The 140,513-nt window shown below is 41.3% G+C and overlaps 1 protein-coding gene across 2 annotated transcripts; it reads left to right on the top strand.

Annotated features, from left to right (window-relative positions):
• Positions 1-19,077: 19,077 nt before the first annotated feature.
• On the top strand, positions 19,078-92,957 carry lrfn5a (leucine rich repeat and fibronectin type III domain containing 5a; the record flags this gene model as incomplete). 2 transcript variants are annotated; one of them, XM_080041808.1, is made up of 9 exons in its annotated part: positions 19,078-19,177; positions 64,517-64,740; positions 67,488-67,616; positions 67,993-68,173; positions 68,720-68,875; positions 69,695-69,954; positions 71,646-72,113; positions 88,326-88,599; positions 92,034-92,957. In XM_080041808.1, exons 2-9 carry the CDS (start codon positions 64,544-64,546, stop codon positions 92,955-92,957), a joined length of 2,589 nt encoding a protein of 862 aa, XP_079897934.1. In that variant the 5' UTR covers positions 19,078-19,177; positions 64,517-64,543. The 2 variants fall into 2 exon arrangements, with proteins under 2 accessions (XP_079897934.1, XP_079897935.1); XM_080041809.1 differs by lacking the exons at positions 88,326-88,599; positions 92,034-92,957 and having other exon boundaries at positions 71,646-72,117.
• Between the last annotated feature and the right edge of the window lie 47,556 nt (positions 92,958-140,513).

The following is a 140,513-nucleotide window of genomic DNA, read 5'->3' as shown; positions in this document are numbered from 1 at the left end:
CGCATATTAATGCTATTTTATGCTCTTCATCATCTTGGTGTTAGCTGTCAGGAGAGGGGAGGTGTTCAAATGTGTCAGCCAATTAACAGCTTTTGAGTGAAGCATGGTGTGTCCGAGAAGGTTTCTGCTCCTGCTCACATTTTCTCATTAACACTGATTCTTTTTTTCTTCTTTTTACATTCTGCACAAAGAACTGTTTTATAATTAGAGTCCATCCATCTAGGACGCAGAACGTGTTAAAGTGTGGAGATTTACGGCTCTGTGAGGCGGTTGTGTGTCTCTTTACTGGATACATTGTGAACGAGTGTACTGCATGTAATTCTGAGTGCACAGAAAGCCAAAAAGGGCTGAGGAAAGCAAGAATGCTCGGGGATGATACCGCTAAAGTAAAGGAATAAGCCTTAAGCACAACAGGTCAGACACAGGGAAATAAACTGAGATCAATGCAAGCAACTCTGAGCGTGTGTGTGTGTGTGTGTGTGTGTGTGTGTGTGTGTGTCGGAGAGAGAGCTCAAGATAGTGTGGGCGCTTCACATAAATGTTTTCCCATGTAGGCGATGGCTTTCATTACTGAGCGAGTGTCTGTTGCTCGTCTGTTTTCAGTTATTCAACAAGGAGCCATGGTAAATGGCTAATGCTCATGAGCTCTATTTGTTGTGCATTTCTGAGACATTAAGGGGCCGTGTGTGTGTGTATGTTTGCACTAGCTTATTCTTGTATTTTCATAGAAACGTCCTGAAGTAATTGTCAAGTGATTTCCAAATAATATGCAATTATCTTCAAACAAAATGGTGAATAATTAGATCCAATATTTTTTTTTGTGTTAGGCCTACTATTTTCATGTTTGTGTGTGTGTGTGTGTGTATAAACGTGAGATCGTGCGCCTGTGTTTGTTCGTGCCCTTTAAGAGCCCAAACAAAATAGCTAATTAGTTTTAAAGCTCAATCTGCATGAGTTGAACTCTCAATTAGCAGCAGTTTACTTAATTTATTAATCCTAAAAAATGCACTGTAGGTGCAAGCACACAGTGGAGTTGGTTGTGTGTGCGTGTGTTGTGTTTATTTGTGTGTGCTTTTGTTTGTCTGGGCATGTTTTGTGTGTGTGTGCGCTTGTGCGTGCGTGCGCGTGTGTGTGTGTTTTCATATATCATATCTTGGCTGTCACTGCTAAAGATACTGCTCAAATGAATCACCGACGCACATAGAAATCTTTTGCAGAGCAGGAGAGTGTTTGCAGCTTCGGATATATGTGTGTTTGTGAATTAGTGTGTCTGTGTGTGTATTTACTGTGCATCCTGTGGAGCCCTGGATGTTAATACATATAGAAAAGCATAGAGACTATAGGCTGCAACTATAGTTATAATCCATCAATATGAATTAATTTATGTGTTCCTTTAGTTCCAAAATAAAGATCTTTGATAGTAAATAATATGCTTCTGGTTGCTTTTAGACCTTTGAACCTCCAAAATGTAATCAGTTTATCATGTAATAGAAAGTGAGTTTGTGCCAAATTTGACAAAAATCCCTCAAAGCGTTCTTGAGATATTGGGTTCACGAGACTTGAGGCCACAGGGACTTTTACCTTTTTACACATGACCTCCAAAATCTAATCACTTTATTTTTAAACTAGAGTGGACATTTTTGCCTAGTTTGAGATAATCCCTCAAAGCGTTCATGAGATTTGTACTCACAAGAATGGCCGGGACGGACGGACAGACATACATATGGACGTAAGTTCTTAGGTATACGTAGGTATATGGATGGACAACTCAAAAACAGTGAGGAAAAAACTGATTATCACCACGCAGACAAATAAAGTGGAAGTTGAGAGAAGTTCTCTATCACATTGACATGGAAGACAAAAGGATACCAGCGAACAAATGAGGATTCAAATTTTAACGTCAGTGCTACACAGAGATACACAGATAGAGAGGACAGCAGTCAGAGTGGAGTGGCTGTTACGTAGAGGCAGAGTCGCTGTCACCCTCACAAGCCTTCAGCGTCAGAGCGCGACTCAGACAGCCAGGGAGGGAGCGAGCTAGAGCAAGTGTAGTGTCATCTACGAGAGTGAGAGAGGTGAAGGCTGCGACCTGTGTATAGCTCACTGTGCCTGACAAAATGACTGTTAACAATGTAATTACATCACTGTCTGGCAGACAGCCCAGCCCTGCCTAACCCAATATAACACAACCAGCTCGGTCAAAGAAAAGCCTTACAAGAGAAGACACGTGCAGAAACCCAGACGCTGCCTAAACCGATACCAAGCAAGACGTCTTGCTGTTTCGTGGGATCCTGAATTTGGTTTTACAGAAGAGTATGGCCGGGTTGAAGATGTTACATATTCAGTTAACTGTCCAATCATTTCTTGTTCTTGCAAAGAATGTACGAAGAACGTTTCTTTTTAATTAAACTTAAAATTATTTTACAAAAATCTGTCTATGAGTATTATTATTTTTTACCAAAGTCCTGTCCATGCAGTAGGCCTGCTTCACACCCCCTCCACCCCAAGATAATGGTAGGGGAGACACTGGTTCGTTATGTAGACTGGGGTCGCTGTATAGCAACTGTTACAGTCTTGCTTTAATCGTGAAAAGAGTTAAGAGCTGATGTTGCCATCAAGTGCTCCTGCCATGTTGTGTTTGGTTTCTAATAAAAGTACAGGAGTACAGTATTTACCTACGAGAGGCCATGGGCTAAATTAAGCTGTGGCCCCCTGTATATGGCAGTTTGATCAAGCACACATTCAGTCAACCACAAATCAGGTAGGTAAAATAATAATGATTAAGGGATCTGACTGAAGGCCTTAAGGGTTATTACTTGATCTTTTGTAGGCCTGAGGGCCTAAATTCAGTCGCTGTTTAGATATTAGTTTTCCTCTTCGCAAATCCATCCACTATTGCAATGATGGAAAAAAGTAATTGTTTGGTGATAGATACCTTGAGCAGAGAGAATAGGAGATGGGCAACTAATGTCCCAATTGATATTAATCCAAGCTTCAGTTATCGGTACAGATTTCACATTTTCCTGCATATTCCCATCATATCATTGATGATACCCCCCTACCCCCCTTTTTTCGAGCATTTTGCACATTGTCAGATTAAGCATCTGCTGTCGTCCTAATCACAGTATGCGGTATTTTAATGCTTCATGCAGAGTACTTTGGAAAATACACAAGTGTGCTGTAGGTACTAGGCTAAATAGTGTGCTGTGTTGCGTGCAAGAGCTCCCGATGAAAGAAAGGTTGGCTATTATTCATAGAGAGAGAGAGAGGGTCACTAATGTCATGGTAACCAGATGGTGGGTGTTTCATGATCTTATGTAATGCACATATAGGTAGGGTTGGACTGCATTATTATGCAATATATTAGTGCATGGATTAAAACTTAAATCTCTAAAAGAGAGTTTGTGCGAGGCATTATGGCGGCTGAAATGTAGGCCACAGACAAGCTAAAGATATGTATCTTATCGGAGGAATACATTGTGTTGTATACAGACAATCAGCATTGAAAGCAGCTTAAATGTCTGGGTCTTATCTATTCACATCAGAGAAACTCAGTGATTACAATTGGTAGTAAGCTTTAGGAGCTGGTATGTCACAATTTTGATTCAGCGGAATGTGAAGGATGAAATGCAGTTCAATAGCCGTGAAGAGAAAGAATCCCCTTGCCATACACCGTGTCCTGTTCAAAAGAGACACACATGTTGTTTTTATATGATGCAGCAGCATCCACCTGTAGCTTCAGCATTTCTGCTTTTTATTGGCCACACATGAATCAAATTAAATATTCACCAGAACTGAAACGATAAACCATATGGACATGTTACATCTCTCTTGTATTGTATGTGTGTATTTTGGTGTGTTGGATTGTGTGTGTGTGAGTGTGTGTTCATACTGTATACATAAACATAATGAATGCAGCTGTAGTAGGGCTGGGCGATATGGACCAAATCTTATATCACGATATAGGTAATTATATATCACGATATGGATATATATCACAATATACAGGGCTGTACAGTGCGACAGTTTTGATCGCATTTGCTACTGAAATTGATCACGTGCGATGATGAATACAAGTACACTCGCACGAGTGCTAATAAGCAGATGCTGTCTGTTTGAGACACAGAGGAGTGCTGCACAACACTGCTTAGAGGGCTCTACATTAACACTCTCCAAATTCGGGTAAATGTAGTCTTAGGCAAGTAAGTTATTGAGTCCACCCTCAAATTTGGCTGGTGAAAGATGTGTGCTCGGGACCTGTGCTTGTGCGGCGATTCTAGCGTCTAATACACTTCACCAACGGTAATAACCGGAAGGAGACGGCACGCAGTTAAGTTAGCGCGTGTGCAAACAGAACATTTCTTGTGCGCCTTCACATTAAAAGCATGTTACTAGCTAAACGTGAGTTGACTTTTTTGAAGCCGGTTAGAACAGGAAGTTCGCACTTCACAGCCCTGCAGTGCGCTAGCTTGAAAATCAACTGCTTCAGCTGCAGAGAGCAGTCAACAACAGTAGTCTATTTAAACAAAGTTTGAAATAACTGATAAGCCACTGAAGAACTACTCCCAACACATTCCCAACAACCTATTTAACTTATCCTAAATTGTACCAATATGTATACTTATTTATTTAATAGGCTATATGTTTTAAAGTTATAGGTTTTAATTAACAGAAGGACATTTACCAAAAATGTTTATTATTATGGATATAATAATGATATGTATGTACAACAAATATATAGATATTAATTTTATGGGGAGAAATAATTCTGAATCAGCAAAAAATTGCAATTGGCAGGCAGGTTAGATTATGTTGTCTAAATTACAATCAGTGCACCCCTATTCATTTTTCTACAATTATTACTGCACACACTAGGATATGACATTAATTGAGAATTTCAAATGAGACCAAGATGACAGGCTGAAAGGTAATTAGAGCTAAATGCATGGGTTAAGGTTATGCAAGTTTTCGATCATACTTTGTGTGCTACTGAATTTATTTTTGTGCTACTGATTTTTTTTGCTCGCTAGCACCAGTGCTACCACCTAAAAAAATAATCGTATAGCCCTGCGATATAGTATTTTTCCTTAAAATTCAATGGATTACAATAACCGTACTGAACTTTAATCACATTAGATTATTTTCATCTTTTGCTTGGAACTTAAATTTCCATACAAAAGAAAAACTGGTGCAAAATACCACACCAGTCTGGCTTTAGTCAGTCAGTGCAAAATAAAAATGACAGCATCAACCAAATAGCCTACATTTTCCAATTGATAGTAGCCTATATCAAAATAATGAAAGACTTGAATTTTCCTGCAGTATTTGCTCATCTTCATTTAAAAAAGCTGTCAAAATTAACTAATAAGCAAATGTCTGGTAATACTTTAACTCCAGATTCAACACAAATAATATTTTCAAGTTTGACATGTTTTAAAGTTACATAAAACCAGCCTTGCTGGCTGTCTCCAACAATAACAGCACGGGGGTGAAGCCCCGAGTAGGCTAAATATGTCATTATTAGCCAGCTAGCTCAAGAGAGCTAACCCACGTAGTTTGCGGCTTAAAACAAGCCAACTCTGCATCACGGCAACAGCACGCTGAAGCAGCAAGCAAGTTTCCTTTGCCCGATGACATTTTTGACCGTTAAAACCAGCTGCTCTGCCACCTTGACACGGAGTTTGTTTGTTAACTGTAGTCATGGCGCACCAGAGCTTGAGCTAGAGCAACAGATGAGGCTTCTTCTGTTGAGGGTAGAGAAGCTGTATTGCAGCCCAGAACTCTGCTGCAGAGCCCCCGTGTGGCGCGGCGGTGTAACTGCAGTGTAACTGTAGGGACTCGGAGGGACAGCTGCCTCCCGCTCCATCTATGCTCCCGCCACATGAACTTTTTTTCTCCGCGATATAAACGGTATGGCCAAATCTCTCCCAGTAGACACTTTCATATCGTCCACAATATGATATCGTCATATCGCCCAGCTCTAAGCTGTAGGGATGAAACAAACACTTTCAGCTCAGTGGATTCAGGTCCACTGGGGCCGGCCATACTGTAACAGTGTGCTGTACTCGGTGAACCTTGAGAGGCTTTGAAAAAAAAATCCGTCACTTCACTGCTTTGTAAGCGTTGCATATGTTCTATAGAACACTAGCACTTTGTTGCATTATGTAAATAGAAATCTGAGTGATCACTTTTATGCAATATTATGTAGCTCATTTAATCCAATTCAAACTCTCTGCAGTGATGCATACCAACTAGTGTGTTATATAGGCTTGCAATGAGTTACATAATGGATGTTTATTTGTTCAGAAGCCATCCACTCACCCAACCACTGCTACATTGAGATTTTTGAAGTCCAAAATGTACATTAAGGTATTCATTTTAGTAAACCTTGTCTGTTTACGTCTGTATATTTACCCTATACTATCATCTTTAACCATTATTATCTCAATATTAGCTGTTGTCAATACTCTGAACCAAAAATCTCAACTTCTAAAGCAAGGTAAAAAGCTGAATCTGTTCTGTAAAAAGCTTTGGACACTAGTATTTTGTAAATTATATGCAAATGTAGTGATAGTCAGTTAGATACTGCCAAATTTAAATCAACTAGCAAAGTTCCATGATGATATATATAAATTAGAAATGTCACCCTCTTCACCTGCACTCTCTCTACTTAAAGCAGAACCATAAGCTGCTCTTGCAATCCAAGCTTCAGTTTGTATTTTTGGATCTCCTCCTTGCACAGATATTCACAAATGTCATTCCAATTTTTCCAAGATTATTACGAATGAATGAGCTAAATCTGGGCTGGATTTTGCCCTCTGAGAATGTTAATACGTATTTGCCTGCCCATCCGTCAGGCGAGATGCAAATGTGTGTGGAAAATAAGTCAGAAGCACTTTAACTGCTAATGAGACCTGCACATATTGATACACATCTTAGATATTTGGAATGGATTTTGGCCCTATAGTTAAACCTTTTCCAATGCTGCGGGTGTATTTTATGCCCAATACCTCACAGATCTAGGCGGTCGCTTGCAGATTAGAGAATTGAGATAAAATGGAAGTAATGAGTCAATATGTGGGAAATGCACTGCTCAGCTGTTGGACCATGTCGGCAATCAAAAGCACATTACATATGGACATTGTTTCCATTGGGCTGTTGTTGGTGTGTGTGTGTGAGAGAGAGAGAGAGAGAGAGAGAGAGAGAGAGAGAGAGAGAGAGAGAGAGACAGAGAGAGAGAGAGAGAGAGAGAGAGAGAGAGAGAGAGAGAGAGAGAGAGAGAGAGAGAGAGAGATGCGCTTGCTCATTTTCAATATCGGCAATTGAATAAATGGTCATTTTGCAAAAGACAAATACGCAACAACACACAAATGAATAGGGACCTCACAGCAAGAAGGTTCTCGCTGGCTGTCTGGGTTTTCTTCGGGTATGAGGTTGCGAATGGTTGTCCATCTGTATGTTTTGGCCCTGTGATTGACTTGCTGCTACCACCCATTGTCAGCTTGGATGAGCTTCAGCCTCCCTGCTACCAGGATAAGCGACAACGCTACGGAATGAATGGATGGAACAGACTCAAATTAATAGAGACTTTAGTAAAGACTGTGACACACTATGACTGTGAGCTGATTATGGAATGTGATTTGTGCTTAACATTTCCAGTTTGGAACAGCTTGCTGCTGTTCACAAAATCATACAGTGTCTGCTATTGAACGATTGTAATCATTTGTTGTCTGACTAAGTCGCTGCCCAAGACCTATTTAAAACATGTTACATTTTTTACGACTTGAATCAGGCGTTGCCACTCTGGAGAAATAACCCATACTGAAAATGTTAAGCAAAGGGCAAACCAGACTTTGAGTAGAGCCATTGTATTTTTCCCTGTGGGTCCTGGAAACATTTAATGTTTTATAGCCTATAATAATGTATAACCAGAGCACCACCACCAAGTAAAATTGGTGCCAAAGGAAACATTTAGCAGAACAAAATGAAGACTTAGTGGGTCTACCGAAACGTAGGCGCAGTAAGTCGACACGCCCAAACACATACACATGCATGTTTGGATCTTTGCCTCTAAAGCTACAATAAAGTGACAAAGAAACACAATCAAGCCTTAAGCACATTTGATCAACAGACATTGTAGGTTGATGTGGAACGACTTTCTCTTCTGCGACTTGGTTATTTGTTTATTTGTTTATTCTGCGTCACCCTAGTGCCATTTTAACTGGTGCACAGTGGGTTGCAAAATAAGGCACTTTTTTATCACAGTATAAAACCACTGAGTCATCAACACGTAATGACAACTATCGGATGACACAGAGAAAGTTAATATGGACGGACAAACACAACAATTTCCCTTTAGATTCTGAGCACCTCACTCTGATGAAGTTCTGTCTAGTTCTCTTTGGGGAGTTCACTGTCCTTCATTGCCCTAGACACACTCTCATCCAATGTTAGCTTTTTTCCGCTGCTTCTTTTTCTTTCTGTCTATTTCTATTTTGCTGCAGGATCGCCCATTCTCACAGGATTAGGACTGGTAGCCAGGCAACAGTACTGTTAGCATAGTCCACCTATTCCCAAATGTGTACTCTGTGTGTGCTGCGTTGTAGAGAAAGTGTTCCCTTCTTGTTACAAGCCGTCAGTCCTGTGCGGTTGGTCCTGTCTTAAGGCCCAAGATAAAGATTAAATATTTAGTTTTCAAACCTTCTTGGAACTAGTACTATAACTGCACTACTGTGTGTGTGTGTGTGTGTGATTTTTCATATTGCATGCTCCTTCTTGACTCTCCATCCTTGAAAACATATTTTGCTTTTTGGTGAAAGATGCAAACTGGAAATCAAACACTACTGCTGTCCCAGATACGCAAACACACACAGACAGACACACACACACACACACACACACACACACACAGCCGAAAAATGTGTAGGGCCTATTTTCTCAAAATAATGGGATATTCGTGTGTCCGTGTTCTTGTCTGATGTCCTTTGAAGTGCACTAACATTTGGGAGAGCGATGCACGATTATGCACACACTCCTACGCACGCGCAATCACTCACCGTGCATGTAAGTGTGTGTAGGCCGGCCAGTTTCACAGGGCTGCAGATCAAAGGCGTTTGTGTCTCTTTGGTGGACCCTCTCGCTCTTTCTTCTCCAACTATTGTTGGCTTTTTTTCAAGGTTTGCAGATATGTTGGTTAATAAAATTAAAGATAAATCACATCACCTACTTTGGATTTGAAGAAATATCATGATTGTTGTTGGTCTCAAGCTTATTTCAGGCCCAAAGAGTTGATATGTTTCATTAAAGGTTTCATAAAAAAAACTAAATTAATAATATATATTCAAGAATCCCTTACATATATCTTTGAGTGCTCCTTTGTTGTTTATTTACTAAAATGATCTGTATTTCCTAGTTCAGACACTAGGTTTTAAAATGATTTGGCACTGTGTTCATTAGGGGTGGGAATCTCTTGGCACCTCACGATTTGATTCGATTCCGAGTCAGAGGTCAACGCTTAGATTCAAAATCGATTTTCAATGCATCTCAATGCAAATTTTTTTATGTACATACCCATGTGTGATTTTCAAAAATATATTTATACACACATCTGAGTTTGCTACTCAGAGTTTGCTAATCACGTCCTACTTTTGTGATGATCATTAAAGACAATCAACAGATGAATTACCTTCTCTAATATAGTATTAAGAGAAAAGCTTTTCTTGTCACAAATATGACTTTCTATGAACAGTGCAATAATCAATGCAGCTTGCATTTCAACACAATATGGAAGTATGTAAAAACTACAGCAAACAGCAAAGAGAATATAAAATAAAATATAAACTAAATCATTTTAATAATTAATCAAAATGTAGAAAAATAAATTGATATATATGTGAAGGGGAACCCAGACTAATGAGCAATGTTAGTGTAGGTGGAGATGTTGCAGCTATGTTGTTGCATATGTATTGATTATTGCAAGCTGGTGAACCAGGAGTACTTTCTAGTGGCAGTAATAGATTTGCCTATAAGTTGACTACACATTTTACTGGATGCAGATGTAGTTCCGGAATGCTAACTCCCCGTTGATTTTACAATGTATATAGTAGTACCCATACTGTCCGTCTGGATCAAATGTCTTTGATCTTTTGTGTAACTTGAGATGCTGACTCCTTACATCACATGGATTCCTATACAGTGTATAACTGTTTAAACTTCAATCATGTTTTTTATACGATTTAAATTGAAAGCTGGTGTTGAACCTGTGTGTAGGCCAGAACAGCTGTTTTGTTTTGGCTCCATTTCCACACACCGATCACTGCCCCTCAGAATGCTAGCTTAATTTTAGCTAGCATAGTCAATTTTAAAAGTGCTCATTTTTCTACCTCTTACCTGACGTAAAGATTCCCACAAAATAGCAAACACGTTTGAAATGAGAAGGCTATTTTATGTTATTTGTAACACAAAAGATTCAAGCTTCGTAGCTCAGCCTCACTGTTGCATGTTTTTACCTACAGTTTTTTAGTCATTTCAAAATGGAAACTCAATTGCCGGTATCCAGCTTTTCTCTCCAGTAAACAAGAGTGAATCCACACCTACCAGCCAATTACAATCAATAATGGTCTGCGGTAAGTCCAATTGATTCATCGCTCTGAACAAATTGACCTCCATATACTACTGTAATTTACAAATAAAACAAACCTGCTTTCAGAATCACTTGAGCTCAAAAGTCTAATTATCTACCATTTTCTCAACCTAAATATGTCTCATTTACTCAAACATAATCTCTCTCTGTTTGCAAACATCTGTATGCTGCCCTAAATAAAAAGGTTTTAGGCTCTGAACACTCAGTCATTCAGCTTCTTGTTTTTCTTGTCTTTTTTTTTGTGGACTAACCATCTGCTTGGCCGGCCTGAGAAAATGTCTTGAGCCTTATATATCAGCTCAATGCAGCTCAATGGATTTAACAGTCTCCAACAAATAACAGTATCATTCTGAGTGGATTACACTTCCGCATGCCTGGACCACCTGTCTCATGAAATCAAAATGGCATGAATCCCAAATGAAATAAATAAGTTCCAATGAAATAAATAAATACAACTTTTACTCCACCATGGGGAGATTAAGTTTGTGTTGACTTAACAAGTGACCTGAGGGGAAATGCTTAACAGCTGTCAGGTTGGCTGTCTGGCATAGCTGTTTCCAAGAAGGGGATGTTCCTCTCATGGTAACCTGTTCTATCTGAGTCTGAATTGCCGGTAAATTCCCAGACTGGCTGAGCAGTGTGCGCAATTGCTGCACTGATTCATCCATGCTTCAAATTAGTCTGCAGCAATTTGAAGACTAGCGATAAGTCACTCTATGAAAAGGATGTAAAAGAGGCTGCATGGTCCAGTTGTTCTATAGGAAAATGATCCTGATATATGTAAGGCTAATTTAAACTGCTTTTGTATTACTAAGGGAAGGGATTATTTGAATACTATTACCTACTGCATATTTATGTGGCTCAAAAATGTATCAACCATATTAGCAGGTTCTGTCTTTATTTATATAGGATTTAATGGATGTATGCATCAGTAGAAACTTTAAAAACAAGGAATCCTGTCTGCAAAGATTAAAGTCCCACATGTTTCACAGATGATGAGTAAAACAATTTCACATGGACAGTTTTACCCAGCAGAGTTATGACATTTGAGTTTTGATGTGCAGCATGAGACCATTTCCTCTCCCACATCTTGATACATTTTACTAATCTAAACTCTGTCTTGTTTATTTGCATAGGCATAAATGTGCAGGAGGCCCTTGCAATATGCATGAGGCAATTATTTGTGACTGAGAGTACATTTGGTACCATTGTGGTAAACATTTGCTACTTGTACAATCACTTCACTTTGGTGCAAACTTCCCTATGTTTTAACTGTTGGCTAAAATCAAAGATAGAGCAATGTGTTGGATTACAAAAACTGAGATGGCTAAGTGTAGGGCTGCAGCTACTTATACTTGTAACTGTTGATAAATGATCATTTGTCAACCTTTTTTTATTGTTAAAATGTCAAAGGATCCAGAGTTCAAGTTGACATCTTACAAGGTCTAGTTTGACCAGTAGTCCACTAAAATCTGAAGACATTCACATCACAATGAACATTAGAAAATCTAATAAGGCATTTGAGAATTTCCCCTTGGAAGATTCCATTTGTGTGTTCGTGGACTATAAATCGGAAAAATACGTTAAGTAAATAACTGGATGCAGCACTGGAGCAACTCAGCATCTTTCACCATGACATACAAACACTGCCCAATAAAAATGATGACTCAATGCCGGAGAAGATTATCATTCATTTCAATCTCCTTTTGTGTCGGTGCAACACTCTCTGATGTGCTGAATCTACAGCTGACATTGTTTGCACATTCGAATGGACATATGTCCTTCATTGTGCATACGGAAGGCTACAGTGACTATCAAAGTCTGTTCAATGTGCTTTTTGAAGAGTGTCTGGGAAGTCAGCAATTGCAAGGTTATTATTGAACAACAGTGAGTATGCTTTGTAGTTTTTAAAACTGGATGTCTCAGCGCTTACCCAAGAAATTGCTGAGTCAATTGTATTGATCAGCAACCTGCCACCCTCTCACAGGTTACTGTGGTCATCCAGTGCATCTTTGGTTCAATGTGCACTTCTGCCAGCCAGCACATTGTTAGACATTTAACACACTCCAATACTCTCATCGAGGATTTAATCGACTTTAGCCTCCTGTGAAATACATGTTTTTGGGGGCATTTGTTCACGCTTTATTTGAAAGTATGTAGAGAAACAGAGTGGAAATAGGGAGACAGAGAGAGGAGGGATTACATGGAGTTAAGGTCCACGAGTCGGATTTGAATCCACGACCACTACGACAAGGACTGCGTCCACATGGTATGTGCTCTACCCACTAAGTCACTAGAGCACCCGTTAATCGGACCAATTCTTAACTCAAGATGATTAAAATGACCTGTATAACACATCACAGCTACATCACTGAACATCTCCAGTGTAATGAAAGGTTTTCATTATGCAGATTGGTGACCTGGAAGATGATATGGATGATCTGGATATGGAGAAGTTGTCTTAAAAGCGATTTAGCTGTTACTTAGCAACTGCTGTGGGTTATGTTAATATGCCATCAAAGGTTGAAGTGTGAACTGATCCGAAGTAATACCAAGCCTTGAACTCTGTATGTAATGTGGCAATAGTCAGCTAAACCCAGATCTGCCTGTGCACAAAAGTATCTGTATTACTACATTGATACTGAACTATTTCAAAGCAAGAGGAAGCTCTGCTGCCACTGAGCTAATTTATCCGGTGTGTTTTGGTGCTGAATGTTCATCTTTGTAGGTATGCTGCTAAAGTGTATAAGAGTTGGGTGGTCACTTTCTTTATCCTGCATTCTTAGCCTCTGTGTTGCTACTGTTATGGAACCCTTAGTGGAAAGTGTTACGGTAGTTTGGTAACCTTAGTAGGATGCCTCTGTTGTTGTTGTGTAGTTGGGTGAAGTGCCTGCCGGAAAACTAAGCAGTTATTGCTAGAGGGTTTTCCAATGTCCAGTTAGACTTGAGGATGTCATGGCTTACTATAGTGTTCGGTCTCTTGAATGTAATATCCGTGCTACATATGGGGGATAATTATTTGAGTGGTAATGCACTGGAACCATACAGCGCTAGCTATACCTGATCACTAGTCTTACTGTATATACTTCTATAGAAAAAAAACTGAAGGCAGTTGATGACCTACATGAGTCAGAATTGAGTTAAATCTGCCTTTTGAGATCTGTTTTAATGTGCAATAACTATTATTCAATATAAATCTAATTTCTGTGTAAACAACATGTATCCAGTAATGGGATTGACAAAACCAAAGTGCAGTATCCTAACTGCACTTGAGCTCTTTACTGTCTGCAGTAACATGAATCATGGCTTTGAATTGGCACTCAGTCTGCATTTACTCCACTTTGCTTTGGTCACAGAGGGACAGTCAACACAATGTCTAAAGCAAGAGAGCTACATGAAGATAACGCCGGCCAGGACTATTGTTTTGGCTAGTGTCATCTAAACCTAAATGGACTGCCTTCTTGCTGTGTTTTGTAATTGAAAAATACTACTGTTGTTTCGATATGTTGGAATTTGTGAAATTCTGGTCTTAGTTAAAGCTGGGGTATATGATTTTGGATTGGTCAAAGTTAACATGAGCTGTACACTTTGACCAATCAGAGCGAGGCTGTTGGGACGTCCATTCACTTTGGCACAACTTTGTTGGTGTAGAGCGTGTCAGGGAGGGACCATAGGGGAGGGACCAAAGAGAACAAGTGGAGCGGTTGAGGTATTTGAATTTGCATCTCTATCCCAACTGCCATTTTCTCCCAAATCCTCCAACCCAGCTTTAATCTACTTTTACAGGGAAGGTTACAGGGAAAGATGAGAAGGTGCTCTTTCCGTGTGGTTGCCCCAGGTTGTCTTCCTGGTGTATTTCCTTGGCATGATGGCTTTTCTACAATGTGTATGACATTAAAATAAAACACATGTCATGTAATATTACATTAAAATATGTTAAGATTAAACTTAACTTGTGCCTCATGGTGGGGGAAAGTGAGACAGTGGCTCACTTTCCCCCACAGCATTTGGCTCACTTTCCCCCACCACCACAATTTGAGAAAAACTACCTCTCTTAGCATTTCAGGCTAATCTTTAGCTAATATCATCACATGTTTTTTATATGTTGGTAGTTCATCAACACGTATGACATAAATTTTTCTACGTGAATACATTTGCTTTGGCACAACAGTTGATTAAGTTGACAGCAAGAACATGAACTTTTACATGCAAAATACCTATTTTGGTGAAGAAAACATGCTTACAACATCACCATGAGGTCCTCTCTTTCATGGCCGAGTGGAAATGAGAGGGGCTTGAAAACATATATCTCACATGACCACAAATGTTTTCCGTTGCCTAGATACAGGGGGTGGCTCACATTACCCGATGCCTCAGATTCCCCCGTTCTCCCCTATATTTGTTTGAAATACATTTTAAAGACAAGCTGAATCAGTATAATCTTTTTGTCAGCAAGGGGACACAAGGATTTGTAACAATAAAGAATGCAGATTATATATGTACATATATACGGAACAGTTCAATCATTCATCTGAAGGTATAACAAAAAGTTTTAGTATTATGCATGACGGCAATACTACCATGGGTTTAAAAAAGTAGGAACTAACTCAAGATCCGATGGCTTGTGACATTTTGTTGACCTAACCTTGGTCAACATCTGCCTCTGGCTAATTAGGCTCAAAAATATTTAGTCCTAGCTGTGAGAGAACAAGTTAAATCCTTGCTCATATATTATTTTCATTGTGCCTCTATTAATAGTTCAAATGCCCTCCAGATGCCTTCATTATTGTTTGATTTGTTAGTTTGCGCTTGGCCAGAGTTATGAATTACATTGTTCCAAGAAAAAAGGCCTCAATCCATTCCACTCATTACACCCAGAAGAGTAGCGCTTGTATTAAAAGAACATTATCCACTTTTTTTCAGTGGACACTACAAAACCTTGTTTGTACATCTGTTCCACTGGTGCGTTAAATATCACGACAGCTAAGATCGGAAGCTCTGCCGGCCTTCTTTAAATATTTACCTCATCTCGGAACACTGATCACCCTCTGAATCTATTCTAGTTATTCCAGCTTTTGGTCGCTTGAAGGGATAAACAACCAAACAATTGTGGAGCAGCCTAGTGCATTGCTTTGGTTGAATGCTCTTGCAAACTTAAGTTTGACTTTTGAATAACTTATAGACATGACCATTACAGAGATGATATCAGCTGCGTAGTCAGGAAGCGTAGCTATTTGCAACCTAATCCACCATTTGCAATGTTTTTTAAATGTATGAGAATCAGCTTGACTCTCTGTTGCTGCGGTTTACTGTTCATAAGCCAAAAGAAATAGGAAGCACAGCCAATAATTCCCTCTATACAGTCTTGGAGAAGAACAGGAAGCTTAAGCTGTGAATCTGCTGTGCAATCCTGTATGCAGACAGACAATTGCGAACACATAAACATAAACACAAACACACACACACACACACACATGCATACATACATGTTCTCTTTCTAGTTGCGAACGTCAATCATTTAGAAGAGAGATTGCTGGCTGGTAATTGGCTCTATCAATGGACTTGGTCAACCATAACACACATACATAAACATAATATTTACTTTGAGTGGCAGGTTTACATCAATCCAGCTATGCAAACAACAAACAGGCTTTTAGAGATTTGATTCCATAAGCCTTGGACTTGTTGTGCACCTGGCGTGTATGGATGTAAATGCTTTTTTGTTTGCTGTATGTTGACAGATTGGCAAATTAACTTCAAATCCAAAATCCCATATAGCACAGCCTTAATACCTGGAAGCTTATGGATTGTGCGCATGTCTGACATTAATAAATCTGTTCTACATATGTTTCGAATGGTTTGACCCGTTTCTATGGAAGAACAGCACCGCTAATGAAGCTACGCTAACTTGGTGACAAACCCATCTCCACACTCGGCCCATGCTGCACGCTCTAAAAACAAAGAATAAACAAGGCTGTATTTCAGCAGACATCATGCGGCTCTGCAGCCTAGTTAAAGTTGTCCCTTAGTTGGGAACTTACATAAGATATTGAATAATTGAAAGTAATTCTTTTGTTTTCTTCTTTGAGAATTGTGCTTCTGTTTCACGTGGGGGATTCGTCAAAGCTTTTCATAACCACCAGTGAACCCATGTCGAGTGAAGTGACTGTGGCATGTCACCGCAGGTTCCAGGGCTCATTAAAAGGCTACACAGGCTAAAAGGCTACACAGTCAAGACCAAAACTTAGTAAATGTACTCTCACCTCGGGGACACAGGCTCATTAGACTGCATCAGTTGTCCTCTCCACGTTGGGGAATCTACAAGAAAGCAAGCACCGACCCGCTCTTGATCTAACACTGTTGTCTGGTGCAACTTTAATGCTTTGTGCTCTTATGGATTTCATCAAAGTTTGATTGCTTGCTGCTGCAGCAAGTTTTGCAGGCGGCCGCTCAAGACTTCACAACTTATCTGATGAAGGATGCAATGCCCCATTGAGGAAAGATAGACATACAAATAGTACATTTCAAGAACAGACAGGTAGGATGAGACAAGGCCAACGACTTCTATTTGTCTGTTGTGTCTGTAAATAGCCGCCGCAACAAAGTACGGTGTGGAGTTATATACTAGCCTCAGACTAATTTTCGCTGTGCAGGCAATTTGGTGGAACATTTTCCTATTTGTAGTTGCCGTAGCCTTGTTTCCTTCAGGGTTATATTCAGGGCGGAACATAATTTAAAATGTTGATGGAGTTCATAAATAAAGAAAAGGTTTGGAGAGGGAAACGGACAATAATTAATTCATTGAATCAACCATTCAGTAATTTGCATTATCTGGCTCCAATGAGCGTCACCAGAAATAACTAAACTTGCAAAGTTAAGTTGCTGAATAAAGAGTATATTCTTTGATAGCCTCTCTGATACACGCACATCTTTCCAGTGCCCACGGACTGCAAAGCTCGTGCCCTTGCATACAGCACAGGGTGTGGCATTAACACCAGTCAATCACTGTTCCTGCTACTGGCAGACTTGCTGACGAAGGTGTTCAAATTTACCACACATTGTATCATTTCCGTTCTTAAGCCTTCTCCATTGTTTCCCAAAGGTGACATTGAGAGTTGGCAATCAATAAATTGCAAACCTTACCCATAATTCACTTCACGTTATCCGTCTATCAACTCTGTCCATCCATCCATCAAATATTTTAAAGCCCAATATTAGAAAGATGTACAGTACATTCAGAGGTTTCGATTGACGTTTAATGCCAATACGGTAGTGCATTCATGCCAATTGATGTCACAGTGACGAGTTATTGAACTGTGTTGTGCAGATTTAGGAAAGGTAGATATTTTGCGTGTGATAAAATGGAGTCCATGCGTTAGTGCTGCTCTAGGCAGATTTCATTATTAGCTGACTGATAACTATGTTTTTGTGTGTGTGTGTGTGTGTGATCTTGCTGATACCAAACACTATCACACTATTGACGTGAGAGCAGTCTCCTAACTCTCCTCCGCATCAATCTTTATCTCGTTCATCTTTCTCTAGTTTTTTTCACTTTCACTTTCCACCATCCTGCTTTTTTCTTCTTTTTTTTCAAGCCGACATCCCCCATGCTCCCTTACCCCCCTCAATGTTCATGTTAATTTCCGTCCTGTCCCGCTAACCCAACCCTTTCACCTTAGTCTTTGCCCTCCTTGACTCGTTTGAATCCATCCCTCCATCCCTCCCTCCATCCTGCTGGCTCAGCTGGTATAGAAGCAGCCTTTGTTTCAGCTGTGCCCTCTATCCTTTGAAGGAGGAGAGCTGAAAAGCGAGTGGGATGGAGGGAGGGAGAGATAGAGTGAAGAAGTAGAGCATGGACAGGGTGGGAGAGGAGAAGAATCCATCTGGGAAAATGGGTTAAAAAAAGAAGAGAAATGTGGGAGGATAGATAGAAACATGGGGTGGATGAAAGAAGGGAGAAAGGTAGGAAGGAAGGAAGTGGGATATCTTTGAATCAATGGCCAGGGTTGTTCAAGTCATTGATATCCAGTAGCAACAGCATGCCAGAGCCGATTTCCTGTGTGTGGGGGATCAGGCTGGACTTAGCACACGTACCGCTTAATTCAATGGTGCACGGTTGCAGCGCTTTGGTTCTCAGTTAAAGGCCAACAGAGCAGTTTATTGATAATGAAGCTGTTTTGTGAAACACACAGTAAATGCCGTGGAACCCTGACACTTTCACTGTGCTGTAGGCCTGTACAGTGCTTTAATGTAGCGCTCACTGCAAATACATTGTATGTATTGTATGCATGTATGTATGTAACAGTTGTCAATTTGATGTGGAGACACAGAGAGTGATTTAAAGTGTAAGTTCTTCTTAACATATTGCGTTCTGAGTCCAATGTTGAATAGCCATTTATTGCTCTTTTTTTTGCCTTCCTATAGGGAGTGAAACCGGAACAAAGATTTTGGACATTCACCCACATCCACGATGTTATAGCCGTGGTAACATGTGAATCCTGAAGCAAGGAGTTATCCACTTATACATCTCTGAAGGTAAGGTACTCATTCTTTTTTGGTAATTTTTTCTTTACAGATTTGCTCGAAGCATTTTGAGAAACACACACATTTCTTGCTGACAGTTAGGTGAAGAGATTGACCCCACTTTTGTGTCTCTCTAAATATAAAGCTACGGCCAGAAGGTTGGTTAGCTCAGCTTTGCACAAAGACTGATCACAACAGAAAAGGAGCTCACTGTATTAACATGTTATCTCTCGTTTCGCTTGATCCGGACAAAACCAAAAGTAGAAATAGCACTACCGCCTGGCAGTAATATGCCTCCGCCAGGCATACAGTTGCCTAACGGTAAAAATACATTGGTGGAAGGCAATTAGTGAGCATTAGCGGTCGTTGTGTACGTCTAGACAAAGCCCGGCTAGCTGCATTCCCTTTTTCCAGCCTTAATGCATCACTAAGCTTATTGCCTGCTCGCTTTAAATTCATATTTAGTAAACATAAATGGTCTCAAAATCGAAATCTCACACGCAGAAAGAAAATAGAAATTGGGAGTAGTTTTTTTAATGGTAACTTGTTCCTTGGATTGTTTTGCTGCAGAAGCTTGGTGTAAAATTGTGTTAATCATGGAACTGAACCATGTAAACAGAGATCCACTGTAATGGTGGGCAGGACTAGTCTCTAGCACTACTTAGCAGAGTTTGAATCACAGTCGAGGTTAAATCTGGTTCAAAGCAACTGGCTTGGGATTTAGGCACCAGGCTACCTTACCTTGGCCTTCTGTGGACTGTGTGGACTATACTTAAGCTTTTCGCTACGTCTGACTCTGTTTTCCTCTGGAAACCTCAATAGTTTTCTTTACTCTGTGACCCCGGAATTCCACTGGCTGCGGGTGCGGTGTCCAACGGTTTTGCTCCGTGCGCTCACGTCCGGCAATACCCACCGGCTCCGTTTTCAAACCAGCACGGCCAGCTCCGCTGAACTGCTGGGGTCGCGAGACCGAGGAGTTCCCGCGGTAATAAAAGTGATGGGCGATCGCTCTTGATAATATGATTCTCCTATATGGTATTTACACAACAACGAACGCACGGAAGGTTATTGTTCCCATCCGAACGAGTAAAAGAACAGTATGTATGTGTCTCTGTTTTGAGAATGTCACCTGCAGTGAACACCGAGTGTCTTATTTTGAAAATTAACCGGAGGTTTTATTGTTTTGTCGGCGCTTGTGTTCCTGTCTATCTCGATGTGTTCTGTGCTAAATTGATGCGGTGAGCTCAGGCATCCGGCAGAAATAGAAGCAGTGCGTATTTCACCGGAGAGCTGGAGCAGCAGCGGAGCAGAGAGACGGTGCAGCGGACGTGGTGGAAACTCACCCACTGACTGCTCTTAATTGTATTACTGTTTCTGCCGTGCTGGAGCGGAGAAGGACCGGAGAGGCAGCCGGTGGAATTCGGCCTTAAGTCTGCCATGAAGAGTACACTAGCTCTGTTTTGCCCTGTAGTGGAAAACAGGTGATTTTGTTTTCACTCAGTGTGAATGCAGTGCAAACCAGCCTGGCTCCAAGCACTGCAATAGAAATCAAGCTGGCCCTCTTTGTCCACCTCATTTACTGTAGAATCAGCAACGCTTGAGGTCTTTCACACATGGTAGGCTTATTCTTTCTTGTTGTTAATACATCCTCACATGTGGTTCATTCTCACCCTTATTTTCGTCCCACCCTCCGTTATTCCGTGTCTCTCATGTTTCCATGCAGGGATATGGTAGCTTGTCATCTTCACACAGGCTCTCTCTGTCAGAAGTCCACCTCTAACCCTGTTACCCACTGAGACTGCTGCTGCTGCTGATTCCCTCCCCCCAGGGCCTCCCCTCTCTCTCTCTCTCTCTCTCTCTCTCTCTCTCTCTCTCTCTCTCTCTCTCTCTCTCTCTCTCTCTCTCTCTCTCTCTCTCTCTCTCTCTCACCCCAGCCTGCTTTCCTATCCCCAGCCGGCTGTTAGATCTACACAAGTACACACACCTCCATACGTCCCCGCGGGATGTGTCTGACTGCTGAACTCAGCTAGAAAGAGGGCAAAAGAAGGGAGAACAGAGGGAGAGAGAGAGAGAGAGAGAGAGAGAGAAAGGAATGGAAATTGTTGGGCTATCCATTCATCTATCTATCCATCTATCTATATTTCTATCTATCATCTATATATCTATCTATCAATGTTTCCATCCATCCCTGTGAACATTTTTAATCATGGGTACATCTGTATCTCTGTTTCTTTTCAACTTTGACACTACACAACTCAAATGGATTAACACAAGCAGAAATAGAGGATGAAATACACCCATATCAGTTTGTACGTGTTGCTGTGTGTTTGTGTGTGAGCTGTTCACATAGAACGATGCTTCAGGCAAATGTGAAATCTGCTCTGACCCTCACTATTTTCACTCTCACTACGCTTTTGTTCTTTGCTGAGATATGATCATAGCTAGAGGTGGAAGATTCCCACAGCAAAGTATCGACTGCAGAATGTGTTATTGTTACCGGTCCCAAGTGGCCAGGACAGAGGTAGCAAAAGGATTTTGAGATCGGATTTGCCTGAAAAGCAGGTACACGTTAGGACAGGAATGAAGCAACGGAGCCCTGTTGTCATTTTCCGAAATCCGTCTCTTTAATTCACAATCATCACATATAAATATAAATATAAACTCTTCCCTGGCTAAAGTGCATGTTAAAATGTCAATAGGTTCCTTGTTAAAAATAAAACATCAAAAAGTGCAATAAAAAGTGAGGCTCACATATCTTGTTTCTCTCCACTCTTAGTTCACATTACCATAAATACACAACTCTTATTACAATTCATATCAAAATATACACTCCTTTTGTAAAAATGCACCTAAGCTAAAGTTGTGCCTGTTTTCAGCTTAAAGGCTGGTTATTTTTAAAGCTATCTCACATAGTGCAATTTAATACAGTTTTGTTCCTATATAATAAATAAAATGTCAAACCTAAATATACTTTGGCTTTACCCCACAATAACACTTGTCATTAAAAAAGACTGTTCTCCTATTTAAGACATAAAACAACACTTAGGGAATTAACATTAAACCACTGTCTGAACTACAATGGTTGATAGGTCTGTCTAACTGACAGGCTAGCATAACACATCATATAAACACTTTTCTTATACTCTAAAATATCCTATCATAACGTCATAAACCTCTTAATCACATGTAATATATTCTTAAACCTTTATGTCAGGTGTTCAGGGCCAAAGTAAACTTATTCATGCTCTACGATGTGTGTGTTGTCACAATAATATTCTCCGCGGACGGCAAACTGCTATTTTCCACAATTGCCGTTTGGCGCGAAAACAAACAAAGGAATTTTAAAAAGTTCCTAACTTGACATAACATACATAAAACTGTACTCAAAGTGTATCAACATGTTTGTAATATGTTCCGATTCATCAATATACTAATGTGTGTGCTTTTCACTGGGTACAAACCTGAAAAGCAGGTACACGTTAGGACAGGAATGAAGCAACGGAGCCCTGTTGTCATTTTCCGAAATCCGTCTGACGGGGGACCGGAAATGCCCCGCAGCCATAGGCTTCCGGACTGCAATACACTTTAGTTCCGCCCTTAAGTTTCCTAGTACTAACACTTTGTCTCACAACAAATATTCGATGTTAATAATTAGCGATAAATACATACTCAAATATATAAATTAATTATCATAGGTTATACATGTAAACTTTCAAAAATTACCTCTTGAAATAGTGGTCTGATTTTGAGTGTACCACACACTCCCCAACAAAAAGAAGTGGCTCCTGACACCTGCTTGTAATAGCTTAACTTAAAATGTTTATCCTTGTTTCCTCTCTTCTTGTAACTAAAGCTCAATAAACTCAACAGTGTAAAACCCAAGCTCAAATATATATTGCACACCCAAAATCTGTAGTTGTGTTATTAACGGTGTAAATGTGCAACTTTTACTCATCAATAGCAATGGATAGGGTAATAAACTGGAATGTATGGAGGAAGGCTAATTTGGAATGGATGGAAGTATGGCTGTGGGTACTGATGGGGGTAAACTGTGGGCTGTGTCTCTATTGCATTCACAAAGTGAAGTGGCTGATATGTTGGTTGACCAAGGGCTGTATAGGTGAGCCTTTGGCCAGGGTGTCTGTTTCTGGTAGACCTCCTTAGTTCAGGCTGAGCGTCAAGCTGATTGTCTTGGTTATCTCTGTCTGGACTGTGGACCTGAGCCAGTTCTTGGTCGTTGTGAGGCTGGTGTTCCTCAGCACAAGGCACACTTTCATTTTGTCTTTCCAGTTCCACACTGCTTCTCTGTCTGACCAGAGTTCCACTCGGTCCAGGTCTGCTTTGAATGGGGCTGGTGACACTTGACCTTGGTAAGTTACTCTCAACTCTTTCCACAGGTACACGTAGCCAGTAATGGGACACACCCTCCTCTTCAGAGTCACTTGTCTCAGAACTCTGTCTCTGTTCTGTGGGCTTCAGGGGTTCGGAGAACTTTTTGGTTTTCTTTGGTGGCTTGGGCCTATTTGTGACTTGGTTTTGGGGAGGCTCTACAGGTAGGTCGTTTACTTGGAGCAGCAGGTTTCGATGTAGTGTGCGGACAGGGCGACCTCCTGTCTCCGGGCTTATTTTGTAGACAGGGTTATCCCCAACCTGCTCTCTCACAGTGTAGATGATCTTCTCCCAATATGGCCTGAGTTTACCCGGCCCACCTCTCTCATTGAGGTTACGTACCAGGACTCGGTCTCCAGCTTGAAGAGTCACACCTTTGCTCTTTTTGTCATAGTGGGCTTTCCCTTTGGCACTTGACTGTTGACTGTTTGCGTTTGCTATTCGATAAGCCTCAATCATCTTTCCTGCCCATTTTTCCGCATATCCTGCTGGTGTTTCCTCTTCTTCCTCTGCTAGCAGACCAAAGAGGAGATCAACGGGGAGGCGGGGATGACGGCCATACATTAGGTAGTGAGGGGAGAACCCTGTGCCCTCATGCTTTGTGGAGTTGTAGGCATGTAGCACGTGAGGTAGGTGGTCTTTCCAATTTTCCCTTTCTTTCTCTCCTAGGGTCCGTAGCATTTGCAGCAGTGTGCGGTTTAGTCTCTCAGCCGGGTTGCCTTGGGGGTGATAGGGGGAGGTTCTTGAGTGGCCAACACTTGATAACTGCCTGAGTGATTTGAACAGTTCGTTTTCAAATTCTCGACCCTGGTCGTGGTGAAGCTTAGTGGGATATCCAAATCGGGGGATGAAGTCGTTAAAGAGTCTGTCAGCAGCTGTCTTGCCTGCTTTGTTGCGAGTGGGGTAGGCTTGTGCGAACCTGGTGAAGTGGTCTATCACGACCAATATGTACTCGCATCCACCACGAGAGGCTTCTAAGTGGAGGAAGTCGATGCACACGAGTTCAAGGGGCGAGTTAGATGTGATACTCCCCATGGGTGCTCTTTCATGTGTGGCTGGTGTCTTTTGCTTTATGCAAGGGCATTTTCTAGTTATGTATTCTTCAATCTCCTTTTTCATGAAAGGCCAGTAGAACCGCTCCCTTGCTAGGCTCAAGACTTTCTCCACCCCAACATGGCCCATGTTGTCATGCAAGTGGGTTAGTGCTACTTGCCTATAGATGGATGGCAGAACCAATTGTCTGCGACCAATGGTTTTCCTGTAGAGTAGGCCATCCACTATGTGCAGCCTGCTCCATTCCCTTAAGAGCCTCCTTGTGCCTGTGTCGACTTTTCCTTTCTCGTTCTCTGTCAGTGGTGTATTGTTTATCTTTAGCTCCATGACTTTTCCAATTACAGCGTCTGTCCTTTGTTGCTTTACTAGCTCATCATGGCTGATCGTCTGCAAAGGCTCCATGTGAGACGGGGTTTGGGAGGCTAAGTTAAGGGCTGCCACCCAGGCAATGTCTCCCTGTTCGGCCCTTCGAGTTCCTTCCCACAAAGCACACACTGCATCCTCCGACAGCCCTTCAGAGTAATCTACCATGGAGGCCTCAAGGTCAAGCGGGAGACGGGATAAGGTGTCGGCGTCAATGTTTGTTTTCCCAGGCCGATATCTGATGTCGAAGTGGAAATCAGCTAACTCTCCTACCCATCGGTGGCCTACTGCGTTGAGCTTAGCAGTACTGAGTATATATGTCAGGGGATTATTATCAGTGAAGACAGTGAAATGAGGGGCATAGAATAAATAATCTCTGAATTGATCACAGACCGCCCACTTCAGCGCCATGAACTCAAGCTTCCCGCTGTGTAGGTGATAGTTTTGTTCTGCTGGTGTTAGCGTGCGTGACCCATAGCCGATCACCCGCAGCTTCCCATCTTGGTTTTGATAGAGAACAGCACCTAGGCCTTTTTGAGACGCATCGGTGTGAAGTGTGAAGGGGCGACTGAAGTCTGGGTATGCCAATACTGGGGGTTGGGTGAGCTTGTCAATTAAGCATTCAAGGACCTGCTGATGTGCTTCTCTCCACTCTACTGGGGTTCTGGAGGACTGTTGGATGCCTTTTATTTTGCCTCGTGGTGGCTTGGATTGCAGCGTGGGTGGCAGTGAGTCCGTTTTTGACTTTAGGAGATCATATATGGGCTTGGCTATCCGTGAGAAATCCTGCACATAGGTTCGATAATAGCTCAGGAATCCCAGTAGCTGCCTGACTTCTCCCACTGTCTTTGGTACTTTGTGTTTTAGTGCCCGCACTGCTTCCAGGTCTTTGGGATCCACTTTCACTCCTTCAGCAGACACCAGCCGTCCTACATATCTGACCTCTTTGCGGAGTAGCTCACACTTTTCTGGTTTCAGCTTCACTCCGTGCTGTTGTAGGGCTTGAAGGACTCGGCGTAGGACTAGCACATGCTCTTCAAAGGACCTTGAGAAGCAAAGCACGTCATCCAGATAGGGGATGCAGCATTCGTCACGTAGCGTGTCGAGCATCTCCTCCATGCTCCTTTGGAAGGCTGCTGGCGCATTTGATAGGCCGAAGGGTATCCGGACCCACTCATACAGTCCCCAAGGAGTGGTGAATGCAGTCAGATATCTTGAACCTTCGGCAATAAAGCCTTGGTGATACGCCTTGCCCTGGTCTAGGATCGAAAACCAGCTGTATCCTCCAAGAGAGTCAGTGAGATCCTGGATTCGGGGGAGAGGGTGTCGGTCGGCCACTGTTTTGTTATTTAGGAGCCGGTAGTCAATGCACAGACGCAATGAGCCATCTTTTTTTCTCACACATATGACTGGGGCTGCATAGGGAGATCGGGACTTGATGATCCATCCCTTCACCAACAACTCCTGGATATACTCCTTCACCTCCTTATACAGCGGCTTGGGGATAGATGCAGTGGCCAGGACAGAGGTAGCAAAAGGATTTTGAGATCGGATTTGCCTGAAAAGCAGGTACACGTTAGGACAGGAATGAAGCAACGGAGCCCTGTTGTCATTTTCCGAAATCCGTCTCTTTAATTCACAATCATCACATATAAATATAAATATAAACTCTTCCCTGGCTAAAGTGCATGTTAAAATGTCAATAGGTTCCTTGTTAAAAATAAAACATCAAAAAGTGCAATAAAAAGTGAGGCTCACATATCTTGTTGGAATGTCATCTTTAACATTGATCTCCATTTTCAGAGAAGGAATACACCCAATGTCATTACTGTCACGAGCGAATGCCCCGGACTCTGCATACAGCACTTCTTTAACCATATGTTGTTGTTCGTTAGTTAGGTGACTGACATCGACAGGCGGTAGCCAGGGCTCAGGAGGTGAGGCCACATTATTAACTTCCGCTGATGCTTCTTCTGTTGATGCAGGCTCTACTTGTTTCAACTCTGGTGCGTCAGCCTCGAGGACCTTGGCAACATGCTGGATGGTTCCTAGTGTGGTTCTTTTTGGCAGGGTGATTTCATGCTTTGAGTGATTGGAGATGGGCACTTTGACATAGGGGCGTTGGGTGTTATTGATTTCTAGCAGGCCTTCCCCTACACTCAGCTGGCCTAAAACTGTACTCTCCTCTGTGGGCTCATACAGGACAAGGGGGTCGGATGTGTTGAAGTTGCATGGCACTCGACAGCACACATTAACTGCTTTCCCAGCTGGAATGACAATATTGTCTTTGCCTACCCTCACTGTGGCAGGGTCACAATCTGGCTTTGGGGGTACTCGGATGTAATTGACCATGGCAACCACTTGTTCATCTGCCACCCCAAACGCGCCGCGTAGGAGACTGGCCACTGTGGCGTCATCTTGCCCCTTGAGAATCTCCTCAATTACATTGGCTCCGAGTAACGGTTGGGGCATTGGCAGCTGGCTGACTAGGAAGGGGGCTGGTATGGTGAGATTAGGGCCGTCACTCCCTGTGAGGTTGACCGTGAGCTCAACCCACCCATCGTAGGGGATGGCATGGCCTGTTACTCCATAGACATTTAAATCTACATCAACCAGTTCCCGCAGCGGTCTCACTGTGTGATGGGGAATGTAATTATCAGCCCATGTTTTATCAATTATGCTAACCTGGGAGCCACTATCAAACAACACGGTTACTGGGTATCCACTGAGTGAACATTTAAGCAGGGTTTTCTTACCAACTAGGGGTATTTTACAGTTTGTGCTACTGTTACAGGTAAGTATGGGCGGTTGTGTGTTTTGTTTTGGTTGTGCTGGGAGCTGTTTGGGGTTTGGGCTTATAAGCGGGGACTGGGGCTGTGCATTGGTCTCTGGCTGTCCCTCGGCAGAGGCCTGGTCCCGTTTCCCTGAATCGTAGTCCGCTTTAGACATCCCACTGCTCGGTGTCCTGACTCTCCACAGACAAAGCAGTGGCTGCAATCCAGTAAGTCTTGTTCAGTGCATTTTTGGCAACGGGCTGTTCTTCCCCTTGTCTGGAAGGAGGGTCGACTCAGCAGGGGTTGAGGACGTCTGTCTGGAGGTAAGTTAGGAGGATGGTGTGACAGGGGGTGAGGCGATGTTCGGTAGGGCGGCGTTGGTGAGTGAGCTGTTTGGATGCTAGTTGACTGTTGGTCTATTAAAGTGGCCACCATGTGTGTCAGGGTCTCTACTTGGGCACTGAGCTGCTGAATGGTCGGGAGGTTATTACTCACCGCAGCTGTGTCTCGTGGCCGGTCATTACCCTGCCAGTTTACGGTTTCCACTTTGGCATTATGTGCATGTGTTGGCTTTTGGCGAGGGAGTTGGCCAAGTCTGCGCTGGTGCTCATTTTCATCACTAAGTATTCTCATTACCTGGCCAAGGATTTCCTCATCTGTGACACGGCTGTTGGAGATGAGGGGTCTCAATCTCTGTCGAAGCTCAGTGTGCTTTGGTCCCAGGCCCTGGTAGATAGTGTGGAGGAATACTTCTTGTATTGTCTTGGGTTCATAGGAGATCTCTGCATTGTTCTGCTTTGATTGGAACATTAGTTTTTGTTTAAGTCCAATCATGCGGTACAGAAACTGCTGTGGTGACTCCTGTTCAGACTGCCGGGCACACATCAATTCCTGAAACATCTCTGTTGTTGCCTTTTCTCCAAGGTGGGACCTGAGGAAGCCTTTGAGTTCAGAGAGAGTTATTTCATCTTTATTTACCAGCATATCTTTGAAGGTGCCTGGTTTGATGATTCTCAATGCTCCCCGTACAACCTCTGCCTCCATGAAGCCCTCTCTTATTCCATCATCAAGTTGTTTGATGATGCTGTTATAACTCATCTCAGAGCTCTGGTCTCCAATTTGGCCTCCATGTACTTTAAACTCTCTGCGTTGGAAATAGGGGAGGTCTCTCAGGGTGCCTGATGCCCTGTGTGGGAGTGGTTGGGGCATGGACTCACCTTGGGGGTTAGGTGCAGGGGTCTGTGAGTTGGCTGTGGCTGCACATTTTCTAAGTTGCTCACCAAGCTCGTCATACCTTTTCCTAAGCTCCTCCACTGACTGCGTGTTTGCGTGGATGTGTGTGTTGGAGTAAGGATATTGTGGTGTGACTGTGCTGTTGGAGTGAGGGTTAGTGTGTGACATGTTGTCTAAATCGATGGTGGGTAGCTCAGGACTATGTGTCGTGTGTGTGTTAGCATCACCCCATTTATCAACAGGCAACTCAACACATACATTTTCATTAATCAATTTACACACAAAATCTTCCAACATTAATAATTTAGTCAGACCGTCATCCTCAAGCTCTAACAACTCCCGAGACCCCATGTAGGTGATAACATAGTCTATGCAGCCTTCTTCATCGCCTTTCAATTGGCTGACTTCATGAGCTTCTGTTGACAGGCTACTAGCAACAGTGTGTAGGTCATGGCTTGAGAGTTTGAACAAACCTCGTTTGATGTTCCACACCAGCTCTTTCCGTGTCGTTCCCATGGTGAGTTGCTTCGTTGGAATAGAATGTCACTACTGTGTATGTTTGTGTATGTGTGTATGGATGTGGTGTAGCTTCTCCGATGACGCACGCCCGTGGACCCCGGTTCAGTTGTGCGGCTCTCTGGCAAGGTGAAGATCCTTCTTCTCCCTCTCTGGACACCCACAGGCTGACTCCTGGTCTACAGTCACGTTGTCGTCGTCTTGCGTTCGTCTTCTCGATGTCGGTTCTGGTATCACTGGATCTGCCCCTCTGATGCAGGTGAAGAGGAGAGATCCCGGACGAGCCCCCACAGTTTGTTACCGGTCCCAAGTGGCCAGGACAGAGGTAGCAAAAGGATTTTGAGATCGGATTTGCCTGAAAAGCAGGTACACGTTAGGACAGGAATGAAGCAACGGAGCCCTGTTGTCATTTTCCGAAATCCGTCTCTTTAATTCACAATCATCACATATAAATATAAATATAAACTCTTCCCTGGCTAAAGTGCATGTTAAAATGTCAATAGGTTCCTTGTTAAAAATAAAACATCAAAAAGTGCAATAAAAAGTGAGGCTCACATATCTTGTTTCTCTCCACTCTTAGTTCACATTACCATAAATACACAACTCTTATTACAATTCATATCAAAATATACACTCCTTTTGTAAAAATGCACCTAAGCTAAAGTTGTGCCTGTTTTCAGCTTAAAGGCTGGTTATTTTTAAAGCTATCTCACATAGTGCAATTTAATACAGTTTTGTTCCTATATAATAAATAAAATGTCAAACCTAAATATACTTTGGCTTTACCCCACAATAACACTTGTCATTAAAAAAGACTGTTCTCCTATTTAAGACATAAAACAACACTTAGGGAATTAACATTAAACCACTGTCTGAACTACAATGGTTGATAGGTCTGTCTAACTGACAGGCTAGCATAACACATCATATAAACACTTTTCTTATACTCTAAAATATCCTATCATAACGTCATAAACCTCTTAATCACATGTAATATATTCTTAAACCTTTATGTCAGGTGTTCAGGGCCAAAGTAAACTTATTCATGCTCTACGATGTGTGTGTTGTCACAATAATATTCTCCGCGGACGGCAAACTGCTATTTTCCACAATTGCCGTTTGGCGCGAAAACAAACAAAGGAATTTTAAAAAGTTCCTAACTTGACATAACATACATAAAACTGTACTCAAAGTGTATCAACATGTTTGTAATATGTTCCGATTCATCAATATACTAATGTGTGTGCTTTTCACTGGGTACAAACCTGAAAAGCAGGTACACGTTAGGACAGGAATGAAGCAACGGAGCCCTGTTGTCATTTTCCGAAATCCGTCTGACGGGGGACCGGAAATGCCCCGCAGCCATAGGCTTCCGGACTGCAATACACTTTAGTTCCGCCCTTAAGTTTCCTAGTACTAACACTTTGTCTCACAACAAATATTCGATGTTAATAATTAGCGATAAATACATACTCAAATATATAAATTAATTATCATAGGTTATACATGTAAACTTTCAAAAATTACCTCTTGAAATAGTGGTCTGATTTTGAGTGTACCACATTATCATTGTTCATCGTCAACCTCAAAAACTCGTATTCTGCTTGGTTGGTTGGTTTCAGTTTAATTTCCCTAGTCTCAGCTTCTTGTCACTTGAGTAAAGTGAATATGTATAGATAGTTTTTTAGGCATAACAAGTCAATAAGAAGGTGTCCTTGAGTGGCCTGAAAGGCGCTTATAAACACTATTGATTATTATTTAATATTAAGAATGCATTTTTATCATGATTGTGAGGCATAGTAAGTTGCTATGAATGGAGTGAGTGGCACTGATTAAACATAACAAGGAGAACACCAATAGTCATGCCCACATACAGTGCAGTGTATATACAGTAATGCAAAATATGCAGCATATATATAATGAGTGTGCTGGTGTGGGTTTAGGTTCACCTAGCGTGTCTCTATTTTAAGCACCTGTCACTCATCCTTCCGAGTGACTGTGCAGACACACCGAGGGTTGGCGACATGCAGAGAATGAGTTTTTCTTTTAGTTTTCCTCTTTCCCCCTGGCTTCAGGGAGTCGGAGATGTTTGAGACAGACAGGGAGAGTGATGAGAGATCAAACAGCAGCCCCCTGTTTGTTTTTCATCCTGTTTTAATGAACAAAGTGCCACACATTCCAGTGCTTTGGAGTTCATTCAGAGGGCTACGCGTCGATTGGGGAATTTAACCTGCAACCCTGCTACTTCTAAAGCGCTCTTTATAGAAGTTGTGTGTATGTGTGTGTGTGTGTGTGTGTGTGTGTGTGTGTGTGTGTGTGTGTGTGTGCGCCGAAGCCCTCCACCGCTCCAGCAAAAAACAGATCAAAGTCAAAGTCAAGTCTCCCTCTGTCCCCTGTACTCACTTTGATGAACGGAGTAGGGCCTGGATGGATGGATGCCTGGTTGAGGAGGCAGGACGCATAAAAAAGAGGGTGAGATAGAGAGAGGGTGACTGAGAGCACAGGGAGTTCAGAATGGATTGACTCTTTGGAGGGGAGGATGGAGAGTGTACGTGGATTGGAAGAAGATGGATTAAAAAGGGGAGGGGGATGGATGGCTTTGACCTTTCTGTCACACTCTTCAGAGCCGGCCCCTTACCACTTTACCTACCGTACAAAGTTCTTTTTCATCGTTTTTACTCTCACCTTTTCCGCTTTGGACTGACTCCTTTGCAGCTTTGCCATTTTTTTTTACCCCTTTTCGTCTTCATTCGTTATTCTATCCCCCTTTCATTTTCCTTTCTTCTTGATCACATCCCACCTTTTCCTCTCTTCTCCGCTCCTCTCATCTGCTGCTTTCTAACGTTAACCTCCGTGTAACCTCCTTCACTGGCATCTTGTGAGAGTGTGTGTGTGTGTGTGTTAATCCTACCAGTGTGTGTGTGTGTGTGTGTGTGTGTGTGTGTGTGTGTGTGTGTGTGTGTGTGTGTGCGTGCGTGCGTGCTCTCTACCAGAGAGTTGAAAGACTGCGCGGATCCCTTGGGGGAGTTTTGTGTAGCTGAGACCCGCTGAGGGCCAACCGGTCCTGGGTCGCCAAGCTTCCCCCCTGCTTAGCCTCTGGCTCTGTGGGATTATATATGTCTGTATAGGGGAGGGGATGAGAGATAAAAGAGGTGTGTGTGTGTGTGTGTGTGTGTGTGTGTGTGTGTGTGTGTGTGTGTGTGTGTGTGTGTTCATAATTCATACAAGAGAAGAAATGCAAATACATACGACGACACACTCCCGAAAGGTATTTCAGTCATGCTTTAAACTTTCTCTTCCCTCTGTTGTTACTCCCACTTTATCTATGTGCAGTTGTTAGTCATGCCGCTCCTTACTTCCCTGTCTCGTTCCCTTGGCCAGCAGCAGCAGCACACAAACACAGGCACACACACACACACACACACACACACACACACACACACACACACACACACACACACACACACACACACACACACATCACTCCCACCGTGACACTGATGTAAAGAAACACAAAAAGAAAACAGATGCGACTGGCCGTGGCGTTTGACACGTACATGCCACTGTGAGGTCACCCCGCCAGCTGCGAACAGAAATGTCCTTAAAAGCAGTGTCACAATGTATTTCTCTATTTGTACAGAAGCAAGAGTGGGCGACGGATAGTTGCAGTGCTGAAACTAAAGCTAAATAAAATCATGAAAGGTAGAAAAAGGCAATGAAAACTAAGACTGTTGCATCACTGCCAAAGGCTTATGTTTCATCAAACATAGCTACTCCATACTGGGGATCCGGATATAAGTAGCATCATTGTGTTGTTAACTTGTTTATCATGACAATGATGCACTATACTGCATTTAAAACAGCAAGTTATGTACCCTACATCGACTATATAAACTATATGGAGGTTATGGTGAAGTAACTGGTTTGTTTATGCAAGTGCAGGTGTCTTAAGATAGTTAACTGATCATGTCTAATGGTCTCCTTCTATTTGGCTTATTGGCTAATTTGGTTTGTCCTTGCTGATCTGCAAGTGCCTTCACATTGAACTACTGCTGTTTCCCTGCTTGGCAACAGTCATTTCTCCATATATTTCAGCCTGTACAAACGTTGGGTTGAATGGAAGAGAAATACAGTATATAGCAGTCGGACTAGGGCAGAAGTTGGCATTTCCCCCAGTGAACACATTCAAAGTGAACCTGCTGTGCTGATATTGACGTCCCAGCAGTGATGCATTTGTTGATGGTTATAGGAAACGTGGGAAATATGCTTGTTTTGCTCTGATAAAGATATGTTATACTGTATGTCAAACAGATAAAGCAGCTCATTTCCCTCTTGTTGCTGCTGTATTAGGGCTGCTTCTTGTTGTTTGTGAAATAGTTCCACAAAGAATGCCCCTCAGTATTTTGTTTACATTTGTTTTTCTTTTGGGAGTTCCTGTCTCTATCACTACCATATTGTATTGCGCGTTGTCATATTGTTTCTGACTAGCGCTCTAAAATTCTTAGCTACTCTGTCTATCTCTCTCTGTTGTTCTCTCAACATAGGCAGGAGCAGGAAATGGAGTGTGTGTGCAACAGGATGTGAGGGTAGCCGCACTTGTTTGATAGTGAAAGCCCACAGACTGGCTAGAAACCACTTAAAGATGCCAGAAATGGACCCAGACATGAGGCTGGTCTTGCTTTCGGTTCATGCTTGGAATGACATTTCACAATGCAAAAGGGATAAAGGAAATACAAGATATGTATGCAATTTTCTTCGGCTATGCAATAAAAAAATCAGTCAAGAAAGGTTTAAAGGACCAACACAGTGAAGGGGAGAAGAGTTACATGATGCAAACATGTAAATCATAGATAATTAAGCTAAACAAAGGACTATTAGTTTGGTTGGATGCATGATTTGACCGTCCCACTTTTATTTTCCATGTTAAAAGTCAAAAGGTAATTGAGAAATTGCTCACTCGAGTGTCGATTGATCATCTCATGTGCATTGTGTTGTCATATTGTGTTCATTGCTATATCCTAATGGTTTGGTTGATAAGATTTTGTAATTTTCTCAGCAGTTAGATTTAAGTGCAGCTATGGGATAAAGTAGGGAGATACTGTAACTGACTATCTTTTTTTTTACACTTAATTTCTTGTGATGAAATATATACATTATATGTCATGGCTATTTTTGTTGACATTTTTGACCAAGAATACAGTATTCTACAATTAATTATGATTACATGCATCCCCCCATAAATTACTGCCTACTCTCCCTGTGCCTGCTGCCCTTATGCCAGCATGACAGTTTTAAAAATAGAGCTATGAATCTCTTCTGATATGACTGGACCGGTTTTGTTCATCACATTGTGGTGAGTAAGAACAGATTCTATAACATCTGTTTTTGTCAATTTCAACATGGAATTTTCAGCAATTATTAAATTGTACATTGTTGTGCAAATAGCTGTTTATAAAATCACTCTAAACAAAGGCCTATTGTCATTTGTATACATTTCTATAAACAGAACTCCCATGCAGTGTGCAGTTTCTAGAACACAGTTCCCCCGTGCAGTCAGTGAGGAGTATAGAGATTACAGGTTGGACTCCTCACTGTCTAGATGTGGCACATATCAAACAACAATGTCACCGGAGTTTATCTTCTCTCTGCAGTCACCGCTCTTCCCTCAAACTCTGCCTCCTTTCCAATCTCCATCCCTGTCTCCTCTGCCTCTGTCTCTCCTTTTCTATTTCTCTATCCATCATCCCAACTTTATTTCTCTCTGCTCCTCTCAGCGTCATATCCCTCACTCCTGTTTTATCTCAATCCGCCTGACAACGTGTGATGCTGGTGATGTGGGCAAATCTACATCCATCTATATCACATTTGAGACATTAACCCTGCCAAATAACCCGATCTAGTAGTTTATTTATTACTTAATTCAGGCTCTCTTCTTTAAAGCTATATTACGTAACATGTTCATACAAAATAACTGAATGTCGGTTACTCTCAAGCCATCGCCAAATGAGTTGACACAAAGTTGATCAAGCCTATCAGCTCCACAAAACTTTCTCTGTATTTCTCAGTATGGCAGCGTTTACAAACTGGCCTTGTCCTTGGCTGCTGCAGCGGGGAACCAGGTGATGATGGCGGAGGTGATGATGGATTCTATGATGGCCGTTAGGGGTGGGAATCTCTTGGCACCTCACGATTCGATTCGATTCGATTCCGATTCCGAGGTCAACGATTCGATTAAAAATCGATTCTCAATGCATCTCGATGCAATTTTTTTAACGTATACCTATGCGTGATTTTCAAAAATATATTTATATACACATCTGAGTTTGCTCCTCAGAGTTTGCTAATCACTTCCTACTTATGTGATGATCATTAAATACAATCAACAGATGAATTACTTTCTCTGATATTGTATTAGAGAAAAAGCTTTTCTTGTCACAAATATGACTTTCTATGACCAGTGCAATAATCAATGCAGCTTTCAACACAATATGGGAGTATGTAAAAACTAAACCGATTCAGTTTAATTTTCTTTCTACTCTTGTGAATCATGTTTCTATAGAATTTCTATTCTATTATTTTCTATGTCATTTCAACACGTAAACAGACACAAAGCCAGTGCAGGTCATATGGGTTTGCTGCTCTCTGCCCTTTTGTCGCCACTTTTAACACATGCACACCGCACTTGTGTGGTGTGCATGCGCAGTGGCGCAGGAAATACTAATATTAAATACTAGTAATACAAATAAAAAATAAATGTTTTTTTATAAATCGATTATTAACTTTTACGAATCGATTGGAATCGTTCGAGGGAGAATCGCGATTAATCGGAAAATCCCACCCCTAATGGCCGTGTATAAATTCACCAGGCCTTTTTTGTGAGGGCATCGATGTTTGGCCCCCACTTCAGGTCCCGAGACAGCGTCACCCTGAGGAATCTGCAAGACTCCACTGTGGCGACTGGGGTGCCTCCCAGTATGATTGGAGGGGGAGGGGGTGGGTTTCTCCTGAAGTCCAGTATTAACTCCACTGTTTTAAGAGCATTTAGCTCTAAGTTGTTTTGGTTGCTCCAAGAAACCACCAAGTCGATCTGGCTCCTGTAGGCAGCTTCATCCCCCTGGAGATAAGCCCTACCAGTGTGGTATCGTCCGTGAATTTAAGGAGCTTGACCGACTGGTGGCTGGAGGTGCAACAGTTGGTGTAGAGGGAAAACAGAAGGGGAGACAGGACGCAGCCCTGTGGGGAACCGGTGCTGATCGACCTCGGCTCAGAGATGTACTTCCCGAGCTTCACCCGCTGGGTCCTGTTTGACAGGAAATCTGTAATCCACCTGCAGGTGTAGTCAGGCACCTGCAGCGCAGAGAGCCCACTCTCCAGTATAGGTGGCAAGATGGTGTTAAACGCCGAGCTGAAGTCCAGGAACAGAATTCTGGCATAGGTCCCTGCAGTGTCCAGATGTTCCAGGACGTAGTGTAGAGCCATGTTGACCGCGTCTTCCACGGACCTGTTGGCCCTATACGCAAACTGCAGGGGGTCTAGGAGAGGGTCTGTGATGGACTTCAGGTGGGCAAGGACGAGGCGTTCAAAGACCTTCATGACCACAGAGGTCAGGGCAACGGGTCTGTGGTCATTTAGGCCTGTGATCCTCGGCTTTCTGGGGACAGAAGTTACGGACTATAGCTTTAAGGTGCATGTCTAACTCTATTGCAGCAACACACTGGTATGGAATGAGAACAGTGGCTTCCCAGAGTGTAAACAAATAAATTCATTAATGGTGTGAAGATGAATGCTTTTGCCATAGAGTCACATTATGTTGGACACTGCTGCGGGTGGATTTGCATTGTGGACGTGCCCCTATAAGAGGAGAGGGATTTATTTCAAAATGTGTTGGATATATTCCCTGTTGTGCTTTTTTAAAATGGAGCTGCTTCATTCATTTGCGTCGAATTGCCTCATATTTCCTATTTTAAAAAGCGGTACACTCGCTCAGACATCTTTCAAATGCTATCCTTCCTTCCCCGAAGCTAAACGTGTCTCTACCAAATATGCCTTCAAAGCTTCGCTCTCTGACGTAGACTCCCTTTTTTACCACTCCCCTTCTTCCTGCTTGGTAGATCTTATCTCTGTTCATTGTCTGCCAGACTGTTTCCACTCTTCATGTCTTATTGAGCAGCCTGGTTCAGCATTACAGGGTTTCATTCTCTCCTCCTTTCCTCATCTATCTCTACCTCCTGGGTCTTTTGTCTTGGCTTGATTGCCAATGTGAGTGTGTGTGTGTATATATTCTCCCCTCTTTCTCTCCCTCTCTCTATCTCACTCTCTCTCTCTCTCTCTCACACTCTCACTCTCTCTCTCTCTCTCTCTCACGTGTTTTGTGTATATCTTCTCCACCCCATCTTCCTGGTGGTAAAAATAGCTTCTCAAACACATCCGGATTTGCAGACAAAAAGCAGGTGTAATGCTGGCATTTTTAAAGGGGATCCCACTTGGAGTTCATTTCCGAGTTCATTTTGTGGTCATTCTGCTCTAATTAAAGCATCATTTGTACCTTTGCACACTGCACAATTCTGTGCTCATTATTTATCATGTTATTTATTTCATAATTTCTACACCTGCTGATGTGCGAAATGTAGGCCTGAGCTGACTAGGTAATACTAATGTCTGCTTCCATGTCTAGAGGCTACCCCTCACCACCTGATCACACACAGACTCCTAAAACAAAAAAACTACCTCTGCACAGTTACACAAAACAAAAGAGCCGGCAAGCCAGATGGTCCAATGGAACAGTGAACATATAATCATTGCTTTCAACATCTAACTAGGCACAGTTGGCCATCCTAATGTTGGATTTTCCATGTGTTTGTCTGCCCTAATCTAAGCCTCAAACATTAGTTGGTTCGGCAATAATCACCTAGCGATACTAGGACAATATGGAGCCAGAGATGAAGTTCTCAACTTACTCACAGAGGTACCCATTACTACTCTAACCTTTGAGTTTATTAGTGCAGTGCCCTTTTGGGATGTACTTGACGCCATTTTGATTCTGATGCGCTTGTATTCAGGCTGTTAAGGTAGCAGCTGGCTTGAACAGGTTCTTGCAGTTTCCTACAGAGTGCTGACCATAACAACTCTAAACTCAGCACTGCACCCCCTTAGGTCCTCAACAATACATCCGCCAAGTGTAAAGAAGATTGAATGAACTGTTGGCCAAGTTATTCCAAAGACAGAGGGTGTTGAGGGGTTGTTGATGTTACAAACCTGTTTTGGCTTTTATAGTTTGTTTTGCTCTGTTATCCGACGGCATTTTCTATTTACCACCAGGAAAAGGATAGTGGCAGCGTGTTTTACTGATCAAACTAGTACATGATACACAGACATATAACCTTTACCCGGTTTACCTGGCACACAACTAGTGTTGTGGCACAACGTAGCGGTGCATTTTGGTGTGTCCTGGGTGGAAAGGAATTTCCAAATGAAAGGCCATCTTTAAACAAGTGAATAAATACACCAACAGATGTATATTTTAAAAGGAGATCAGGTGGGTTTATGGTCCACTGATTTGCCCTCGTTCGCCCTCTCCCTTTTTATCTCCATCCATCTGGCCTTTTATGCCTTTTTTCAACTGCTGATGTATGTGGAACATTTATACAGGAAGTGCACTGTGGTCGTCCAAATTCCAAATAGCTGTACTCATAAGAGAAATATGTTATAAAGTCCCTCAACGGGAAGTTAGCTGCCTACACCTTCTTAATGACTTGTGTGTGAGGGAGGGTGTGTGTGTGTGTGTGTGTGTGTGTGTGTGTGTGTGTGTGTGTGTGTGTGTGTGTGTGTGTGTGTGTGTGTGTGTGTGTGTGTGTGTACTCCGCCGGTGAATGGTTTTAATGATAAGTGCTGACTATAATAAAACATGGTCCCGATAAAGATCAGCCCATGAACTCTATATATATATAGAGGTTATATATGTTTTACAAGAGTGCATTCAGTGCACAAACAGTGGTCAAATGCTTATGTTAAAGCTGACCTATTTATTTGGGAATGACTGACCTCTAATGCTGTTTACAGTTGTCAAAGTTGACTGTTTTGTCTGGTAAACAACCAAAGTTGTGGGTGGTTGGAGCAGTAATTACAGGAAACATCACAAAACCATGTTTTGAAACAAGATAGATCCATATGGCTCCCAGGAATGCTAATGAGAGGGAACACATTGACACAACTGTCTAATGTATTCATTTATTGAGTATTTACACTGTTTGACAGGACACATATTGGTAATATTAGTGAGCCGTAGTTTTCGGTGAATCCGACCAACTTGGACATTTAGCTCAGAGAGACAAGGGAAATGACACTCTGAAATCTGGAAGTTGATTGTCCTTGAAATCAGTCACATTACCATAAACTGTGTAGACCAACTTCCCTATTGGTGATATATGCTGGGACTTAGCTATTCTTTTTCTTCTAGATGTGTAACTAAGTGGCATGCAGATAGCATTATGTCCCATGGCGCCAGGAGACTGATCGGATGGGGACCCCTGGGTGCCTTCCACCCTATCAAGAAGGGATCTGCCACCACCGATTGGCGATACATCACTGGCTCCGCTGCACTTTCTCTGCCATTCTGCTTCTGTTTTGTTCTTCCACCGGCACAAGAAAATAACCATATTGTCTTGAACGCAACCACCACGGCCCATAGGGGACTGCACTGCTCAAGCTCAGTCTGAGATCCCAGGGGCCCGTTTACATTACATCCAGTGCAACAGTCTGGACCGATGATACCATGGGACCCAGGAGAAATAGACAACGCTTAAACGCAATCTTGACTCCCAACCTGTATCTTGGAATTGTGTCCTTTAGTGGTATGGGCCTCCCACGTGTGAACATCAATAGCCCTGTCTAGGAATCCATTTCTGGGCTCAGAAACTGCATCCTCAGGGAAGTCCCCAGCCTACTCTTTGTGTATCTGGGTGGCAGTTCTCAGTGCTTTGGTAGTTCCAAAGACAGACGGCGCTGGACCTCTGTGCACACAGCCCCACACAGCAGTCTAAGTATTTCAAAATCATGACTCCAGTCCATTATGTTCCAGTGGTAGACAAAATCACTACCATGTGCCAGATGATTGCTTAGGAGGCCATAACAAAAACATTTTAATATTCCTTGCAATGGCTGCTCATAACCTATAGAATTAACCTGATCAGAATCAGCAAACTGTCCCTTATTCTGACTATACAATGGCTTCGCTCTCACACAAATATCATCTTAATATCAACATGTTGTATTTGCTACAAGCATGTGTTTTTTTTCTCTGGTGTCATTACCTCATATGACTGTGAAAGACACATTCTGTATTCGTTTTAATGACATTCAAACCAAAGCTGTATCTTCAGCACCATGGAGAGCTCTCCCCTGCAACTATACAGCATATTCGTAGCAGTATATTCGTAGCAGTCCGTTAAGCATTATTCACGTGGCTATTACAGCAGAAGGATCACTGACACTTGACACACTTTGCATACCTTGACTGTTGTAATACTATAGCAGTTATGTTAAACTTAAGCACCACCAAAATCACAGTTGTTTAACTTTACAACTTCCACATTTTAAAGAGCACTACAGAGTGTTTCAACTCCTTTATATGGCAGGTGAATCCAATTACCAGTTTTCGGAGACAGTTTTCCAGTAATCCTGGCCCTTTGTGGTCGCCAGAGTGAGTTTTAAGCTACAGTTGTTGAGGGAGGTACACACGCAATTTATCCAAAATACACTGGTAATTCAAGTTTCATCCTCTCTTGAGCATTGTTATCTCATAGGACCAGCCTCAAAAAACTGGTTGCCTTGTTGAGCCAAAACAAAGGGACAACTAGCAGTGACATTGTTTTCCACCCCCCAAAAAACCCACTAATGGGTTTTGACTTGATATATATTCAAAGGGACACACAGTGGGAGCGCTGCTATTATGTCTTTACTCTGTTATTTATTATTCTGTTATTTGTTTCATCCACGAGTCTTTTGAAAATAAAATTAAACAGTTGAAAGAAAATTGGCTTCCCAAAACCTTCATTATGGGGATGACCAAAATGAAATGGCGGATTATTCCCTTTATAATAGTATCTGTGACAGGTTTAAACAGTAGTATTTATATGCACAACTGTGTGTGTGTGTGTGTGTGTGTGTGTGTGTGTGTGTGTGTGTGTGTGTGTGTGTGTGTGTGTGTGTGTGTGTGTGTGTGTGTGTGTGTGTGTGAGAGAGACACATCAAAAAGCAGCGGAATTAGTCACCCTGTGATTTCTCTCACCGTAGACAGTGAAGAATCCTCTGACTGAAGTGACAAGTAGCTTTTGATGGAGACACATTTAGATTAGTCACACTCCCAGGTATTATGAAGTGATCTTACACAGTGGCATGCAGGTATTCTGTATGCAAGGGCTTATACATGTACATGCACTCACACACAAGCTGTATTTAGCCTAGCTTAGTGTTGGTTATTTCTGTATGCTTGTATGTGTACAACGGCAGACACGGGCACACAGAAACATGCCACAGTGGTGATCTGTATTTAACCTAGATACCATGGTGATGAGCCAGTGGCTATCGATAAGTCTGTTGACATAAGACCTGGGGCCAATCCGAATAGTCTTTTTTGCATAGGAAATTTCCTTTCCTATCGAGGTGAACCGGAAGTACTCGGCGGATAGGTGATTCAAATTCTCAAAATGCTTAGGAAAGGCATAGGAAAGGAGCCTCGATTCGTCCTTTAACCCTCCTTTAGCATAGGTTACTCCGGACCAACCTATTAGAGTGAGAAGCATGCACACCCTGACGAAAACAAACACTAAGGAACTTAACTGGACTGAAAATTATGACTTAACCGTTGACAAAATGCATGCCTCACGCATGAGGAAATGGATGTTGTCAAATCGTCTAAGCTAAAAAAATATAAATGTATAAATATAAACGATTACAGATATTACAAGATCATTCAGTCCTCAAATAAGTACCGGTAGTATGAGGCTTAACCTTCTTTATAAAATTATTTCAAATGTTCCAAGCTTAACCGATACAATCAGTGTGTAAAATTCCAACAGATTAAGAAACACGTATCGAGTTGCATGATATGCAGTAGATAAGGGGCGACTGTGGCTCAGTTGGTAGAGCGGGTCGGCTGATGATCAAAGGGTTGGAGGTTCGATTCCCGCCCTGCCACTTGTGTCATGGTTGTTGTGTCCTTGGGAAAGACACTTCACCCACCTTGCCTCGTGTGAATGTCGATAGTAAGCCTGCTATCGGTGTATGAATGTGTGTGTGAATGGAAACGTGGGAATGGGAACAGGTCTCCCTTGAAAAAGAGTCTTCGGTCTCAATGGGATTTACCTGTATAAATAAAGGTTAAAAAAAAAAAAAAAAAAATGTTTTAAGTTTGAGGAAAGTTTTCCACATTTCTTTCTCTGGATAAGATTATCCTCGCACCAAAAATATGAGACGGTGGGTTATGTACCGTATGTTCTTACATTGCCATGGCATTTTGCTGAAGTCATGGCTTTCCTATCAACCTGGGGCCTATTGAAGAGCATTCTAAATACTGTGCATTGGCTTTGTGGTTTGTCTATGCAAATGTGAAACATCTTCAGAATCAAAGTCTGGGTCCATGTGGACTACCTATGATATGTATAGGTCTTAGGTTGTAAGACAAAAGAACTGCCACCTTGTAAACAGTTTGGTTAATGTAGGACAGAAAATATTCCAAATAGTTAGCTTTCTCAATAAATTCGGGAATGTAGTTGGATCTGACAAAAGGCCACAGAGTATCATACATCACCAGACTTCAGATATTTTGAAAGTGGTCAGCTTAAGCAGTCATTTTTGATCGGCTTGCATTATTTCTTAATTTTTTTTTTTTTTCCGTTTTAACTATACGTCTGAAAAGACTGAGGCTATACACACTTCTCTTCAAATGGAATTTACATAAAACCAAACAAAAAGGTAACATGTTTGAAGCAATACAGTAAAAAGCTTTTACATATTCCGTGCCTTGTCTCCATTGCTCTTTCAGTTGATTGAATCCTTTTTTCACAGTATTTTTTAAGTGCACTGTAGTTCGAAGAAGTGCTACATGATTACACGTCTTTGCTTCTTATAAATAAATGTATTTATGCTCTATTCGTTCCAAACCCTGCTAGACATTTATACAAGTCGTCACACACCGACACCTGGTACTGTGCAACCTCACAGCACACCTACCGAGCAGCTACACAGTGGGAGCGGGCAGGGCAGCCTGAATCTTGCTCAAGGGGTACTTTGCTTATGGGCAGAGAAGAGAGTGTCTGTTTGCATGCCAAAATAAATTATTGAATGTATGTTTAAAAAGTCATTACCCCATGTGCAGGTGGGTTTTTTGGGGGGAAGACACTACTGGAAAACAGCAGTTGACCCGGCCACAAGTCCTTCTCTGTTCACTCTGAAGTACTCTTGACTATTTATATTGCTATGACACGATGGGACAGCGCAGGGCGAGGTAAACATTGAGGGGAAAGGTTTATGCAAGTTTAATAATATTCCCCAATCCCCACATAGCTGCTCTTTTAAACTCTCCATGGATCCGACTATGATTTCGCCTTTACCTCTTTCTTTTTTCTTTCTTTCTTGTCCCTTTGTCCCTGTTGCCGTGTACGTTGGCATTTCTTAAACATTTATGCTAATACTTTTCAAATTACTTTTTTTCAACACCGAATACATTTAACGTGTGCGCGCGATTGTCTGTTAAATGTGCTGAGTGTAAATAATGAAAGGCGGCGCTCAGGTTTGGATCTGTTTAAATTATTGAAACAAGCCCACACACACACCCACTACATTATCCCCTGTGACATACTGCTTGCACGCCACAGTTCTACCTGTCTTCCTCCGTCTCCTTCTCTCTCTCTTTCCGTGTCTAATGTTTTATTGCTAGCTCAGTTGAAAATGACAAGGTCATAGCTGCTTTTTTTCAGAAAGTAAACATCTCAGATGGTCGGCTTGGGACCAGCAGTTTCATAGTGTGTTAGTCTGTTTCAAACATGACCATGTCTAAACTGGATCCTCCTAGTGGACTCACAATCTTTATTTAGTCACTTTGATAAAATAGGATGGAGTTAACTTCAGGAGCAGGTCCCATAGAGGAGTCCATGGTTAAATCAAGCACAGACTCTGGGTCTGTTCTTTGTGCTTTGGCAGTGCAATTTAATTTATATTGTAGACACTTTGTTGGCTGTCCTACTATAGAGTAACCTTTTTTTCTTTTCTCATACTAACCAGAGATATGGGCTTTGTTCCCAGATAACAATCAATCTTAGAAGAGTGTTTTCCAAGCGCATATCTGTGAACACTCACACTTTTAAGCATTTTGCGAAGCAACACTTAAGAGCGAGTGCACACGTATAGTAGCTTCTTAATGCCAGCTTTCCACGGTGCTGATGCCGAAGACACTTTACACAAATAGCTTGACGTATCTATCTATCTGTAAGCCAATATATATTAAGCAAAAATGCATAAATCACAAAGTCCAAGTGTGGACAGGGACAAGAAATGCTTTTATAACTGGAATCGTTCAGTAGGAAAAATATGCTTAATGTGCAGCCAACAGTCAGCTGTCATCTCTTTGCGCTGTATGATTCATGTTACTGGGTGGAGGGAGGTTCCATGCAGGCAGAATGTACTCAAGTATGTAATAAACCTTAAATGAAGCATTGGCAATTGTTACAAGTTGATGCACATAATCAGTGGTGGGTGTCATTCTATCATCATTTTTGTATGAGACTTTAACTGTTAAGCATTTGGCTCACACTCACAGAAGCAGAACAATCCGGACAATTACAGACCTTAGAAATAATATTTCAATACGACATGTTATGTTCACTTATCACAGTTATTTAGATTCACACTAAAGTAAAAGCAAACGTGGACTAAAATATGTGTCAAGCTTTTTGGTGACAAACCTTCTAAGGAGATTTAAACAGATGGGATTTCACCAACGAAAGAAGTTCATGCGACCAAAATGTAGCTTTTGATAAATTGATTTGGGAATTAATCTGCAAAATGGACATGAGGAAATATTGGCTACAACCACCGCATCCATTTATCAATTATTAAAGAGGATGGGATAGCGTTTGACAAGTTTCATTAGCTCTGGCGATGGCTCTATACTTTCAAAGTCAAACATGCCTTCAAGAAAAAAAATAAAGGAAGATTGGTCTGGACTCCGTTTTTTGGAACCAATTACCTTATCCTATTCTGACCATCCCTGCCATCCTCTATATCCATTGCCTAGTGACTCCTGAGCACATATTGTATTTTCTTAGTGATGCCAACAAACAGCATTGCTTGGGGAAGAAGCCAGAATTCTAAAAAAAAAAAACACCTGGAATAGAAGATTAAGTCCTCAGGTCACCAACATTACAAGCACCTAATTTAAAAGAGGTGTTCAAGGTCAGGGCATTATTGCCTTCAGAGAAGAATGGCGGGTTTTGGGAGACTTTGAAGTGTGGAGAAACTAGAAGAGGGAGGAAGGTCAAAGAGAAATAGGTCTTAACCAGACATTGTTCCTAAGAATGCTTCTTCAGGATGGTCGTCAATGCTTATTTCTTGACTTTTCATGCAACTGCCTATATTTTGACTGATTTCCCTCTGGGGATTGAAGGTAAATTACAGCCCATTCATTACAAATGAGTGACTAGAAATTCAGAGATAATGGTGGCAATTATTGAGTCGTCTGCAAATGAGTAGATGGCACCCTCACCGGGAACCTTGTTACTGTTGGGAAGACCCGGCTGTATGTGTCATGTTCAGGGTTAATGACTGCTTTTACAAAGTTCAGGGTGTTTTAGATTCTTAGTTGATTGTGTATTATGGGTCTACTTGCTTGAATTTCAAAGAGAATACAGAGCTTACGGATTTGACAAAAGTATTTGAGATTTGTATTTCTAAATTTAAAACATAAACATATTAAGTAGCATTAAAGTATATGTTTTTGAATAAAGTCCGTTTGAACACTAGCCTACTGTTTTTTAAATAATGTAACAGTCCTCCAACATGCAAAGACCATAGCAGTGTGGCACTTATTTAAAATAACTTGAAAGGCATACTATGAATGTTATCACTTAAAAAAAAATACTACAGAGCCACACAAAAATAATCCCTCTCAATGATAATTTATACCCTACTCTAGAATGTGTGGTGCTGTATTGATCTGCATTGTTAACCCCCATAGTCCAGTGAGGGTCCTTAGGCAAGACCCTTAATGCTAACTGCATTGCCCAAGTTGTAAGTTGATTTGGATCAAAGTGTCTGCTAAATGTCATTTCATGTAATGTCATGTAATGATATGCACTCCAGGAAACCCTGTAGTGTTGAGGTGAAAAGACATATAATGTTGGAAAGCACAGTAGTTGGTATTTCACTCCGTATTTGAGTTGTCTGTTTGGAACACTATTCCTACAATGGTCTGGGAATGGTAAGATCCACTTTCAAGTGGGAATCTAGTGAGACAAAAGTACAACATTCAGGTGATTCGCATTCAAGGTAACAGCAGAACTAAGAGGGCTGTTCTGAATTGTCTCTTCTACATGTTTGAGACTGCAGGTGTTTGATTGCTTCTGCACCGACGGAGAGAGAAAAAAAGTCAATATGTGTGTGTGCGGAACAAGCACTGGGTTTGTAAAGAAGCTGCTCCTCCTGGAAGAAATGTCCTCTCCACGCTTGGCTTCCCAGTTAGAAGCTAGCTGTTTTATTCTTAATTGTTTGGAAGATGAAAGACGACTGGGCCTCTCGCTTATCTCCTCAACTGCAGTCTCTCTCACCGCCGCGTTCCCTTCCTACCCACTATCGCTACATCGCATCAAAGCCGCCCGTGCAGTACGTACTGTAGAAAATAAGATGAGAGATACCCAGGCATGAAGATGAGAGAGACAGAGAGATTTATGCTCCAACATTCACACTGGCTATTTTCAGACACCACACACACAATGCGCACACAAGTATACAAAACACTGTGTCATTACAAACTAATGCCATAATATGTTTGTCATGCCCTCCCACAACACTTTGCTCCGAAGGACGACCTCATTTATTCGATCTACATACAAACAAACAAAAACAAGGTATTTTGTGTGTGTGTGTGTGTGGAGATGACTGTGCACTGTGTTTGCCGTGCCTATTATATAAACATGCAGCCTTCTCTTGCCTCCAGGATGATGATGGAAACTGTTTGTCATCCTCCCACCTCTCTCTATCTATCTTTCTCTCCTTCCACCACTGTCTTTCTAAATCCATTCAAATCACATATGTTTTATTAGCATGACAGAGACACCTCCAGCCTAGCACAGCTGCTCCGACACGCACACATAGCTAATTAATTGCCAACATGTGTCAACAATGATGTGGGCTGAAGGTTTTGTATTCAAACCGTGTCGCGCTGTTGTCAGATGTTAGCTCCCCACGCGATCCTGTAGGAGTGGAGGAGACTGCGTGAATAATCCTATAGTCTGGATTAGTGAACTATGTATGACCATCAATCATCAATATGCATGTTATTTGTGAGGTATATAACATCATTGCTCCCTGAAATGAGCAGAATTGTCGCCCTATTATCTGAATAAATATTAGATATGTTTTGTGTCAAACATTCAACTGTAGTTATGGAAAAGGAAATAATATAGTCTCCCAGTGTCAAGTCACATTCAACCTTTCTCACCTAAATGTATCAATACAGCAAGTTCGCTTAAAGGGACACTGTCTAACCTTTTAAGTTATTTATTAGCTAAAATCAATGGCCGCATTCATAAATATGTCCTCATTGGTGTAAAATCACCTCTGCCAATAATCGGAATTATCCTCCCAAGCAAAGAACTTCTTATATTTGTATTATATTATTGAACGGGTAAGTCTTAAGGAGGCATCCCTGTTCTTCTGGGCTTCGAGCGGCTGAGAGGGACATAAAGCACTACGTGGTAGGCTACTAGCAGGCAAACAAGTTTTTGGTCAGAGCCAGCACAACTGAATTGTATAAGGAGCTCAGCAAGATGTGCTAGTGCCCCGGCAAATTTGATAGCCTGCACTGCACCTTAGTTCACAATGCAAGATCATATTTCACATAGATCACACTTTATTTTTCACACACACACACACACACCCGAACACTCGTTTACAGCACAGAATGTTTGGGTAGAGCATAGGAAACAGGATGTTACTGTTTGAAGTCACTTACAGGCAAACAAACTGTTGAGCACCTTATTCATTACTACCATTTGTGTATTACTTGTTCTAATATATTCATTAATCATGTTCAATTTGCTAAATTACCATTACAAAGCAAATTCAAGTCTCCGCTTAAGCTTCAAAATCATTTAATTTTGAAATGAATGAAAACCAATTACAGCCTCCCAAGAAATACATAGTTGTTGCTCTGAAAGTAATTTTCACCACATTATTGCAATCATGATCTCAAACATGCAAGCCTTCGTATTACCAGCATAATAATGAAACACACAAGCACACATTCAGAAAGTTATCTTCCGCAAAATGTAATTTCGGAATTCCTTGAGTTAAAATATGTTTTAAGACATTGGGAGGATGTGAATGTGTGGGTGCATGTGTGTGTAAGCCTTTGTGAATGTGACTCTGAAAGTTAAAAATCTATCTATCTATCTATCTATCTATCTATCTATCTATCTATCTATCTATCTATCTATCTATCTATCTATCTATCTATCTATCTATCTATCTATCTATCTATCTATCTATCTCTACACCCTCTTGAGATAAATATCTAAGTGAATAAAGTTTGCATATAATGACAGGAAAGAGTAATGGTTTGTTTTTTCCTTTAGAAACGGAACATATCTCATCCTCTTCTTTAGGCCTTTGGCAGAGGAATGCATCCATGCACCGCAGTTTAGATGACGGGGAGAATAAATGGCGTCATTTTGTTAACATCAAACACTTCTGTGCCTCGTAGAGGAAGAAAAACATACTTACAGCAAAGGAAACCGGCTATTGTGAGGCTATGAAAGCCCCCTCATTTTGTTTCACATTTGGAGATGCTGCATGGTGCGGTAAATGGAAGCTTGTTCAGCGTTGCCATGATGGAAGACATTGCTGCACTGTGCAGTCAACACCTCTTGAGGAATTGTCACGCATTTATGGTTTGCAGCAGTCATCATAACCCTTGTTTGTGGGTCTGTGATAGCTCTGTAATCACGCGAGACCTTGCTGAAAAGACGATTTCTCTGTGTACTTCCAAACAAGTAGCTATATGTAGTTATATGAAAAAGCAATGATCATTATGGGTTTAATAAGCTGTGAACTATCAGTTAATGATACACCCAGCTTTTGTTATAGCACCTAATAGTGCCTGCAAATCCCAATACCCCTCCCCCCGATGCTTTGAAACAACTCAGTTGTGCACACTATGTTATTTGCTGTGAGGGCGGGCTGGATTCTCATATCTCTGTTTTGGAGTTGAGTGGCCTTTGCTGTCTGCGGGACATGTTCCTCTTAAAAGTACAGATTGATTTTACCAAACACGCCAAGTCTGATATTCAAGCTTCAAAATCTAGCTACAACTATTTTAGTCTTAATACAGGATAACCTTGTTATTTTGCCTAAGTCAAAGCTATTTCAGTTCAAGGTAAACCCCCCAGCCCTTGAAAGGAAACGGCGGTTTCAAAAATGAATGGCTGGAATTGAAATGGGCCTGTTTTTCATTACAATTGTCATCTTCCCATTGACCTAAGGTGCATTCACATACCCTTGATGGTTTACTTCACTTTCGTTCTACAGTAAAAGCACCTTTTAAGCTTGCAGTCATTGGTTACTTCTATTTTGTGTGTTGCTGAGAGGACAGAGTGCAGTTTTTTTCAAGCCAATGCTAAGTGTCAAAAATCCAAACTAGGTTTTTTATCAAAGAAGTTCTGCATTTCAAAAGGGATTCAGGGATCTCAGGCTATCACTGTAGCAAAGGCAAGAACCGAGACGGATGCTTCTTCCATGCGACTTGTTCCGTGGCACCAGCCGAAACACAGATGCACCACAGCAGACACAGAGCCTGTTAACCTCCAGAGAGCAATGCTCAGGATCACTGCACTGCCCTGGAGCCTGTGGTACTTAATGCATATTACTTACCAGCTATGCAATAAGCATGATGCAGCTGTGTGCATTAGTGTTGTGAATGTATAGGGAGCATTACAGCTTGGAATTTCCCTTGGTGTATTGATCCAACTAATCATCTATGACTAAATTGAGTCACTTTCACTTTCTGATCACTTTATCTATTGACATTTTTTATTGTTTGTCTGTATTTTGTCCAATATAATTTAGTCCGAGGTAAATGGTGTAGCAAAGAAGGTATTGTTGTGTGCGGAATGCAAAACGAAAGGCTTTGTTAGGAGTAGGATAAACAGGACATCTGTCAACAGAGGAAAAAAGCTTTTAGTGTAACCAGAAAGCCCATATGAAAATGTGGGGGAATTGATACATTTCTATAGACACCATTAATGAGTTCACACCATAAGTAAATGTGAAGTGAACAGCTGCCTGTGGACATTATGCTTCAATAAAATATATAATAAATATAATAATAAATAAAAGTTTACTTTGCTTCACCATCTTCTGGGGATCAAGAATGTCTGTGCAGAAAATGAATGGAAATTAATCCAATATGTGTTGGGAAAATCCACTCTGGACATGAGTGGTCGCCATTCCTAGAAAAAATATTATAACCCTGCTCCCTATAACTTACTTCACCATTCTGTCTAAATTGAAGTACAGCTTACATGGTGTAATGCAGTTGAAATTGCTTCATGCTCTAGATTTTATTCTGGGCCAGTGATGAATGGACCACTTTACATTCTATAAGATGGGTTATGTATTTTAATGGCACCAACAGTCCTTGATCCCCCCCGTATAAAACAATGAGCTGAGAGACACATTTCACATCAGATACTCTTGGGCATCGCTCATGCATGCACACGTATGCGTTTGGAGGGATAGCGGTAGTAATGTTATTGCTATATAAAATGTCTTGTGAACACAATATCATCTGATAGCCGGTGATGGATGCACTCCATCGTGTTTTGAAAAATAGGGATGTGATGTAATGGTGCGGAAATATCGTTGTAGACCAGATTTTACCACAGCCACCCTCATGAATCAGGCACTTAAAAGTACCAGCGATAGCCTCTCACTGCCAAGATCTCCTATTACACATGTGACTCTCTTTGCCTTTGTTATTTCTGCTGCTCTGTCCTTCCCAGTTATACGCATAATGGGTATGAGTGTTTCTATAACTGGAATCTACAATCAATACTCAAGTGGTGCATGCATATCTTGATATACTATATACATATATGTTGCATACATCTGTGTATGTGCATTTATCACACATTGGTGTGTAAGGTGTGTGTGTCTCCATCTGTGTGTTCTCGTATTCCATTGCTATCGGACTGACCTTGACGTTGATCATCTCGTATTCCGGGAAGCTCATACGCCCCCTATACATCATCCAGCTTGCCTTATCCGCCTTTCAATGTTTTGATTCCATCCATTAAGTCCAATTCAGTCATGGCGGGGTTACTGGGAGGCAGGTTAAAGAAGACCTTGATGCAATGAAAACATGCATGTGCAATATGACTCGCAAGTCAATATGAACAAAGTGGATGGATTGGAATTGACTGCTCGTTAAACCACTCCACTGAAGAGCAATTGTGAAACGTATACTAGCGTCTATCAGGTGGAACTGAAGGTCTGATGAACATTGGATTCTCTACATGTTGAAGCGGTGTGGAAGCAGCACTAGTTTGCATTTAGAGGTTGGAGGGAAGTGTGTTTGTTCTAACCTTTCCAAACCATTGGTGGGTTACATACAAAGTAAAGGTGAGTATACGCTTCAGCGACCCCAGATAACTTTACTAGAGATAGCGTTATGATTGCGACACACGTTAGTTATCACCCTCAAATGTGTAAGATGAGCAGCCAAACAGGGTTATATTGGAATACAATTTTAATGATTTAATGATTTAATGATTTTTACTTGTGACATACAGCTTCAGCCTCAGTCGTTTGGCATGATAAGATTTAGGTAGCCATTAAAGGGAACATACTATGTTCCTTTTCAGGTTCCAAATTGTAATTTGTGTTTCTACTAGAAACTGCTTTCATGGTGTATTGTCCAAAAAAAACCTTTATATTTCTCACAATGCATGACAAAGTACGGTTGCATAATCGGTGACCTTTAAATGCATTATCATATCCCTTTTACAAGATTCTCATTTAAAAACCAGTCTGCTGGAAACATTAAGCCAGAATAAATAAGCGCTTTTCACCAAATAATGGAGCTACTTTAACCTATGCTCAAATAGTCTGCTAAATAAAGGTGATACAATTTGGCAGTGAAAATCGTTTTTTCAGACGGCAGGGAAATGAGAAACCTGCCTTTGGCTGAAGGACAAGCGCTCACTGTTTGAAAAACAAATTAGAATCTTGAGTGGTAAATCTACCACTGGTATTGCACGTTCTGTATTTTCTCTCTTGGTATGTTTGAGTAACTGAGGGCGGAGGAATCTTGAATCTTTGAATCGGAACGTATTTGGCTTCTGTTTTAAATGCAGAACACCAATGCAGATGTGAGTCTTATCTTTGGGTGGTTGGGATTCGTTTGACTTTGTCCTGCTTGTGTGTGTGTGTGTGTGTGTGTGTGTGTGTGTGTGTGTGTGTGTGTGTGTGTGTGTGTGTGTCTTTCAATGTGGGTGATTGGTTGCTCATGTGCTCCTTTAGCCATATCCAGGGTTCCTAGAGCTTGCCTGTGTGTGTGCATGGCTCAGTGCAGCAGCCTGAAAGTGCACTAATTGAATAAAGAGTAATTGTGATGTATTTAGGCAGCTGCTGACCCTTGTTGTTCATGTGGCTAAAGCCATTAGCCTAAGCATAAGGTTTACTCCAGCAGACACACAAAAACAAAGCCAGAGAGAGGAAGCGAGAGAAGGTAGAAGGCAGTGGGGTTAGTTAAGTGGCTTGGGAATTGTTCCTTTTTGGCCATGCATTAAATGATTGCACAAACAACCACAGGGCAAGCCTGAAGACAAAGAAGAACATGTTAACTAGTTCAAAACATTAAGACTTAATGTGCACCATTTTGCACAAGCTTTATCCTGATTGCTACAAATTGTTCTTTGATAAGTGCTGTATCTTAAGTATATCCTCTATCAGGTGCACTAATAAGTGAAAGCAGCAAGGGATCGTCACACTTTTTGCTTGATGGTGTCCCCTATTCAAACACATACACACTTAAATTATGATTTGAAGACTTGTCAGAACTTAATAAATGACAAATATAATAGATATAAATGTAGTTGCATTAACGTAGTTTTCATCCCATGCCACCACATTTCCATTTTAAAGAGAACTTCAAGGTTTCTTTAACAGCTACTATATGGATATTTGGGTACAATTGTTCCACATACAAGTTTCCAATGTCAACAATTTATTTTTAACCTAAGCTTTGGAGCAAACAACAGAGTGAAGCCAAAAAAAACAAAAGAGAGAAAGAGAGACAGCAAGAGAGCGAGAGAAATAATTTAAACCTCTACAGTTCCACTGCAACCAGACAACGTTAGCTGTAAATGAAGATCATGTGGCATGTGGCATGATCAGGGGTGAAGATTTCAAATTATTTAAATGTAATCAGATAAATTTGCTCTTGTTAATTTAACAAAGTAGCTTTGTTCTGTGCATGCACTTTGTTGCATGTGCATGATAAATAGTGAAAGGCACATGTATATTATGTACATAAGCTGCAAAAATACATATAGAATCAACAATCCTTTATACTATAACAAAGGCAACGTCTATACATCATCTTTATATTTGCACGCTTTATCCCATAATAGATGATTCAAATAGAACCTAGCTAATGCTCTGTGTCGAATGGAATGACTAAGATATACATTAGAATAATCTCCTATTACTATAGGCAGATGCAGCCAGCAGGAATACTCACAATTGAATGGTAAATCTGCATAAGCCTCTGTATTTCCACCAGCATCCCAATATAGTATGTTCAGTAAAACGCCTGTGGGAGACTATTATCAAATCTATAGTCTCTGAAATGATGTAATTTCCAGTGTCACTTGAATCCTTTGAAGTTCTAGGTCTAGGTACGGAGCTGGTTGAATAATGGAATGTTGGCGTAAACAACGTCACTCTTTCACGCTGCGAGATTGTTGGAGAACACTTCAATGTATGAAGTGTTTTCCTAACTCTGTTATGACTTATCTATTTAAACAACACAATCACTATAGGAAACTACCTGACTCTGTTCAACAAAGAGCCCTGCAAACCGCTGGATGGCCCTTCAGGATGGAAAAGTAGGTCCCTGCCCATAATTACAAGTCCACGCCATGTGGATTTGAGCTCTAGGACTCAACAATTCAGTTCACCTAAGTCATTCAGAGATAAAATTCCACATAAAGGGTACTTTTCAGCTTTTAGTTGTAGGGGAGAACGGGGGAATCTGAGGCATCGGGTAATGTGAGCCACCCCTGTATCTAGGCAACAGAAAACATTTGTGGTCATGTGAGATATACGTTTTCAAGCCCCTCTCATTTCCCCATGGCCCTGAAGGAGAGGACCTCATGGTGCTGTGGTAAGCATGTTTTTTTCACCAAAATAGGTATTTTGCATGTAAAAGTAAATTTTCTTGCTGTCAACTTAATCAACTGTTGTGCCAAAGCAAATGTATTCACGTAGAACAACTTCTATCATATGTGTTGATGAACTACCAACATATGAAACAATGTGATGCTGATAACTGAAGATTAGCCTGAAATGCTAAGAGAGGTAGTTTTTTCTCAAATTGTGGTCGTGGGGGAAAGTGAGCCAAATGCTGTGGGGGAAAGTGAGCCACTGTCTCACTTTCCCCCACCATGAGGCACAAGTTAAGTTTAGTCTTAAACATATTTTAATGTAATATTACATAACATATGTTTTATTTTAATGTCATACACATTGTAGAAAAGCCATCATGCCAAGGAAATACACCAGGAAGACGACCTGGGGCAACTACACGGAAAGAGCACCTTCTCATCTTTCCGTGTAACCTTCTGGGCTGGAATGTAGAGTAGGCCTAGTTGTAGAGTATGACAGGCTGATGTTATAATCCAGTTGGGTCTTCTCCTGTGTTCTGAGTCCCAGGCTGTTCTCGCTGGTTCTGATGTTCCTATGCTTTGACCCCCAGACACTAGCTGGCTCTAAGGGTCCTGTGTTCTGACCCCCAGACTGTGTTCTAATCTAACTGGTTCTATCTTTCATTTGAATCTTATTAAAACCTTTTGAATTATAATATGTTGTATTTGATTTTGTTCAGAGTTACTTTCAAGTGTTTAGAACATTTGCTTTGCTTAATTGACCAAACCCCATCATTATTTTACTAGTCCGACATTAGTTCTGGAATGTGTGGCTAGCTTTCAGGATTCTTACTGTTACAATATGTGTTGTTATGGTAGTTTCAGAGTGGAAAAAGTAAGTGGATCAGTTTACCCCACAGCTGGGGTAAAGTGAGCCACATGACAATTTTTTTTAAAACAATCATATTTTCACTGCCCTTTGTCTTGAAAACATTCTGCTAATGCCCATTTCTAGGTAACATCCTGAATTAATGGAAAATGTGTAAATTTGAGTGATAAATAATTTTAGCTCCCTTAGAGGGGAGCAAATGTAAAAAGTGGCTCAGATTACCCCGTTCTCCCCTACATATAAACAGGAATTACTTATGTTCTGTTTTAACCTGAAACATTCAGTATGCCCCGTGTAGTCCACCTCAGTAGCTGTAAGATTAAAAAACAAATCTATTTCAAAGTTTAGAACAGTATATTCTCTTTCGACTTCTTCCGACTGTTTTGGAAGCAAATTGAAAAGGAAATATTCAATGCCACATTTTCTCATAGCTTTAGCATTTCATCAATTGGAAATATTGAAAATGTTTTGTACATTGCTTTCTTTCCCACAACGTTCAGCCTTTGATACATTGTGTATCTTTCAAAGCTTGGGGTTTGCCCCTAGAATTTGAAAGTGATTTTTGAGGAGTTTGAGTCTGGTTTTCGCTTCGGATTTTCCAGTTAAGTTGAGTATTTCACAAGCCCCAACCTCAGCGATTTTTACCGGCATCCAATAAGGAAGTGACCTACAACTGTAGTAACCAGAAAGTGCCACTGGGGGTGGCGCCAAGACGAGCAGTTTTTCTTTGACTCGCTTGTTAGTTAGGCCGTTTTCAAAGTCTTATTAAACCTATTTACAGCCTGGGCCACACAACCATTTTAGTCTGTATGTTTAGGTCATATCTCCATGACAACACTGAGGGGGGTGAATTTTTTTGACCCACGCTAGTTTTTATTCTTTTGGAGGTTAAAATGTATTGGCGCGATCTCTTGAGTGACAGCTCTCCGCCCGTTGTCCCTCACTTTGCCTCGGAGGTATACGTCAGCTATCTCCCTCCCCCCGACGTGACGTCGATTCCCCTTTTCGGCAAGAAAAGGGGAATCTCACAAGATGGCGACGCGCACAAACCAGGATTATTGGATGCCGTGTGAATAACTGAGGTCAGCCCAGATGCTACATCCATATTATTTACTATCTATGGTATTTCACCAACTTCTGAGAAAAAAGTGTTTAGACATACCACAGGAACAAAATACAGTGCACATTTAATCATAATAATCAATTATCAGTTATTTTACTTTTCATTACATTTTGTCAGTACAACCATAACTATAATTCGAAACTTCTAAAGAACTCCTAAATATGGTTGATAAGGGAGACTGATTATTTGAATCAGCTGTGTTAGAGCAGGCAGAGATCTAAAACATGCAGGACAATTGTTCCTTCAATAGAAGATTGGGAAACACTGGTTACACAACCCTTTAAAAGGAGCCATGTGTTAACCGTGCACATGCTTCATATGCGCTATGGTACTAGTAAAAATAGCACTACACCCTTGTGGGTAATGCAACTTACCCTTCCCTGTGAATGATATGTGGGTGTGGGTGTTCATCACATCATGACGTTATTTCGAAATCCATATGGTGGGATAACGTGACACCAGTGTACCTCCCACCTACTACACAACACATTTGTAATCATCATTAACATGCGGCCAAGCCAATGGCAGAGCAACAACCCCCATTAGAATTTGAAATAAGGAAAAACACAGAGAAACAAAATCAACACTCTGGATTTCGTATTTGTTCTTGATACCGCAACGTATGGATTGCTAGACTTGAATGTATGACCTAAACTGTATGGATCAGGCCCAGAACAATCTTCAATCGTTGCTCCTTGGCTGCTTCAGAAAGGTTCCAATGTGTGATTACCTCCAAGCCGTCACTCTTAACTGCCAAGTCGTTCCGCTGGTTATCCCCGTGAGATCTGACTGCAGCCTGAGGTCAGTTTCAGCATATGGAGCGCGTGGAGAATCCATCTGAGCTGTCCAGGAAGCCAGTTGCTCATCAGTTAGCTAAAGCAGGGGGTTGAAGCTGGCTTCACGGAAGACCTTCAGGGAACTGGGGCGTCAGCGTGGAAGGCTTTCAAAGAGGTGCATGTATGGCGACATGTGTGAAGCAGAATCCTATTTTACACACCACTACAAACAGGGCTTAATTTGTCTTCCTCACCCATAATCCCTTTGGTTAATTCCCCATTCCATTTGATCCCAGTGGTCCTACATGTCACCTCCAGATACACCCCGACAGTCGCTGACTTGTGTGTCCATTTAGGGTTTAGAGGAGTTTGGGTGAAATTGAGCTCAATTGAAGCGCTTCTTTCTCTCAATTGGCATGTAGCCTTTGGGTCTGTTATGACGATTCAGAGTTGGACACAAGGACATTAGTAGGTAAGAGTTTAAAGAAGAAAATCACGGCTTTATTCATTCAAACAAATCCGGAGAAGATTTCAGCAGAATTTTCCGACTTGGGCATTAAGTCATTGATACAGTTTTCAAACTCCACATGTCATCTTCTGTCTGGTAACATTCTTACTTTCTTATCTGCCATTGGTCACGCAAATGTATATATATATGAAACAATCAGACAACAAAGTACGATTTGTATGTCTCACTTTTGGTTTGTCTTCAAGTTTCAGTCCAAACGTACATCTTCTAGCACCGTGAATCAAAATCAAAATGTACTTAATTTACTAACATCCATACTTATTGAAGCTCAGTTTGGCATCTATGTTTGACCTTCTTTGAACAGAGTATAACATAGCTATTAAGGCGAGACACCCCAGGTGAATAGGGATTTTTTTTTAACTTATAGATATCATCATGAAACTTTGCCAGTTGATTACTGACACAAACACAATATTTTTTTGTATTACATGTTTTTCTTTAATATTTTATTAAATATGCAAATATGGCAACATTTAACCAATTGTGCGTAAATTTGGGTCATTTTTCGAGAAAGATTTTGAGATGTTGGATAAAGCCAGAGTTAAAATCTCTATTTTATTTTAACCACATATTAGTTTCTAAAGTTTTTACAGAACAGATTTTGGATACAGCCTTTTTTCATTTAATAAATCAAAAAAGACTATGTACATGTCTTAGAAATGCATTTTCGGCATGTTTTTAGGAGGAAAATGTATCATAAATCAGACAATTAACAATATATTAACAAATCCTTCTGTAAAAACCTTTAAAATAGTGCTATGAATGATCATAGAAAGTTTGGTTGATGTCAGTGGTCTAGAAGTTGAGATATCTTTCGCAGAGTATTGGAAAAAGCTCATTTTGAGAAAACGGCCGTTAAAGATAAAAACGTGAATTCTGCTGATAATAGCTAGAGTAATTTATTGAATTACTACACCCTTCAATGCCATATAGGCCTACCACAGCTTAACATATATAAACCATAGCATAGTAACATTTACATCCACATGCTAATTTAAACGTGGTTAATTCATTATTAGCCACTGTCTGTCAACCTGCTCCTGTCGGCACAGACGCTCTCTCTCCCCACCATCTCCCCTCTGATCGTCTGACAGTCTGTGTCTCTCCGACGTGATCGGCGTGATTTACATGTCTTTAACACTTCTCCCCTTCAAATGGCGATCATGTAATGTCCGTAGCCAATTGATTAAGTATTTTTTTTGTCTTGGTTTGGCATATTTCCGACGTTTTTCCCATTTTATTTTGTGATTTTCGAGCTACCCGGGGCTAGCATCACGTGATGCCTTTTAGCGAATCACATCGTCAGAAATGTGCATTAGCCAATGAGGTCGCTTTCCTAGCATTGAATCCCTCCTCACACTTTCACGATTGGTTACTGATACAAAGGAAATGACCATATTTGGATCAGATAACGTTGTTCTTGAGATTCAGAGCTTTCCAACAGTACCATGGTTATTATGATTCATACAGCGGTCGCGGTGCTGTATGTTACGTTAGAATGCTCACTTTTGACGAATTTAGGAGCAAAATACAGACGCAAGCAGTCAAAGTTTAGTAAAATAAACACCTAAAACGTATATTTTGGACATTTTATCCATACTAGTATGAAAGAAGACATGTTATGGAAGCTAAATAGACACAAATCTCAAAATTGACCAGTGCTTAAAAAAACGATGTTTTTGCCTGCCGTGTCTCGCCTTAATAGGGGTATGAATCTCTATTTTCATCACAATGTGATATTAGATTGATTCATTGGACAACGATACAATATTTGCCAATATCACAAAGTCTGCTGCCTTACGTCTTCGATTCAATTATGTTGGCTGGGAGCAATATGAGACGATGTCATGTGCGCATTTAACACAACCTGCTACATTTATATCAACTCGCAAAAAACAACTTAAATATGATTGTACTTGTTTATTTCTGAGCCATTCCAGATATTTGAATGAACAATCCATTATTTTAGTGGAAAAAGTGTCACACATAGACATGCGTAGAGATTGTCGAAATAAAGGCATATTAAAGACGTCGATGTGCATCCATGTCTGTGCCATTGAATACCCCTCCTCCCTATAAAGTGAATGCTGCTGATGCTTTGCCAGTCACGTATAAACGCCATCGTCTTGTCCTGCCTCGTCTTTTCTCTGCTAAATGGAATTTGTCCCACTCTCTCTCTTCTCTTGTCCTTTCACAGCTCAGCACTCATTTTAATTAACTGGCTCTCTGATCTCTCTCTTTCTTCCTCTCCCTCTCTGAAAATTCTCCCTCGTTTCCTTCCAATTTCTCTGTCTCTCTCGCGCTCATTCGCCCTCATTACAGTCATTCCTCGGTGTAATTAATGAGCTGATATCTGCACTCATTGTCACAAAGGTCACAAGCTTTCTCTCTCTCTCTTGTTCTTTCTTTCTCCTTCTGTGTGGTGCCAGTGCTTGTGAGTCATCCGGTGGTCTGTTTAGCCGCTCTGCTCTATCTTTCTGCTCGTCTTTCTCTGCTTTCAAATAAAGTAAGGTAAATAAAGTGAAGGCGGGGCTAGTGTGACCCCTGACATTGCGGAAGATGTTGGCCCAGTAATTACACAGAGAAATTAATAGATATATGAAGATAGCAAAGCCAGACAAGATAAAGGTGAATTAATTCCAAGTCCTGGATAGGGATTTCTTATTTTAGGGTTATTGAATCGAGTCAATTCAGATAGCAACAGGAGAAAAGCTGAGGACTGCGACAAATACTAAATTGGTTGTTATTGTAGCAGTCATTGTAAAGTCCCACGTTGACACCCATCACAACACGCTACTATCCTTGTCCTGATCATGTTTTCTGATGTGCAATTTCAGGTGATTTTCTATCATAATCTTATTGAAAACAAATCCCGTAAAGAGAGCAAAACTATCAATACATTTATATTAGGGCTGTCAAAATTAACGCGTTAACGCAGGGTGATTAATTTCTGGAATTATCGGCATTCATTTTTTTAACGCATGTGCAGAATGATCCGCCCCGTACATCCCACCGGCTCTGTAATACAGTCACTCTAACGTTGTGGCTGACCCAGGATCAGTAGCTGCGCGCAGCCAAACATAGCAGAATGTTAGCCCGTGCCGTGTTTTAAAGTTTTAAACTGCTAACGGCCACGTCTGTGTCGTGGGCATAGATAGTATATAAAATCAACTGCCGCGGGTGGCAGTTGATGTCGGGAGCAACAGGAGGAGAAACATTGTCCGCTCTATTCAGAGCCCGCGAGGACACAAACGTCTGCTGTTTTCAGAGGTGTGTGTGATCAGACATCAACATATTGTCGGCTTCCTGGCACACATGAACAGTCCCCTAGGACGTGGTCGCGCGTACAAACGCACCCACCCACCAACCCACACACACACACGCACACACACACACACACACACACACACACACACACACACACACACACCGCGGACTGTAATCAAGGTGCATTCAAGAATGCACAACCTATAGATTCACCAAATAAATGCCATTCTATAGCCTATCCTATATTTGCCCAAATACATAGTAAAGAGACAGACCAATTGAATTATGGTTTGGTAGGTAGGCCTGTATATTTTAGTTTGATTTAAATTTATTTTCAGTATTAAAACCATCATTTGGATTTCCAATTAATAAACATACTAATTTTAAATGTACATGTCCACCTTCTGTCATTTATCTTTCCGTTCATACAACAATATACAGAGAAAATTTGAATTTTTCGGGCATATTTCGAATGGTAAAATTAATCGTGATTAATCGTGATTAATCCACAGAATCCTGTGATTAATCTGATTAAAAATTGTAATCGTTTGACAGCCCTAATTTATATATATAAAAGTATTGTCTGCATATTGAAAGCCCCCATTGCAGTTGTTCACATGTTCCTTCCTTACAATCAACATGACCTGTGTAGATTATTTTGAATAGATACCCCAAAGACTGCACTGCTGCCATAAAAAACAATGTTAGCGCACCAAAAGTTGTATTCATCAGGGCCTCCGAGAGCCCGTCCATGTCTGCTTACCTCTAAGGGAAAAGAAAAGTGGTACACTACCCAACACTATTAACTAACACATAACCAGCTCATGAAATGATATACAGGAAGTGGTTAGATCCATGTTTCCTGTTTAGAATAAATTTGTAACAGACTTGGGGGCCACACAGTTAATCTGACTGTCCTTGTCACCACAGTAATGAATTCACACCACAGATGGTGGCCACATTGAACAAGCATTTTGATTTTAACACACTGTTACTGTGTCCTGCAGAATCACAGCCCTCTGATGGGATATTTTGCTTTCCGAAAGCCATTCATTAGAGCAGCTTGTCGTTTGCTTTTTTAATTTGTATTTTAACACCAACTGAATCAATGCATTACATGAACAACAGATACACATGTATACAGCAATCAAAAGGTGTTTCAGCTTTCAATGAAAGCTGAAACACCTAGCTTTCATTGGTGTTTGCTTGGAAATATTTCATTTATTCTTCCTTATTAATCAATAGTTTTTTTATTTAGATGAAGTACCCGCAAAGATTGCTGCATTTCATACCCATTTCCCTCTAACTGATTGGCTACTGCTCTTCTCATGCGATATTTGTCGCAAAGCAGGTGGTTGTTTGGAACAAATTACTCTAATGACAAATGCAGTCCAACATTCTACTACAAGTTATAACTAATGGCTTTATTAGCGTCCAGTAAATCAGTTGCTAATGCTTTATAGATCAGTTATGGCTAGTTAGGTTGTGAAAGTCCATTTGGCCGGTGTTCATCCCTTCTTTTTGGAAATAATACAGTTGTTAACGATCCAATAAAATGCTCATGGGCTCCTCCCTTTGCAGCAAGCAGTAATACATGGTTTATTTGGGAATCCATCTTACTGATGAATTACGACGAATAAGCTTTTATGCACGATGGAAACATGACTTGACAACCGAACGTTGTTGTAATGTATAGCTAATAACTGACCTATAAAGCATTGATACATGCTTTGCTCCCATAAATATTTATGGTAGCACAGCTTTTATTAAATCTTTGTGGATTAATATATATTTATATAATGAATGAAACCTCAACCTTTGTTTCACCCCCTCAACAAGCCCAGCTTGTCTTGTGCCTGTGATGTAATGTGTATGTGTCCATATAGTCGTGTGTGTGTGTGTGTGTGTGTGTTTGCACTGTGATCCCTTAAATCCTGATTCATCCAAGTCCTTCAAACCCCAATCAAGGTTGTCATTAATGAGTGTTTTCTCTCTCCCTGCCTCAACCTCTCTGCTCTGTCTCTCTCTTTCTAAACCTTCCCTAATTAACTACAAGCACTGCTGCTTACTAATGATGGGTGTGTGTGTGTGTGTGTGTGTGTGTGTGTGTGTGCGCGCGCGTGCGTGTGTGTGCGCGCGTGTGTGTGTGCGCGTGTGTGTGCGTGCGTGTGTGTGTCCACTGCGTGCGTGCGTGTGTGTGTCCACTGCCAAGCAATAAATGACCCTAATAAGCACCTCCACTGGTTTGATTAGCGATGCCTGAAAGTTGGTGTGGAAGCAACTCAGTGGCCTTTGGGGTTCATCTAGTCATGTTTCATGTTATTCAGATTTCTGAACTTGGTCAGATTCTGATTCACTCCAGTTGCCAAGTGTAATGTCCGGGAAGTTTCATTGATGGGCACAAATACATCCTAGATTGGTACTAACACAATAGGCCCTTGTGGAGTGCAAGTCATCCTTCTCCATACTTCACTTATCATCCTGCCTTCAACAACACATCACTTTACATATAGCTCTCTGCGTTCAGAGTGCCATAGAGTTTAGTTGATAAAAGGTAGTGCCAAGAGTGATAAGTAGTCTATTAGTTGCGCATAACCAGAGAGAGTTATACTCGAAAGAGCGAACACTGTAGAACAGCGTGCATAGTTTGAAGCATGCAGGGTTTTGTTTGCACTGCATGCTGAGATTTGGGGCAGGAATTCCCAGCAATTTGCTTGGGTTAAGAAATGTCTGACTCTTTTCTCGGCTTTCATGGCTCACTAAAAAACACATCATTAACGTTTCCATTTCTCTCTTTCTCAGGTGTCTTGTCCAGGTGGAGTGGTAACCATGGAGAGGCTGTTACTGTGTCTGATGCTGGCGGTTGCCATGGCAGTGCGGGCACAGATTTGCCCGAAGCGCTGTGTATGTCAGACCCTGTCGCCGAACCTGGCAACCCTCTGTGCCAAGAAAGGTCTCCTGTTTGTACCGCCCAACATTGATAGGCACACAGTGGAGCTACGACTGGCTGACAACTTTGTCACGAGGTAACTTTCATACCACTTATACTGCAGGCTCTGCTTATGTTGTTACCACCTTGCTAGTGCAACTTCCAGTACAAACTTTATGGCAATTGCATTACATGACACCACAACCGCTGCTTTTACATAGTGGGGGTGTCTGAAGTCAACTTTTGCTACAACACATCCAACAATGCACTGCTCTGAATTGGCCAATTAAATATATGGCACATTCCTGGTGGATAATTTTTCGACATGTTGAACGTATTTCTCCTGTTTAGTGTTCTTCTCATTCTCTACACAATATTCTGTGTCATTGTATTAACCCCTGATCAGTGTTTTGGGTCAATATTTTAAGTAGCCAACACGTTATGAATTAAAATAGCTCTATCAGTTTGCCTTGATGTTCAAAAAAAAAGAATCAGCCACTGCTAAATTAACTGGATTTCCAAATACCTTCCACTTCCCTGTAGGTCCTAAATTCCACTCTTGTTCAGTGTCCTTGGAAAGCTCGTTCTTAAAGTGTGAGAGTGAACAACTTTTCCTTACAAAACTGGGAACACTGACACTAATCTATGATGTCATCAAGCGAGGCTTGGAGCCTCTCTGGGGAAGATGAAGTCACTGAGTTTTTGGACAGATCGGCATCACCCAGGGTGCTGTTTATGGTGATACGCGAAACATTATCCGCTGGCACTAGAATGAAATAAAGCTCATTTAGGTGTAAAAAAATAAAAATAAAATTCTTGGAGGCCCCAGAGTAAGTCATAGTCGGTTCATATAGTCAATGAAGCAGCTGGAGGCTGTCTCCTCTCCTGATGGCATTGCAGTTTAGAGCCTTGGTTATCTGGTGTGAAGCCTGTGGAGAGACTTGTTCACACTCACTAATATTGAATGAGCTGCACAGGATAAAAGGAATAGCACATGTGAATTCTGTTTTTGATGAATTTTGCTTTTGAATATTGAAGAAGTTTCCCCATAAATGCTCTCTTTCAACACTATTGAAAGCCTTTCACATACGCGACATCACCTTCTGAAAGAATATTAGAATGTGATGGAGATGAATTTTTCATCTGCGGATCCACACAGACAACTCCTCTTAATCCCAGTCCTGTCTTGTTGAATTGTATTGTCAAAACTGTTGCTTTGAAACTGAAGTGGATTTGAATGAGCAGAGTTGCTGAGCAGATAGACTCTAATGGTTGGGGTCACTGGGGAAGTAACGAAAACATTAGGGATGAGCCCGAATCCGAATATGTATTCGGATAAGCACGGATAATGAGTTAGATACGGATACGGATAATTTCCGAATAGTCCCGTTATTATTCGGGGATTTTTTAAAAAAATATTATGCGCCTAATTGACGCAGCGCGTTCCGCCTCAATGACACAACAGGTAGAATGACACTAACAGCTGTTCTGCGGTGGACACGAGAGGACTGTGCGCGTCCCGTGACCCGCGGTCTCTCTCTTTTTATCCACGCAGCGCGTTCGCCCTTTCCCTTGAATAGAGGGTTCTACCGGTCTCATTCGCTGCCGTTTTTATGTGAGTTTCCTCGTAACCCGGCCGCTGCCGTGGCGGAGAAGAGACGAACCGATGGAATATGCTGCACCCCGAGTCACCGTCAGCCCTTCCCGATGTAGGCTATTTACATTCACTAGGCCTACTGCTTAAACTCTTTCAAACACGAAACACCACAACGTTTCCATCAAACTGATGCTTAGGACCTTTTTCAGCTGTCAATCAATGCGTATACGGCTAGGCCTACTTCAGGACCTATACAATAAAATCGGAAACTGCAAACTTGACACATTAAAATCACATGTGGCTTTGTGGAAAGGCTAACACATTATTTAGGGTTTATGAGATTGGCACGTTGATACATATTGTTCCTAAATCTTAGTTTAGTAAAACAAAAAAAAAGAGGGAGGGGGAGAGATAGAGATAAAAAATAATCATGAAATACAGCTGTATTTCCCCCAGTTAAAGGGATACCTTAATTAAGTTAAAAGTAAAACACTGGCCCTCATTTACTAACAGTGAGTAGCCTATGCACAGATTCGGGCTGTTATTTATCAATATTTTCGTTCCCTGAATTTCTTCGTATTCTGAGAACAAAGAAGAGAGAGAGAAAGAGATGAAAAGGTAGAAATATATCTGACTTTTTGACTTATATGTCAACATTACATCAATGTGATGCTTTGAAGGGACAACAATTGCATTGACAATGAATATTAGTTTAGAAAATCAATTTAGGTGTGACTTCCTTTAATGTAGGCTAATGTAAAAGAAACTTCCGGTATACGCCACGCCCACTTCTTGTTGTGTATCCGGATACAGATACAGATACAGATAATTTTGTTGGTTGAACAGATACAGATACAGATAATGACATCTCCGCACACCCCTAGAAAACATCTATGTAAGGACATGTGTTTGACTTGTTGTTGCACAGATGATGAGACGATCTGTCTATTTGTAGGAGATTAAGACACGTGATACACCCCAACACACGATATAAGCCACTGTTCTGTAACTATCAAGAGGTGCCATGCGGCTCTCACTCTGCTATCATGCTCCATGAAATCCTCTGTATGACTTCTGGAAACTCCTGCAATAAACTTGGAACACTGATTTAAAGAGTCCAGTCTTTGTCAGCCTGGGGAACAATTCGGCTACTACAAAACAATAACAGATCTAGTGCTGGAGGAGTGTCATGCATGATATATGTGTGTCTCTGTGTTTTATTTAACCGTGCTAATCTGTGTCCACAGTATAAAGAGGAAAGATTTTGCAAACATGACACGGCTGGTGGACCTCACATTATCCAGAAACACCATCTCCTTCATCACACCTCATGCCTTCTCCGATCTGGAAAATCTCAGAGCGTTACATCTCAACAGGTATGTAATCTGCATTGAGCTGCACACTGAAGGTCTGCCTTAGCCTTGGAACTACACTGGGAACATGTAGTGTAGCAGCACATTATGTTGTACTGTGTGTTGATGAAAAATATACATTGTGTTATTACACTGCCTAGGCTTTGTAAACTGGTATGTAAACAACGGGTATGTAAACAAATGGGGCCCACCTTAGCTAGTAACATGCCAGTTAACAGAGCCTAGGTTGTCTATTAACACAGTTACTTTGACAACTGCCGCTGTGCAGTGCAGCAAGGGTGTGGGTAGCGCATGATATGACAATGGTAAATGTGAGGGTTTATTTCCAGGGCTACAAAGTACCGTATTAACAATCTCCCTGTTTCTCTCTTATCTGCAGTAATCGACTGACGAGGATAGGCAACGACACCTTCAGCGGGATGTCCAAGCTTCACCACCTGATTCTGAACAACAACCAGCTAATGTTAATCAATCAGGGAGCATTCAATGACCTGCTGGCACTGGAAGAGCTGGACCTCAGCTACAATAACCTGGACACTATTCCTTGGGAGGCCATCCAGGTCGGGATCTCTTAAAAAACTGCAGCAGCCTTTCAAAGCCATTTGGCTGTGGGGCCCTTACGTAAAAAGTCAATCCCAGAGCACGATAAAATGGCCATAAAAGCTTTTTGGGCCATTCTTATGAAATTAGAATAAAGAGATCTTAAGGGGCTTAGGGAGTGAACAGAGGCCATTATGTGGAGTTTTCATTAAGCTTATAAAAGAGTCGTCATCGATCTTCTCCCTGAAGAAGTTTTCTTTAATTTGAAGCCATTTTCAGTGCTAGGAGTAAGAATTTTTACTAGCGCTCTTTGTCAGGGCCTCCGTGGATCGGCCTACTTAAACTGCTTTGGAACTCGAGATCATTAAGCAGTTATAGTTTATAACGTAGACGTATTAGCACTATTATTCAGCTTTAACATGTATACCACCCCTGTACATCAAAGAGTGAAGTGAACCAGAAATAACCAGGAATAAAACAGTGTTGTATTCTAATTTCAAACGCGTCTTTATAAAAATGGAGGCAAGGATAGTTAAATATTCCGTTTGTCTGTGTCATCCCTGCAGAGAATGATTAGCCTCCATACGCTGAGTTTAGACCACAACATGTTGGACTACATTCCAGAGGGAACCTTCTCTCTGCTGCAGAAGCTCAACCGGCTGGACGTTACCTCTAATAAACTCCAAAAGCTGCCGCCAGACCCACTGTTTCAACGAGCGCAGGTATCCTTCAGAGCTTTTCCACTTGACCTAACTGAACTCTGATAACAGGCAAAAAGTGTCTGAGATGCTGTTGGGAAGGTAAAAGGCAAACATATTAGGGCAACGAGATAAATGTGAATGAGAAACAAACAACCCTCTGTCTTTTTCTCCACCTCCACCTTTCTGAAAACCTGTGTTCAAAAACCCCAGTCAGATGTATTTCCCCCTATGACTTCATAAGGGGAGAAGCCACATTCCCCATTACCAACTTACTTAGCACTACCTCTACATGTGATGAGCACACCCCCAGATACCCCTGAATCTAACCGGCAGTTAGATTCAGGGCCAATCAGAGCAGGCCGTGTTTTTTCGGAAGGCGGGGCTTAAATAGATAAGCTCTAAAATGGATAAGTTCAGATAGAGGCTGAAAAGAGGAGATTCAGCAGTGGCACTGTGAGAAATATTGAACGTGTTTTGGAGACTACACCATGAAAACAGTTTCTAGTAGAAACCTGAATTCAAACGTTGAACCTGATAATGAGCATAATATGTGATCTTGAATTGCTGTTTATTTTTGTAAGTACATTTGAATCATATATCATATGTTTTGTCCTTGGTGTATATACAATCACTAATTCAATTCAGCAGGTTAGAGGATGGAACATTTATGTTTCATCATTTCCCTTTGCTTATCTGTTAATGGGGGCGACGCACCACACACTAAACTGCCCGGTTGAATGCGACTTAGCTTACATGGGGAATTTACTGTAAGAAGCCAAGGAAATACTATTATTACTTTTTAGTTTTTTTTTAAATACAATCCTTGTTTGACACTACCAGGTCCTGGCCACGTCTGGGATGATGACCCCCACGTCCTTTGCGTTGTCGTTCGGCGGTAACCCTCTGCACTGTAACTGTGAGCTCCTGTGGCTGAGGAGGCTGTACAGAGAGGACGACCTGGAGACGTGTGCTTCCCCACAGCACCTCTCCGGACGATACTTCTGGTCCATCCCCGAAGAGGAGTTTCTGTGCGAACCGCCGCTCATCACCAGATACTCCCACGAGATGAGGGTGCTCGAAGGCCAGAGGGTTGCACTCAGGTATCCGTATACCTTTTCTAATTGAGACACTTAAAAAAAAAAAGTAGTTCCCTCATTATTTTCCTATAACCACTTTGCACTCTGCCTCATTTGACTAACACACAAACACACACACACACACACTCTGTTTTAATACCTGTAATTGTGCTTTTTGTTTACGAGCCGCTCTCTCTCACGCACACACACACACAAAACACCGTATTGTTCAATGACACACCAGACAGGGGTATCACGCTCACATTTTAAAGAGGCCGACACTAAATCAAGACAACAACAGGTCTGAGAGATTGTGATTACTTCATTTGCATATATATTGGTCAGACACCTCCAATCATGATAGATGTTATGTTTTCGAAAATATGGAATTATAATGAAAGTGAGGAAAGGAGTGCAACATGAAATCAATGAGGTGCTATTAGTCTTTCTCTCCTTTTTATTGTGTCGTCTTGTCTTCATCAGTACAGATAATCAGCGGGTTAACCCACCGAACATTTCATATCTTTTTGCGGCATCCATTTTTTTATGCTCTCCAGAGCAAAACAGTTCTGGTGAATTGCTGTATATTTTATATCTTCTGCTAACTGATAATAGCCTTTTTTTCCATTTCCATTTCCATTTTCACCTTCACAAAACCTTGTGTAATTCAAAACTTGCTTAGACTAATGATGTCACCAATGTTTGGAGAGTCTGTACGGTGTGACACTGCAGTAAAGCCCAGACTTCCTTTTGCTTTTATTCTATTTTCTTCAATAGCTCTTCACTGTAAATGCAGCAAAGATTAAGAGTCACAATGACCCTGACACATATGCCCCCTTTTCTGAATGCTTATAATAATGATAACCTTGAAGTACTTTGTTATTGTGCCCTATTAAATTAATTCATGCGTCAAGATAAAAGGTCAGTGTAAGAATACCACAAATATGAATAGAAGGCAACCTCAGTATTATTCTTCAATGACTCCTCTTCCTTTTTGCACAATCCATGTCTTAGTGGGGCCACGGCTTAAAAGCCTGGCATATCCACTCCATTAAAGAACTACATAATGACACGTGGATCTTTGGTTTGTTGTTCAACTTCTCACAAAATAACTTATTTAGAGCTGTACATTTTTTGACTAGTCCATTTGGTTTGTTAGACAGAAGTAAAGTAGCTGGCATCTATTTTGAAAATTGTGTTACCACTCGAAGCAATTTTAGTTAAAAAAAAATGGTACAAATTCCCTGGTATGGAAGCCTAGCCTTGTATGGAAAATGAAATATGTTTCTGTGCTGTTCGGGCAAAACAAAACTGTTCAAAGTGTTACCATGGGCCCTGCGAACCTGTGATAATAATGTTTTTTTCAATATTTTCTGACATTTTATAGAGCTGCATTTGAATAACTGAAAATCTGAAGCCCGGAACAAACTATCTACTCCTTAAAGTAGTGTATGTATAACTGAGGTGCCTTATACGTACGTACAGCAACATTCTATTGTAATTCAAAGGTCTATAGTGTACATATATAACTTACATGAATATATACTGTAGACACAATAGTTAATGTTCAGGCTCTGTTACCTCTCACTTAAATCCCAGGGGGAAAGTGAAGAAAATCTAGAAACCACTAATCAAGAAATGTCCTGCTCATATTGCACAGTCAATCTCATTTTGCCTTGTTTCTAATACGTTCCACTCTATCGTTTTTTGTTTAGGTGTAAGGCAAGAGGTGACCCAGAGCCGGCCATCCACTGGATCTCTCCCGAGGGCAAACTGGTCTCCAACTCCACCAGAACGCTGGTCTACGCCAACGGCACTCTGGACATCCTCATCACCACTGTGAAGGACACGGGCTCCTTCAGCTGCATCTCCTCCAACCCCGCCGGCGAGGCCCACCAGACGGTAGACCTGGTCATCATCAAACTGCCCCACATCTCCAACAACACCAACAACATCCAGGAGCCCGACCCCGGATCCTCTGACATCTCCACGTCCACGAGGGGAGGAGCCAACGGCAGCAACGTGACGGGAGACGTGAAGGGCGGCGTGGACAAGAGGGTGGTGACGGCCGAGGCCACGTCGTCCACCGCGCTCATCAAGTTCAACTTCCAGAGGAATATCCCGGGCATCAGGATGTTCCAGATCCAGTACAACGGCAGCCAGGACGACTCGCTGGTTTACAGGTAGGACGGAAACCACAACGGATGTTTTTGCGGTGTTACGTTCATCACGTTAGCGTTAAAGCTATAGTGCGTAACTTCTGTAAGTAGTAATTAACAACAAACAAACTGTCTACTGTACATGAGGATTGTATGCTGTATGTCCATGTCTTTTTTACAAGCAGTAGAATCAACAACTGAACCATTTCTTGGGCGCTTCTTGGGATTTTTCTGAGCTCCTGAGCCAGAGGGCGACAGTTGCCATACTGAGAACTACAGAGAGAGAGTGTGTGGTGCTGATAGGCTTAATCAACTTGTTGTCAATCATTTGGCGATGACTTTAATATTACCAACATTTATTACAATGAAAAAGTTACGCACTATAGCTTAACACAATGGAAACCGAACCATGATATGGTTTACATGGATGTATAACATTACCCAAGTCTGAGCTATATAGATGAGAGATTAGACTAGATTACACTCAATTTGAATAATCCTGTTGGGATCCTGTTGCTACCCGGGCGCTAGTAGGGAGCTACAAAGCCAGCACAAGGGTGCTCCGAGGGTGCTACAAGACTTTGATCCTGTAAATGAATGATAGCAGATGGATACAAAGTACAGTGTATATGCAACACACTCAAAGGAAATGACATATCAAGATTGTATTGTTGATGTATTAAAGGAACAAATGAGTGAATTATCATCTCTATAGCATTGTTTATATTGAAGCATAATATACAGGCTTTTGTCATGGCACACACAGACAGATACTCCTATCAAAACAAATTAGACCGACATAGCCATTACACATGGATGGACTGCAAAGACGTGAGAAAGCTTGTGATCCTCAGTCGAAAACAACAACTCTGAGGGAGCTGACTCACCGGTACGGCCTTGACACGCACACTAGCTCTGTCAGTCCTCCTTGACTCTTTCCCATTTGCACAGGCTTACAGAGATTAAACCGGATCTCGCCGGGAATGATTGTTATTTGAGCTAAATATTTACTCCGGTGAAATGGTGGAAGAGGGGAATTAACAAACACGTGGAGCTTTTTTTTCCTGCAACGGCAAATCTGCCATTATTATCTGCCTTTCGGATCGCCTCTAATCCCCACACATACTTCATCAGTTTGCATCACTGCTGGGAGCTATGACATGTAAAGTCTGGGTCACCATGATGACAATGCCCTATAGGTTTGTAAAGCCATCCCTTATAGACTACGAACTATGGCTTTGTGATCCCTGATCTCTTCTGTTCTTTATCTTCTCTGGTCTGACTACAAACCAATACATAATTAACAAAGAGAGATCGGCTATTATCTTGCCTTCGCATATTATATCCTAATCTATGTACATCGTTCATCAGCACTTAACCCCATTCAGAGAACGCATCGTGGCGAGACGGCGCCGATGGGGAGTTTATAGCTGTCTCTCCTCCAAAGATAACGTCTTAGTCTTTTCACATCAAGAAGATAGCTGCTTTCACTCTGTATCTGTCTGTCTGTCTCTCATAAAAGCACGTCCAAGCCTTTGCACATCCTAACAGGCTGCGGTGAGGACTTTAAAGTACGCGTTTCAAAAAAGAAAAGTACGTCAGAGACGTCCGCAAAAAAAAACTAAAGCCGCTTCCTGTGGGGGCGCGGAGACAGAGTGATTAGAGAGCCTTTCACAACCCACCCTGATCCTTCCTCATTCTGTCATGTCACTCAAAGTCTGTCTGTCTTCCTCTCTTCTTTCATCCTCCCTTCTAACTCCTACGGCTCTCCCTTTCCCCCAATATTAAAGATGGAGTCAGCGATTCTGGAGAATGCTTGTTGTCAAAAATCACTCCAGTGTTACCCATTGATGACTATGGCAATCTAGGATGCATGTCCTTAATGCCTGAGGGTTTTCTGAAAAAATAGTACAAATTGTCAAGTCTACCAAAACCTTAATATCTAAGCCTGTGTAGCACATAGAAACATGAAATAAAATACATTTAAAAGTTAAGGTTCACAGGTTTTATTTAAACATGCTCTCTTAGCGCTTACAAAGCAACAAAAATTTCTAAAAATCGTCAAAATTAGATGAATTAGAAAATTATTAAATATTGTTAATAAATAGATGCAATGTGTTGTGTGATTTTCGTCAGTAGTCTATAGTAGACCTTGATTCTACGCACCAAACGCCACTAACTGTTCTGTCGCCGACATAGCTGGCGTATTTTTTTTATTATTTTGTTTTATTTATTTATTTATTTATTTTTGATTGACATGATTTTCGGCAAACCACACAACTTTTGGGTGGTCACGTGGTCTTAAAAAATCAACAAAACCCACCTCGTGTGTATTTGAACCAATGACAATGCATTCTATGCTGGGAATGCCATGAAAATTAGATAAAGTAATAATGCTGCGCGACGCAGCATCAGGCAGGAGAGCCAATGTGGCATCGCGCAGCAGCCGTCATCAATGGGTTAATACACAGCCTAGGCTTTGTAAACAAAGGGAATGTAACTAAAGCAACCTAGCAACATGCCAGTATACAGAGCCAAGACTGTGTGTTAATACTGGTTTCATTTTCAGCGCGCACACAGTCCGGACAGGGAGCAGATTGTGAGGAAATTGTCACAGATTTTGACAACAAGCATTCTCGAGAATTGCTGACTCCACCTTTAAGCGCAAAAGTAATTTGTCTTTCTCTGTGCGTTAGTTTGCAGCCCTCTTGTCTTTAAGATAGCACATTGATTTCCATTGGACACCTTCTGCCGGCACAAAGCAGCCACCCATTGATTGTGTTTTTTGCATTACCCAAACACTGGGAAGAAAGAAAGGAGGGAACAGAGAGAACAAAAGAGTGAGAATGGGGGAACAAGTGGGGAACACGGGGGAGGGAGAGCCAAGGACAGGCCAGGGGAAGACTGGTCCCATTGTCACAGACAGGGCACTTACTTCTAAGCTTTTCGATGGAGGAGCTCATTGACATTTCTGCACTGCTCAACGTAATGCTCTCGGCTGTAGCGAGGGTCACTGTATTTCCCCTTCATACTGTGAATTCAGCTCTCTGCACAAACAGATGGTGTCAAGCATTGTACAGCCATATCCTCCCCAGCTGTCTTAACCTCTTCTGAGATGCAATGGTTGTAATGCTTGGTTCTGTATTGATCCTTGTACAGAAAGCCATGACCTTACCTCTGCTTCCACTGTGGGGGTCAGGGTCAGCTACCGAACAGCACAGACAGGGAGTCAGTGTCTTGTTCTGGGACACTTGAGACAGACAGACTGTTTACTGACACAGTACCCTTGTTTCAACGCCACGTCCGTCTACTTAAGGGTTGTATTTCTATACGCTAGGCATGCCAACTGCTCGGGCACTCACAGTAGTTAAAACCGCCTAAAACAGCAAATGTAATTAATCAATTTCTCTATACCATGGTGAGCATTATGTGGGACTGTTATAAGGAGGAATAGAGAATCACTCAACTATGTCCATGTATTTTTTTTACTGTTGGTAAACAATTAACAGAGCGGCAAGTCTGTTTCTACAGAATCAATCTAGGCAATTGTTTCAGCTCAATAGCCAAATGTAATGTGTGTTTGCTGAAAAAAATAAGGTTTAATACACAGCCTTGGCTTTGTAAACCGATATGTAAACAAAGCCTATGCAAACAAAGGGGTCCCACCGTATCCAGCTACATGCCCTTTACAGAGCCTAGGCTGTGTATTAACACTGGATTTAATGTCAGCATGCACACTGTACAGACAGGTAGCGGATGGTGAGGAATTATTCACTGATTTTGACAAGAAGCATTCTCCAGTATCGCTGATATCACTTTCAAGCTCATTTTGTTGTGACTTCAATATAAGCCTCTGAAAAGGCTTGCAGCCGTGTATGACATGGCTTCCCTTTCCTTCTACAGTTCAAACTGCGAGGAACTTGATTGAGTCATATCCACACAGCCAGTACCTCTGGCTCAGCTGTTAACCCCTTATACCAGGTTCAGGTCAAGGGAAGGCTGATGAAATAATGCGCCCACACCTGACCTATTACGACAGCAGCGGCACACGCAGCCATTGGCCTTTACACCTCAGCGGGTTTTATGGAGCGATCCGCAGGCCGTGTCAATGATGATAGTAAAGGCCCACTGCCAGCATCGACAGCCACCACCCATAAAAAAACGGCCGCAAAGTACAATGTGCTCTTATCCGGGTGTATAGCAAATGATGGTCCGCGATTAAGGGTTTGGTTGATTGCAAGCCATTCTAGGGTTTATAGAAATAGTGACAGCACAAGCTAGGGACTTAATAGATGTATTGTGTAGTCAATGAATAGATTAAGGAACTATTATGGGAAATGATGTAAGTAACTGTGTGTTTGATTGAAAAAAAATGGTAATATAACAAGCTATAACTATTAGATAATACTGTAAGTAATTCTTTTCAGATTAATAAAACATTTATAAGGTACTTATATTTGGCTTTAAACAGTTTTCTAAACCTTTGGGCACAAGGATACCCCTCAATACAGAGCAGTGTCACTTTGATGCCCCAGTGCATGTAGGTGAGTTGTGAGCAATTCACTTGACGAGTTATTTTCCCCCTTGTAAATTGTTTATTAATTCGATCTTGTGACCCCATGTGATTGCCCTGACCCCCACATTGGGACCTGCTGGTCATAATCCTGTCAACATTGCAAATAAATAAATGTTAGAGGAAAATGATAAAACCGATATCGGCTGCCGTCTGAAAGCCGAATTATCAAACCCCCCCGCAGTCAACATATACATTTGTTTGGCGGTCAGTGTGCGTTACAATACAAGAGATTCTAGAAGCAAAACCCTGACGCAATCAGACCAAGCCAGTAGGTTGCGATAAATTGCATATTGAGTTCATAACACAAGAGTTTCTCCAAAACCGCTATCAAACAGTAATACTTGCCCAAAGGAGATTTCACATATCTGCTGCCTGAAGGGCGTTTTCGAGTTGATGGAAGGCCAAATATCAAACTACAATGAACTTTCCTGATTGCCAAATGGCATTGCAAATAGTCGAATGAAATGAGTCAGGGACAGCCCTAAAAACTGAAATAAGTACATTCAAATAGTAAATAGTAATCTATCTTGCATATAACCATAAACACCAGCCATGGAGAAAGGGTTAATTTAAGGTTTAGGAATAATATAGTTCATCCAGATTATGCCTGCAAACATAAAGGCTTCACATTATCAGCCCAAACTGTGACTACATACGAAAATATATTATAAGGACATGCACACACACACGCACACACACACACACACACACACACACACACACACACACACACACACACACACACACACACAACCCATTCTCCCTCTATCCATGTCCTCATCTGCTCTCCATGTTGTTTTGTTTTGTTGGTGTTATTCCTCTATGTTCTTTCCGCGGTTGTTTTCCACTCCAGCGGATGCAGGGAGCTAAAGGGGCTGGTTTGCCATTTGCCAAAAAAAACTACACAGCAAGCAAATTGTGTGGCAAGCTTTTTTTATGAGGCTACTCAACAGGGGGGATGAATCCAGGCTTTTAAAAAACAGTATCCCCCGCTCTCTCTCTCTCCCACTCCCTCTTTCTCTGTCTCGCTTTCACTAACAGGAAATACTCTTTATCCGTGCAGATGGTCCCTGCGGCCCAGGTATAACACCTTGCTCAGCTGTGCTTAAGGCGTGAAAAGACATCCGCCTTTATCCCGTCGTAATGTTCCAATTTTGATTTTTATAGTGCCATAAACATATCACAGGGCCAAAACGCAGCAGTGTTATTGTTGTCAGTTAGTCTATGGGGTTTTTAAACGCAGGCAAGCAGCATTGTGGGAAGCGCCACAGCCCCGAGGACGACTCAGAAGGGAGGGATGGAGGAAGTAAAGTTTAACACACAAGCAAGGGGGAAAGAAGGGATAGAAGGAGTCAAAAAGAACATAAAGAAGATGTATAGGAGACTTTTCAATCAGATTAGGAAACTGGGAGGGAGATGAAAATGTGAAAAAAAGAAAAGGGAGGATTAACAGGGAAGACAGGGAAGGGAATAATGTAAAGCAGGGAGGGTTGCAATAAAGGAAGGAATAATGAAAATCAAATGCACTGTTGGAAGTAAAGGGGAATTGAGCAAAGAAGAAGAGATGGAAGGATAAATGGTGAAAAAAGCATGTATTGGGGAACAGGAAGAAAGGGAAGGAACTAAAACGAGGGGATACATGAGCATATGGATGTAGGGAGTTTAGTACCAAGACTCATTAAACAAGAAAAAGAAGGTTAAAGGTGGTTTTAGCTGTTCTGGAGAAAGCTTTTTGTCAAAATCAGTGAATATCTCCTCACAATGCCCTAGTAGTGTGTGAGCTGAAAATAAATCCAGTGTAAAAACACAGCCTAGGCTCTGTAAACGGGTATTTACACAAAGGGCACCACCTTAGCTAGCTTTTTTTTCAACACACATACAGTATAGAAAGTGAGCATATCATGCGAAGATATTCACAATTTTTTTTACAAAAAGTTTAGTATACAGAAACGCTGACTCCACCTTTTTAAGATAAAGGGCAATAACATTAGGAAGAGGCTAAATGGGAAGGAATAGGAAAAGAGAAAAGAAAAAAACTAGTTTAGGAAGTAGAGGTATAAAAAATGGATGGAAGAGAGGAGGAATGCACCGATTCAGAGAAAAAGTAATTAATGGAGTAAAGAGGGAAAAAAAATTCAGAGACTTAAAAGCAAGTGGGAACAGATAGGGGGAAGAGAGGACAGAATGCAGGGAGAAAAGTCTATAAGGAGCCGAGCGCAGCATTGAAGTGGAATGAAGATGATTCAGCTAAACTGGAGGAGTGGAGCTGATGTGGGCAGATGGAGGTCTGAACCCCAGCTAGAGATAGTGCTGAAACATCTCCCACATCTGGGACATCTGTCACTGCACGGCACTCTGACTGCTACTCTGCTGTGCCTCTGTTTGCACTGAGCTAAGCGCTAATGAGATCTCGCTAAGTGCAGAGCTCCGTACTTGTTTTTTTTTTAGAATTATGAAATGGCAAAAGTGACAGCTAAGGCTTATTGGTTGTATTCGAGCATGGATCACAGACATTTTCTCACATTCGGCAAATCATTTACTGATTAGTTATGAGGCAGTTCCATTCATTTGAGGTCTTGTTTCTAGCCGCCTGGCAGAATATAAATGTATTGGTCTCCACTTAGTCGCAAGGGAAATAATTGTCTCTTCACCTGAATAACAAATATAGTTGCTAACTATGTCGGTCTGCAGTGGGTTCAGAGATTTTTTGGTGAAAGCTGGTGGATGAGTCGTGAGAGTGAACCAAAAAATGTTTTGAATCAAACATGCTCTTAAGAACTGAGGGGCACAGCAGAGTTGGCTGATGATTTTCAGTTCACTTTTCAAATTAAAACACAGTTATGTCATCTATTATTTGTATGAAAAAAATCACTAGAACATATTTAAGCTTTTGACGTTTCCGTATGATTAAATATCCATTGACAGCAGATTTCTGTTGCTAAAACTCAGTTTTATCTGCTGCGCTAGGCATGTTACTCCCTGGGAGGGAATTGGATATCCATTAAACTCCTTTCAAAATTAGAATTATTTAGATGAGTTCTTTTTATTCATACTTTAACTCTCTGAAAGCAGTAATTTATCATACCATAATTTCATAAAAACCCGAAAATGGCAACTGGCCCCTTCCTCACCTTGGATCATTCTAATAGTATTTGATGAGGGAGAAACATTACCTTTTATTAATAAGAGATTGGTTTTCACAGGGAGATTTTACAACTAAATGAATAAAATGTTTAAAGCTCACATATTATGCACTTTGCTGTCAATTTTATATGGTCTAAGTAGTTCCTAATACTTATTTTTTTAAATGTTTGCTGAAAAACCCGTTCAGATCATTTATTGTAGCAAGCCTCTATACCCTGATGTTCCTCTGGTCTCCGGATGACCTATAGGTGTCTGCAGCCTGCGATCTGGCTGGCCCCTCCCACCTCTCTGCCGGGCCCTCCCACCGTCTCTGCCGTGCTCTCGTGTTACTAGAGAGACAATGCGTGACTGCGAACACGGTGTTTACCCGGAGCGAAGCCATACTTTGAACAGTTTGACATGACCTGACATGATTAAAACCAGTGAAAACAGTAGCTTCAAAGTTTGATTTCTACAGGAATAACTTCCCACCTTCCCCTCCCGCATTATTAAACTGCAATGGGAAAGCTAAGTTAGTTTAATAGAAGCAAACGTTGGATGCTACATCCCAAGCTACATGTGCGCTAACGGCTAAAAATAACACTCAGACGATTTAAAACCAGTGAAAACAGTAGCCTCACAGTTTGATTTCTACAGGAATAACTTCCCACCCTTTGTGGTGTTAAAAACGAGGCATTATTAAACTACAATGGGAAAGCCAAGTTAGTGTAATAGAAGCAAACGTTGGGTGCTACATCCGAAGCTACATGTGCGCTAACGGCTAAAAGTAACACTCAGACGATTTAAAACCAGTGAAAACAGTAGCCTCACATTTGGTTTCTACAGGAATAACTTCCCACCCTTTGTGGTGTTAAAAACGAGGCATTATTAAACTGCAATGGGAAAGCTAAGTTAGTGTAATAGAAGCAAACGTTGGGTGCTACTCCCGAAGCTACATGCTACACTAGGTAAATAACAGGCAAACAACCATTGAGGAGATTCCTTTTAGTTTCACCAATGGAATTACTACACACATAGTTCCCTAAGCTTTGTCTCGTTATAAACGCGGCATTATTAAGACTGCTGTGATTAAGATAATTTAGTGGATTATGAGCAGAATGCTTCTGTGTTGGTTTATGCAACACTCTGCATGGTTTGCTGCACTACGGGCATCTTGTCGCTTAGCGGGGAAAACAACATGGCTGTCACGCTGAAAATTTTCCAGAGGATCTCGGGGCCGTGGACCAATAAGAAATGGGGGGAGGGGAGTTATTATAGAATACTGCACGGTGGAAGTTTCTGGTTACTAATGTGGGGGGGAAGCATGGACATATAAAGAAAATATGGGGATGTGGCTGTGGCGACTGTGACGTTATAGTCGGCGAGAATTCTGACTGGAGTATATTGGGGGGAGGGGTGGGGGTTTCAGAAAGGGGTAGGTAGAGTGAGAAAAGGACAGATTGTTATTTTTTTTGATAATATATAATATAGTGTCTCTAGGCACACCGTGGACCCATGGATATGTTAGAACACATTTAAAAAGTGCATTTAGCATAATATGTGACCTTTAAGCTATTTTTCTACGCAGTTATTTAGTGTATGGGGACAAATAACACACATCAAAAGAATGGGGCTTATTATCGCTTCTAGATAAATGGCCTTTTTTTTGGGAACTGTAATATCATGACTTTAATTGGTGTGCAAAATATTATCCTAATCGTCTGAGTGAGCTCTTACCAATAGTGTGGAAATGCTCCACTTCCTTGCTACTATTACCATAAATAACACTGTGGAACCATTGTTAGACAGCTAGGTGGATAAAATGTACTTTTTTCGGTGACTGTTCTCCCTGAGTGCGACCCTGAGCAGAGTTTAATGAATACAAATGGATGGGGAGGCGTTAGCAAAGCCCACCTGGCCCGGGCTCAAAATCCCTGTTCCACCTCCGAGTACAAGCTGTGTGGGTGCTTGTTAACCATTAGCTGTGGCACCAGGGGCATTATGCATGGTAAAACACAGATAAGGAAGCTAGCTCCTGCTATGTTTTCTGTCTGCCTGAGAGACCCAGACCTATTAGCATGGCATTATGCCATCTGCTGTGTAAGCCACTTTAGCTTTTGAGGTCAACAGTTAGTAGGGCAGGGAGTTGAACTACCATTAATCCTCTTCTCTTTGTGCTCGGAAGCCGCTTATTCTTAACTGCTTTGATTTACTCAGGTTCCCTCACAGCGTCAAGCGCTGTCACGGGAGACGGTTTGTTTAATTGTCGAGGAAATGAACGTGGGAAAACATCATGTTGAAAAATAAATAAATTAATAATAGTTTGTAAAGCTGTTACTATGGGGAATAAAAGCACTTGAGAATGTGAGGAACACATTTGCAGTGTAAAGGAAAGTTTTGTTAAAAACCATAACTGCTTTTGCATGCTGATTTGTTAAATTATCTGACAAAGTTTTCGATGTTTCAGGCTATTTCATTTCTACTAGCTTGCACTGCGGTAGCATGGGAGGCTTTTGCCAGAAGCAATAATGATTACCATTTTCCAAAATAATTGGACAACCTAATTTTAGTTATCTGTGACCCACATTTTGCTCCCATCCCTATTTGGGCAACAGAGATTTGCAGCTTTACACTGTTATTCTGTTCAAACACTTCACATGTCAGTGAGTTTTGGTAATATACTGGAGGAGTCCATTAATAATTGCACTATTGTACTTGAGCCAATAACATTTAACAGGTGGAACAGCTTTCGTATCTGTGTGTGTGTGTGTGTGTGTGTGTGTGTGTGTGTGTGTGTGTGTGTGTGTGTGTGTGTGTGTGTGTGTGTGTGTGTGTGTGTGTGTGTGTGTGTGTGTGTGTGTGTGTGTGTGTGTGTGTGTGTGTGTGTGTGTGTGTGTGTGTGTGTGTGTGTGTGTGTGTGTGTGTGTGTGTGTGTGTGTGTGGGATGCCCTTTTATCAAAAAAGTAGTTGTCAGAATATAATACAACTGCCGTTCACAGCTGTTATGAAATGGGGAAAAAAACAATATCCCCTTGCAGGTGCACACAGCTACTGATGAGCCATCCCAGAGGAGTGACTGACTATCATTTAAAAAACATGAAAGTTGTTGTCACACATGGAGTGACTGGGCTTATCGCACTGCTCCAGCTCTTGCCATTAATGCCTTTTAATGGCAAGAGCCCCCCTCCTGCCATAATTCTTGTGTGTGGCGCGAGGGCTTTGTCTAATATTTAATCAAGTGAGAATGCGTCCTGAAATAGAACAGTCTACTATCACACTTCACTGTTCTGTGCACGGAGGCTGTCATTTATCTTGAGTCAGAAACATGAGAGCAGTTAGCTGAGATAGCATTGTCCTCCTGGCTTTCTCCCCACTGCAGTGAGTGTTGAAGCTGCAGTTGATTAACACGCATGCATACTCACACACACTCACACACACACACACACACACACACACACACACACACACACACACACACACACACACACACACACACACACACACACACACACAGACAGTGAAGGCTTTACTACCAGCATGCAGCGCCGTACTAGTGATGAGTGTTGGATGATGGCCAGATACAGTGAGAGATACTGGGAAGAGGAGGCCGTGGGAGGAGAAGATTATTGGAGTGGAACTTACACACTTGAATGTATACGCACACATATACTGCTGACACATTTAAGTTAAAAAAACACATGCTCATGGAGGAGAATACACACAGACGATTTTTCTCTTGCATAATGAAACCTAGAAGCACGCACGCACGCACACACACACACACACACACACAGAGGCGCCCTGGGCTGAGGACTTGGCAGAGCATAGTAGATAGATTAGTGTAATAGTCTCGGCCAAGGCAATCATCTGCCCACTGTAGGGCTTCAAATACTGGCAGCGAGATCCAGCTCAGACACAAAGAAATTAGCCACAATGAATGAGTCAGTTTGGATGAGCCTCGGCTGCTCAGTGGCTCAAGAAAGAATGTCGTACAAGACAAAATGATGATCCACTCATTTGCAACAGGGGAAGAAAATGCATTCTGTCAACTCAGCACGCGGCGGGAAATATATGCCAAGCACATTATCAATACCTGGATTGTGCTATGGTGTTTATGAATTATAAATGATGAGGGCTCAGTTTACATGTTGACAGTGAGAGCTATAGCTGTGAGTTGCACTGGCCGGAGCGTCCGGTTTGGATGGAGTTAGCTTCCCTCCCATCTCATTTGGGCCGTGTCCAGGAGGAGTCATGTAGCTAATGGTTTCTTGGAAGCAAAAGAACCTGAGGTGGAGGGAGCAGACCAAGGCATTTATCCCTGTGGATACACACACACAGCCTGGAACAAGGGATGGCATTACTGCCCATTCATTAACCAAAATAAAAAAGCCTCTGGGTTCTTTTTTTCTTTTCTTTTTTTAAACAGTAACAAGTTCAGGTGTAAACAAAACTGTTAATCGGTGCTCATCTGCTTAATAGTAAGCTTTATAACTTGATAGCATTTTCTTACATTAAGGTGGCAAGGTTTTTTAGTGTACAGATAGAGTTGTATTTTCCTGATCTTTGTGTGTCTAATGTAGGGACAGTAGAGACAAAAGTCAACAACACATAATTTCTGATCTAATTGTAATTGCAATAAATATAATCCTTGTACAAAAAAATCTGTTTTCTATGACACTTTGTACATTCTAACTCATTGGATTTTAGTTTTTACTCTTTTGTGGATGTAAAATAAAATGACAGATTTCTACGGATACTCAAAAAACTACCAGTACACAAAACAACTACTACAGTAACAAGAGTAAATGTAACAGATCACTTCCATCTGGGGTTACAACACGTTTCCACCAGCAGCACATGGTCCGCTCTGTTGCGGCCGGTCTCATCATATGATATGAGTATAATATTATAGGGAGGTCAGCCAGTGCAACCACAGAGGCTCAGATAATGAGCACAGGTCTGTCTGACAGTGGTCTGACAAAGGCGCTGCTGCAGCACTAAAGGTGGACTGAGTGGGTGTAAACATTCTAACACACAGATATACATACACACACACACACACACACACACACACACACACACACACACACGTATACACATACACAAAGCTTAGAACACACGCCACCATAACACCATCACCCACGCCGCCAGTTGACTGCTGTGAGGCCAGAATGTCAGACACTTACATTTGTCACCCACTTGTATGTTTTCAGTTCCATACAGTGTTGCATCATGATACCAGCTGCTTTCTGCAGGGAGAAGTCCAAAGCCTCTTGTTTTACAGTAGTATATGTTTAATAAAGATGTGTTTTTTCACCTGTAGTATGACTGTATGTCTGCTGAAAGAGGATCCATTTTAATTAATAACAATCAAGGTGGTTTTTGATTTATTAGACATTGAGACCCACCAATATTTCCTTCTTTATTTCAAACAAATTAAAAAAAAATAAAAGTGCGTGCACGCCTTGCTCCCATACTGTCCATATCATTAAAGACTTAAATAGCTTTAGGCGTTCAGGGTCAGGCAACGTTCCGTAAATCCACTAAATACCCAGGGGGCAAAGTGATTTTATGGACATGGAGCGTTGTAAAAGGTTGTTCACCAAAAATGACATCTAGGACCTTCCACGATCACAACCTGGGTGGACAACCTGGTCAACTAGCTGCTGGAAAGATACAGCGGGCCGACATAGCAAATCAGAACCACTGTTTAAGTGAATGGGGATGGGCTAATGGGGAATTTTTTTAACTTATAGATATCATTATGAAACTTTGCCAGTTGATTACTGACATTAAAACAAAAACTTTTTGTATTACAGTGTTTTCCAAAATGTTTAAATAAATATGAAAAATCATCCATATCTTACTAATGATGCGTAAATTTGCATATCTGCAAAGCCCCAAAATCTAGATGTTGGAAGAAGTCAATTTGTTTTTAAATTTTGAAAACAAAACAAGTGTCCAACTGCCTGAAGCATTTCCTAATCACAGTTCAAATTTGATCAATAACCCATAGAAAATAAATTTTTTACACAGTTACATTTCATGTGCCATGGACCAAAAGTGTCCTTTTGGAGTCTCCAGCTGGTATTTTAGGAAACGGCTAGACATTCCTTTGGAAAAAACTGTGTAAAAAATTCATTTTCTATGGGTTATTGATCAAATTTGAACTGTGATTAGAAAAAGCTTCAGGGAGTTGGACACTTGTTTTGTTTTCAAAATTTAAAAACAAATTGACCCTGCTTTTGTCCAACATCTAGATTTTGGGGCTTTGCAGATATGCAAATTTATGCAACATTAGTAAGATATTGATTATTTTTCATATTTATTCAATCTTTTTGCAAATACTATAATACAAAAAGTTGTTGTTTTAATGTCAGTAATCAACTTGCAAAGTTTCATAATGATATCTATAAATTTAAAAAAATCCCTATTAGCCCACCCCCATTCGCTTAAACAGTGGTTCTGATTGATTGACTATCGGCCCGCTGTAGCTTTCCAGCAGCTAGTTGACCAGGTTGTCCACCCTGGTTGGGATCCTGGAAGGTCCTTCATATCATTTCTGGTGAACAACCTTTTACAACGCTCCATGTCTGTTTTTAAAAAAAAAGGGGGTTTTGCCCCCTAGGTAAAATATTTATAAGTGTTTACATATCCCAGAAACATGCAGCAGCCTTTTAATAAGTGAGTACACAGCGGTGTCTATTTGAGAGTGTGACAGTGTTTATAGGCCTGGAAGAAAAAGATGAAACACGCAAACACCAAACTACAAACACGTCATTTAACACAAAGACATTAAAGCTTTGCTGGCTAATGTGACTAACAACCAACACACACACACACACACAAAAGAAAGCCCAAGGCCACTGCATTAATAGGTGGGATTAATCTCTGTCTATGCATGTATGCGTATACAAATGTAACTGCTTGTATCTGAGCTTGTTAGGTGCCGGTGACACCCACTCCTATCATTAACCCACACACTTCAATGTTAGTATATGTGTCCCAACGGAGAACTAATGGCCCTGTAAGTGTGTGTGTGTGTGTGTGTGTGTGTGTGTGTGTGTGTGTGTGTGTGTGTGTGTGTGTGTGTGTGTGTGTAGGTGTGTAGGTGTGGGACCAAGGTTCACCACCATAGTAATGAAAACATCAAGGGAAGCAAAGGGGAGTACGCTCACGGTCAGCCAGTGTTCACATGATCCTATTAGTATTCATGGGGGTCACAGAGATGGTCACACACACTCGCACTCTTACACTAGCCTTGTGCTGTTATTCCACTGAGGGCAATGACCGCGCCGCTACATTCATCGCCTAGCTCTTAATACTAACCATTAAAACCTCAGAAATATGTCTCATAACCTTCACCTAACTATAACTCAAAACCAGATGCTTAAACCTGGTCACAAGAACAGGCCCTTTGCTCCTCACGGTGCACACGAGGCCGCGAGCTGTGAACTAGCTGAACTCTTTGGTCTTTAATGAGGGATTCCATTAGCATTTTAATGAGAGAATTCAGGAAAAGCTGACAAGCCCCTTTAAGGCAAAACCGAGGGACAAATGTGCAAATCCTCTTGTCAGTGTGTCAAGTGTCGGGTGAAGAATTACTGACTTCAACTCAAAGCGGCAAAGTGCCTGTTGTGTTTGTCTAGGAGAATACGGCGGAATTGATTTACTGTGAGATTAAAACAGTTTCTCTCGTATGTTTTAAACCTGAACAAAGATTTTTGATTTGATTTTGATCGGTCAGTTTGCACTCTGAGGAAAGGCATCTGCCCCAACCCAGTGCAATAATACATCATTGTCCTGCTGATGACTTTTGGGGTTGTTTTTATTGTTGAGGATTCAGCAGCCGGCTATACACAGTGCAGCTGAGTGCATTGGTTTCCTAATGAATCTCAAGCTCCTTTTTCCCTGTTGAGAATTGTATTTACACTTTTTTTTGATTTCTACATTCGACAATATATGTAGGAGTCTTCTTCCATCTCTGGATGATGGTGTTATAAACAAAGCACATGGTGCAATTATTATGCAGGTTGTACAGAAATAACACATACTGTATGTTTACTATTGTCACATGATAAACACCTACTGATCACTACCCGAACAGCAGCAAGATTGTATGGATTAAATGGTCAGAGTAAGCCCACAATAGCTGTGACATACACATGACATGGTTGTTCCAGTAGGACATCCAACATATTGGCTAGTTAAAGTTCACATATTATGCTAATTTCCAAGTTAAAAATAGTAATGTGGTTTTCTATTAGAAGCTGTTTTCATGGTGACTTGTCCAAAAAACTTTTATATTTCTCACAGTGTCTTTGCTGAATTTCCTCTTTTCATCTTATATCCGAACCACTCCGTGTTAGGGCCTGTCGCATTAAGCCCTGCCTCCAAAAAAACTCAATCTGCTGGTTAGATTCAGGGGTATCTGAGGGTGTGCTTATCACAGGTGAAGGCAGTGCTAAATTAGTTTGGTCTGTTAATTCTCTCGTAGATTAAACATCGGTATTCTCCCTCTTCCTCTTTCCCTCCAGGATGATCCCTCCTTCCAGCAAGAACTTCCTGGTGAACAACCTGGCGGCGGGGACCCAGTACGACCTGTGCGTGCTGGCCATCTATGATGACGTCATCACCTCGCTGACGGCGACGCGCGTGGTGGGCTGTGTGCAGTTCAGCACAGAGTCAGAGTACATGAGGTGTCACTTCATGCAGTCTCAGTTCCTGGGCGGGACCATGATCATCATCATCGGAGGGATCATCGTGGCCTCCGTGCTGGTTTTCATCATCATCCTAATGATACGCTACAAGGTGGGTATGTGTGTCCGTCTCACTTAATCCACTCTGAGAGGAGAGAGGGGAGAGAAAATGAGACGAGAGAGCTTTTCATTATGTGGGAAGGCCTCATGCTCTACCAGGTGTCATTTGACAAACTCATCATCGTAATTTTTTATTACAGCAACCAACCAGATCCAATTCAGGATGATCTTAACTACGGAAGTCTATTGCTGCCTGAAAAAGAAAATAAATCATAAAAAAATGTCAATTATAAAAAGTATTAAAAAACGTGTATGTTAAAAGCGAGAGATATTAAGTTAATATTGAGTATGTCTTTTTAAAACCTAACTGTTGTGGAATTTAGAATGTATTAAAAGTGTGTGAATAATGTGTGTTTGTTTTTTGTTTATTTTTTGTTTGTTTTTTTACTTAAATGTGTTTGGAACTAGAGCTCTGGGTTAAATACATTATTTATATTTACATGAAAAGTATAAATCTATACTGTACTGTCCCTGATTACATTGCTTGACAATGTAATAAACAAGCAATTAACATTACAGAATCGAAGTTATCATATGTCATGATACTGACCCAAATACCCTGCCTGTAAACATGTTCACGTTGCAGAATGCAGGCTAAAAGGATCTGAACTGACAAGATTAAAGGAAAAGTACCACATAATATGTGGCTACATACTGCACGCTGGAGACATCAGGGTCTTGCAGGATTTCATTTTTAGCAACACATTTCACACATGTCTTCATCAGGCTCATACTAGGAAACGGAAGGCTATGGTGTTAATAGGACACCACACTTATAGACCTCAGACTTCCCTTTCATAGTACCAGCCTGATGAAGCCATGTGTGAAAGGCTTTGCTAAAAATAAATGAATTCAAGCAGGTCCCTCATGTCTCAAGCGTGCGGTCTGTATTCACATAGTGGTATTTTGTCCTTGATGTCATAATATTTTTACCACAAATTTTTACTACATGCAGTGCACTGGCTTTTTTATTTTTTCCAGTTTAAAGTATATGTTCCTCTTGGGTGTAATCCTTTTATTGTATATATTTCACGAGATTCTCTTGTTGGTTATTTTTCATGTTTGGAATTCACCTAATGGGTAATTCTTCAAACTCAACAGAAATAAGGACCTCATTAATATGGTTGCAAACCCCTGGTTTACAAGTGAACTGTCTGATTTATTTTCAGAAAGAAATAAAGCATGGTCTCTAGCTAGACGCTCTGGAGATAATACCAATTGGACTATTGTTAGACAATTTAGGAATAAGTGCACAGCCATGGTCAGGAAAGCCAAATACGAATATTACCTTGAATTAATCTCCGACTGCTACTCTAACCCTGCACTATTTTGGAAAGCTGTGAACTATAATAAAAACAATTCTAGCACAGTTCCCACTCAGATCAAATTAAATGGTCACACTCTCAATGATCAAAAAGAGATTGGCTTAGCTTTTAATAAACATTTTGTAGCTGCTTGTCAACTCTTTCAGAATGGAGGATGTACACCTTCTACAACCAGTAGTAACGTACCGCCTGTATCTCAAACTCCTATTTTCAGCCTTGATCTTCTTCCCACAAGTGTTGTTGTAGATGCGCTCCTCGCCATCAACCCCAAGAAGTACATGGGAGAGGACAATTTGGGCTCGTTTTCAATCAAGCTTTCGACACATATAATATCAAAACAAATAACTCATATTTTTAATCTTTCCATCTCCTCTGGAATAGTTCCTAAAATTTGGAAAAAAGCTCACGTAATTCCTTTACATAAAGGTGGTGACAAAAATAATCTTAATAACTACAGGCCAATTTCCAAACTCCCATGCCTGGCAAAAATTCTAGAATCACTTATTAATAATCAGTTAAAAACATTTCTAACTAATGCTTCCATTTTGAGCCCGTACCAATCTGGTTTTAGGGCAGGCCACAGTACTGTCTCTGCTGTGACTTTGGTTGTAGACAACATTGTTACAGCATTAGACAAGAAAAAGCACTGTGCAGCACTTTTTATTGATCTTTCAAAGGCCTTTGATACTGTTGACCACCATTTGCTTTTACAGAGGCTGCATGACATTGGCTTTGATCATTCTGCATGTAGCTGGTTTAGGGATTATCTCTCTGATAGACAGCAGTCAATTAAACTCGGAAGATACCAATCTGAGTTTTTAACTGTTACAAATGGTGTCCCACAGGGCTCAATTTTAGGTCCAGTTCTTTTCACAATTTATATAAATAACATTGTTTCATCGCTAAAAAACTGTCACGCCCATCTATACGCTGACGACACAGTACTGTATTGCATTTCCGATTCGGTGCACCAATCTATTCAGAACCTACAAAGCTCTTTTAACACCCTGCAGGACTGTCTAGTGGACCTCAGGCTGGTTCAGACAAAACCAAATATATGTGTTTCTCCAGAGCAAGAACTACAAATTTGAATGATTTTAATATTTTTACAAATAATGGATTTTTAATTGAAAGAGTCACAGAGTACAAATATCTTGGCATCTGGTTAGATGATAAACTCACTTTTAATTTTCATATAAAAAATCTTGTTTGTCGACTACGACAAAAAATTGGCTATTTTTATAGGAACAAAACCACCTTCCCTTTATTTAGTAGGAAAAGGATTATTGATGCAGTTTTCATGTCTGTCCTTGATTATGGTGATGTGGTTTACCGGCATGCATCACATTCATGTCTTAAACTCTTGGACTCTGTTTTTCACTCTGCTTTAAGGTTCATCACAGGAGATGCTTATGACACACACCATTGTCTTTTATATGAAAAGGTTGGGCGGTCCTCCCTTAAAGAGAGACGTGACGCACATTGGCATGTTTTTATTTACAAAGCCTTGACCGGGAAGCTTCCTCGTTATTTAACAGAAATGCTGCAAATCTCAGATGGGCTTTATCAGACCCGCTCCACTGACATGCTTATGCTTTATGTCCCACACGCCCGGTCTGAGCTGGGAAAGACAGCTTTTAGCTTCAGTGCCCCTGACTCCTGGAACAATTTACAGCAACAAATTAAACTAAATAACTTCATATCCTTTAACCAATTTAAACAAACTATCTTAAATCTGCCAAACTCTACCTGTAACTGTTTTAATTAGGCTATATTGTACTTTCACCCATTTAATTTTAATTGCTGCCACTTAATCTTCACCACTGTGTAAATGTTTCAATTGTTTTTCTCTTCACCTATTGTTGTGTATTTGATGTATTTGCGTTGAATATTGTTTATGTATTGTTGTTTTTCCTTTGAATTTGTTTGAACTCGACGTCATTGAAAATTAGGGTCACCCCTCAATTGGTCTCTCGAGGATAAATAAAAGTTAAATAAAAAATAAAAAAAATTAAAAATTTAGATTTGATATGCAATCATGCATCATTATAGTCTGAAAATAATCAACCCCTTAATGTCTTCCCTCTGTCTTTTCCCTCAGGTGTGTAACCACGGCGAGGGCGGTAAAGGCGTGTCCATGTCGATGACCAACGTCCACTCACAGACCAACGGGCAGCAGTCTCAGGGCTGCACTGTGACTCCCAGCGCCTCCAAACATGGCTCCATCGGATTGGATGACCTGTCTGGAGGCTCCAAGAGACGAGGAGGGGGAGGGGCTAAGGATACCGTGACCCAATCATCTGACTCCTCCCTGCCCGACTGCTCCACGGCAACTTCGGTCCTCAGCCAACCCTGGACAGCACGGAGCCCCACGGCTGAGAAAGCTGGCGAGGCTGGCATCTCCTCACCCACCACTAACACCTCCACCGGTACACTCCCCAAGCCCAAGCGGAAGCCAGCTCCGGGTAAACCTGCCTCCAACGGAGCCTCGGCTACTCCTGAAAATCTCCCCTCCCCTCGCTCCTCTTCCTCCACTCCCACCTCCGCTCTCCTCCCCTCAAACACCCCTCTGGAGAACCTCAACACCAACCGCAACAACTCCACCTCGCTCAACCAAACCCCGCCTCCGTATGCCCCGTCCCCGTTCTGCAGCATTTCATTGGCCACTACTACTCCAAGTCCCGCCCCCTCCAGCCGGTTCAGAGAGACGCCCATCCTGCGCCGCGCCCCTCGCCCCGGCAACTCAAACTCCGCCTCCTCTGCCAAGTACCGGACTCTCCCCGCAGAGCATGGGGGGAGGAGCCGGGCCAGGAGGAGGTACTCGCTCAGTGAGGGAGGGAGAGGCGGCTTAAAGACTCACACAGGGGCCTATCAGGTGGAGGGGGCGGGGCCTAAGCTAGGGCGTGCACTGCGGAACAAAAGGAGCCAATCAATGAGCGGGATGCTGCTCCCCAAAGATGGGGGGGACGGAGACTCAGACAAAGGCCGCTGCGATTCAGACTGGATCTTAGAGAGCACAGTTTGAGCCGCAGCAACAACAAAAAAACGCAACCATCCCCAATAAACTTTGGTCGATTCATCGTTGTTTATCTTTTGTATGACGGCACTGGAGAAATGAAAACGTTGAAAAGCTCACAGTTTCAAGGCAACTGTCTTCACTAGATGTTAGAGTTTTCAGGCCGACTTAAATGCATCAAGTTTTAAGTTAAACTGCTGACATTTGAGCCAACTCATTTTCTTTTGTTGAGATATTTTCATCATCATTCATAAGTAATGCAACACGTTTGGAGTTCTACATACTAAGACTTCCAAAAAGTAAAAGTTGTGCCAACCTATTGTTGTTAATAAAGTTTTTTCAGACAGTTTTAACACTATTTCATGTTTGAATCGAAATGTTAAGCAATTTGGTTTTGTTTATCCGTATTAAAGAGAATAATTAGGTATCTCAAAAAAAATATTAAGTTGACTCAAATGTTGGCAGTTTTCCTTAAAACTTAAGAGTTTTAGTTGCCTCAACTCAAAGATATACTGCAGACAAGTGCCTTGAAATTCTGAGTTCCCCTTTCTTTTCTTTGTTTACAGTGTGTGTGTGTGTGTGTGTCTGAGATTATGTATGTTTTTGTGTGTGTGTGTGTGTGTGTGTCTGTTTTTTTGTTTAGAGGTGTGTGAGTAAAGGCTAAGGTGTGTTTGTGACATACGAAACAGTGTTTGTGTGTGGTGTGTGTTTTCAGTGTGTGTGTTCACATTGAACCCTTCGTTTATAGAAGTGTGAGTTGACGAGTGTGCGTTTCAGGGTGAGAGTGTGACCTTTTTTTTTCTTTTTCAGCCTGTTTTTATTTTGTACTGTGTTATTTTATTTTTTAAAATAATTTTCATATCTTTTCCTCCACAACTCTTTGTATTCAGTTTACAGCTTTTTTCACTCTTGACAGTTTGGACATCTCGCCCCTCCCCTTGTCTCGTAGCGTCCTGGAGTTGTGTCGTCGGTTCCACTTTATAGCACAAAAAGCAAAAGCAGACATTGGGCTCGCCACGTCATTCCCCCGATTCACACTCACCTGTATGTGAAAATACCACGAGAAGGGAATTATTACAGGAGAAAGAAAAAAAAGAGGGATGAAAAAAACAATGCTAGAACTGAGAAGCACACAGTTTTCACGCCCACAGGGAGTGGGTGTCCGTGCCGTGGCAAGAGGAAAGCAGTCGGTGCTTTCTTTTGCACTAACAGACCCTCTAAAAGATGAATTAACGGGATTCAGGACTCCACACAGCTCAACTGGACCAGGGATCAGGATGGAGGGAACAGACAAAGGAAGAGAGAGAGAGATTTCACACATAGCCTTTCTTACCTACTGAGGAGCACAGACGTTGTTTTCTTGACATGTAGACGACAGACAAAAACTGAAAAAAAAGAGAAAATAAAACGACTACAAACAGATGAAGACTTTAACGGACCTCTTATGAAATTGATATTTTTTAAAGTGAAGAACAAAAAAAATTATAATAATAAAAAAAAAGAACCTTAATAGCCAGTGAGCTTTTCACTGACATTGGTATACTGCAGCCTGTGTCGGTCACGAGCTCCCCGGAAAGAGCTTCTGTACAGAAAAGACAACATGTACTGTGTTGTTATGTTGTGTAAAATAAAAAAGGGATAAAAGGAAAAGCTGGGAATGTGAAAACGTCTTCTTTATGTATACTAATGTTGAAAAGTTCATCCTCTGTCCCACACAATTTACCTCTGGAACTGCAACAGCATCATTTTACTTCAATTTTCTGAAATTGATTCAACCTAGGCAGACAATATTTATAATGGGATACAAACACTTTTCATCCGGCATCAGTGTTTGCTGTTCCAATCATTGAATAATTTCCTTTGACGAAAGAAAAACTAATTTATCACTCCATATCAGAACAGACGTGTGTTCAACTTGAGTTTCCCCTATTTATTCATCTTTCATCAATTTAATAAAACAATATTAAGCTCAAAAATGTAAGACACACACACACACACTCTGACAAACCATCTGCTGATTAACTGAGAGCAATGTCTCAATTCCCAATCTCACACTTTTCCCCGACTGCAAATTCATTCATGAGAGCGTGACAATTCTGAAAGAGTGCTCCCATTAGGCCTTGACAGTGTGCCAATGACTAAGACTATTGGGATATGTTGCTGTTGAGTGGTAATAAAAGTAATCATAGTTTAAGCTGTGTTAAAGTGATACAGATATTCATTACCGTTAATGTCCAGAAGAGGAATAGAAAAACACAAATGAATAGAACGCGCTTTGAGAAAACAAGTGGAATAGAAGCTGGATATGAGAGCTCTTTGTACGCTCTCACTCACTTACACAACTCTATAAGTAACCAGCACTCACTGAACACAAGAGCCTCTGCTCACTCACTCAATTTAAATCAAACATACTGTTGTAAATGGAAATTCATAGAAAATAACAAAAACCTCAACCTAAACAATAGGCAACTGGCTAGGGAGCCAGTCAAAAAGGAACATCTTCTTAATTCAAAGACGCAATACCCAAGTGTGCAGATCCCCTCTTACAAATAAAAAGCTCCATTCAAAACTTACACAAAATAGATTTGTATTATCATCGGAATATGCTTGAAGTACCCAAAGCATACAGTATTCATACTCATGCAGAATGACCCATTTCTGATTTGTATATACTAGATATCACACATGTAATCACACTGTACACAGTGTAATGTTGCATCTGTTCAAGGTGGGGCTAATTCCGAACCACTGTATATATTAATCCATAGCAATACATCACCATGTATTAGCTTACTTGTATTTTATATTGATGCTCTGACTCTGAAAAGTGAACACATTGTGTGTCTTCTCAGTCATAACTCAGTCAAATGTGAACATACAGACGTCATAAACAGGCAGCCAATGACATCATACACATATGCCTTTGGGCTCTGCTCTGTGACACTGATGTATCGGTCGTATATAAAAATAAAAAAGGGGTGTAAACATGACATTACGTGGAGTGACAGGTCACTCATTCGCTATGGCGACTGTCACACTGCATTATCAGCACTCTATGGAGTCATGTGGAGAAAGCACTTTACTCAACCTAATGCGTTCATGTATCTTCCCTGGTGGTCGGGAAAAAATGATCATGATCATCATTAGTTGGGACAGGGGCTGGACCACATACACCATAATTAATGCTGGACGGGTTAAGTAAGAGGCATTTGGAGCCCAAAATATTATGGTGCAATAATGACACACTCAGATTCTATTGGAAGACTGCCTAGATACACAGTGAAGGACACAAGCATGGCACATTTTGGTCAGGGAAAACCTCAGTTACTCATCATGCATACGTGTTACCATGGTTTCCAAATGATTTCCGACATTTAATTATTTATTGTATTATATTTCTTGTGTAGATCTTGACCTTGACAGTTCCCCTCATTGGAAGATGGATTTATTAGTACTAGTACTTCCACAACTGACTGTGGTTGGTCTGTTTTCCCATTGGAACGTGGCCCACTTTTTCAAGGGGATCTAGATGGGTCTGATTGTCAAGTCTGCTCCAGAGCCGAAACTGAGTTTACCAGATTGCCAAACGCACACAGATGTATTTGAATCAACCAGTACTCATATAGTTCCTTATCATGTCAAGGTAATACACAAAGTACCAGGTAAGTGTCAAACATCTGCCTTCAACATGGCCTGTTTCCGACACACGGTCATATAATAACCAGCACACAGTCTGCTCTCATTGGACGCACACAGTAACGAAGCAACCTGGGGGGCGCACTGCCAGTATGGGGGAAGTCACCATCGCTTAACATCAACTTCGGCAATTGATCCACCTTGCAATTAAACGACTGGAAATTGCTTTGACGCCAAACAGTTCTGACAGGCAATTGCGAATGGACGCTCTCACCGCAATTATGAGACACCGCTGTTTTAATGAAGTAAACTTGAGTCGACGGTGAATCATTAGCGAACCTCTGCGAGCCGATTGGAGTAGTGAGTGTTTACGCTGCGGAGGAGTTAGAAATAAAAGTATTGGTGATAAAGTCAATGAAAGTGACGCGCGTCACATCAGGACAAAGTTATTTAATTAAAGAGAGTGAGTCGCGGTATCAAACTCTGTTAAGGGATAAAAGGCTATTTTACCCCCCCCCATCCGCGGCTGCACCGACTCGGATCACAGTCGGGTTTTAAATTTCAATAGCTGATGACGGCAGTAGACATCGGGTAAATATTTCAACAGGAACACGAGCCGCCGAGTGTCACAGGAGAAGGTGAGAGAGGGGAAACAGTATTCTCCTGCTTTCATTTTGTGCTGAAAGGCCTTGTGCTTGTACAGCCGCTCTGTGTGCAATCCTCCCCGCTTTTAAAAAAAAGAGTGTCAGTAAGAAAATGTCCTGTCGCTTCACACTGCCTTCATTGACTGACCTTCCAGTGCCTTTTCTGAAGCTGTAAATGCTTAATGGTATAAGCAGCTTTTCCCGGAGAATATCCCTCCCTCTATCCTTCTTTCTCATTTTCCTCTCCCTTTCAACCCCCCTACTCGCTCTCTCAACCCTCCCTCCCTCCGTCTATCTCTCTGTTTCTCTCAATTATCATTTTATATTAAGCGGATTTAGCCGCGGCTTTAGTGGAGATGATTGACAGTCAGTGTTGCGGGAGCTTAAATAATAACGTGTGACATTTACACTGCGTTTCACCTAATAAAAGACTCTGCCAACGTATGATCAAGGTGAACAAAATGAAGTAGGAATTTAATTAATACAGTTTGAACCTATAGGCTATAGGCCCAGCCAGGGGTGGACTGGCCATCTGGCATACCGGGCATCGTCCCGGTGGGCCGGCAGGCATTTTGGGCCGGGCCGGGTCCAAAAAAAAAAAAAAAATTAAAAATCTTTTTTTTTTTTTTTTTTTTTTTTTTTTTATGGACCCTCGGCTGTGTGACTCGGCCCGGCCCGGCCAAGTCACACAGCCGAGGGCCGAGGTACCTTCCCTCTCGGGAGTGCCGTGGACATATAAATGTGCGTGCAGGCTGTCAACTTCACCTAAAAGATAAATAAAACTTTGTCCCAGGCCATTACTCATTATGAATGGTTCTAGGCTGGGCCTGGCCCAAACACACACACAGCAGAGGGCCGCCCATTCAGAGGCTGCATTGAATTGTATTATCACAAATTCAACTTCTACTCGGTAATTATGAGCATCTGACGATGGTCAGTTACGTTCAGGGCCGTCGGACGGCGGATAGGCTTGGGGGGCCCAAGGCAGAGGGGGGCTGCACTCAAAAAGTAAAAACGTTTTTTTTTTAATAATTTTTTTTTTTTTACTGGCTCAATATAGGCCCCTGATCTTTGAAGGCCCGACAAATGTTATTTAGGGGAGAAAAAAAACAGATATCAGGGGCCTTTCATTCGTCAGTAAATTTGTTATTTTTTAATTAACATTGTTCAGGGCTACGAAGATCAGGGGCCTATATTGGGCCATTAAAAAATACAAACGAAGGTAAAAAAAATCCCGAAGCTGACTGGATTTTTTAAACATGTACATTTCTTCTTTCTGCTTTTTGGTCACTCTGTGTCTATAAATTATTCCAGAAAATAGTACTAAATAGCTTACATAGGAAATAGTTGATTTAGCCTTAGTTTTCTCCTCAAAGTGCACCAGATTGATGAATTTTACTTTAACATTTAAAAAAAAATCCCCCCTAGTAGGTCCAGGGTCCACGACACAGTCTCCCAAATTCCTGTGAGAAACACTGTGCGTGTGCATGTTTACTAAGAGTCATTAGACCAGGGGTTGTGTTCAAGTACGCGTAATGATTTGGTCATTCATCAATAGAAACATTGTGTTGTTATCTGGCTCAGAGAGGGACTAGTCACTCATACGTTTTGGACTATAGACAAACATAGCTTTTACATGTTTGTGTTGTAAGACCGCCTCTCAGAGGGCCCATCAGGACTTCCTGTATAGGTGCCCAGAATTTGGTGCAACGCTCCTGCCTCCGCATATCGTATAAATAATCATGGTGGGCTGCCATGGCCAAAAATGCCAGGGCCGATTTTTTGTCCCAGTCCAGCCCTGGGCCCAGCCCCTGAACAAGTTGGAGTGATCTGGTTGGGAGAAGCAGCGGCTCTGGGTGGTTGAACCTGAGGGAAATGCTGAGGTTGTTAAAGGAAAATGAGAATTCTTATTTAACCCATAAGGACCCATGGTGACACCCACGTAACACACACTTTGAATGTCCTACAATCTTCCTTATACAGCTTTTTTGTTGACTTTTACTCATCAAGTCCCTAAGTGACATACAGTATACTCAACGTCCTGGTGTGGTGGTAATGTGACAGTCATGTGACTATGTCAGGAAGTGACTTCCCAAAAATTGCATTGTGACATGTGCACACAAGTGAAGGACACAGCTCATTTTAAAAATATTTTTTTTTGTTACTAAAGGTGAGTTTAAACCCATTTAACAATTATAATGCGTTAATAAGGTGTCCTTTATTACATTTAACTTAGTCTGACCATATTTCATGAACAAATTAATGTAGAACAAGTTAGGAAAATATCGCTGTGACATATACGTCACATCGGGTTTTAGCCTTAAAATATTCTTGGAAATTCTGATGTGACATATTTGTCACAATAACAAGAATGGTAATAAGCCGCTCAATTAGCTACGCTGTTTCAATTATTTTTAATTAATAGATGTTCTTTTGTGCAATTCAAATTACATTTGAACATATATAATAAAAAAATAATTATAAATTATTATGTTATTGATCAAATATATTACAAAACTATTTTTGCATATCTGTAAATAAAACAAACACAATTCACTGTCCTATGCTGGTCCCATTTGAATGTAGTAGGCCAATGGTTTTATTTTTTCTTATGTATGACTGAGAATAAGCACTACACTGTTGAGAATGCACTTGAGATCATCATGGGAGATGAAAGTGAATTTGAAGGCTGCGACGACGATAGCTCGGATGAAGACTCAGATTACACTCCCAACAAAAAAGAAATGGAGAGGGAGTGGTGTGGTGTGGTGTGGCGATTCAGACTCTAGTGAATCAAGTGATGCAGATAGATGAAGTGCCACAACCAAACACAACGGTTGAAGGAAAAAAACTATTTTCTTGGAGAAAAGCAGGCCTCCCCTGGCAGGCCTAGAGGGCGGGTCCCCTCAAGAAAGTATGTAGTGGGCTCAGGAACTGGACAGTGTTCGTGTGGTTGCTTGAGCGCCTTCAGGAGCTGGTAGCTAGCATGCTGGTTGCTGGAGGCCAGGGACTGGAGCTTGCTGCTGGAGGCAGAGGTCGACTCGGAAGCTGGAGAGCATTGTGGTAATGGAAGGCAATCCAAACTTGCCGGGGGCAGAGGCTTGTAGCTGGGGACCGGGGGCAGAGGCTTGTAGCTGGGGACCGGGGGCAGAGGCTTGTAGCTGGGGACCGGGGGCAGAGGCTTGTAGCTGGGGACCGGGGGCAGAGGCTTGTAGCTGGGGACCGGGGGCAGAGGCTTGTAGCTGGGGACCGGGGGCAGAGGCTTGTAGCTGGGGACCGGGGGCAGAGGCTTGTAGCTGGGGACCGGGGGCAGAGGCTTGTACCTGGGGACCGGGGGCAGAGGCTTGAAGCTGGGGACCGGGGGCAGAGGCTTGTAGCTGGGGACCGGGGGCAGAGGCTTGTAGCTGGGGACCGGGGGCAGAGGCTTGTAGCTGGGGACCGGGGGCAGAGGCTTGTAGCTGGGGACCGGGGGCAGAGGCTTGGGCTTGTGCTGGCAGCTGGGAGACAAACTCAGGAGGGTATAAAAAGCTCTTTGCCCACTCTGGCAGGGACTCCCCAAGCCAAGGCTGTAGCTCCACAGCTTGGCGTGCCAGCATCAAGGCTGCCTCTCGGTGGTCGAGTGTGGGGCCCTTCTCCCGGGCTTTCTTGAGGCAAGAAATGGTAAATGTTACCTCCTCAAGCTCGACCTCAAAAGATTTGTCTGCTGGGTCCATACTTGGTCTGAGTATTATGTTACGGTGAGTGGCAGACAGGCAGGCAAGGAGGACTCAGATGCTGACAGTTTCACTAGAAGACTATTTATTCCTTCCAAAAACTCCAAGAGGCGCAAAAAGGCTAGGCACATGAAACACAGGGACAGACTCACCAACAGGTACAATACTCAGACAGGGAACAAAGACACACAGGGAGTTATATACACACACAAGACAGGGCAGACAACGAGGGACAGGTGCAACACATTAGGGGAGGGAGCAGCAATCAAACAAGAGGGAAACTTGACAGGACATGGGGAGGAACAAGACAGACATACCAAAATAAAACAGGAAACACAGGGAACACCAAAACAAGACAAGACAAAGACAGACCATGACAACAGTATCCAATGAGGCAATGTTATGGGATCCTATTCAGTTTGCGCATTTTGTGACGTAAAACAAATCTTCAAAATAATTTGTTAAACAGAACTGTTAAAGTCACAATATTGATATATGTTGTGGAAATGCAAATACAAATGCAAATGTGTGTTACTAAGCAGAAAAACTGTCATGTTGATTAATTTTAAAATAAGGAATACATTTACCATAAACGCCCAATGTGACATATTTGTCACATCACAGATCTTTGACATTAAGGGGTAGTATTTGAAAAAAACTTCAGAAATGTGTTCTTTGTGGTCCACTTGGTCTGTGTTATATCCCCCATATTTTTCCTTTAAGGGGAAATGGGTCTGGGTTCTTATGGGTTAAGAAGTCCAGTTTTATTTTTCGACAGATTTGCCACATTATCCAGAATCTTTCTGAAGAGTCTACTAATTTTCATATATTTCTTTTCGATGTTGGACTACTATAAAGCAGCTCGACATGGTTGACCGCACAGTAAACTCTGCAGATCGTCTGCAAAGTGTGTCTTTCTTCCTTGTATTTTGTGCATTTCTCTCTTAAAGGTCTGTCTAGGTTCCTTCTCCCCCCCAGAGCTTACTCCGTTGTGATTGGTCACCTTCCAGAAGACTTCCAAAGGGTTGCCAAGCACCACCCCTAATTTTGCCGGTGAGGCTTATAAAACGTTACCTACAGCTTGCTCTTCTGACTCTTCAACAGGACTCTATCGTTGGAACAGCGCTGTCCTTTAGCAATATAGTTTAGATGCTAATCCAGCTTGGTACTGGCCCACGTCCAGAGTCCTGTGTGATGTGCTGTCGTGCTGGACGTGGATGTGCTGATGTGCTGGACGTGTCCATACCAATATTCAAATGTGCTGAAATTATCCACACCAATATGAGAACGAGATGACAACGACGAGAAAGGGTTAATGCGTTGCCTCTTTATAGTCCCGCCTTGTGTATTTTGCAGAGATGGGGGTAAGTCACTAATGTGCAAGTCACAAGCAAGTCTCAAGTCATAACCTTCAAGTCTCAAGCAAGTCCAAGTCACTGTGGTGAGAATCAAGCAAGTCACAAGTCAAGTCATTGCTCAGGTCAAGCAAGTCACAAGTCAAGTCATACAAAAATCATATTATCTAACCCAGTTTCTACATTTAAAAGACCTGCATTTCACAGTTCTCTTCTTCATACCGTCATCGACAACATCATCCTTGAACTACAATTGAATTATTCTTGGTCTGACCGAGGGGTCTTCAACTAAAATTGAAATGGGTCCAGTTGACAACATTTTCTTACAGCAAAGGTCCGAATCTCATAATGTCTGCATCCAATAGCGACCCCTTATCTATCACATATGATCAACACCGCACATTTCCTTTTCTTTCAACCACATTTAGGCTACTTTCAATTTTCAAGTAGCTTACTTTTAACATGGAAAACAAGAAAGGCAAATAGTAACAGATAGCCTACTACTTAGGCTACACAAAACAGACACTTAAACCTGCAGTGTGTAGAATTTGGGGTTTTATTTCCTAGCAGATTTTGTAGAAAGTAATTATAATATCCATAAGTACATTTAATTTAGTGCATAATAGCTGAAAAAATGTTTTGAATTATTTATTTTTCTCTTAGAAAGGGTCTCATATATGTCCATATTTCTGCATATTTTGGACCAAGGCCTAGTGCCGCCATCTTGAAAGTGTCATAGTTGGAATGTCATCAGGTGCATTGTTTAAAATTTAGAATTGTTCTTGTCCTTGAAGGCCACTGTAGCTTCTGTTATTATTCGAAAGGGTTGGGGTTACCCAGGGAGCGTTGCATTCTAGAACTTTCTAGAACTTTCTTGATGATGTCATATTACACACTGCACCTTTAATCCCCATAATGCATTTAGAATAAAACAGGGCAAGGATCTGCGCTATGGCAAAAATATCATATCACCTTTTATTTTATGGCAGGATCACATTTTGATTTATCCCGATTAATTAATTTTTCATACTGGGGGGCGAACTGTCATAACGGGCAGTTTGCTGTGCTGTCGGTGCGGGTGCGGCGGCTGTGAGCTGTCGGAAGGAGCCGGTGAACGTGGAAGGTTGAACTGCATCATATTAATAACCGCTGTTTTGTCTCACAGAGATGCTTATATAAAGCCTACAGTCCATGGAGGTAGGGCGCTCGATAAGGAAGCGTGCGTTATCAAGGCAGCAGCGCTGCAGGAAACGCTCGTTATTTTCGTTTTCTTTTACAAGACTTCCCGGGGCCGTTACAACGTGAAAAGGGAAGGGAAGAAGGCGCTACATATTTACTGTGATAAGCGTGTGGGAGGCTCACGTGAATTACTCTTGGTCTAGCCCATGGACATATAAAGAAAGGTCTAGCCGCCTCCATGACTGCTGCTCCTGTGTTGACCTGCTGACGCTGTTTGTCCGTGCAGCGCGCTGCGTGCATTGCACTGTAAAATCACCCGATCATGTTTCAAAATAAAACATAATTTCTAACGTAATCTAACTTTTAAAAATTCAAGTCATTTCGAGTCATCTGTCTCAAGTCTAAGTCAAGTCTCAAGTCATGAAGACCAAGTCAAAGTCAAGTCGAGTCTTTTATCAGTGTTAGTCAAGCAAGTCTCAAGTCCTCAAATTTGCGACTCGAGTCTGACTCGAGTCAAGTCATGTGACTCGAGTCCCCCATGTCTGGTATTTTGTGATTGGCTTTGCCTCCTGTTGGTTGTTGTGGGTTGTGTTTCGGTTAGCGGTGATTGGTTGCTTAATTTCAGAGCGGTAAATCCGGGTAAAACAGCTTCTGCTGTCATTTCGGGACGGATTCGATCAGCTCAGCTGCTGCGCTGTGAATGCGGCTGAAAGAAAAATGTCAGGGAAGAAAAGGAAAGGAGAATACATTCGGAACTATTTTCACCAAACAACGGTAAGTTAAGTTAGTAATCAAACATCTCATTGTAACACTGACAATGACATACTGTATATAGGCCTAGTCTAATCAAGCGTCGTTGGAAAAGATCTGTCTGGACCACCAGCCATGCAAAGCGAAGTCTTTGCTTTTTATTTGTCCTGCAGGTTATCCGATGCCGACAGGCTACATTATAATAAAAGAGAAAATAAGAGCAAAACTGCTCTGCTATGTGCTGTAGTAAAGCTAGGTCGCCTTGGAAACAATTAAGCCTCCGTAGACCGCGAGCATCTTGTCTTTTTTACTCGCGCGAATCACCATTCTCGGCAGCCGTCACCGGCTCTGTGTTGTTTCTCTCTCACCATGGAAAGCAATGTGCATGCAGCGACATTACCATATAGAAATATCCGGCTCACTGTTACTTCACTGACAGAACAGGGGTTGAAAAAAAAAATCCAAAACAACACACTGTCTGTTACGGCTCCCGCCTTGTTTTCTCTTGTCCTGTTCCCTCCTTCACTCTCTCTCTCCCAGGTGTCCTGATTAGGGGGTGCAGGTGCTCTTGCGGAGCGTAAAAGGCGTGGCCTGGGTGGCTGGCTCGCTCGCTGACTCCACGCAACCTGGTATCACGCCGAGGCGTCACTTCCAGACGCATGGACCGGCGGCTCTATTTCACGCCTTGCCTGACCAGGGCGGCTCTATTACACACGCGCACCTCCCGCCGTCCAAATGAACGGAGGAATAGTCTAAATTAACGGAGGAATAGCACCAACAGGGGCCGACATGTTCTCCCAGGAATAGCACGTACTATCTAGCTGCAGCCCCCTCGGTGGTTAGGGTTAGGGCAAGGGGACAGGGAGAGGTTATAATATAGATAATACATTGACGGAAAACCGCGGCCGCCATTTTTACTACGGGCGGCCGCGATAGCGGCCGCCATCTTGACTACGGAGGTGCGCGTGTAAAAGAGCCGCCCTGGTCAGGCAAGGCGTGAAATAGAGCCGCCGGTCCATGCGTCTGGAAGTGACGCCTCGGCGTGAGATCGGGTTGCTCCACGCGAGCTGCTCTCGCCGGCTGACCTGCACCACGCTGCTGCTGCTTTCCTTATTATGATTCAGTTTATGGAGGGCTGTTAGGTTGTGTTCTGTTTGTTTGATCGTAGTTTTAGAGGGGCCGGGGTATAGTTTAGCTGGAGGAAGACCTGGGCAATAACGCAGTCCAACTGTGGCTGTCCCAGGCTTCCTCCCGTTTACCTCTTTTTCTTTTGCAGCCTCCTGCTTGAGTTGTGTTGTGGGATTGGTTTCAATAAATTACATTATTGTTTAAACACGTAACACTAGTAACGCGTAACACTGTCAATGCTCAAACAATGTCATGCAGCTAAACTGCAAGGCTATTATTCTATCCCGAAAGCTTCCACACAATGCTATGGCTCGCCAATTCGTGATTTGAAAGAAATCAGTTATATCAGGGTTTGACATCGTCTGTGTCTCGGGTTTGTGATTGGAGTCGAGTTTTGGCCAGATTCCAAGCTCAGTTTTATTGTTGAACTGTCTGAAGAAATTAATCCTTCTTTTTGTCAAGAGAACGCTCACAAGACAATGCAGTCTCATCTACAGCCTTTGACTGACAGAAAAATGCAAAGTACAACAATACCAGCGGAGACCAGCCAGAGGAACAATGTAAAGCTCAGACTTGCTGATTAAAAAGCGTCATCAACAATGAATAACATGTAACTGCTAAAACAATAGCACGCTGACATAAATCATCTGGTCTTATTGTTCATTTTGTCTCTTTCCCGTTGTTGCTCAACCTCTTTGTCTTGCTTTCCGGTTTTCGATTTTGTGGTACAAGTTTTCACAATATGGCAACCTTCACATGAGAAAACAAGACCCCTTTAACCTGTAGTCAGACAGTAAGATCAAAGAGGTGGATCAGGCTCAGCATATCATATTTACAGGTGAGTAATCAAGCCGTATGGTGTAGGATACTGGGTCAGTTATCTAACACTTTTATGGAAAAAACGAGGTTACTAAACTAATCTAATTAAAGCGGGGGAATCTGGCCAAAGCATTGGGACGATTATGCTCATGTAATAGGTTTAGCAGCTGTCCTTAATTTCTATTTCAAAACTGTACTTTTGCAGTAGATAGATGCAAGGCATTGCAATTAACTAAAGGACAGTGTATCAAATGAGCAAAGTCATTATACCCATAATTAGCGGTAAATGACATCATTCTTTCCAGGAAACTTCCCGGGAAATTTGTAGAAATGGACAGACATTTGTGTGTGTGTGTGTGTGTGTGTGTGTGTGTGTGCTGCATATCGAGTTCCTCGTCCACAGTATCAGTTAGTCCTCTATCTATCTATTGTCTGCTTCTGCCCACCTTCTTACACCATCCATATGGTTATATGGGCATCTGAGCAGGTTTATCTTGTATCCCAGGCACACACATAGACACAGACACACACACACACACACACACACACACACACACACAATATCCTGTGGCTTAGCAGGAGATTTCCCATTCTGAATAATCTGTGCCTTCAGGGACCGTGGTGATGCATAATGAGCCGAACACTAATTATTCTGCTGTGTATTTGTATGTGTCAGGATGTGAGAGCAAGATTGCGTGCATGCATGTGTATTTTTGTCCATTTAAACTTAATTGTCTTAGCTTTACCTGTGAAGGATGAAATGACTGTAGGAACTAAATGAGAGAATGAGAGGCTAGAAATAGGGACGTGACACAAGTAAATAGATCTATCTCCAGAGCACAAACACAGACGTGTGTGTCACTAATGAATGTGTCAGCATGTGCCGGCAAACTGCAATGACGAGAGAAAGAGCACGTCAGCATGTACGCAACGCAAAAAACTGTTTATGCGTGACTCAGTTTGAATGTGTGTGTGTGTGTGTGTGTGTGTGTGTGTGTGTGTGAGAGGCGAACATCACGTCGACATCACCTCAAGTAAATAATGAGATTCATGCATTTCTGAATGGCATCCTATTAAAAAAGTGTCAAGTGAGCAAGATATTTTTTGTATTGAGCTAATGGGCCACGCAGAGAACAAATGAGGCTCGTCATCCTGCTTTCCATTATGTTTTCTTGGAGAGAGAGTCAGCTGTCATTCCTGCTATAACACTTTAAAAAATGTGATGTTTTTTTTTTTTTCTTGGAACGTCCTTGAAAGACATTTTTTGCACGTTTTCTTGAATGCATTCCGTGACAGAGAGGAGAAACAACAACTCCATCATCTTCTTCAGAATAAATGAAAAATCCTTGACATGAGGCAGCTCACGAAAAACGGTTGCCTATGTGGATCTGGCAACCATTCATTGCCAAGGTCTTGCGTATAGCGTTGTGTGATTTCAACATAATAGACGAGAAACCTTAACATACTCAAGTGTGTCCCCCGCATAGCCAGGTTTAAAAGAAAGTATGCACTATATGGAGAGAAGAAAAATGGAAGAAATGGAATGGAAGAATTAGTTAATTGAAGGGAAATAGGTTGTAAATGGTGCAAGGCTAAGGCAGAAACATATGTGTGTTACCCAGTGTCATCTGCCCTTGAGTATATGATTCTGAAAGTCCACTTCATTCATGGATGGTTTTTATTGCTATATTTAAGAGCAGATGTTAAGGGAATTAGCTTGTTCTAGCGTTTTGTACAGATTTGTCTCGACTCCATTTTTGTTGCTCGGTGCATTTCTACACAGTATGTTGTGTGTCTCACCTGAAACCTTATGAACATTGTTTTTTGTATTGAAAGTGTATTTCCCTTTTAATCTTAACATAATAACAAAACGGCACAATTTGGCCATTCATTTTAAAAATGCTTCCTCCATTTTAAGCTGTATTCACACAGATACCTAGCCTAGTCCTACCAGAAGAAAATTGAGCGGAAGTACGTATAGGCGGGCGGTGCCAGGCTAACACTTTCCTTGGTTCCATTGTTGTATTTAAGTTCCAGCCCATTGTTAGGATCACACTCCCTACTAATGAACTGAGTCATCCTGAGTCACCACATGCCAATGAAGGGAAAATCAAAAGGCTTACATTACTGATACTTTTTCAATTCCATACTTAGGTGGTCAAGACTGGGGTGTGTGCAGCTTTTATGCATGTGTGTTGAAACAATGCACAGTCCTACAAATGGTGGCAACAACCTGAAAAATTAGCATTGTACAAACAAAGAAAGAGAAGAGAACAGTACAGAAAGTAAACATGGCTAACGACCTAGATGAATTTGTCCGGAAAAGGTTGTATTTGTATTAGAATACACACAATTAATTTCAGTGAGAATCAATGTACGTAAACACAGCTTTCCCTGTTTAATAAAACCTTACCTGACCTTTAATGTGGATGCGACGGCGGCAGCACTTTTTGTGTGATAAATCTTAAAGGGCAGTTACATCAGGAGGACGGAAATGCTGAAAGGAATAGTTAGGATAATGAGCCAACGAAGAAGTTGTGTTTCTTTAGTTTCACTTTTCACAGTCGTAACAGTTTGATATGATCTTGTGGCTGGGTTATTTTGGTGTCTATGTGACGCGTCAATTGCAGTAAAGGTCAGTATACTTCCCATCAAAGCATTGGCACATGACAAATTACTTTGAAAAGATCAAAACTCACTCCCAAAAGTCTCTTACAGTAAACAATCTCACCTATAAATATGTATTTTTAAATTGAATTGAATTATCTGCCTGTAACTGGCAGCTAACACCTTCTCCTTGCTCTTTTCCTCCAAGTCCTAAATAGACTTAATTAAAAGCTGTGGGAGTGTCAACACCCTGTAGCCAACCAACAGGGTGACAGTACAAAAGGCACAGCACATTTTATTCTCTTGAAGCAGCTCTGCTTTGTCCTCGAAAAAAAAGAAAAAACCCAAACTAAATACACAGGGTTGCTCGATGTTGCTGAGTGTGACTTGCCAACCAATTAGTCACACAGCTCACGCCTTAAGCAGAGTAGGAAAGGGTGAAATGTGAGAACAAACACCTATTTGCGGCGCCGTGCTGTGCGGAAGGATGCCTGGCTTGCTAATGCTCCAGGAAATGTTAAAAAAAAATTAAAAAAAGTTGGACGCAGAGCACCAAATACACTTTGAGAGGCTTTGAAGGGAAGGGAGGGTGAGGGACTCAAAGGAGGGATAAAACAGACTACAGAGGTGTTGGCATAAACCCTGCAACACTTATGTCATGTATTTCTGCACCCTCCCTACACCTTAAAAGGTACAGTTTGTAATACCGGAATATTTAGTAGCATAAAGTGGGGAGATTCTAGATGCAATGCTCCTTTGTTAACCCTTCCCTTTTGAATAATTGCAGAAGCGAAGGTGGCTTTCAAGGACACAAAGCTAGTTACTAAAGATGGCATCATCCACCTCTGGCTCAAGTCTTTCCACAATATTAAGTGATGAGGTGAAGCTGTGTTGAGTTATGTATTTATTCGAAAGTACCTATTCTTTGTCTTCCTACGGGTGCATTTCCCCAGGACGCCAACTATCAAAACGCATATGGCCACTACGTTTGTCAGCTCTGTGTTATTGTAGAAACATGGTGGTGCAACATGGCCTAGGGCCCCGCTCCTATGTAAGTGTAAAAGGCTCAGTCTAAGGTAATAAAAGACACAATAGGAAATTACACAAATGGAACCACACTTAAAGGTCCCATATTATGCTAAATGCACTTTTTAAATGTGTTCCAACATATCCATGCGTCCACGGTGTGCCTAGAGACTGCCAAAATATCAAAAAAAATAACAATCTCTCCTTTTCTCACTCTCCCCTTTTCTGAAACCCCCACCCCTCCCCCCAAAAACACTCCAGTCAGAATTATCCCCTTTTCTGACCTCACAAACCGTAAAGCCAGAAGCTTCCACTGTGCAGCCCACACCCCTATTTCTTATTGGTCCACGGCCCTGACAGACAGAGGGCGAGGCGTATCTGGCTTCGCTTCCGGACAGGGGGCGGGGGGAGCTCAAAGATTGTATATTTACGAGGGGACCTGCAACTCTTTTTTTTAAAATAGGCCATTGTGAGATTAGCTGAACATCAGCATAGTACAATAAATTATCTGAAAGTTTTTTTCAGCAAACAATTAAAGAAAAACGTATTAGGGACCACTAAGACCATATAATATGGTGTATAATAGAACCGAAAAGTGTATAATATGGGAGCTTTAACAATATTATATTCAATTTGTACCAAGTCTGTTCTGAAAAATGCCAATGGATTCTACAAACTGTACCTTTAAATATACACTCAGAAGCATTCAAGCGCACAACACACTCTTCTCTGAGCTGTTTGGCGTTTTATCTACTACAAAATGTAAGGCGGTAAAGGCATGAAAAAGAACGTATGTTAGCAGTACCAAATGGGAAGAGGGGTGAAGGAGGGAATAGTTGAGGAGGTTTGAATCCATATTTATTAACCTGGGGAATGAATAGTTGAGTGGAGCAACGTCTGCAAGGATGAAAAGGTGTAATTTCCAAGACATCTGCGGTAAATACAGTGTTGTCAACACAGCGTGTACGATAGGCTTTGCATACCAACAAAATAGGGCTTGCTGCTAAGGCTATACTGAGTTGAAAAATGGAGTGCATATGGAGCGCTAGTGAATGATTTTGTATTTCTAAGGGTAGATACAAAAAGGACACCCCTATAGACTTCAATCCGAGGTAATCACTGTGTTGAAGACAGTCATCTGTGAAGCCATGTTTTACTCTTCTTTTTGTACATCTAAACTGGTGAAAACTCCTTTATTCACATTTTACCATAAGGAAAGTTGTGTCATCTTGGCACATATGTTCTTTCTTACCCGGAAGTTAAATTGATAACTAAATAAAAATAAAATTGCCCTCTTTTTCCATTTTGTTTGGGGCTGTAAATGCAGCTTGGACAAAGTGAATGTATGAGGTGATCATGGTGCTACTTTTAAAGACATGGGATCACCAATGATGTTCCAATTGATCCTGTGGGAACCATTAGTATCTGCACTAACTTTTGGCCGGGAGCGGCTAAAAATATTTCACAGGATAAATAGAAACTTTGGATGTTGAGGCAATAGATAAAAAGGCAGGGATTCACTAAAGTCGAAATGATTAGGCCTCTGGGGTGACACTGGAGGACTGCACAGTATTTCATGGCAACCCAACAGTTGGTACACTTCAAGCATTACAAAATAAGACAAAGGTTGGTGACCAACATGCATGCATTGCCAACCATTAGCATGGTTTAAAAACATTGCCCTTCTGCAAAACAGACATTTTATGCAACCATTCCAGTGTATGTTAAATTCCTGAGGGAGTCGGTTACCTACCTTCTCACAGACATATGTACAGCTGTAATTGTGCTGTGAATTGACAGTATGGCATCTAGACTGCAAACTATTACTGTATATTACTTGACAATATCGCTCGGTATTATTTTGTTGTTTGGCTGATAAAACCCTATGTGTTTGAAGGCTTGGGTTGTTCTCATAGATCCTCTGGTTGACTGGTAGAAACCAGACCTCAGATGAAGGAGGTATATTGTAGAAGAGTGGAAACACTAACACTGAAGTAAAAGGCTTACTCTGTGGCCCTGTTGCTAAACTGTAGTCGGTGTGGATCAATTAGGCGTTGGCTGAATGTTAACAAGGACGCACTCATTTCCTAAGCACGCTTGTTTACTTCATGTCGTTCAGGGGGGAGGGGGGGGCAGAGAGATGGAGGTAGACTTGTAAACACAGACACCTTTGGGACGGACAGGCAACAGAAATTAAGCGATAGAAGGAGGAGGGAAGACAAGGGTGAAATGTACATTTGTTTTTCAAGTGAGAACATTTTACCATTGGAGGGAGATTATTCCCCTCGTTTCCAAAGCTGTTTTCATGTGTCCGCATTTATTAGAATCAAGCTTCGATGCCTCGAAAACAAGTCGGCGAGAAAAAAAGCATTAAGAGTTTTAGGAGAAAGCGGTCCCACAACACTGGCAGATTGGCAGGATGTTGCAACAATTATATTCAGACCTTGAAGGTGGGAATCAGTGGAAGAGTTTCACAGATAGAGAATGAGTGTGTGGAAGTGTTGAAGGGAGGAAACGTGGGCAAAGATTGTGGGCTAAAAAATACCATGGATGATGGGGAAAGAAATCAATGGCGTGGCAGGGAGAGATGGAATAAAACATTCCGAAAGTGTTGCTATTTCTCGTCTTTCCCTTACCCATTCCCTTCTACCCCAGAAGTGCAGGCAGTGTTTTGCCAATTTACTGTGACCACGCATGCCCTTCGATCCCTTTCTCCGCGGATGGACGCATGAATGGTAAGTGGAAAGATGTTTAAATACAGAGGGGACTAGCTGAGGAGGACAGATGTGCTGATAGATTGACAGAGGGAAATGGAGGGGTGAAAAAGAAGCATGAATACATGTTTCTTAAAGTAGAGCGGAGTGGAATGCATGTTTTTTTGAACTCGGTGAGCAAGATAGATGGAAAGAGAGCAGGGGACACAATTCTTCTTCATGGGCTTCAGGTAACATCCATCCTGAGAGGTTTAGGCCCCTAGACCTTTCAAAGCTTCCAACATTTGTTTGGTGAAGATTTCCCCAAAAGGCAGAAGCTAAAAGTGACCCTTTTGTTGTTATTTCTTCTTTATTTGTGTCTTCACAATCTTGAAAGCGTTGCCAAAAGCTGCCATGATAGAAATTGGCGTGAGTCCTTTGGTAAATAAAGTAGTCAGTGCCAGAATTCGGCTTTGATTTGCGCCCAAACCCAGCAGAAAGTTCCAGATCATCTAGAAATCTTTTGCAATGTGCGGCCACTGTGCTGGTGTTGGGAAAGACTCAAACTCCGGGCTGCAGGCTTCACCCATAGAGCTTGGGGAAAAGAATAAGTGAAATATGTTTTTCGGGGAGAGAGAAAGCAGGTTGCAGTTGCTGAGATCAAAGTGAGTCGCGTTATTTTATCGGTCTGATGTTTCCTGGTACAGGGCAGGAGGAAATTCACAGGATCAAAGCTTAGCGGTTGTTGGCTGGGTTTATTGTGTGTGTGTGTGTGTGTGCGTGTGTATCTTAAGTGTGCGTGTTTTTAACTTGCTTTCACATTTTCAGTTGTAAAATTTAACCGCGCATATCCATCACCAAGGGCGTACCTGCTGTAACGTTATTGCCTGAACTCACGTTTGCTAAATGTTTCTGTTCATGAATTTTTATATCCCTGTTATTTTGCTTGACGTAAAGCTGAACCGATCAATAGTTTCATATTAACACTGGATGAAAAGACAACATGTAACGTGAAAGGTCTTTGAGAAACGAAATAACTAAGGGAGCCAGATATTTCCCTCAGGGGTCGGTTAGGACACAAAAACAGTGATAAAAGAGACTGCTACTTTCATCATGTGGACACAAACACGACTCCATATGAATGCTAATGTTGCTCTCTGCGGGCTAGGTGTCTGAATAGATGAATGCTTGCTATCATGTTCGCCTTAACAAAAGGTATTAGTGTCAACAGTGTTCATTCCATTTCAGTCTCAAGGTTCTTGTTTCCCTCTGCATGTCATTTTTATAATGTAAAGCACTTTCAGCTTCATTTCTTGTATGAACGTCGCTATACAACATACTATTAGTATTATTACTGATAAGTACCTTTTTCATCTTCACTTCAAAAGGGAAGTGTATATCTCTTTACATAATGGGTATTTCATGTTAAGTATGAATAAGTGGAGACACACAATCTGCCTTCTCTACAACAAAGCCAGGAAAGAAAAAGGAAAGTTCTTGCAGTGATGACTAAATGTGTTTTTCTACAAACAAACCCCAGGGTCGGCCATAAATGTTAGCTCAGACCCAGATGTTGTAGCTGAGCAGCAATAACTGCTTACACCAGCGTATAACTGAAACATCTTAAACAGACATAATTGTGCACATTGACATTTCTCTGTGGCCATTAAAAATCCACTGTTTAATCTACTGTAAAAATCTACAACTCAGCGCCATGCAGGGCTGTTTTCTTTGACAAACACAATCCATCACTGTTATCATTCAGATAACTCTGCTAATCCTCCCTGATATATCTTCTACAATAAAACCACACAGTCACTGCATCTAAAATACTGCTATTCTGACAGAATAAAACATTAAGAACCGCTTTGTGTATTTAGCTAGATGCCACTGTCAGCAGGTAGGATACTTCTGCTCAATGCAAAAAAACTATGAGCGTGGCTTAGTTAGGAAAGCTGCTATACACGTGCTGTTCAACATGATATGTTATGTTAGGACAGTGCGACAGTGTGTCTGAGGCTCTTTTGGGGGATTTTTTTGGAAAATAATGGTTAGCCTATGAAGCCTGTGAAGGTAAGCTAATCCCCCAGCAGCAGCAGACAGCTTTGTGGTGAACACAGCACAGGGTTTAAAACTCTTCATAGGTCCTATTAGCTGTGTGAGGAAAAAAAAAGAGGTAGGCATATCAGTACTATGCTTTGAACCAGGTCATGTACTGTATTTAATAGACGTGTGTTCTCATCTGTGTGGCAAATGAACCAAAAAGAATAAAGAGACAAAGCCTTGATGGATGCAAGTACACATGGAAGATGGAAGCAGAAGAAAGCACAAAGCCATCTTGGCTGAGAAACAATCGCTAATACTCAGCAAACACGCCAGACTAACAACATACTGACACCACGCTGAACCTTCTATTTGTGTTCATTCTATTTGTACTTGTTTTTGTTTACATCATTTCCAATTTAAAATATTCAGTGGGCCTTGCCTTCGAGAGAAACCGGATTGCCTTTAATGTAATTTTCTCTTTCTTTCTTTGCCCATGCCTTTTGGGTTAGACTGGCTTCTCTTTGTAGCTTCCAATTGAATCTTTTTGGTGTAGAATTCAATTTCACTTCTTGGTTCCTGTCCGTCCTCTTAAGATATCACCTTTGTTTAACTGTTGACCGATTGCTCTACAGCTGTATCTGAGCTGTGTTAAAAGTGTCTTACAGCGGATGCAACTAAACATTTATTTGCTGCTCCTGCTTCACCTTCAAAGTTCTCCGCCAGTGAGCCAGAGGGGGGCTTTTATTGTGAAGCAGTAAAGGAAGCAGGAAGGAGCACAGCTATCTCAATCAGCCCTGAGCACACCTGCTCTCAATCAGTGCTGATTGAGAGCAGCCACAAGCCCTGTATCATGCAGTCCACACAGACACTCAGGTTGGCCAGTGACATGTTTGAACTGTGGGGGAGACCATCATGTGGTGTCGCCAAAATGCCCTAAAAGGAGAAAGGATGTGCAGGTGAACAAGATCAGAGTGAACTAAAATGTCGTATGCACAAGTTGCAAAGAAGTGGGAAAGACAAAGTGAAACGGTGGCAGAAGAACATAAGGAGATGGAGAAGAAAAGAGTATCGGAGGAGAACATATGTGGGGATAAGAAACGGTTCTTGACGTCTGTTGTGAAGGTAATAAACGGTGCTGTGGAAATACAAGGGAAATCAGAGAGAGAATTAAAATGGTGTTGGATGCAGACAGAGGATTTTTTTGGATATTTTGGATATCTCTGGAGAGGAACTTGACACTGCGCTGAGGGATGGATGTGGAGATCAGCAGTTGGAACAATTGAAGTAGGATGTAAAGACAGTAAAGGAATGCATATATGTAATAGATACATGCATAAGACATTACAGAAGATATGTATCCAGTAGATGGCGGTAATGCAAAGACTAAGGATGCCAACCGCCATAAAACACAAAAGAAGAAGACACACAGGTTGGTTCACCAGTGTCCCAGCTCAATCTCTCCCCCAAACCTAGTGTACATCAAGACAACCGTGAGTAAAGCTACCTTACTCTTATCCACTCGGTCTGCTTGAAGTCAGGGTTGGGCCTGGCTTTAATGCATCGTTTTCAGTTGTTTCCCCTTTAGTTTGAATTTGTTTTGTTGTGATTCAACATGTGTTCATATAAATAGCATACACACATGTACAGCAAAGAAGTGACAATATGCTCAGATCAGATGTTAGTATGAATCCCAAATGTGCATATATGGTGACGCGGCTTAGGGAGAAAGAAGTGTGAAACCAAACACATGATAGTCATTTGTTACACTTTCCTATAACTTCCTGTGTATACAACAAGTACATCCCCTTAGTGCATGGGTCAGCAACTATCAAAAGAACCATTTCCAAAAATGCGTCTGAGGCCGCAACAACACTCTTTGCAAAAAGGCGATGTATGTATTTTGAACTCTCTTGGTTTTGTTTTTCTGAGAATTGATACAGTGATATTTGAATGACATATTGTTTGGTGTATTCACTGTGCTTGATTGTGTCCTCAGCCGGATCATTTTTTTTTTCAGTGTGCTAGTTTCTAGGAAATGTATTTCAATATAGCTTTCTGGTTGTTTGATAATGTCTCACTGCAGATCAAGCATACAGCTGAGCCCCTCATATTGGTGGTAAGAGCAAACACATCTATGCACTTTTAAAATTCCCTATCTTCCTCTGCGACTTTGAATTGTTCAGTCAGTCAACACTGGCCATATTGAATTTAGTCCATTGAACCTGGTGTGAATCATGGCTCACTCTTGAACTTGAAATTCATAAAAAAAAAACACATCCACTGAAAAGCAGTGGCTTGGCTGGTGTAAGGAACTTCTCCAGAAAGACTCTAAGGACAAATGCCCAAAGCCTTATTTTGTCACACTATCCGACTGTATAAAACAGATCACCTGATCAAATATGTTTAAAATCAACTCATTTAAGTCTAGTTATACGATTCAATTGCACAACGGTCACTGGCAATGGAATTGTGTCAGACTCAGGCTCATACCCACAATGCAACATAAAGAACAGGAGAAAGAAAGAACACACACATGGGAAAGATATTCTCTGATTTAGGCTACATAAAAGGAGAATAGTGCAAAGAGACATACATAATTCAAAGAAATTTAAATTGTGGTAATCTGTGGATTTGCTCGCAGGGATGAAATACATTTGTGGGAAGCTGTTAAACTTGCTGTTGCTCCATTCAATTTTATTTAATCCTCCTCCGTCAGAGTATAGACTCCTCCACAAAGGAAGAGTAGCTTTCAGACGGTTATACAAACAGAATTCAAGTGCTTTGAATAAACAGTGAATGTATTGTCACAAGAGCAACTGGGTTAACACGTTTGATAACTCACAGTCAACGCTGATACAGTTAGCAAGTAACCATTTCCTTCCTTCCATATTCAGTGACTGTTTTGAATAAAATGATTTACAATTCTGAGATCATAATGCAAGGAGGGAGTAAACGAACCAGTGAAGACGATAACGAAGCCTGGAGCGCTAATATGGCTGGCTGAGCAGTGCTAGAATGTTTTTTTTTCCCCTGGCTAGCACCTTAAGCGTTACATCACTGGCAAACAGTTCACCAACACTGCGATTAATCACTGAATTAACAAGCTTATAGCACTGCATTTTTTGCGACGACATGCGTATACATTTAAAGTGTTGTGACTGAGCTTCCAGACTTATAATAAGGAAACATGTGTTTTTAAACATTTGAAAGACACATTTCGTAAGCAGAACTTTAAAGCCACAGTGTCACAGTGTATACATCATTCAGTCACACAGGTGTGCTGAAATCTGATGCAGAGTGGCACCCTGCCAGGCATAAACACTTATCTGCACAGATTGCTGCTTGCATTTCTGCATACAGATGCCTGAGGCGTTTACTTAATACAGTCCTTAGCACTTCATCACTGTTCAACCTCATCAGGAATCATTATCACGTTGAAATAATCAATATTCACCACACATCATTCTCTTTTTCCTCCTTTCTGTCTCTGGCCTTGACTGGTGTCGGCATAGCAACATTCCGCTTCCTCTAAATTACGGTGTGGCGGCCAATCAAACACGAGCAGTGACCCTGGAGAGACAGCGATAACAAATCAGCTTCAGAGAGGCACAGTGTGAGTGTGTATGTGTCAGAGTTGGGTGATGTGCAGCGCTGGACACTCACATCCTCATGTCTTGTTGAGCACAGCCCTTTTGACTTAAGACTTTTTCATACTCGTGATGGCCCAAAGCCTCCGCCATTTTCTACCACCTCAGCTTGTCCTTGTCGGCTTTATACCATCTGGAGACATTTCTATGTTATTTATCTCTTCCGCTCAGGTTTTATGATACCGCTTCCTCTCTGATATAAAGTGTACTTCTTTGTCCGTCTCTGAACGTCTCTGTCACAAAGACATGTAGGAACTCTGCAATGTCCTTCTGTTCCCTCTACCTTTGGCTGCAAATAAATCCATACAGGTTAATGATGGACTTTTTTTTTTTCTTTTTTTTACCAACCTCTAAATGTATGTATTCATATGATCACCCACATCCAGTACTCCAGAAGTAACACAAGATTTGCAGGATGGCCATGATTCCCTTCGAACATAGTAGTTGAAGGAAAGGGTTCACGTTATGCTAAGTACACTTAAATGTTAACAAAAGGGTAGGATGAGCATATTTACACCTTGGAAATTGCAAGCTTAGCATAAAGACAGGGGCTAACACCTAGCCTGCACCTCCCAAGTTAAACACATATGGCTACTAGCACCTCTATAGCTCATTGATGAGCTGTATACTTTGTTCAATCCATATACAGGAGATCAGTGTGCCCGGCTGCTGGTAACACGTAACTTCACATATACCACATCTCATCTGCCCTTTACATTTTTTTTTTCTTTTACTCCTGCTCCATGCTAAGCTCTGGTAATTATAACCATGGCATGGCTCTAGCTTCATGGTGAGCATGCACACATGAAATTGATAGCAATGTTCTCTGACAACTCTCAGCACGAAAGTCATCAAATATGGCCTATTTTCGAAAATGTAACTCCTTTTTTAGTTTACTAGTGCTGGTAGCCTTCGGTACTCACATATAGGCCTAGGGTGAGTTATGTTGTACCAGTTTGTTAGAGAAAGGAAACAGATTTACCATGTTTAAAACAAACATGGCTGTGCACAAAATGTGCAGTGTAGGCCTACCAGGCAAACTTTAGCTTTGATAATAATATGGCCCCTGCAATATCCGGAATATCAAATAACCTGGGTCCTTTTTGATTATTTATCTTACACTGCATTTCAATACCCATACTATCTACTATTTAGTATGGTAGAAAAAAGATTTAGTATATCCCGATTCTTGTGGCCAGATTTAGGATGGTTAGAAAGACCCAGATGTCTACTACTACATCCGATTTTTAGTGTTGAAAACAGCATCCTAGTTGGGCGATTCTGACCCATAATCCAGTGCGCACCTGAAGTGACGTCACATCAACAGAGCCTCCATATGAAAACAAACAGGGATGCGACGGATACAAAAGCAAGAGGCAAGATCAAGGCGCACTGTTATGATGAAATAAATAAGTAAAAGTATGTCCCAATTGTATGCCTACTGCATCCTAACTAACTATATTATTTTTATCGTCAGATGTAGTATGTAGAATAGAAAAAAGAAAGCATATGCGATTCAGAACGCAGGGTTAGTTTCCGTCTTTCTCAGTGTGTCCTATTTCAGTCATTATTGTGGCATGGCATCGCTCTCTGTCACATCTGCTCCTACACTTAATCCCCTTATGGCTAACAACAGCCAACCTGTGGGGAATTGGAGGCTCACTCTTTCCCTCTGAATATTAGAATTTTTTGATTTTCTGTCAGTGAGTGCTTGTGTTTGTGAAAGGACATAGGTGCATGCGGCTGTTTGCAGCTGTAATCTGAATTGGAAGCTTGAAACAGCAGGTGTGTGTGTGTGTGTGTGTGTGTGTGTGTGTGTGTGTGTGTGTGTGTGTGTGTGTGTGTGTGTGTGTGTGTGTGTGTGTGTGTGTGTGTGTGTGTGTGTGTGTGTGTGTGTGTGTGTGTGTGTGTGTGTGTGTGTGTGTGTGTGTGTGTGTGTGTGTGTGTGTGTGTGTGTGTGTGTGTGTGGTAGGCCTACCATGCAGCCTGACTCTGAAACATAGGAATTAGAGTGTGCTGGGTAAATACATATTTTGTCTCTCATGATGCTGATCATGGTACTGTTGACCTAATGTTTCAAAGCCTTTTCCTATTTTGAATATCTGTGCAATGTTGTTCTTGTTCAATTTGCCTCCTCCTCTTTCCTCTCCACTTATTCATCCCTCTTTCTTTTCAGTGTCAACCACTATAATCTGTTATTTTCTACAATAAATACAAAAGTTCTCATATCTTGAGTGTATAGGTAGATGTTTTGGGATGTATCTAATCAAATGTTTCAATCTGAAATGCTGGAGTCACCAATAACCTGGGGTGAACTTGCTTGTCTCATTGTCTTGATTTAAGAAAATATATGTTTTTCGGTTAATATCAATGATGTTTATTATCTGGACATGTGTTGTTCATTTAACATTAATGAGTTCCTAATCCACAGCAGTTGCAGGTTTGCACTGATGAACCTTTAAACTGCTTAGGTGTCTCTACTCCCTCACTAATGTGTTCTTTCCCTAATGATGTTTTGTTCATGCCAGAGTGAGATAATGTTTACAGCAGACTTGTGCTTGCAGTATCATTTTCTGTTTATTTATTTATTAAATGTTTGCCAAGCTGTGACCATGGCTAGCATAGACAGTCAGTTGTTGAAGCGGATTGATTTGAATTACTATGATGATCCTTAGACTTTTCATATAGCTCCACCAGCAGGGCAGGGTGTTTTACGTGAAATAGCTTTTTTTTAAGTCTTTATTGAACATGTTAAAAATAATACAAACAAAATAAAACGAATGAGCAGTAAAAAAGGAAAGAAAGAAATTAAAAAACAAACAAATGGGATCCTAAGCATCAAATACACAACACAACTCAAATAATATAGTTCATGTTCAAAAGAGATAGGAAGAAGTTAAGAACACATTTTCTGATCTCCCCCTCCTATTTTTATAGTTGTTTACAATAAATAATAAATGTTTAGCTCAACATCTACAGGGAGAATGTGCATGTTGAAAACATTATTTCTTACTGACTGGACCTTTAATCCATCCTCAATGCCACCATGAGTTGATATTTGGGGTTTTGACAGAGACTTGTATCAATAACTATTGATGGATTGTCATTGGATTTGGTTACAGACATTCTTGTCTCCCTGAAGAGGAAATTTAATCTCTTTGGAAATCCCTTCATGTTTCATTTTGCTCTGGCTTAAAAACCTTTTGATTTATCCAATATTTGGGTATTGACTGAACACCTGAGAGTCAGCCCCTGCTGTGCTTTTTGTTTAGTGCTATTCCACAAATCTCAGTATGCTAACCGTTTAGTTTAGTAAACTTGGGAAACATTGATAACCAACTGTTAAACATCCCGAAGTTAGCATTGTCACTGTGACCTGAGGTAAACATCTCAGCGATAGCAATAGACTGATATTGTCAAAAGTGATGACTCTTTTTGAGGTTGTAGTTAGTGTTGTCTTTTTATCTTAAAATATGTTTCTCGCACTAACTATGTCCACATTGCTAGCTGGGAATAGAGACAGACATGAGTCATAATACCAGAACCCAATTCAGGAAGCAAAAGTTCTCTCCATAGAAATGCTATCGCTGTCTCGTTTCCCCAGAAAATATAAATATCAAATGAAGCCGAGCTCTTTTAATAGCCTTTCTGACTATCAGCATTCCATCAACCATCAACCCTCGTTATCCCCCCTGCACTCTTCCTCCATTTCCTAAATGTTTTTCTTCAGCAAACTCATCTATCGTTTATCTGTTTGGCATTAGTCAGGCATCGACCCATCTCATTTCAGCATTTGCATCAAGTCATTAGCTTGCTCTTGCATTTGTTTAATTGTTCCTCTCCCTCTCTGTGCGGTCCTTGGTGTTTTCGGACATTAGTACATTTCAGATAATGAGGTTGAATTCTGCACTTTGTTTTGCACACTTCTAATGGATAACAATCTCTGACTAAAAGTAATATAATAAGTGGAATCTCCTTGTTCCACGTCTTAACATGTGCTCTCATTCAAAATCAGCTTGTTTTACAATTTCAGAAGAGCTTCATGTGCTACCTTTGATAACAAAGAAACCAAGCAAAAGAACACTGCTATAGTGCATTGGATCCTGAACAGAACTGTGTGTGTGTGTGTGTGTGTGTGTGTGTGTGTGTGTGTGTGTGTGTGTGTGTGTGTGTGTGTGTGTGTGTGTGTGTGTGTGTGTGTGTGTGTGTGTGTGTGTGTGTGTGTGTGTGTGTGTGTGTGTGTGTGCACGTACTAGTTATTGATTTTCTTTCCCAGTTTGCATTGAACAGAGCCTCATCCAGCTTGGTTTTGTTGAAATATCTGTTCATCTTTTCCGTTTGATTTAATGAAGCATTAACTCAAGTGAAAAGCAATTGTAGCTGAATAATCTTTTCAAGGTAAAATGAAAAGAATTTTACCAGCCACAGGCTGTCAAAAAGGAAACAAAAAAGGAATGTTTTGAGATGAAATGTTTGTAAAAATGTCCTACCTACAGGTGAATAACACTGCTTTATATGTTTCACATTGTTATCCCATTCATATTCTCCTGAGATCAATTATGTGTTGAATAGGAGTATATTTTTTACCATTGCTTTAACAAAGATTTTCAAACGGCTGCTTTTGTAGTGTACTATTGTATGAAAAAATATATTTATTTTGAGAACCACCAGGGAACAAGAGCTGTGTTGCTTTCAATATGTGGGCGCTCAGTGGGGTCGCCCTTAGCTCAGTTGGGCATCCCCCCCATGGGCCTCGGCCATTAGCGGACCCGGGTTTGATTCCAGCCCGCGGTCGTTCCCTGCATGTCGCTCCCCTCTCTGCCCCATTTCAACACTGTCTCAACACTATCAATAAAGCATAAAAATGCCCCCAAAAAAATATCTTTAATATGTCGGCGTTCAGATAATAGATGCACCTTTTTTTTATAACAAGCCAAATCTAGCCAGAAGTCAAGAGAGCACATTCAACTCAGGGTATATTGTGTTTATGTAACATCCCAGTGTGTGCAAAGAAGACCATGCGCATGATGCTTTAGAGCCCTGGATATCACACGCTCGAACAGGTCAGGACTTTGTATCCACAGTGTTGGTCTCCTGTGACCTGGGTCTGATGTAGGCCAAACACACACACAGACAGGATGAAAGCCCTTCATCATACTGTCATCTGCTCCTTTCAAGGACAAGAAGCAACCGAATGTGTTTAACCCTCAACTGAGCAAGGTTTGATGAGTGACTCTAAACTGAGCAACGGTAAGACTTGCCATAAAAGTATGGCCGCCGGAAAAACAGGCTTTTGGACACGCATGAAGCTCCTGCTGTTAACTGCATCCAATAGTGTGTCTTTCAGGCAGTTTCACAGGCCTTTAAACTTAAGTCACTATTGCAATATTGATTGGTAATTCTTACTACCTGAGTGAGAGGACTATCAACCTTTTTAGTGGACTTGCTTTTAAAGACACTTGCTCCAATACAAAGAAGCAATATGGCTGCATTTTAATTCTTAATCTCTTTCTCTTTCACACAACTATCATACAACTTTTACATTTTGGGAAGACTGATTCATATTGATTGACAATTTTCCTATAACCAAGATAGATCCTGACATCATTTGAAATATTACAAAACACGATTTAATCTAAAATATAAAAAAGGTTCCAAATCTGTTCAAACTATCTTGAGGATTCCTGATTTTTACCATTCATTTTTTGTTTTAAATCATTTACTACATAGTCATTTAATTATTCATCTAAAATGCACGAGTTATACCTGCAATTTAGATGAGTACCTGCAAAATACTAATTTGTTCAACCTTTTAAATTACTAAACTGTGCCCTCAAGGTACGATTCATCATTTTGCATTCAAGGTACAGTTGCTGCTGCTGCCGCCCAGTGCATGCAACAGCTCTTCTTTATGTTTTCATTTGTGTTCGTCTGTAAATCACACACACCGCAAACAATGGGAAAAGTTAAACATTTATATCTAATGTAACCTTGTTTTTTTTAAAGTAAAAAAAAAAACAGTTTATCTTATTATGGCAGATAAACTGGACCACTTAAGGGTTTGACACAGTATTGTTAGTCCTACAGGTTGACTTGGGGATTTGAATGTGGATCGACCTGTCTCTACAACATATTATACAACAGATGGTTTTATCCTTAATATGTGCCCAGGAAATGACTAACTCAGGGTTGTTTTGCATGATTTATTACGCTGTGCTCATTTAAGTTATTCTTTTATTCGAATGGAAGCAACGGATCTAAATCATAATTCTCAAAACAGCTGGGATTTTGTAGAGTTACAATGGTGCTAGTTTGGCACATACAATCTAGGGAGAAAACTAAATCTTAAAAAGCAGATGGAAAACTTAACTTTTTGCATTATAATATGCCACATAACTGAAAGGCACACCAAGGGGAAAAGACAAAACATATGTCAGCCTGTTATGCAGCTTAAAGAGAAGAACTATCCTCACTGGAAGTTACTGACACAAATCCTCTGACATCTTTTGAGTTTTTAAGGTGTCACCGGAAATTTCAACACTGTTCATTAAGTGCTATTTCTGAATCCTTTTTTTCTAATTGTTAGCTTTTCTCTCAGTTACATAACCATGAGGAACACCGGGATTAATGCTCACCGATGTCAGTTTTCTAATGAATGCCCCCTCTAACAAAATGTTTGAGCTATAGGGAGGAAATAGCTATAACATAGACTTGTCAAGACAGTTCAAATTCTTTTGGGTTAAATATTTTCGGTTAAAGTAATATTAATATCATATAGAAAGACATAGAAACATAGAAAAACATGTAGGGAACACTTAAGAGGCGTGGAAAAATAAGTAACACAAGCAATCGCACAGAGAACATTTCAGTTGGAGTATAGTAGAATAGAGTAGCGGAAAAGAACAATGGCAAGTTCCAGTTCAGCTCAAGGTGTAACCGGCTGACAAAAGAAGAAAGGAGCTGATCTAAGAGTGAAGAAAATGACAAAACTGCCCTTTTTCCCTTTGCCATGTGCCGCGTGAAAACAGGAGAAAGGAGGGAAAAACAGGCCTGAGAAGAGGAGTTTGCTCTGTTTGGGGAAATAAGGTACAGAACCTTATGTTCTCCTCGCAAGAGAAAAGGAAACTGCAGGTCAAGATAAAGAAGCAGAACATTGTAAGTTTCCTCTAAGCTATGAATGTTTTGTATACAAACCCAATTCTGAAAAAGTTGGGACATTACGTTAAATTTGAATAAAACAGAATGTGGTTTTTTCAGAATCCTTTTAAAATGTCAACAATGAATGTCCTCAGGTTCCAAACGCTTACTCAGAGTTGTTAAAAGAAAGGTTGATGTAAAACAAGTGGTAAACATGTCCCTGTCCTAACTTTAAAGGTCTTGCAACTTTCAAATTGTATATTTGTTTATATTTGACCAAAAACAATAACGTTTATCAGTTTAAACAAATACATACGATCTGTTTGTACTGTTATCTATTGAATACATGTCTAAAAGGATTAGGACAAGATCAAATTCTGTTTTTATTCTCATTTTGCATAGGGTTGTATACAAGATAAACAAAACAGGAGGACTGGATAAGATAAGAGATGACTTTGAAGACCAAGGGCTGTTCTGGTATTCCAGTCCATTGACCACCACTGACAAGGTCTTCCATCAGCTGGGCAATACTCTGATCTGATATCTGAAATGGCTTTTCAACCCTCTGAGAGAGGTACACGATGAAATAAGAAAGGGATCTCGAGTTCCTCACAGTTTTGAAGAGGAGAATGTATTGTTTTGTTATTATTTGATTGTTGTGCTCCATACCATGTACTATGGTCGAGAGACGTAATTAAATAAATGAAATGGAAGAAACAGCACAACAAGGAATGAAATTGGATGGGAATGACGATCAAATATTTTGGAAAGATTCCAGGCCATGTTTCATTTTCAAATTCCTTTTCCACTTGGTATTATATGATCTATATTCATAAAAGCAAATGTAAAGAATGAATGTTGTGGCATGTTGCATACAAAACATTCTCTGCTGTAGGAGTTTGGTTGCGGTCTGAGAAACTTGAAGATGGGGGATTTGGATTGTTTTTTGTGGCGGTCAGTACGGTATGCAATGTGTACAATGCAGAAGTATCATGACCGTGGGCAAGGTCATCACCATGGGAAAGGAACGCTGTCGCTTGTGGAAACATCATTAGCTTATAAGGTACTCACATCATCTGTGTAGATGGCAACAACAGTATAGCTGGTGTAACATTCCTCGTATAGCTCCTGCTCTTCAACAGCCATCTGAGATGCAAACTCCTTTGCGTTGGCTAATACATTTGTGAGTACTTAGTTCCAATGCACATGATAATGCACTTGCTGAAGCAAAGTGGCAGTATATGGTTGAGTGCATAAAGCAAACACCCACTTTGCCTTTGTTCTTTTTGTACATTTAGCCAAGACCTGATCATTTCTTTTCATAATTGTTACCCTTGACTACCAGTGTTTGAGCTCCTACCTCTCTGGACATGGTCACTTTATAATGACGTGACTGACAAGAGTCATAATTGCTACAGCAGCTAGAAGGGTTTGTGACTTGTACATTTGCTATCAATAACAGCTGTTAGCTGAAATGAATCATGACGATATAAGTCATAGCCTATATACATGTGTATATAATTGAATGGATTTTTCATTATCTACACTCCGATCACATATATTACCGGGTTTAAAATTTTACTTCCTCCTTCTCCTATCCCTCTCTTACAGTAGATTGGTGCTGAAGCGGGTCGCTAGTGTACTAGCCGTGACATTTTCAGTCAACCGGGGGATATTAATAGGTCTGTGAAATATATAAGGTGATGGGAAAATGAAGAGAGGAGAAACACGCCTAGAGGCAAATCAAACACTAACAGTTAGATGAGATAAGAAGATGAGAAGGGCCCAGTCCCCCGTTTGCTCCCTCTGTCCCATGTGATTCCACCAAGACTTGAATCAAAAGTCTATTGATCTACAAAGGTAAACATCGCTTCACAACAAGGCAAGGCAAGTTTATTTATATAGCACAATTCAGACACAAGCTCATTCAACAGACACCCATTGGATGACGATAAAGATGACAACACACTGTATCATGGCAGATTTTCCATCGGAGTATGTTATGGACTTTGGGCGTATTAAGGGCAGGATGCAAAATGAAAGATGTTGCTGGAACATTGAAGAAAAGGATGCAATTAAATGCAAATGGAGCCATCTGTTGAAAAGATAATTACATATGCTGGGCATGATTGAACTGATAAATGGCAAACACATTCTATAAGTCCACCATTATTTCTCTAAAATGGTGTTATTTACAATGACCCAGTGGTCAATTACTCAGCCCCCACACACACACACACTGAGTCCTACTAAATATATCACTCTGTTGCTAGGCAGCTATTTTCAGCAAAAACAAATTATGGTAAACACATTATGCACTATATATGCTCAAAATCGACTGCTAGATATACAAAATAATACAGTGGCTTTTGAATAAAGTGCAGCCTTCAGCAGCTACATACCAAGATGTTTTTCTCAGGATGACTAAACCAAAGTTGAATTCCGGACGCACACTCATCAGGTTGCCACAGACACAACTCTAGCTTTGAATAATAATGACATTGTTCAGTGTCTGCTGAATATACAAGTAGTTGCCAAGTATTTGCTAGCACCCTCCCCATAGCAAGTTTGTCTAATGTCATAAATAATGTCTCAAAGCTGTGGCTCTTTGCGGCCAGTAGTTGATGAATGCATCTTTTGAAATGCACTTGAAACTGACGGAAATAGACAAAACTATCAAACACGCACTACAGAGTGAAAAAGAACATCAGAACCTTTCAGAAGAGGCTACCAGATAGGCACTGTGGAGAGGGTCAGAAGACAAAGTGAAAAGGTGAGACGTAGAGGAAGATGATAGGAGACTTCTTCAACTTCTGTCTCCGTCTGCCTCAGTCCCATGTGACTTTTATCTGGATTAGTGCAAAAGGTGATTGACAGGCCGACTAATCCAACCGGGGAGGTCGGCAAGCCGGGACTTAACACCCGATAATTGGCCTATCTGCCCAAAGCTGAAGGTGTTCGACTTAACTTAAGGGTGGAAAAATCCACCGGTGACACATATAGAGAGAATAGACACGGCAACAAAAAGTGTGTGTGCCTGTTGGAAGTGAATTGTCAATGTATAAATGGTGTGTGTTCGATACATGTGTTGTTAAAGTGGGTTCAAATTCCATTCATGGCTTCTGCAGTAGGTAATAGGAGGTCTTTATGAGGGTTGAGCAAGTGTGTGTGTGTGTGTGTGTGTGTGTGTGTGTGTGTGTGTGTGTGTGTGTGTGTGTGTGTGTGAGAGAGATCTTAACGAGACACTGACTGATAACGTGCAGTATATTGAGAAGGACTTGTGACACAATGTGCCTCTTCGTGTGAGAGGGAGTGAGCAAGTTTGTGGGCAGACGTTCCCTTTGGGGCTGTGTGAGTGTGTGTCCAAGCGTGATAAATAAGGTGTTTGTGTGGGTGAGTAAGCATGCAGGTGGGCATTTACTCTGTTTGTGTGTGTGTGTGTGTACTGGTGCATGCAAGGACTTGTGCATATCTTTGTGTGAGTGCTGTGTGTGTGTGTGTGTGTGTGTGTGTGTGTGTGTGTGTGTGTGTGTGTGTGTGTGTGTATGAGTCTGTGCAGGAAATGGGCAATTTTCCACACGACACCCGGGCATAGATCACCGCCTCAGCCCAAACAAACTGCCATCAGCACAAGCATGTGGTGGTCAGCAGGGGTCTTCACCATGACATGATGCGGATGGGCTTTTATTTTGAAATATGGACACGTCAAGCGAAGGATTCAAGCGTTTCATTGGTGTCAGTACATGACATCTCTGACGGACTAAAATCAATGGGTAGCCATTTCTATTTGCCAAAAACAGCCAGAACAATGTTTTGGATTTGAAGTGCAGTCATTGAGGGTACATGTATCTACTTATGTCCCATTGAAATTACCTTATTTGTAAAGTAGCTGCTTTATTATATATATATACATATGACTGAGAGACTACACTGACATTTTCATAGATTAGCCTATTGATCACATGTTATAAGAAGTGACTCCAAAATCATCTCTGTGTCAGCTAGATAAGTCTGTCTGGTGCTCATGTTAATTTTCCTAATACTTAAAGCTGGGGTGGAGGATTCAAATACCTCAACCGCTCTACTTGTTCTCTTTGGTCCCTCCCCTATGGTCCCTCCCTGACACGCTTTACACCAGCAAAGTTGTGCCAAAGTGAATGGACAGTCCCAACAGCCAATAAGAACAGAGAATCGGAGCCTCGCTCTGATTGGTCAAAGTGTACAGCTCATGTTAACTTTGACCAATCAGAAATCATATACCCCAGCTTTAATGGTAACTCATCATGGCCAAGTAGCATTGCTCTGTGCACTGAATGTGAAATGCTCTCAACAACGATGATGTGAGTTGCATTTGTATGACTGAAAAATAAAACGCTTGCTAGAGATGGATACAGATCTCTGATCAGTTTTTTGTCTCATCCGCAACACCTGGCATCAATTGCAACTTCTATTATGATAATATAATCTTGAAGCATAGAGTATTTCATCATGCCGTTTTGATCCAGTAAACAACATGATTTAACAATAACAGCTAAACGTAAAATACTTAGAAAGAATACCCTTCAACTGCATTGGGTTTTATAGACACACTACCAATACCACAGAACTGCAGCTGCTGTATAACGTCTTGGAATTTGAATTTATGAAGTAAAACCCTATTGGTCCATTGACTGTTAGTAACAGTAAATGCTTGAACAGGTCACCTATAGTCCTGTTGGGGCACTGCAGTCGTGTGCTGTTTAATGCATGCCCTGCTGAAACTCACTGTTTAGAATTCAACTCGGCTGACGGCTCCCTGGGAATAAAGTTTTCCAGTTCTTCTCCAGGGCTGGCAGATAGTCAACTCTGATTTGTTTTCTCCCAACCCTTTCACTGCACTTCCAACCTAAGAGGTCTGGCTGCATACGCTCACAATGCACAGCCGAGACACTCAACATTACAAACATCTAGATATTGGGGTTGCAAAATGACAGCTGGTGAAATTCATGATGGAAATTGGTTAGACCAATAAAAATGCATTGAATATATTTTGAATATTTTTTCCTCACGCTCTACATGACCACATACTTCCAACGTAAGCGCTTCTGGAGTATGTGAGTTTTATATACCGACCAATCAAATATAGGCCTGGATAATGAAAAGAGTTTCACTGTGAAGGCCCGTCTTGTAGAAAGTAAATCAGCCTTCTTCTTCTTCGAGTCCGTTGCAATCTCAGATGTCGTTCTGCCAGTATCTGGCGCAGGTCACAGCTGATGGGGTCGGTTCAGCCAGGTCCTGGGGGCTGCACTGGGGGTTGTGATCACACTGCAGTAGGTGGGACATTGTCTGTACTGCTCCACAGATGCATGTGTCTTCTGGCTGGTGGCCCCATGCTTTCAAAAGTAATTTGCACCTCCCCTGCTCCACTCGTAGCCTATTGAGAGTCTGTCTAGTTGGCCATGGAAGGTTGTGCCTGCTGGCGAGGCATTCCGTAGGGGTGATTCCTCTCTCCATCCAGTCATGGGCTCGCGTGTAGAGCTGGTTCCATTCATCTTTCCAGATGTTGGTCCTTGCTGTTTCATTGGTTGTCTGGAGGGGTGGGACTGTATGCAGGAAGCTGGCTCTGGATTTCAGTCGGGGTGGAGGTGCTGTGTGTCCGTGAAGGGGGTGCCTGGTGTCGGTCTCCTGTGCTCTCCGCTCGTCTTGGGCGAGGATGGATCGTCTGATGGGGGGCAATACCAGTTAGGGCGTAGAGGCACCGGACTGTCGTTGTCTTATTGCATCCCGTGATAATGCGGCAGGTGTTGTTGAGGCTTGTGTCAACAAGTGTGGTGTGATGGGGGCGCCCTTAGCTCAGTTGGTAGGGCGTCCCCCCCATGGGCCTCGGCCAGCAGCGGACCCGGGTTCGATTCCAGCATGCGGTCGTTACTCTGTCTCTACACTATCAATAAAGCATAAAAATGCCAAAAAAATATCTTTTAAAAAAACAAGTGTGGTGTGATGACTGCGGCTCCAGCTAGAGCATGCGTATTCAGCTGTGGAGAAGCACAGGGCTAGGACAGTTGCACGGATGGTTGGTGGATCAGCGCTCCACTTGGAGTTAACCAATTTGCGCAGGATGTTGTTGCGGGTGTTGACCTTGGCTTTGGTGTTCTGGAGGTGGGTTTTGAATGAGAGTTTCCTGTCGAGTGTGACTTTGAGGTACACGGGGTGGGAGTGGTTTGAGAGCCTGTGGCCATCCCATGAGATGCTTATTTATTTTCCTGCATCTCGATTTTTTTAGATGGAAGCTACATAGTTGGGTTTTTGAAGGGTTGGGTTTCAGTTGGTTGTTATTGTAGTAAGTCGTCATCTCTTGGAGGGCGCTTTCCAGGACAGACTCGATCTTTTGGAAGTTCTCTTACTGGGTGGTGATGCATAGATGAAACGGCAGCATTGTGGGGGGAGTGGTTGGTCAATCAGCCTCAGATTCTTTTTGGAACATGTTTTTTTAAGCAGAGGCAGGGGAGGAAGTAATCACTTAATATAGGTTTGGACAGCTCGGTCTCACTGTGGTTATGTGTATGGCTGGTTAAGTTGTGTATAGGATTGAAGGTTTAATGATCAGTCAGTCAGTCAGTCAGTCAGTCATAATTACATTTGATGAACGCTTCAGGCTTTGGGATAGAAAATGCATAATGTAATAATATCTTGATTTTCTATGAGTGATTAATTGGCCATTATTACTCAATTTTTCACTTACACTTGAAGTACAGGTATGAGTCAATCTTGATCAGCGACTTGACTTCATAAAGATTTCCTCAGCTTGACTCATCCCCCCCCAATTCTAATTCATATTGTATATATTATTAATATGCAATGCGTCAGGCTTTATTTTTAGCTTCTTCTTTGGCTGGATAGTACGGAAGAGGATTAGGGCCACTTTACAGTCAGAATTCTGAGATTAAAGTCAGAATTCTGACTTTCTCAGAATTCTGAGAATAAAGTCAGAACTTTGATTTTATTTTATTTTCATGTGTGGCCCTAATCCTCTTCCGTAGGATAGGGAGGCAAACTGGAGACATATTGAAGCGAGGAGGACAGAGGGAGTGGAAAATATGTCAAAGGGGAAGGGTAGAAGTCAAGGATGGGGGCGCAAGAGTGTCGGAAAGACAGATTGACGTGGTCAAAAAAAGCTAATAAAGTCACAGTCATTTGCCTATCTCCAGGCAGAATTGGAGTTGAACCCCGTGCGGACTGTGAACAGGGGAAATTAACAATCTGTCTGTTCGTTGAGTGACTTTTTTTCCTGTCGCCTGCAAGGAATCTTAACAAGTAGCCGAGATGGCAGCGAGAGACAGAGGAAAATTTAAAGACAGATGGAGAGATACGATTCATTCCAAATGGGGTAAAAGCCGATATGTGTCCTAGTTGAGATGCAGGTCATCTTACTGGTAGCTGGTGAATTATTGGGGGAACTGAGGAGTTCAAGGGAGACAAATGTATCCGACTCTTTGAATTCTAAAAAGTTCAAACAAAGAAAAGCTTTTGGTTGAGTGTGTAGTGAATTCTGAATCCCACATAGACAAATGGATTACTTAAAAAAAGGATAAATCACAACATGACCTTTTTGAGGTTTTGCATCAGGCTGCTCCGAAGGACAGTGGCAGCCACTCCTGTTTTTCAAACATAACAATAGACCCAGAATCTTCCACAGCTGCATGTCAAAAGGCAAATGTGTTGCATATTGTTGCATTTGTATTGTAAACACATTATTACAATTTGACAGGACGTAAGGCCTTTTCAAATTGTAATCATTTATTTGTTTATTAATAATACATAATGTATTAATTATTTTGTGTTAAATTGCAAGCCTGAGGAATGCAGCCAAGCTGATAAAAACTCCACATGTAAACTCAGTTAAAAAACATTGTTAAATGCTGAAATTAGGAAAAAAGCAACACTAATTGTAGAATGTTCTAATTCCAACTAAACTGAATTTTTTGCCATCAGAGAAAAATGCAAACTAACTTTAATCACATAGCAGTCAAATGCACATGCCTCCCAGTGGGTCTTAATCTACTCTTCTGGGAGGGGGGATAATGGCATCAAGCAAGAGAGCTTTTACCGCTTTAGATTTAATATTATTTCATATGCCTTTTGAGCTTCATAACCATTCGCACAGCTATACAGCTATACTATTTGACAACCTGTCAAATCATATTCCTTTAGGTTTAATACCATAATGCAGTCAAGCTCTCAGCTCAATATTTGGTCATAAATACATTCATAAAAGGAATGCCTGAGCACTGAGAGATCTGCGCCAGGAACAGACTTCTAATCAGAAAAAGTGAATCAAGAACCAGTGGTAGTATTATTTCATCGTCAAGAGCTAGCAATATAAAACAAAATGTCCATACGGGATTATTTCAAATACCATATTGGGAATTTAGAAATGAGTCCTACGTGGCAAATATGCCCATGTGTGTTCTTGTAAGTCAGCCAGTCAGCCACTTAAGATGTTTTAAAGGTGATTTATTCCTTATTAGAATAATGTATAGAGCCTCAATGATGGACACACCTTTTCAGAGACATTGTACCATGCAGAAAATCAAGACTACCTGCAGTTGCATAATATAATATATAATGTATTAGACTGAGGAGGTATCACTTCTTAGCCTGGAGGTGCAAAACAAATGATAATCACTTAAAGGGGGGGATTTGCTAATTGAAAGGTTTTGGACAAAACATTCAAAGAGTGTCCAAGAGTCTTATCGCATAAGGGACATTGGAGTTCACTTGCCTTATGCTGAGATTTGCATATGAAACACGAGGGAAATCATGGGGCTGATTCTTACTGTCAATGCAGCAATTAAAAGCAATTCATCATTTCCTATGCTCCATATCATCTGCCCAACATGATTTCACTTTGTGGTGTTGATGGTTCGGCATATTATTTTACTGATGAAGTGATCTATCAAGATTAATTTAATTAACAGGAAATTATTATAATTATTGTAATTAATTAATTGATCAATCCCGGGGGCAGGATGTCTGGCATGGGACACCAACATCTCCAGAAAATAACATTATTTTTTTTCCTGTGCCAATTTGGCTGATTTTGATCCACTACTTTTTCCTCACCCAGGATGCACTGGAAAATAAATACATTCTCACATGTTTTCCATGAAGTATTAGTATTATCCTGATTTCAGGATAAGCTGTTAACATGTGGCTTATCCAGAATACTCCAAAAAAACAATTATCGACTGTATACACTCAACTACTAGTGGAGTACAGAGTACCTGCCTCTGCATAATGTAGTTCTCCTTCTCTATTGATTTCACATCTGCAGTGCCAACAGACCACCAACAATGACATTGATTCAGCATGAACAACACTAATCAACTAATCAAATAGCCACACATTGACTGACCATTTTCATCTGGGCTGACACCACACTCAGCTCAGTTTAGAGGTTGTGTAAGTAAACCAATACGCCCAGTGGATGATCAACAAATGGCTTCCTTATCTGAGCTATAGTGTGTGTTACATACTGTCTATCAATGTGCATATCTTAAGTCATTACAAACTGTGTTCATGTTAATGATGATTTAAAGGATCAGTTCACTCAAACATGTGTTGGTTACTGTTAGCGGGATCTGTTTGGGAGATTTATAGTTCTAATAAAAACTGATCACGAAAAGCATATTATTTTTTTACGTCATTTTTCAGTCGTGGCGAATTCCCAAATTAAGTTCTGTTCATAAACATTGAATTGTTATTAAGGCTTAACAAACACTAATTTGGCAACCAATAGAGGCATGACAACATTTACAACATCATGAATAAAGGTTTTATGTAGTCACTATTGCAATACAATATCTTTTAGCAGTAGGTACGGGAAACCTCATTTACCTTTTTCTCCAGCAAAAATGGATTTCATTTCATTTCAACAGGGAAACTACAAATGATACACCGGCAAGAAAGCGGTGCAGCCCAAATTGGTTCTCCCCAACTTTTCTTCAGATCCTTATTGGAGACTCGCCTTGTTTTCTAGGACAGATGTGAGATGTTCCAATCTCCCAGGGTCTGTCCCTGTGGAGTACACAGAGCACTTTGTGTGGCAGTCGAGGGGGCATCCTTAGGCCAAGCACCCTTAAGACAAATGGGATACTTTCAAGATGACCACATGGGCATGGTCACTGTTGAGTTTTATCACCATCCTCCTATGAGAATGTCTCCGCTTAATTGCTGTGTGCTCTTGACCTTGCCTCTGACATCCTGATTTTTGTATCAAACATACTTGATGTTTTTTTCTCTGGCTGTGTCTTTGTAGGCCGTGGTCAAACAAGTTGATTGACGGACGGAAATTGCACTGAGTAATGGGATGTTGTCTGATAAAACAAACCATGTCTATCAGGTAGCCTAGTCTTAAAGGATGATTCAATGCTTCAATCACAGCTTCTGTCCAAACAAAGTAGCAGTGATTAAACACCTATGGTCCTCTCCAATCCATTAGCCCCCTTACCACACCCACACTGTTAGAGCTCAATCTCAAGGCCATCTCACGCATCGCATCTACAATAGCATAGGACAACACACACCCACTCGACTGCCACTTCACCAGTATGCCCTTTGGATGTAGGTACAGGTCCCTGTTGTGCAGGAGGGCTCGATATGGCAAAAGCCTTGTGCCTGCAGCCCTAAACAAAAGGCCAAGATAAAACACCCCAGTCTCACTCTGTTAGTATATTTTGTCTGCATGTTATCTTGTTGTGTTTTTTGTCCATCTGTCTATTGTCTGTCGGTGTGCGGCCCATAACTGTACTGTGAAGTGAAAAATTATTTCCCCTTGGGGACAATAAAGTCTAAAGTCTTATTTGATCACATTTGATTGAAGCCATTGGAGCCTCTATTTAGGATGATTTTAATCCGTGGTGTGAGGTTCTGGTTACCACCCAAAGATTATGACCATGGGTAAGACTTTGAGATTGAGTGGTAAATTGTGTTTACATTGTGCTCAGCTTTCTCTTCACCACAATCGATGGATACACAAATGGCTGTTGGTTCAAGCCAAAAGGTCACCATCAGCAAATAGCAAAGGTGCAATCTTGCTGGCAATGGAAGTGGACAGTCTAAAGACCTGCTGGAGCAGCAGCATCTCCATCTTCTTTCCAGGAAAACACAAAACGGAAAGGTTAACCATTAGGTTTATTACAACAACGATATGCCTTGACCTAATGGTTTGAATGGGCTCAGACTATTGGTCACAGCATACCTCAAGGACTACTGACAGAAGTATTTCTCACATCTAGAAAAAATTGATGACCCAGTTACAATATTCTCTGACACCTCTACTGTCTGTGAGAAGCTAAATAGCTGGTCCTGGACTTATGCTTTCTCCAGAATGTGAGGTTAGAGAATTGGCTAGCCTTCTTTGCATGATCTTAAAAATACCATTGTGAGCAACATACTGTAGTTCCACAAACGCGAATGATTATGATGATTGACTATTGACTATTGAAGAAATGGAAAATATACAATGAAATGTTGAAGAAAATATCTGATACCTTTAGGTCAATCTTCTGAAGGCTTTGGCAAGTAATGTTTAATGGAGTGACGGTAAGCTCATTTAGATTGCTACAGCTGCTTAGCTGGCGGCGAGTAAATTAAGAAATAAATTACATTTATTCTTACTACAGAACTAACAACACATTTCATTAGGCACAATGTCCACATGATGCCCTATAGCATCTCTGAGCTGCGTCAATACTTTTACGTTGAATGGCAGAGGGATAAATGTCACTGCTCACTGATTAGTTATAGGGAAAGTGATGTGATTAGTGGATATACATGCGGACAGTTTGCCCCTAACCACGGGAAAACAGTGCTAAAATATCCTTACGTGGTAGAGGGTTTGCATCCACAGCATTGACTGAGCAAGATTTTAATGACACATTTTGAGAAAATACTTTTAACACATGTTTTTCATCGCTTTCAAATAGAGAATTGCTAACAGCTAATGCACAAGGTAAGATCTACAAATGTGCAAAATAAGATTTGTAGTCACAACACGTGTACTTGAAAAGTCCAGGAGGTGGAATTTTCCATAGAAATGTACAACTTGCACTAATGTTAAGAAATGGCTGCAGTAACTATGTATTTATCAGGGTTTATGAGTAAATGTGCTTTGAAAGGTTAATCTGATACAAATATCAGTTATATTTTCAATCAGACTGGGGGGGTGTGTGCTGTCAATCTATCCCAGAAACTCGTCAGATCCCAGGAGTGCTGCCATGACAACCATACTAATCAGAGTTCTGCAGCCTGATTACCATCTCAGAATTAATTGGAGCATGGGGACTGACACACACACACACACACACACACACACACACACACACACACGCACACACACACACACACACACACACACACACACACACACACACACACACACACACACACACACACACACACACACACACAGCAACCAACCAACCTATCAGGTTGGGGAAGTGTATGTGACTTGTTCTATCTTTATTAGACACTAGTCCTTACCTGGATGTATGCAGTGCAAATACATGTCTATGTTGGGATGTGCGTGTGGTTTACATTCTGTGAAGATCACAGGCAAATATTGTATAAGCAATCTTGTCCGTGTACAACATATTACAAATTGCATGTGGCTAGCAAAGGTAAATCAATAGTGAAAAGGCTACAAATAGTGCAATATAAAAGTATAAATAGTAGGGCTGTCAAAATGTGATATTCCTTGTTTACAAAATAGGAATTCTAAAAGCTTTGGTAGGTACCATGACATTTTCCTATAGCATCCTCAGGCTGACATTTATGGTTCAAACTGAAATATCTTGACAAATGTTGGATGAATTACAATGGTGCATACATTCATGGTTTGGGTTTGTTACTTAACATAAACATCAAGCTCCAACATCAATACAAAATAAAATGCAAGTGAAGGAACACTCATTACTTAAAGCCACTATACTCATTTTGAGTAATGCAAACTAGTTTTGAGTTTTAAAAGATCTAATCATATGAAGTTGCCAGAAACATAAAGCAAATGAATTCATGTCATGTACTAGAACCCTGGTGTGTATTATTAGTGCTGAAAGGACATAGCTTATGAATTCAACCAAAAGCCATTGAAACGTCTAAACACATTTCTCAAATAGTCAGTGTTGACATATTTTGGTATTCAAGCCATACAATGGTATATGCCAAATAAATTTAACTGCCTGCATAACAATTATAGAGTTAAAGTGTGTTGTCAGTCTGAAATGGCAGGTTATTAATCCCGCTACATTTATCAATCAATGCCACTCCATTGAATGGAAAATATTTCTTTGAGTTTTTGCAACAAGCAACAAAGCTCACAAAAGCGAATACATGTGAACATTAATACACTGCACAGCAGGTTAACACAGTTCTGTATTAGCAAACATATATACACGCTTACAGCAACCTATATTTAGACATAAACACCCACTCACATGTTATGTGTTGATCAGACTGTGCATAAGTCTTTAGACACATACACTGATACACACTTACACCGCTTCCACTTGATTCAGTGAGCTGAGCACATTTCCATGCATAATGAGTCATGGTCACATCTGAATAATTAATGGAAGAAAATGGATTTGGGAATCCATTGTAATTTCTCCTCTGAGCAAAATAACCACGCTCCGGAAACAAGAAAGTGCTGAAAAATGTATACCAGAGAGAGAGAGCGTCAGGGAATGTGAGTGTGTATGTGTGTGTGGGTTAAAGTCAACATTTTGTGTTAATTAAATCAATATTCACATTTACTAGAAGCAGCCTGATGTTACCCTTCACGCTCCCTGGCAACTGTTTCCCTCTGTTCTTCATCATATCTTCTTCTCTTTCCTCTGTCTGTCTTCCTTCTCTTCCTCCTCCTGTACATTTCTGCTCCTCTTTTGCTCTTTTGCTCTCTGTAGTGCAACTCCGATACAGTTAAGGAATAAGGCAGTCGTAGAGCAAGAGAGCCCATCCATCCATCAATCAATCCATTGTGTTTGGCCGCTAATCCAGGTTAGGGTCACGGTGGTGGCAACAGCACCAGCAGAGCAGCTCCAGATGTCTCTTTCCCCAGCAACGTTCACTAGACTCTTCTTGTGGATCCCTCCAGTGTTTCCTGGGTCTGCCTTGGGGTCTGTGTCTGTTGAACCCCCAACGGGAGGCCGACCAGGGGGCATCCTTACCATATGCCTGAACCTCCTGAACTGACTTCTCTGACTTTTAATCTTCGCCTTGCAACTCAGCTCCCTCTTCAACACCTTGGTACAGTGCCCACATTACTGCAGCCACTGCCCCCAACATGTCCCGATCTTTTTTTACCCACATTCATGAATAAGACCCCATGAGACTTGAACTCCTCCACTTGGGGCAACTAGACTTTCCAATTTGATAATGAAAAAAGCTCAAGCATAGAGAAGATCTGTAAGGAATCAAATGTAATTTGGGTAAAGGCCAGGACACACCGGTCCGACTACCCGAAAATGGAGACTGCCGATTCAGGCAAATTGCTACTTTGCATAGGCTTGCACTGGATTCCAGTGATGACACAGTCTCACTGTAGCCAAAATAAAAAAAGCTTCACAGAAAAAGCTCAAACCTGTCATGCAGCAAGATCTGCCTCTACTGTAAAATAATCTATTTTCACCAAGTTTAGACCAAAGACCAATTTTCGTGTCAACCCTCACACTCGATTCTGTTAAGCCTACGAGCCATGCAGGTGCAGCGATTTGTAAGCCCATCAGACAGTTTCAGTCAATATGGTGTCAAGGTGAAAACATATATCACTCCTCTTTAGATTACTTTGTAGGCTGTGGATTTTCTATAAATGCTTGATTCTTGTTCTTAATTGGGTCTTATATCCAATTGTATTAACATATTCATGTTGCCCTCATTTAACAGGGTCTATTAAAGCTCCATCTGATTTGACTTATTCTTACGTATTTTAATCTTGTTTTTATTCATTTTTATTGAACACATTTTGTTAACAAGTGGTTACAGATGCTGTAATCACTGTTATTAACAGATGTGGCAGGGATAGTAGTGTTAATAGTGCTTTTTGTAAATTGGTATAGTATTTGTGTTAGTCATGAAAACCTGTTCCCTCATGCAGACTCTGCTCTCCTTATTTGGCTGCCTGTCGTTGAGTACGTTGACTGACAAGC

This window comes from Ammodytes marinus (genome assembly GCF_949987685.1).
Source record: "Ammodytes marinus genome assembly, chromosome: 15".
Taxonomy (NCBI): Eukaryota; Metazoa; Chordata; class Actinopteri; order Uranoscopiformes; family Ammodytidae; genus Ammodytes; species Ammodytes marinus.
The sequence above is the reverse complement of the archived record's forward strand: the minus strand, read 5'-3'. Positions and strand labels throughout refer to the sequence as shown.